This window comes from Eubalaena glacialis, chromosome 7 (assembly GCF_028564815.1).
Source record: "Eubalaena glacialis isolate mEubGla1 chromosome 7, mEubGla1.1.hap2.+ XY, whole genome shotgun sequence".
NCBI lineage: Eukaryota > Metazoa > Chordata > Mammalia > Artiodactyla > Balaenidae > Eubalaena > Eubalaena glacialis.
Window position 1 is genome coordinate 41,112,100 of NC_083722.1, and position 128,776 is coordinate 41,240,875.

The window sequence follows — 128,776 nt, forward strand, 5'->3', positions numbered from 1 at the left end:
TTTAACAGGATCTGCTCCCCACCCACCTCCTTTCTTTGTTTCAACCTGCTTCTTCATCCTTTAACATCCCAAGGGCAGCAGAATATGCCACCTCAAAATATGACACTTTGGTATATTTTAAGCTGTAGGCACTTGAAAAACAGCAAATGCAGGGAGAGGCTTTCTCGGAATCCCCCTTATCTGCCTAAAGACAGATCCTCCTCAGGATGGATTGTCATAGATTCCCCTCCCCAGGAGTTTCATCAACCAGAGAAGACTGTTTATCCTCAAAGAGGAGACTAGAAGTCCACATCGCACCAAACTTTGTCACAAACTGTCATATCTCCCATCTATTCTCCTAAGGGCCTGTTTGCTTCCTTAAAAATCATTTACTCTCCCCTAAGAGGCCTACATAACCCCTCTCCCTTCCCTATTAAGATGGTATTTAATCCTGAATTCTAAGCTACATCAGGAAGTTACTCATTTTTCCCTGGGTATCTCCCAGGTATATATGAGGTATACAAGTCAATGCACTTCTATTTGTTTTCCTCTTGTTAATCTGTCTTTTATTGCAGGGGTCTCAGCTAAGAATTCAGAGGGGTAGAGGAAAAATTATCTTCCCTCCCCTACATATCCAATGTTAATTCCATGTCTGTCAGGAAGCCTTCTGTGACCACCCTCCAACTCTGGGTCAGTTTCACCCTTCTCTCATCTCCAGTGCTTCTTGGGATCTGATGCTTAATGGTCTTGTCCAGTTAGGAAGACCATTTCACTTTAAGTTTTGGGACCTGGGTATAAGTCTTAGGTCTGCCTCTTACATAGCTTTTGGGCCAGTCCCTCTAAATATGAAAATAAATAAGAATGCATGCTTTCTTTCATTCACTCAACAAACATTTATTGGATACCATGAAGGCTCTATAAACCCAAATGGAATGGAATGTCTTAGAACTTTGCTCTAGTATTTGTATTTGTCTTGTCATGTATATGATTTACAGGTAGGAACTGAGTTGTATCTATTGAATTTGTTTGTCAATTACTGCTAATCAAATAATAGGACCTCATTGTAATCTTAAAAATATTTTATTATTAATAATAAAATCTGGGGCTTCCCTGGTGGCACAGTGGTTAAGAATCCGCCTGCCAATGCAGGGGACATGGGTTTGAGCCCTAGTCCGGGAAGATCCCACATGCCGCCGCGGAGCAACTAAGCCTGTGCGTCACAACTACAGAGCCTGCACTCTAGAGCCCACGAGCCACAGCTACTGAGCCTGTGTGCCACAACTACTGAAGCCCGTGTGTCTAGAGCCTGTGCTCCACAACAAGAGAAGCCACCACAATGAGAAGCCTGCGCACTGCAACGAAGGGTATACCCCACTCGCCGCAAATAGAGAAAGCCAGTGCGCAGCAACAAAGACCCAACTCAGCCAAAAATAAATAAATAAATTTGTAAAAATAAAACCACAATGTACACTGTACACCTGAAACTAACACAACATTGTAAATCAACTATACTCCAATAAAAATTTTAAAATAATAATAATAATAAAATCTGAGTTTTTATTCTGTCGGATACACACTATACCCTTTATATATTTTATCTTGATTAATTTTCACAACTTTATGAAGTATGCCCATTTAGCAGATAAAGAAATTGAGGTTTAGAGAGGCTAAGTAACTCTCCCAGAGTCTAAGGGAAAAGTGAAAGTGTAAGTAAAATCCAAATCTGTTTTATACTAGGAACCTAAGATTCTTCTGAAGTCTATGATCTTTACCATTATGTGACTCTGCTTTCTTTTTATTATAACTGGGAAACATAGTTACAGGGATAATAGAAGAAAAAACTAAAAATCACCATAATTCATTTTCCTTAATGTTTGTGTAGTCCTTTTCCAATCTTTTAAAAATGGGGCTTCCCTGGTGGCGCAGTGGTTGAGAATCTGCCTGCCAATGCAGGAGACACGGGTTCGAGCCTTGGTTTGGGAAGATCCCACATGCCGCGGAGCAGCTGGGCCCGTGAGCCACAACTACTGAGCCTGCGCGTCTGGAGCCTGTGCTCCGCAACAAGAGAGGCCGCGACAGTGAGAGGCCCGCGCACCGCGATGAAGAGTGGCCCCCCTTGCCACAACTAGAGAAAGCCCTCGCACGGAAACGAAGACCCAACACAGCCAAAAATAAAATTAATTAATTAATTAATTAAATAAATTTTAAAAAAAAGAAAAAAGAAAAGGTGAGACAATCTTAAAAAAAAAAAGTACATACATAGTCAATAACCATGTATCAGTTAGTTATTGCTGTGTAAGAAAACTAACCCAAAGCTTAGCAACTTAAAACAATAACCACCGATTATTCCCCACAGTCAGTGGTTCAAGTGGACAATTCTGCTGATCTGGGCCAGGCCTGGCTGCTCTTAGTTGGGCACATTCATGTGTTTGTCATCAATTGGCAGGTCAGCTGAGGGCTGGCTTGTCTAGGATAACCTCAGCTGGGCAACTCAGTTTCCTCCACGTGTCATTCATGTCCCTCTGGCAGCTTAAGCTGGGAACGTTTTGGACATGTTTTCATGGTGATCACAGAGGAGCAAGAGAAGTAGCAGAGGGGACTTCCCTGGTGGTCCAGCAGTAAAGAATCCACCTTACAATGCAGGGGATGCAGGTTTGATCCCTGGTCAGGGAACTAAGATCCTACATGCTTCAGGGCAACCAAGCCCGCATGCCACAACTACTGAGCCCGCGTGCCACAACTACTGAGCTCGCACACCTCAACTAGAGAGCCTGCATGCCACAAGCTACAGAGTCCATGTGCCCTAGAGCCCGCACACCACAACTAGAGAGAGAAAACCCATGCGCCACAACTAGAAGGGAGCCCATGTGCCGCAGCTAGAAAGAAGCCCGTGTGCCACAACGAAGAGCCTGCGCGCCGCAACGAAAGATCCCTCGTGCCACAACTAAGACCTGATGCAGCCATAAATAAATAAATAAATAAATAAATAAAAAGACAGAAGTAGCAGAAACATAGTTTTTCTAACCTCTACTTATGTCAAGTCAGCTAACATTACTACAATGGCCAAAGCAAGTCAGATGGCTAAATTCAGATTCTTTAAGAGGGTGAGAAATTAGACTCTGCTTCTGTTATGGAAGAAATTGAAAATTCACAGGACAAAGGGTGTGAATATAGGGAAGGGTGAAGAATTGGAGCCATCAATTCAATCAACCTACCAATCTGTCCTCTGGCCACAATTATTTCTGTTCTCCCTCCATGCAAAATATGCTCATCACCACTTCAGGACCCCCAAAAGACGCATCCATTCATGACATTAGGCTCAAAGTCCAGGATCTTGTGATCTACATCAGGTCTGAATGTGGCTCTTGAATACAATACCTATGATCTAAAAAGACAAGTTATTTATCCCCCACACACCCAAAATACAATGGTGAGTCAGGGACAGAATAACAATAGACACTCCCCTGAAAAAGAATAAGGAAGAATAGTTGGCCTATGGAAGTCACTGGTCCAGAACACTTCTGAAATCAGCTGGGCAAATCCAGCCAGGTCCCCCTACTCTGGGGATGGGGAATATTCTTTGATGAGACCTCGTTCTCTTCCTTCAGAATGGCTCCCCAATCCACTACTCTCCATGGCTTTTGGCTCACCCAACTCTGAGGGAATCTTCCCTTTCCCATCATTTTCCTTTGATAGAGATAGAATAGGATAGTTATACAGGTAGTTGTAGAAGTCCCAGTAGGGGGCTACAGATAGAGAGGGAAACCTAGGAAACTTTGGGAGACCACTGTACGTTAATGATTGCTCAAGAAAGCTATTGGAACGTTGTGGAACAAAGCAGGCCGGCTTAACTATAAAGCCATAAATAAAAGCACGAGATATGCCCCAGGACATTAGGTGGAAGAAAAATGTCACCACCCTTCCACTGATTTGAATAAACGCTATGATAATCCTAGTTTGACCTCGCCACTCTCCTGCCTGATACGAAGGAGGAACTAGTGATATAAGCCTCACGTCTACACGAAGGAGGTGGTCTGTTCCCCTCCGCCTTTCCTTTGACTATAAAATTGTAGCCCACTTAATCCTCAGGGCAGAGCTCCCTCACCTGCCCGCTTGCATCTCTTACAAGCGTCCTATATTAATAAATCTACTTCTTGCCTACCACTTTGCCTCTTGCTGAATTCCTTCTGTGCTGAGACACAAAGAACCTGATCCTCAGTAAGTCCAGACACCAGGTGAGTGATTCTAATTAAAAGACCGTAGGTTCAAATCCCAAGCAGGGTTTTGGCCGGGTTCGAGTCCCGAACTGAGTCCCAATCTGAGGTGCACGGTTTCACCTTGGCTTCAACGGAAGAAACAACCACTGATGGTAGCTGAGAAATTTTCTCAGCTTGCTTTCTCCCAACGGAAAGTAGGCAGCCTAGAGGCCTTGGTACTAGTTGAATAGTCAGTCCTTTGCACTGAGCCTAGACTAGCAGTGATTTGGGGGGTATAAGACCCTTAAAAACTTTGGAGTTTTTCTATGTATCTGATTGACTTTACTTCATGCACCAAGAGCCACACCCAAAATTCTCTTGGGACATGCTTCTCTGTTGACTAAGTCTCCACTGACTAAAGTCTCTGGGCTGTATCAGGGTGCTGTGGGAGTAATGCCTTAAAATTCCTAGAAGCCCTTTTGTCCAGTTGAGAGGGTGGACTAGGCATTGCCTTGATTTTTTCAGAGGACTTAACAGTATTCAGCCACACCTTTGAGGCCATTTCTTAACTTTGATCATTTTTTACTGACCTAAGAGGCTGGGAATGAGAAATAATTTTATTTTCCAACCCAGAAAATTCTGCCCCCCTTCACATTTCCTCCAAATTCTGCTTATAAGTTGACCAGTTCTTCCTTTAGCTCATCTCTTTCTCATAAAATTTTATCAAACACAGTGTAAGAAGGTAGGGTAGGGGGTCCCCCAGAGGAAGAGAACCAGACATAACCTTCTTAACATAAGAGAAACTTAAGCCATTCCATTTTGTAATCCAAGCCTGGGCACAATGCTTGCCCTTGCTGAATAGGTCTGGTAGTTAATGATTTTAAGGTAACAAAAGAAGGTAAAAACAAACAGCTACTACCAGGCCAGGGAGATAACTTAACAATAGCAAAGATAATAAATCATTTGTAAAGACTCCCAGTTCTGTTTCAACAGTAAAGATTAGCCTGAAGCACATTCTTGAGCTGTTTTGCAGAATTCGAACCCCCTGGAGCACTCAACCACCAGATCAACTAAAACCTAAGGAATGATGATGTAGACCTTTTCTGACCTTGGTAACTTCAATCAACTAGAGCCTGGACTCTGTCAACCTTCGCCCCATTTCTATGCTGAATTCTCTGCCCAAACCCCTTCATGACTACGCATGCACCCTTAGCTTAAAACTTACCTGATTTTGCTATTTGGTGAGACACTGCTTTGGAAAGGATCCCCAGTGTTCTCCTTACGTGCTGCAAGTAATGAATCCCGCCTTCTCTAGATCTTTGGCTTGGTTGTGTCTTTTGGTTGCGACCCACCAAGAGGTGACCCAGTTTTCAGTTACCAATAGTAAGATCCAGCTGACATTTTCTGCATTCTGCCTGGAAATTTCTTGGCTTAAGTCTACAAGTTCACTAGGTATATTTTCTATCACAGGTGACAGTTTTATTAATTGTTTGCCACTACATATACAGGTCACCATTTCTCCTTCTTTAACACTTTCTTAACTATTTTTCAGCCCCCCTGCCACCCTGTCCCAGAGTAAAAGTCACATATTTTAAGCTTTTGTTAAAAGCTTAACAAAAAATTGGTACTTCTGGTACCAATTTCTGTATCTGTTAGCTATTACTGAGACAGGAGAGGAGGGAAGAGGGCAAGGCACAACCCTTAAAGAATGACACAGCTGTTGAGAAAAACGATACTACAAAAGCTGGTTAGAACCGATTAGGCCCAAGTTGGCAGGTGAGTCAACTTCCAGTGGACCTCGAGCCTCATTAAACACTCATTGTAATACATTAGCTAAATGACACACCCTCAGGTGCCATGACAGTTCCGAGACCGACCATAAAAGGCCAAGAAGTGGGCGATAGTCCAATTCCTGGAAATCCCTGCCCCTTCTCCAAAATAGTTGGAATAATCCTCCCACTCATTAGCCTATGAAATTACCCAGCCCATAAAAATTAACCACCCCATGTTTTGGGTCCTCTCACCTTCTGAGATGGCCCACACTCTGCTGAGTGTGTATCTCTCTCAATAAACCTGCTTTCACTTTACTACGGCTCGCTCTTGAATCCTTTTCTGCGTGAAGTCAAGGACCCTCACTTGGCGGCCCGTCCCAGGGACTCGCCCAAGACCTGGGACGTTACCATCCTCTCACTCCCCATTTTCCTGCAACATCTTTACAAAGAAAGAGAAGTAAGGTGGCCTTCTCTCTCTCCCCACTTTTCCTTTGATTGCAAAAATGTAGTCCACTTAGTTTTCAGGGCAGACCCCTCTTGCCCACCTGCTTATATCCTTCTCAAGTGTCCTATACTAATAAATCCACTTCTTACCTATCACTTTGTCCCTCACCGAATTCTTTCAGTGCCAAGACATAAAGAACCTGAGCTCTGTTAAGTCCTGAGATGAGTTGTGTGGTTTCATTACTGCGTAACAACTCCAGACCTTAGTGATTTAAAACAATAATTGTAGGGGCTTCCCTGGTGGCGCAGTGGTTAAGACTCTGCGCTCCCAATGCAGGGGGCCCGGGTTTGATCCCTTGTCAAGGAACTAGATCCCACCTGCATGCTGCAACTAAGAGTTCACATGCCACAACTGAGGAGCCCACGTGCCACAACTAAAGACCCGATGCAACCAAAAAAAAAAAGTCTAAAAAAATAAATAAATAAAACGATAAATGTAGATAATTTCTCACAACAAATGGGCAACTGAGCAATTTTGTTGATTTAGATTGAGCTCACTAATGAATCTTCAGTTAGTCCACAGGTCTAGCTGGTGGCTGGCTGGTAGTATGACTTCTAGACAACTGGACTCTCTTCCATGTGTCTTTCTCACATCCCCCCAGCAACCAAGACATGTCCTCAAGCAAGACTGAGCATGTTCTTGAAGCAACTGCGGAAAAGTAAGAGAGGAAATGCAAACACGAAAGCACTTGTTTAATCTTCTGCAGGCCTCCAGCCTGCTAACATCCTATTTGCCGACACCAAGTACCGGGCCAAGTCAGATGTAAGGGGTAGGGAAATGGGCTTTACATCCTTTTTTTTTTTTTGGACCGCACTGCGTGGCATGCGGGATCTTAGTTCCCCAATCAGGGATGGAATCCGTGCCTCCTGCAGTGGCAGCACGGAGTCTTAACCACTGGACCGCCAGGGAAGTCCCCTCTACGTCTTTTTTGAGAGGTATTATAAAGTCACAGGGCAAAGAACGTGGATACAGATAGAGGTCAAAAATTGGGATCACGAATGCAATCAATCTTATCACAAGTTATTGACTGTTTGATTGGCTAAGTTTTCTTTTCTTTGAGAAACTAGATTGCTCTAAACCGATTTGATTTAAATATCAATCAAATAAGTATATTTTCTTCTTAAAACGTTTTTCTTAGGATCTTAACAATCTTTTAATCCAAAAACACAAGTATACACACTATTTCTATTTTTAAAAGCAGTCAGACTTCCCTGGTAGCACAGTGGTTAAGAATCTGCCTGCCAATGTAGGGGACACATGTTCGATCCCTGGTCCAGGAAGATCCCACATGTCGAGGAGCAACTAAGCCCATGCACCACAACTACTGAAGCCCACGTGCCCTAGAGCCCAAGCACCGCAACTACTGAGCCCACATGCCGCACCTACTGAAACCATGTGCCGCAACAAGAGAAGCCACCGCAACGAGAAGCCGCACACCGCAAGGAAGAGAACACCCCACTTGCGGCAACTAGAGAAAGCCTGCACGCAGCAATGAAGACCCAATGCAGCCAAAAAATAAATGAAAAATTAAAAAATATATATATTAAAAAAAATTTGGCTAAAAAAAGAAAAAGCAGCCAAGGGACTTCACTGGTGGTCCACTGCGTAAGACTCGGCGCTCCCAATGCAGAGGGCCTGGGTTCGATCCCTAGTCAGGGAAGTAGATCCCACAGGCATGCCGCAATGAAGATCCATGTGCTACACGTGCCACAATGAAGACGTGCAGAGCCAAAATAAATAAATAAATAAATCTGTTTTAAAAATTAAAAAAAAAAATAAAAGCAGTCAATCATCTCAAAACCCAACTGTGGGGCTTCCCTGGTGGTGCAGTGGTTAGGAATCTGCCTGCCAATGCAAGGGACACGGGAAGATCCCACATGCTGCAGAGCAACTAAGCCCGTGCGCCATAACTACTGAGCCTGAGCTCTAGAGCCTGCACGCCACAACTACTGAGCCCACGTGCCACAACTACTGAAGCCTGCACGCCTAGAGCCCGTGTTCCGCAACAAGAGAAGCCACAACAATGAGAAGCCCGCGCACCGCAATGAAGAGTAGCCCCTGCTCACCGCAACTAGAGAAAGCCCGCGCACAGCAATGAAGACCCAACACAGCCAAAAAAATTAATTAATTAATTAATTAAAAAAAAAACCCAACTGTGGACAGTGGAGAGATCACAGTAAGGAGAAGTGTGCCTCCCTGGTGAAAGACATTTTTCTTCCCTTTTACAAAACTGCTTCCCAAATATGCACACGCACCCCTGCCTTCCATTTGGAGAAAGAAGAGACCCTGGAATTTCTCAACATTTATCTGAGTTTTGGGGAAAGGTTGTGACACGAGGAAAGGAGAAAGGAAGAAATGAATATGTGTTGAGGTATTATGCTTATGACAGACATCTCAATTTGGCTGTACAGCTCTCTAAGATAGAAATTATTATGCCCATTTTATGGACGAAGCAAAAAAGTATAGGTAAAAGAAAAAAGTATACTAAAGAAGGAGAACATGATAGTATCAAGTAATAGTTGCATCATTCACTCTATCTTAAGTATTCATTTTTTCCTTGCATAGATAAATAATATAAAATAGTAAATACACTGTGTTAGTTTTCTTTAAATCTAAGTTTACAGTTAGAAGGTAGTTATCTGACCTTTCTCTAGTTGTAGGGGTAAATCAAGAAGATGGTTGTAGAATTATGGCAAGAAAAATATGAACAGAAAGTATTTTATTCTATCACCTTGGGAAGAAAAATAGAAATGACTAAATAAAAACAACCCATAATGTTACTTCATTTATGCAATGGTTAGGGAAAAGATTTTGGAAGGTTGAGATAGTCTCTGTGTGTTTGTTTGTTTGTTTAAAATTCCTAATTATACTGTCTACTGAAGTGAGGACAATTTTTTTTTTTTAATTTATTTATTTATGGCTGTGTTGGGTATTCGTTTCTGTGCGAGGGCTTTCTCTAGTTGCGGCAAGTGGGGGCCACTCTTCATTGCGGTGCGCGGGCCTCTCACTATCGCGGCCTCTTCTGTTGCGGAGCACAGGCTCCAGACACGCAGGCTCAGTAATTGTGGCTCACGGGCCTAGCTGCTCCGCGGCATGCGGGATCCTCCCAGACCAGGGCTCGAACCCATGTCCCCTGCATTGGCAGGCAGATTCTCAACCACTGCGCCACCAGGGAAGCCCTGTGTGTTTGTTTTTTAATGTGTCTATAATTTTTAAGAGAATTTGACATATTAGAGAATCTGACAAATTAATCTTGTGATTTCTTTTTTTGTTGTTTTTTGCTTGTCAAACTCCTGACTTTTTTTTTTTTTTAATATTTATTTATTTATTTGGCTGCGCCGGGTCTTAGTTGCAGCATGCAGGATCTTTTAGTTGAGGCATGTGGAATCTAGTTCCCTGACCAGGGATCGAACCTGCACCCCCTGCATTGGGAGTGCAGAGTCTTAACCACTGGACCACCAGGGAAGTCCCTGACTTTTTTTTTTTTTTAACATCTTTATTGGAGTATAATTGCTTTACAATGGTGTGTTAGTTTCTGCTGTATAACAAAGTGAATCAGCTATATGTATACATATATCCCCATATCCCCTCCCTCTTGCGTCTCCCTCCCACCCTCCCTATCCTACCCCTGTAGGTGGTCACAAAGCACCGAGCTGATCTCCCTGTGTTATGTGGCTGCTTCCCACTAGCTATCTATTTTACATTTGGTAGTGTATATATGTCCATGCCACTCTCTCACTTCGTCCCAGATTACCCTTTCCCCTCCCCGTGTCCTCAAGTCCATTTGTTACATCTGCGGCTTTATTCCTGTCCTGCCCCTAGGTTCATCAGAACCATTTTTTTTTTTTTTTTTTAGATTCCGTATATATATGTTAGCATACAGTATTTTCCTCTGACTTACTTCACTCTGTATGACAGACTCTAGGTCCATCTACCTCACTATAAATAGTTCAATTTCGTTTCTTTTTATGGCTGAGTAATATTCCATTGTATATACATGCCACATCTTCTTTATCCATTCATCTGTTGATGGACACTTAGGTTGCTTCCATGTCCTGGCTATCTTTTTTTTTTTTTTTTTTGGCTGCGTTGGGTATTCGTTGTTGCGCATGGGCTTTCTCTATTTGCGGCGAGCAGGGGCTACTCTTTGCTGCGGTGCGCGGGCTTCTCACTGCAGTGGCTTCTCTTGTTGTGGAGCACCAGTTCTAGGTGCACGGTCTTCAGTAGTTGTGGCACATGGGCTCAGTAGCTGTGGTGTGCGGGCTCAGTAGTTGTGACTCACGGGCTTAGCTGCTCCGCGGCATGTGGGATCTTCCCAGACCACGGCCCCGAACCCGTGTCCCCTGCATTGACAGCCAGATGCTTAACCACTGCGCCACCAGAGAAGCCCCATCTTTTCTTTTTTTAATTTTATTTTATACTGGAATATAGTTGATTAACAATATTGTGTTAGTTTCAGGTGTACAACAAAGTGATTCAATTATATATATACATGTATCTATTCTTTTTCAAATTCTTTTTCCATTTAAGTTATTACAGAATATTGAGCAGAGTTCCCTGTGCTATACAGTAGTAGGTCCTTATTAGTTATCTATTTTAAATATAGCAGTGTGTACATGTCAATCCCAAACTCCCAGTCTATCCCTCCCCCCACCCTAATCTTGTGATTTCAAATTGAATTGTGTAATTTATTCTAGACTTGTGATTTGAAGCTTGAAAAGTATAAGATAATTTGATTACATTTGTAAATGGTATGGATATCTTGAAGACAACTTGATTTGCCACATTTAGAAGCTTGAATTATTAGGTTTAGGAGAGTTATTTACATGCTTAAGAAGATTTTTTTCTTGTTTGACTTGTAAATCTGTCTATGAGGCATCTGAAGTGCTTGAAAAAAAGCAAGTATATTAAATTTGTAAATGTAGTTTAAATATTTAACAGAATTTAATTAACTAACTTTGTAAATGGCATGAGTAATGTTCAAGCAAATCTAATATGGCAAACCCATGGGCTAACTGAACATTAATCAAGGAACAAGTTATTGCTCTTATTTTTATACAAAAAATACAAGATTTCTGAACAGAACATTAAAGTTAAGTAAGTTAAACTTAAGAAAATTTGTTTGTAAATTTACAACTTAATTAATTGAAATTTAAATATAAACAACTGCAAATAGTCCTTTCTCCTCTCAGATGTGTCCCTAGGTTATATGCCTCCTTGGCAGCCAGTCGACTACCTTCATCTCACAGTGTTGTCCTTCCCCGATCTGTGATAGCCCTGGTTACTGGGAACTCTTTCACTGGGCCCTGTTGTTTATGGTTATTTAACTTTTATAAGAATGCATGGGGACTTCCCTGGTGGCACAGTGGTTAGGAATCCACCGGCTAATGCAGGGGACATGGGTTCGATCTCTAGTCCAGGAAGATCCCATGTGCCGCGGAGCAACTAAGCCTGCGCGCCACAACTACTGAGCCCGCGTGCCACTACTGAAGCCCGCAGCCTAGTGCTTGTGCTCTGCAACAAGAGAAGCCACCGCAATGAGAAGCCCCCGCACCGCAACGAAGAGTAGCCCCTGCTCGCCGCAACTAGAAAGAAAAAAGCCTGTGTGCATCAACGAAGACCCAACGCAGCCAACAATAAATTTTTAAAAATTAAAAAAAAAAAAAAAGAATTTTGAGAGTAGGACTCACGTGAAGGGTTTAGCAAGTACCTGGCATGGAGTAAACCCTCAATAAATGTTAGCTGTCCCTCCCACCCCCATCATCTCTATATTCCACAGCATCCAAAAGCCTCAAGGAATACTCATTGAATATCCTTTCACTTGATCCAGTATTTTCTAGGACTTTGGCTTAAAAAAAAATCTAAATAGAAAAAGCACTTTATGGTCAAAAATGCTCATCTGTGACAAAATTTCAAAGAGCTAAATATTAGGAAAGTTTATTTCAACAGTAGGGAAGTTGTTGAGCAGTTTTATTTATGATTTTATACACCACCTTGTTTCAAAAAAGAATTTAAGATGGCTTACAGAGGCCTAAACCAAAGAACAAGATAAAATACGTTTAAAACAAACAAGAAATATAAGGCAAAGGGATGGAAAACAAAGATAGCAAAGTGGGAGGGTGCCAAGAGTAGGGTTAGCAATACAAAAAATACACGTGCTAAAGTCATATATCCTTGACCGGAAAGATTTGCTTTAAGATTTCTAGCAGCCAACACCACTCAAATTCAAAACTCGAAGGGTCCATAGGCCAAAAACTAACAAATTGCTCTAAAAAGTTAAACTCCTCTGGAAAGCGAGATCATAAGAAGGTCCTCCTTTGATTAGAAGGGGGCTGTGTAATGAACCAGCACCATCCTCAAGAGCTGTTTGGAGAGAAAACACAAGGACGAGCTTCAGCACTTCCCAGAGGCTAGGCAAAGACACAACTTCCATTCTAAGGAAGGCCGGTATTCCCAGGCACAATCCAGGTGATTTGCCATCGAACGAGTAAACAAAGGATGATAATCCAGTTAATGGACTATTACAATGCGCACCACAGTACGGGGGTGGGGAGGGGAGTGCTTCCGTGAAAGAATTAAGTGGAAAAACTGGAGATGACAAAAACACAAAAATATCAAACTATGTGTAGAAAATCATCAGAGTAACATTCACTAAAATGTTAACTCGTTATTTCCGTATATTAGGAGTACCATTGCTTTTTTTTCCCTATTTATTATTAATTTTTAGATGTCCAATGGGAAATACAGTGGGTAAAAGTGTCTTGAAAGATGACTCACATAAAATCTGAACAGTGATTAGGCTAAGCCTCGAAGCAGCGTCGCCGCGTATCCTAACCCCGGGCCGCAGGTTTACGGTAAAAGCCCTGACCCGGGGTACCCAGGCGTCCCAGGGAGCCGCCCACAGAGACGCAGGGTCCTCCGCAAAGCCTAGAGAGGACCGGAAGTCGGCTGGGGGCGGGGTCTGAGGCTCCTTCAGACTCGAGGTCCGCTGGCTCGTCGTTTTGCCGCTAGAAGGGAATCGGTCGAAATCGTGCTGTGGAGGGCGGACTAGCTGCACTGTATCCACCTGTGCTCCCCTTGACCTCAACTTGCCATGCCGCCAGCGCCCGAGGTGACAGTGGGTGCGGGTCCCAAGCCCCTGGCGGGGGTCGACGCCGGCCGTGCATCGCCCCGTGCTTGGGGTCGTCGGGGCTCTGCCCCACTCCGTGCCCCCCGACCGCCTTTTCTCAGGCCCGTCCATCCCCCACTTCTCTTGGCGAAGCAGGTGATAGGATGACCCCCGGCCATAGTGGACAAACCTCCAGTTCCAAGAGCCGGTGACCTTGGAGGATGTGGACGTGGGCTTCAGATATGAAGAGTGGAAGCGCCTGGACCCTCCCCGGAAGGCTCTCTACGCGGACGGAATGCTAAAGAATTATGGAACCGTTATCGCCCTGAGTAAGGACTTGCCTGCGACCCAGAGTCGGTCTGACTGGAAGGCTTAACTGCACTTTGTTTCTAACTGGGTCTTCCTCTGCACTCCCCCTCTCGTGTGTTGTGAAACGTTTCAGGGACTGGAGAGCTTCCAGAATTTGTCCAAGTAGACCTGTGAGTTCAAGTTTCTTTTTTTTTCTTTTTTTTCTTTTTGGCCACGTATGTACGTAGCTTGCGGGATCTTAGTTTCCCGACCAGGGATCGAACCTGTGCCTAACCTCTGGAAGCGCGGAGTCCTAACCCCAGGATCGCCAGGGAAGTCCCCTGAGCTCAAGTTTCTAATTTTTTTGATTGTATTTGTTTTTGGTTTTGTTTATTTTTTTTTAGTATTTGTTTTTTAGTCAGTATTTATTTTTTCTTTGCATTATTTATTTTTGATGTGGACCATTTTTAACATCTTTATTGAATTTGTTACAATATTGCTTCTTTTTTTATATTTTGGCTTTTTGGCCACGAGGCATGTGGGATCTTAGCTCCCCAACCAGGGATCGAACCCTCACCCCCTGCATTGGAAGGCGAAGTCTTAACCACTGGACCACCAGGGAAGTCCCTGCATTATTTATTTTTAGGTCAGGCAAAAGGCTTGGAATTTGCCTGTGTCCTTTATTGGTATGGCACTCTTCTGGTGAGAGTGCTGCTGGGTGGACTGTGCAGTTCCTGATCCACTCCCCACCCCCCACCCCGACCATGGACAGAGAGAGAGCCCAGAGGTGCTCCTGGGCCCTGAGGAAAGATATTTCTACTCGTAGACTCATGTCGCCCGATTCTTATCTGTTAAAAGTGTGCAGTTTTTCAGCATTCTCAGTTACTGCCTTTCTCATACCTGGAGTTCTCTATAAGCAGGATCCCAGGCCTGGGACCAACTGGTAGGTTTCCAGGGTGGCTGCCCACTGCTATTGTCTTTCATGTCATCCCAGACACACAAAAAAGATGTGCTCACCAGGACCACACTGCTTTCCAGGCCTCAGAATATTCTGACCCCAGAGGCAGCGTATTTCTCTGACTTCCCCAAATATAAGAAATGAGTCCTGGGAATTCCCTGGCGGTCCACTGGTTAGGACTCAGTGCTTCCACTGCAGGAGGCAAGGGATCCCTGGTCCGGGAACTAAGAAACTAAGATCCTGCGTGCCACGTGGTGCAGCCAAAAAAAAAGAAAAAAGAAATGAGTCCTTAGTTCCTTTTGTCACTGTAATCATGTAACAGAATGATTTAATTAGATTAAACTGGGGGGACATTAAGGTGGAGGACTCCTTTGCCAGCCCCTCATACTTTGTAGTTAGAAAAGGAGTCCCCGGGCTTCCCTGGTGGCACAGTGGTTAAGAATCTGCCTGCCTATGCAGGGGACACAGGTTCGAGCCCTGGTCCAGGAAGATCCCACATGCCACGGAGCAACTAAGCCTGTGTGCCACAACTACTGAGCCTGCGCTCTAGAGCCCGTGAGCCACAACTACTGAAGCCCGCGTGCCTAGAGCCCGTGCTCGGCAACAAGAGAAGCCACCGCAATGAGAAGCCTGTGCACCGCAACGAAGAGTAGTCCCCGCTCACTGCAACTAGAGAAAGCCCGCACACAGCAACAAAGATCCAACACAGCCAATAATTTAAAAAAATGAAAAAAAAAAAGAAAAGGGGTCCCCTACCCCAAGTGTTGGAAAAAGTAAAGAATGGATAGAGTTGAACTCTGTCCTTGATATGAAAGTGGGGTGAAAAGAGATTCCCAGGATTAGCATCTAAAAGGGAAAACCGGAAATACAGTGGACCCTTGAACAACATGGGTTTGAACAGGTCCACTTACAAACCGATTCTTTCCCTAAATATGTCCTGCAGTACTACTCTATCCTTGGTTGAATACACAGATGCGGAACCGTGGGTATGGCAGCCCCACTGTAAAGTTATAGGTGGATTTTTGACAACTCAGAGGATTGGCACCCCTAACCCCGTGTTCAAGGGTCAACTGTATAGACGAGGATTTACCTGCCCATTGTCTTTATTTCCGTAGTGACCAGCAGAAAACCTTTGTCTTAGAAGCTTTTTTAGGTGAGAGTGGACTGCAAGAAAGCAGAAACCTGGGAAGTCTTCAGCTAGTCCTGGGGAGAAAGGAAAGAAGGAAGGAAATGAGTATCTAGAGCCTGAGGGAAGGAGCCAAGGGGCGGGGACAAAGAGGAGGACAGCTTAACTGGGGCCCCCAGCAGAGTTGCCCTGATACCCTGATTTCTTGAAATGCTGACCCTTTTCCTTGCCCATAAATAGGATTTGCAGTTTATAAACCTGAGGTGCTAAGCCGTTTGGAAAAAGGGGAGACCTGTGTATCTGGGCTGTATCTTGTGCTCCGCAACAAGAGAAGCCACCGCAATGAGAAGCCCACGCACCACAAGGAAGAGTAGCCCCTGGTCTTCGCTAGAGAAAGCCCGCGCGCAGCAACGAAGACCCAACGCAGCCAAAAATAATAAATAAATAAATTTATTTATTTTTTAAAAAAAGGAAAAGGGCTGAATAAGATAATTATCAAACAGAACATGGGGATGTAATGGAATCCCATTTTCCATCTGTCACATCTGGAGGATTCCTGTTAAGTAGAACACACATCAAATTTAAGTCTCAGCTGATCCCAGCCATTCACGTGGTCTTTAGGCCTGTAATCATAACCTCTTCTGTCAATGATGCACCAGTGGCTTTTGAGCCAGTGGCCGACCCGTAACCCCTGGGGTCTAGTGAGGAAAGGGGAGCAGAGGCTGGCTGGTGGGATGGCCCCTGACCCTGCTGAGTCCATGCAGAGCTTCTGCTCAGATCCCCATCCCCTTCCCAGGCTGGTATGGTATCAGGAATCTCAGGAGGGACCAGGGGGCTGAGAGTCAGAGATCAGCTCATCTCTGCTGCCTTTTGTTTCGTCCAGGATGTCCAGAGAGGAAGACCCCAAACTCTTGTGTAGTAAGCCCTTGAAATAGGTCTTCTGAATTATTTACTTAGGACACAGTCGTTTTGATCTCAGGTGGCCTCAGCCTGCAGCGGCTTGAAGCAGGATTTCAGTTCCCAGCCAGAGACTGAAGTCAGGCCACGGCAGTAAGAGTGCTGAATCCTAGCCACTAAACCAGTGACCAGTGACAAGGCTCTGGCCCTTCGGCTTTGCAGAAATGAATTCCCACAAAGACGGAAAGTAGTGAAACAAGTAAAGTGTTTCTTAGGAGGAAAAAGTACGTGTGGATCGACACACAGGCGGGCTCAGAGAGTCACCCCCTCGTAGTAGTTTGAATCACTTATATGGGGCATTTCTTCCGGGTTTCCTTTGCCCATTCATCTTGCTTTGCCTGGTTCTGAGTCCGTATTTGATTTATCTAAGGGTCCTCCCATGCGTGCGCACACATCTCTTAGCCAAGGTGGATTCTAGCGAAGTGGCCTATGGGTAGCTTGACATCACCTACTATGGGGTGGCGCCCCCTCCTTTTTGACCTTCAAGGAGCCTTTCTGTGCATGTGTAGTCAGGAAGGTCTCCTTGACCTTGAGAATGAGAAATATGTGCCCAGCCCTGGGCAGGGCTTAGCCCCTCCTCCTCTTCATCTTGGAGTATCTGTCCATAGGGTCAGACTCCAGCTGTTCAGCCTGGGGCCCATTTACCTCCTGCCTCAGTTTGAAGAGATTTCTTCCTGCCACATAAATAGATAATTTTTTTTTAATTAATTAATTTATGGCTGTGTTGGGTCTTAGTTTCTGTGCGAGGGCTTTCTCCAGTTGTGGCAAGCGGGGGCCACTCTTCATCGCGGTGCGCGGGCCTCTCACTATCGCGGCCTCTCTTGTTGCGGAGCACAGGCTCCAGACTGGCAGGCTCAGTAATTGTGGCTCACGGGCCCATTTGCTCTGCGGCATGTGGGATCTTCCCGGACCAGGGCTCGAACCCATGTCCCCTGCATTGGCAGGCAGATTCTCAACCACTACACCACCAGGGAAGCCCCCATAAATAGATAATTTTCAGGTGAAGAGCTGGAATTTACCCTAGACCTTAGGGACAACTTCCATTTTAGTAGGTGGCCGTATGTCCCAATTTGCTTGAGGCAATTCCAGTTAAGACCCAATGGCCTGGTGCGATTATTAATAGCATTCGCTTTCACTGTCTGAAGTAAGAGGTATTCCCACTGCAACAATAAATCATATAGTCCCTGGAATTCTAGGACAGATCACATTTCTCCATTATCAGTTCCTACTCTAAATTCCCTCCCCAGTCATTCTTTCTGACTGGAACCAGTCAGACTAATTTGCCTCCTGGTCCCCCGAACTGTGCAACCCAGGAATCCTTTTTCGCCACAGGTTGGTCATGCAATTGGTTTCTGCTGTTGCTGTGGCCACTGATGTTATGTGAGGATGAAAACTGTTCATTTGCTGTCTGCTTTCACAACAGCTCACTCAAAGGCTGAAAAATATTTGAAACCCAGTTGTAAACACCCTGAAGAAACTGGAGCATTGACTGGCGTGTCCTGTGCAAAAACCTGTAAAGTTCAGACCACCTTAAATTGTTCTTTTTTGTGAATAATGCACAAATTAGGGCAGCTCCAGGGTAGGTGTGGGCTGTTAGGCCAGTGCAGGGTTTTAAAATAAGTTGAATTATAACACAACATTGTAAATCAATTATATCTGAATTTAAAAATTAAATAAATGGGCTTCCCTGGTGGTGCAGTGGTTGAGAATCTGCCTGCCAATGCAGGGGACACGGGTTCAAGCCCCGGTCTGGGAAGATCCCACATGCCGCGGAGCAACTAGGCCCGTGAGCCACAACTACTGAGCCTGCGCGTCTGGAGCCTGTGCTCCGCAACAAGAGAGGCCGCGATAGTGAGAGGCCTGCGCATCGCGATGAAGAGTGGCCCCCGCTTGCCACAACTAGAGAAAGCCCTCGCACAGAAACGAAGACCCAACACAGCCAAAAATAAATAATAAATAAATAAATAAAAAATAAGTATATGTATAACTGATTCACTTTGTTATAAAGCAGAAGCTAACACACCATTGTAAAGCAATTATACTTCAATAAAGATGTTTAAAAAAATAAATAAATAAATAAAAAAAAATAAATTTTTTTCAAAAGCAGAGGTTTTCAAATCTGATGACTAGTTAGTTACAAAAATAAATAAATAAATAAATAAATAAATAAATAAAATAAGTTGAATTGAAGTACTTCTGGGGAGTCCCCCCTCTCCAGGGAGCCATAGCCCCCCACCCTTTGTCCGATTCCAGCTGCTTCTCTCATGTTTACCTTTCCTACCTGGTGCCAGTTTTGCCAGTTCAAAACTCACAAGACTTGTGAGTTTGTGAACTCAGCTCTAAGTTTCCTTTTCTGTCTTTGTTACCTGTTGTTCACGTTGGAACAGGAGGGAAAAGCGTGCTGACCTCTCAGGCTGGCTTGGCAAGTGGGGTCACCACAGGTTAGATAAACCTGGCCCCTTAGGCTCACACCCCCGTGTTTGCAAAACTATGCTATTTTCATTTCCGTGCTAATAGCTGACCTTCACTGAGCAACTCCCACCTGCCTGGGCCTGTTCTGAGGGTTTACCTATCTTGGTAACCTTAAGGGGGAGGTGCTTTTATCCCTATTTTATAGGTGAAGAAACTGGTACAGAGAGGTTGATTAACTTGCCTAAGGTAATCTGAGTGATAATTTTTTAAAAACTCATGGCTTCTCATTTTCCAATTATAGTAGTAATTATTGTTCATGACAGGAAATGTGGAAAATACAGAAAAATAAAGACATAAATTTACAAAATTACAAAATAACACAAATCATCTCCAATTGCACCCTGAGACATAATCCCATGTTTAGTAAGGTTCTGCCAGGTTTTTTTTTTTCCCCTGAGTATATATATTTTTAAACATAGCTGGAATCATTTAGTACATCTGTTTTATAACCTGATTTTTAAAATGTCCTCAATTGTGAACATTTTCCCATGGCAGTATCTGCTCTTTTACGTCATGTTTTTTAATGCCTGCATCGTCTTCTACGTATGTTCTATAATGAATTTTGTTCTTAACTGATTCCCTATTGTTGGACATTTATGTAACTTCCAAGCTGTTATAGTTAACCAGCATGCAGATTTACAACAAGAAATATATCTGGCAAGCCAACAAGACTATTTCTGCAAGTTGGTCACACATCTTTTCCCTCTAAGAAAGTATGTGGAAAATCAAACTATATCACAGAATTCAAAAAAGGGGCTTTGATCTTAATAAGTGGGGTCCGCAAGCTAGGTGGTAGCCTGTTAAAACCTGTTTGGATAAGAATGTCTGCATTGCAGTCTTCCGAGTTACATCAAAGACCATGCATGTCAGGGTCTCCTTATCCACACCTATATTGACCAGTACATGGGTTTTTCTTCCTGCCACATAAGTAGATAGTTTTCAGGTGAAAAGCTGGCATTTACCCAAGGATTCTGCATTTCTAACAAAGTATCACACTTCAAAGGCTTTACAGAGCTTTCTGCAAGCTCTGTCCAGTGACTTCTGTTTCCCTTTCATTGGCCAGAACTGTATCCTGGAACCAGCCCTGGTGCAGGAAAGGCTGGGAGACATGGTCTTTTTAGCTGAGCACTTTGTTACCCTGAATACAATGTGTCTCTGTTAGTAGGAAAGAAGAGAATGGTGTTAGTAGGTGACTCTGATCACATTGGAAACTTTTTAAAAAATCTGTCCCATTAATAATTACAGTTCATTTTTGGTAGAAGTGTGATTTCCACAGCCTACCCTGTATAGAAATGTTTTCCCAAGGATGTTTTCTGTGAAACCAAAATAACTGTAATATTATGAAGTGATGGACCTTGTCATTCTTCCTGGCTACAAATTCTGTCTCCTATAGTTTCCCATTCTGATTTGTGAAATAAGTGGTTTTTGGGAAGGGCTGAGATGAGCTCAGAGACACCAGCTCTCCTGCATGCCTTTGCTTATAAAGTACTCACCTTTTGCATTCAGCCTGTGTGCTGTTTTAACTCCAGATACAAAGATCTAATATCCTGTAGATCTATCACTATGTCAAAATAAAGAGCTAAAAAATCCCCAAGAGGGCTTCCCTGGTGGCGCAGTGGTTGAGAATCTGCCTGCCAATTCAGGGGACACGGGTTCGAGCCCTGGTCTGGGAAGATCCCACATGCCGCGGAGCAACTAGGCCCGTGAGCCACAATTACTGAGCCTGCGCGTCTGGAGTCTGTGCTCCGCAACAAGAGAGGCTGCGATAATGAGAGGCCCACGCACCGCGATGAAGAGTGGCCCCCACTAGCCACAACTAGAGAAAGCCCTCGCACAGAAACGAAGACCCAACACAGCCATAGATAAATAAATAAATTAATTAATTAAAAAAAAAAAATCCCCAAGATCCTGATCCAACCGTATGAAATATTTTTGAGATATTCTGGGTCATCAGATCTAGCAGGTGAAACAAGAATGGCAGAATGTTTATGGCTGCAGTTTACTCTTCTACTTTCGTGAATCTTAAAAATTTTCCATGCAAAAAGCTTTTTAAGAAAGTTTTTTAAAATTGAAAGATATCCAAAACATATAAAGTACTCCTACAATTCAACAACAGCAAAAAACTCCATTAAAAAATGGGCAAAGGACTTGAATAGACATTTCTCTAAAAGAAGTTACGCAAATAACTAATAAGCACATGAAAAGAAGCTCAACATCACTAATCATTAGGGGAATGCAAATCAAAACCACAATGAGATACCGCTTAACATCCATTAGGATGGCTAATTATGAAAAAAACAGAAAATAACAAGTGTTGGTGAGGCTATGGAGAAATTGGAACCTTGTGCATTGCTGGTGCAGCTGCTATGGAAAATGTTATGGCAGTTCCTCTAAAAAATTAAAGATAGAACTACCATATGATCCAGCAATTCCACTTCTTGGTATATACCCAAAAGAACTGAAAACTTCAGTAGATATTTACACACCCATATTCATAGCAGCATTATTCACAATGGCCAAAAGGTGGAAGCAACCCAGGTATTCAGTGGATGACTGGATAAACAATGTGGTATATATCGATATATGTATATTGTGATATATATATAGATATATAGATATATAGATATCACACTGTGTGTGTGTATACATATATATATATACTGTGAGTATATATACTGTACATATATATATACACACACAATGGAATGTTACTTGGGCTTAAAATGAAGGAAATTCTGCCACATGCTACAACATGGATGAACTTTGAGGACATTATGCTCATGAAATAAGACAATCACAAAAGGACAAATCCTGTTTGATTCCACTTATATGAGGTACCTAGAGGAATCAAGTTGTTAGAGACAGAAAGTAGAATGGTGGTTGCCAGGGCCTATGAGGAAAGAGGGATGAGGAGTTAAGTTTAATGAGTATGGAGTTTCAGTTTGGGAAGATGAAGCAAGTTCTACAAGAGATGGATGGTTCCCTAGCAGGGTGCATGTACCTAACGCCACTGAACTGTACACTTAAAAATTATTAAAGTGGTATATTTTATGTTACACACATTTTGCCACAACTTTTTTAAAAAGAGTGATTGCTGGTTGGGTTCATCCATGAGAAAGTCTTGTTCGGGATTGTTCTTTTGGCCTGGATGCATTGGAGCAAAGCCATAGCCAATTACAGCCCTCATGTAACATGAGTGACAAATCAATCTCTGCTATTGTTTAAAAAATGAATACACTTTATGTTTATATTTTACCGTAATAAAAATTTTTGAAATAAAACTTTTTTGATTATGAAAGTAATACAGGTTCTTTATGTTAAAAAAAATGTGGAAAGCGAATACCTCTCTCAATCCTTTCCTTCAAGAGTTTAGAATAAATTTGTCCAGATTTTATGTATGAATATATGTTTTAAAAAGGATCAAGCTGAACCTTGTTCCACTTACAGCAACTTCCTGCATCATGAAGACATCTCCAAGTCTTTCTATATAGATCTACTTTACAGTGCGTGGTATTTCACTATGTACAATAGATATGCCATATCTTTTTGGCCAATGGATATTTATCATTTATGATACTTTTAATTGTTTACTTGTTTAGCAGCCCAAGTTAAGATGGTTAGGGTGGACTTCCCTGGTGGTCCAGTGGTTAAGACGCCACGCTCCCAATGCAGGGGGTCCAGGTTCAATCCCTGGTCAGGGAACTAGATTCCCACATGCCTCAACTAAAGATCCCGTGTGCCGCAACTAAGACCCGGTGCAGCCAAAAAAAAAAAAAAAAAAAAATGGTTAGAGTACGTATGGGTAGATTTTAAAATTCTTAAAAGTGAAGCCTACCTGGCTTACTCTCCCACTTGAGAGAGGTGGGATGCATTATTACCCTTTCTGAAGTGGATTTGGGTGCAGGTTCAGAACTGCAGGGCTGTGCACACTCCTCCCTTTGTAAATATTCCTGCCTTGTGTGTGTGGTCCCTCCCTGGTCATGGGAGTTGGTCAGGGCACAAAGCTGGGGGACTGCCTTTTTTTTTTTTTGGTCCAAATTCAAACTTTTGCTCTAGCTTCTGCCAGTTGTGACCCCAAATTATCCACCCTCTGGTCATGGCCACTCCAGCCCTAGCACTTGGGTCTGGTAAGCCAGCTTCTGTTTGCTTCTTTCCCAAGACCTTGCCTTGCCACTCAAACAAGGTTTGCATTCCTTCCTGTGGTATAATAAATATATTTGGTCTTTGTCCCCAGTTCCTGGCACATAGTTCCCAAAACCCCTGGAATTCCCTGAATGATAGCAGTGTCTTTTGTTAGCCGTAAGGAGCCCCTTTTGAGCACACTGGAGTTTATGCTAATGAGGTGACTTAGCGTGGGGCCCTAGATGGCCTCAGGATGGGGCTGGACACCAGAAAGACCACGTGATTGGAGGACTGGAACTTTCAGTCCCACCTTCCGACCTCTGGGAAGGGGGTGGTGCTGGATTTTAGGCTCTATTAAAAAACTCTTGGACAATGAGATTTGATGAGCTCTTCGGGGCTGGTGAACAGGAATGCACCCAGGGCTTCCCTGGTGGCACAGTGGTTAAGAATCCACCTGCCAATGCAGGGGACACAGGTTCAAGCCCTGGTCCGGGAAGAACCCACAAGCCGCGGAGCAGCTAAGCCTGTGTGCCACAACTACTGAGCCTGCACTCTAGAGCCCGCGAGCCACAACTACTGAAGCCCATGCGCCTAGAGCCCATGCTCTGCAACAAGAGAAGCCACTGCAATGAGAAACCCGTCGAAGAGTAGCCCCCGCTCTTGGGAGCTCGCCGCAACTAGAGAAAGCCCAAGGAACGAAGACCCAAGGCAGCCAAAAAATAAATAAATTAATTTAAAAAAAAAAAAAAGAATGCGCCCACATGCCAGGAGGGTGGCACAGCCTAGGTCCACACAGGGCAGAAGCGCTCTTTATCTGGCTGTTTACTCGTATCCTTTAATATCCTTTGTCATAAACTGGCCGGAGTGAGTACACTGTTTTCCTGAGTTCTGAGAACCACTCTAGCAAATTAACCCAACCTGAGAGGGGGTCGTGGGAACCTCTGGTTTAAAGCTGGTCAGTCAGACAACCAGATGACAGACAACCTGGACTTGAGATTGTGGGGGCGGTCTTCTGGGACCGAGCCCTTGACCTGTGGGGTCCGACACTCCAGGTAGAGAGTGTCTGAAATGAAGTAAATTGTGGGGTGAGAATTGCTTGGTGTAGGAACACCCTACTCCACCCAATCCTCCCCCTGCCACGCCCCCTCCCCTAAATGCACTTGGTGACCAGAAGTATTGAGAGAAGAGGAGGAAAGTGGAATTTTCCTCTTGCACTTCCTTTGCTCAGACATTTGCTGACCACACAGACATGACCACACCCTTCCCTGCTGAAGAGTTTCCCTAGACTTGACCCCCGGCCTCTTGTTGGAGAGCTCTTCTTGCTCATCAGACATAAACACAAGACTCAAAGCCTCCCCCTTACCCTGCTGAATCTGTCTGTGCCCCTCAGGGATTATTCTCCTGATGAGGTAGAAATCACGTGCTTCAGGATCATCTTTGAGGATGAGTGAGGCTGTGACCATACCCTTCAGCCATGGGGAAAGGCGTTGACCCCTCCGAGAGGAATCTCCATTAGGATGTGATGGGGAATTTGGGGAACGTGATCTGACTCAGTTCATTCCTTGCTAACCAAGTCATTGCTGCCACCCATGTGTTAGTGATGTGGTCTCAAGGTTTCCATTTAGTTGGTTTTAGTTTCTGACTCCTTGCAAGCTGTATGGTCCCTTTTGATGAAAAATGGGCTATTTCTGCTTCTCCTTAATATTCAGTTCTGATGTTTTCCTCACTGGAAATGGGCAGCTTTCCTGTGCTCTGAGTCTACCCTCACCTCCCTGGCACCTGGGTCATCTGCCTTTGCATTGAAGGCCCTGCCTGTGGGAGTTTTACTTCTGTCCCGAGATGGTCGTCCTGCCTGTCTGCACTTCCCAGCAAGCTCTCCAGTTGTGTCTCCAGCCATATCTGGTTCCCACTGACAGAAGGGCTAAGGCTGGTTTTGACCTATTATCTCCCCTTTCCTGTTTTCGGTGCTATGAACAGAATTTCACTCTTCCAACCTAATCTGATCATCCTCCTGGAACAAGGGAAGCATCCTGGGTACCACACCTGCAGGCAGATGAGGACAGAAGACTCACTCACAGGTGAGGGGGGGAGTCCGCTAGCCCCCCACCCCCCGCCTTGTTACAGCTCCTTCCCTTGTGCCATTTACAATGTTGAAGAACCCGAGGTGGAGTGCTGACTCAGATGAGTCCTCGTCTTCGCTTGGTCTCTAAGCCACTAGGTGAGAATCTGATGGACACCTCCACATTAACACCTCGCCATGCATTCCCCTTGTCTGGGTGAGCCGCCTGCACAGAGGGGACAGTGGCCCAACGCCTGGTCAGTCTGCGTGTGGTGAAGATGCCAAGGACCTTCGGCCCTCAGCCGTTCCCCTTTACCTGCTGCTTTGTTTTCTCACCCCTTTCCGGCTGGGGCCCTACGTCCCTGTTTCTTCCCCAGTGTTTTGTCCTGTCTTTTGTTCCCTCCCTTTTATTCTCCACGTAGCACCAGTACACTCTTTGTCTGCTGGCTCTTGGAGGTTTCTGTTTTGGTCCCCTTCCCAGTCCTTACCGTTCAGGGTTGTGAAGATAAGTGCTGGATGCTGTCATTCTCTCTTTGTTGCACTTGATTATTCTGTTCTTCTCAGGTTAATTTTTGCTCAAGATGCGGATCAAGTCATGTGTTATTTGTCAGATGGTGAGAGCAGAACCAGGAATCAACTCTATAAGGCAGGGCCTTTCTGAGGACATGAAGTATGGAGAGAAGGCATTGTGAGGACTCCCAAAGGCTAGGCTCCAGAGATCTAATTTTGTAGAATCTCGTGGATCCCAAGAAACCACAAAAGATCTTAGAAGAAAGGATCCTGCAAGTATAGTGCGTGCAGTAAGGGATCCACCAGGAAGTCACAACTTGCTGCCTGGCAGAGAATCCTCGCTGGAGAAAGGTTTGCTCTCACCTGTTCCTGCAGCCTGGAGGACTTCCACTGGCAAAGAATCTCGTAGATGTAAGGTGTGTGAGAAAGCGCTGAGAAACAGACACATGTTCTCATACATCAGGGCGCTCACGCCAGAGGGAAACCCCACACTCGCAGCGAGTATGGGGAATTCTTCGAGTCTAGTGCTGTGACCGTCCCCTGCGGAGAGAAGGCCCAAGAGTGTGAGCAATGTGGCAGAATCATAGCCCTAGTCCCCAGCTTACACCACATGGGGAGAAGTCTGAGTGCTGAGGGTGTGAAGAAAGGATCAGAATCACCACTCAAGCTCATCAGTGCTTCGTAATAGAGAAAGCTCCATGGGTGTCACAAGCATGGAAGAACTTTCTGAGATGTGAGGCCCTTTCTTCCCATCGATGAGCATACAGAATGGGAAGGAATACATCTGTAAGGAGTGCAGAGAGGCCTTTTCTCAGGAGGCCACTGTTACTGTCTGTTTGTTTTTTTAAAGATTTTTTTGATGTGGACCATTTTTAAAGTCTTTATCGAATGTGTTACAATATTGCTTCTGTTTTATGTTGTGTTTTTTGGCAGTGAGGCATGTGGAATCTTAGCTCCCCGATCAGGGATCAAACCTGCACCGCCTGCATTGGAAGGCGAAGTCTTAACCACTAGACCGCCAGGGAAGTCCCCAGGAGGCCACTGTTATTGTTGGTCAAACAGTCCACACTGGAGAGAAGCTGTATAGAACGTAAAGAATACAGGAGAGATTTCAGAGACGGGTCACACCTCATTACACACCAGAGTTCACATCCCAAGTAGGCCATGTGCACACGACAAGTGTGGAAGAGCTGTCATGTATATCACACTAACCTCTGCTCACTGCAGAGTTCACACCGGAGAGAAGCCCCATGGGTACAAAAGCTCCCAACACTTGGTTCTTCTGAGTAGGCACTCTGGGGAAAGCCTTGCATGTGTGGCAAGTGCGGAAAAGCCTTCAGGGATCGGCCCCATGTCACTGTCCATCAGCGTATTTATACTGTGAAGAAGGCTTAAGAACTGTGTGGGAAAGCCTTCAGCCAAAAGTGGACTCTCAGCGTCCATCAGGGAGTCCACCCATGGACTTCCCTGGTGGCGCAGTGGTTAAGAATCCTCCTGCCAATGCAGGGGACACGGGTTCGATCCCTGGTCCGGGAAGATCCCACATGCCGCAGAGCAACTAAGCCCGTGTGCCACAACTATTGAGCCCATGCGCCGCAACTACTGAAGGCCATGCACCCTAGAGCCCGTGCTCCGCAACAAGAGAAGCCACCGCAATGAGAAGCCCGCGCACCGCAATGAAGAGTAGCCCCCGCGAGCCGCAACTAGAGAAAGCCCATGCGCAGCAACGAAGACCCAACGCAGCCAAACTTCTTCAGCCTGGTGGGGGTTTCAGTATCTGTAAGACAGCTCACAGGATATGGCTCAGAATATTATCTGTAGCCCTTAAGAAGGAACTAAAAGTCCTTGACTATGCTTAATGACTAAACTATTATTATTTGGTCTCCTTTGACTGTTTTCCTTTGTTTCTGCATTGTCTCACTTCTCTGATTAAACTTATTCTTTGGCAAAAGTTTTTCCACGAACAAAAGGCAGGCTGAGGACATGGGGGGCATAGACCATAGCGTCCTGTTCCGTTTCAAGAGCGGGACTCGGAATGGGACACTGGGTTTGTCCAAGGGTGGTGTATTAGTCCCCTGGGGCCACCATGACAAATGACAACCAGCTGGTGGCTTAAAACAACAGGAATTTATCCTCACAATTCTGGAGGCCAGATGTCTAAAACCAAGGTACCAGCAGGGCTGGGCTCCTTCCAAGGGCTCTAGGGGATCACCCTTTGCCTCCTCCAGCACCTGGAGGCTCCAGATGTTCCTTGGTTTGTGGCTGTAGCGCTCCATTCTCTGCCTCCTTCTTCACAAGGCCCTCTATTCTGTCTGTATCTCTCCTTATGTGTCTCTCAGGACACTTGCCATTGGATTTAGGGATCGCCCGATAATCCAGGACGATCTCAAGATTCTTAATTACATCTGCAAACACCTTTTTTTCTAAATCAGTTAACGTTCATAGGTTCCTGGGGTTGGGATGTGGACATATCTTTTGCGGGGCACCATTCAACCCACTCACTACAGGTTTAGTCGGTGGAGGGACGGTAAGGAAGCATGTGAGCTGGTTCTGGAGAGAACGGGGGCAGAGGGAGTGCAGACGGCAAGCATGTGTAGAGCTAGAGGGTAAGACTGAGTCACACTTGCCTGATGAAAGTAAGGATCCTGTTATACCCAACTCTCCGTGTCGGATGCTGCGCCCCCACACACACGTTCTCAGGAGGAGGAGATGGAGGAGGCGGGGAAGGAGTTGTATCACAGCATTCCTGTTACACAGCCATGGCCTTTCTGGAATCAGCCACTGCAGTGGGCGTCAGGTCTCTAGATGCCTGGAAGCAACACAAGCTTGACTGGGGGTTGGGGGGACAGCATTGCCAAGGCAGGTGGGCAGGAGCTAGAAGAGAACAAATTTATAATGGCCCGAGCTCCTGTGGGCACCTCTGGAAGCCCTGAAGTCTACGCTGAAGGCTTTCAGAGACAGGGCTACCTTTGGTACTGAGGCAGCCATCCATAAAATAAATTGCATGTCCTCCTGAAGCCATGAGAGACTTGTCCTCACAGACTAAATCCAATCCCCCAGCTTCCAGGAGAAAGAAGCGGTCTTACATGCAGGACACCTACATTACGCTTGGCATTAAGGCCAGCGCCCAGATCTCCAATGAATGGCAAAAGTCCGCCCCAGCTCTTTCCAATAGGATTGCTTAGACAGGGACACAAATAGTGGTGTGCTCTGGGGAATGGTAGGGTGAGGCAATCTCAGCCCTGAACAAAAGAGAAGGGGCCTTGGCCAGAGTAGGCCAGATTTTGATGTGCAGACAAAAGATGGTGATGCCAGGATGAAATGACTCACTGGAAAGGGATAGCACCTGGAGGAAGATGACTTGGGGGGCAGGATGTATTTCAGGTTAGTTGAAACATAACTTTTTCAAAAAGGTTTTCCAAGGCACCCTAAAGAAGTTGGGTGCCCTATTCTTTCAACTCACTTGTTCAGGGTCATCAGCTTACGAAGGTAGCTCCACAATGGCAGGGACTAGCTAGCATCCTGTCTAATGCAGCTGATGAAATGAACTGGAGGAGAAGGGGAGGGAGAAATAATCAGCTTTCTCCTGCATCTTCGTTCTGAGCAGTTGCTAGGTGATGTCTAGGAGGACCACTGCTGCCTGCTACCTGCAGGAGCTGTTCCCTGAGCTCTGCCCCCTGCACAGCACTGGGTGGGGGAGGGGTGCAGAGGGAGGGTGCCTGGCCTTCTCCTGGACTCACTGAGGCTGGACTGCATGCAACCCTCCCTCCATAGGTTTGCCTCGCTGGCCTCTATCGTCACCCCAGCAATTGCTCACCACCTCCCAGCTCTTCCCCTTCTCTGTCCTCATTCCCAGACTGAGGAATGCCAAATCGAAGTGTTTCGAAGTGTTGAGTCACCTCACCCCCCACCCCGTTTTCCCTTCTGTCTTTCAGCCAACCCTAGCTGAAGAAATGCTCGGGGGGCTGGCAGTGTCACCCCCAACACCAGCAGGAGCCCCGTATCTCCTCCCATCCTCCCATTGTCAGATGTACTTCAAACCATATGATGGAAGCAAACATTTCTGCTTGTTTTACATACACTTCTCACTGCGGATAAGATGGGCCGGACACTCAACTGTAATGTTTTCAGGGTTAGGGCTCTGCTCAACTGATCTTCCCATAACATCAATTTCTTTTTTTTTTTTTTAACATCAATTTCTTTTGGAATTGAATTTGACACACAAAGTCCACATGGTTTGTAAAGCACAGGTTTAAAAAAATTTATAACCTATTTTTGGCTAAAGGAGGGTTGTAGAAAAATAGTTTCTATCTAATCAAATAGTCATTTTTAAAAAGTAAAGGGACTTACCTGGTGGCACAGTGGTTAAGAATCCGCCTGCCAATGCAGGGGACACAGGTTCGATCCCTGGTCCGGGAAGATCCCATATGCTGTGGAGCAACTAAGCCCGTGCGCCACAACTACTGAGCCTGTGCTCTAGAGCCCACGAGCCACAACTACTGAGCCCACCTGCCACAACTACTGAAGCCCGCACGCCTAGAGCCCGTGCTCCGCAGCAAGAGAAGCCACCGCAATGAGAAGCCCGCACTGCAACGAGTAGCCCCTGCTTGCTGCAACTAGAGAAAGCTCGCACGCAGTAACAAAGACCCAACACAGCCAAAAATTAATTAATTAATTAATTTTTAAAAATAAAGATTAAAGCCTAGTTCTAATGGGATTGCTGAAAAGGGTGTATAACCTTGGAACATTTGAGAAGTATCCATTTCATTGCCTACTGATGTACCAATTGCAAAGTTTTTTCTAAGTGATGTTTCTTTGCTAGTTGTGGAGAGAAGGGAATGCCCCACAGTCACTTAGGGACCTGTCTCCACAAGTGGAGTGGACATCTTTATAACCCAGGGTTTTGTTGGTGTGATGCTGCATTCAGCACGGCCTCAAAGTGATGTCCCAGTATCCTGCTACCCTCTCGACACATGGCACCAAATATGTAATCTGAAAATAAAAACGAGGATGGTTCCTGTTCTACAGACAATTTAAGAGGAAAACCCTTGAAATGGGAACAGTCTTTTTTAAAATCAAACTTTGCTTCATCCCTCAAATTTCCTTGATCCTGATTCTGTTCCTTACTTTATAAACTCATTACATATTTGATTTTAAATTTTATTATTAAGATAGGTTAATTTCCACTGTTAGAATCTTCTTAGAGTTTCTCCCCACCACACCTGCTGCTTGATACAGAATTTTTTGAGGGGTGGCATTAAAGACATAGACTAGACTGAGCTTTTTGAAAGCAAGGACCGATACTTGAGCATCTCCATATCCTCAGCACTTGACGTGAAGGCCTGATGGAATGAGGATAGAATTGAGCCAGGCCTGCAGTGCTTTCACGTGGCCATAAAGCAGCCAACCAGGTGCCTGCTCCTGGGAGGAGGTGGGCTCCACAGTCTGCCCGTCCCGCCCCTTGGACCCGGGCCCAGAGACGGGGTTACCAGCTGGGCGGCCCCCCCGACTCAGGGGGGCACATGGCCCCAGCACCCTCGGCCCGAGAACGGCGGGGGCGACGCCAGAATGAGGCGGGGCGATGGGTGAGCGCGCCTCGGCCCCCGGCCAAGAAGCCGGGGTGCAAGGAAGAGGAGAATCACCTCGAACCTGGGACGTGAGAAAGCTTACAAGGCTGGGAGGACAAGGCAGGGGAAAGGAAGGAGAGAGCCTGCTTTTGAAAACAAAACCCTCATCCCCACCCCCACCCACGTAACCAGAGGGGCCCAGGAGGCCGATCTTCGACGGCAGAGGGTGGTATGGGGCCAGCAGATCCGTGCACAAACTGCAGACGGCGCCGGCCTCGAGCCGCGGGAGAAGCAAGTTTATGAGCCCTGAAACCCTCTGAGATGAGAGAGATAATATCTATAAAATCCAGGATTGCTAGAAAGCCACAGACTTTCTTCTCCAAACTGCCGAAAATAAAAAGTAGGAAGTGAAATTAATAGCGCTGCGGATGAGAAAGGAATGAGGCCATGCACGCGTATCCTTAAAGCATCTTCTGGACACATTACATTCCGGGTGCTGACCTAAGCAATTTGCACTTCTTATGTCATTTAATCCTCACAACAACCCAAGGAGATAGGGGTTACAATCTTGTTTAATCAATGAGGAAATTCTCTTAGGTTAACTTGCCCAAAGTCGCATTGCTGACTCAACAGGACCAGTTTAATACTATGCCAGTAACTTTCAAACTTTTTGGACTAAGATCCACAGTAAGGGATGTATTTTATTTTATTTTATTTTATTTTATTTATTTTTTAAAGCTTGATGGTATTCACATTGCTTAATTTGTGTCATGCTTTATTTATTTATTTAATTTATTTATGGCTGTGTTGGATCTTCGTTTCTGTGCGAGGGCTTTCTCTAGTTGTGGCAAGCGGGGACCACTCTTCATCGCAGTGCGTCGGCCTCTCACTATCGCGGCCTCTCTTGTTGCGGAGCACAGGCTCCAGACGGGCAGGCTCAGTAATTGTGGCTCACGGGCCCAGCTGTTCCGCGGCATGTGGGATCTTCCCAGACCAGGGCTCAAACCCGTGTCCCCTGCATTGGCAGGCAGATTCTCAACCACTGCGCCACCAGGGAAGCCCAGCGATGTATTTTAGATCCAGAGCACATACATATAATATATAACTGAAAGGAAAATTTCATGAAATGTGTACCCTTGATTCTTTCTATTCTATTCATTCCATTTTATTTAAAAGGAAATGCTGGTCCCGACCCGCTTAATACATTTCATAATTCACTAAAGGGACAGCCCCCCACCCCCATCCCCCAGCTGGAGAAACACTGTGTTACCACCTCCCAGCAGCAGAGGGGCTGGAGTGGACCCTGAAGAGGGCTTTGCCAGGCCCCCTTGAATTGCTGGCCTGAAGGGTAAATACCCTCTTCAGATAAACAGTGAGGATGTGAGGACTGTAAGTTCATCTTGAATCTCCTGGCCCTGATGAATTACATCCCAGCAGAATGAGGGAACTTGCCTTGGAGGCCTTTGAGGAAGTGCCACAGAGGAAACTGGCAGTGGATTATGAACAAATAATAAGCAGTTATAAAGGGGCACTGCATGCATTCACAAGGAACAGGTCTCTGTCCTGGTGGGAATACTTCTACTAGTATTGTGTACACCTGAACTTCAGCAAAGCGTTGGACTAATTTCCTAACAGCCTTATGGAGAACTTGGGAAATGTAGGATGGTTTTTGGTTAAATAAATTTACTCCCGGTTGGCTGCCTATCCCAAACAGGGCTCAAAAGAGATAGTCCATGAGGGAGTTCTTTGTAAAAACAAAAGCAGTGAACAAGTGTTTTAGAATTTATATCTTTTTTTTTTAATGGCTTTATTTTATTTTATTTTATTTTTGGCCGCATGGCATGTGGGATCTTTGTTCCCTAACCAGGGTTCGAACCGCACCCTCTGCATTGGAAGCGCAGAGTCTTAACCACTGGGCCACCAGGGAAGTCCCTATATCATATTTAATTGCATCTGTCTCCTCCACTAGAATGTGAACCCTCTGAGGGTGGAGAACTTATTTCATTTGCCACCTCTGTACTCCCAGCGCTTAGCCCAGGCTCAGGCATTTAAATGCTCCTCAGTCACTCTTGGTGAAATGTGATCATTAATTGATTAATATCTGCCTGAAAGAGACCTCCAGGGACATGGTCCAGGGCTCTGGCCTAAGTCCCCTCATGTTCCACATTCTTACCAGTTACTTGGACATGGGAATGGATGACATATTTATCAAAGTTTCAGGTGGCACAAAACTGGGACAGCCAAAGCACCGGATGACAGAATCAGGCTCCAAAAATAACCTAGCAGCCTGGAATGGTGGGCTGAATCAGGATGAAAAATAATAGAGATCTGTATTCTGCCTGAAGGTCTAAAACTTAACTTCATAAGCACAGGATGAGGGGGTATCTGGTTTAACAGGAACACATGTGAGGGATTGGGGTTTTTATGGGAAGCTAACAAATGAAGCAGCAACGTGGTGAGGTCGCCGACGCTGCAGACTTAGCCTGTGAAAATGCAAGCTTGGGGCAGCGCCCCTCTACTTGGTGCAGGTCAAAGGAGGCCGGGAGAACTGGCTCTGTCTGAGCAACAGTCATGAAGGATGATAATGACACATTGCTAGCCTTCTAGAGGAGGACAGTACAGTAAATTTGCCCACATCAAAATCCAGGATTTCTGTTAATAAGGGACACCATCAAGGTACTGACAGGATAGAGAGCAGACTGGGAAAAGATATTAAACAGCACGGAATTAATACCTACAGTGTTTAAGGAACACGTGCAAATCAACAAGAGAAAGGCAGGAGGCCGTGAGAAAAGAGGACATTTCACAGAAAAGGAAACTTGAACTGCTACCAGTGTCAGAAGAGATACTGGGATTCACAACTAATCAAAGAAATGCAGATGAAAACAACAGGACTTCTCTTTCAGGTAATAGCAGGGTAGCTCTCTCCAGCCACCCTCCTGCTGAAAACAACTAAGTAAGCTGGATAAAATGTTGAAAACATCCTCTGTAAAGAACTGACAAGATGGGACAGCATCACTCTGTAGGTCACCAGAACCAAAGAGGGAGGAGCCCAGAGGCTGCTCTCCCGCTAAGGAAGGACCTTTGCCCACTAGGGGAGGGTTGAACTTTCCTTTTGATGGAAGGACCTTTGCCCACTAGGGGAGGGTTGAACTTTCCTTTTGATGGAAGGACCTTTGCCCACTAGGGGAGGGTTGAACTTTCCTTTTGATGGCGTCTTGAGATGAATGGGTCTCCATCACAGCCCAGGACCTGCCCTGGTGGGAAGTCAAACAGGAGACGCCTTCCCCCCAGTAAGCCAGGATGAGGGTAAACTAGAAGTGGACCAGCCTGCCAGAATGACAGCCTGGTTCTGTTTGCCTGGGTTGCCAGGGTATCCCAAGACTTGACTTTGGGTAGCTCAGTGCCGACAATGTAGCCAGGCTCCTGGAAGAAGCAAAACAAATTCTCTATGGAGGAAATTACCTTCATCCTCGCCCTCAAATTATCCCTACAAATGATTTTTCAAATATAATGACCAGCATTACAGTCAAAGATAACTTGGGGCACAAGGAAATTAGGCTCCAGCCCACTGCCCTAGAAGCCCAATTTCTGTGGCTGCTAGACTCCAAATCTGACACCTGGTGGCAGGGGTGGCACAGAGTATATGGCCATCAGCAGCTGTGTGTCCAGCACCCAGGGACTGTGTGAGGGGGTGACAGTGTGGGTGCATGTGTATGCCTCCAGAGTGCTGGAAAGTTCTCTCCCTGGCAGAGCTGGTCAGGTTTTCTGATAATCTTCTAACTTTTCCAAAAATATGCTTGAAGAGGGCCACTTTTTCTAATTCGCTTAAAGGTGTCCTATGGCCTAGGGGCAGCCCCATGTAAAGACTTTAGATATTGAAACTATCTGATACAGACTATAAAATAACGAGGTGTATGATCTTAAAGAAATAGGTTGAATATATCTGCAGGAAACCGGAAACTAGAAAAAGTAATATGGCAGGTTTGAAAAAGAACCAAATTGAACTTCTAGAAATGATAAATGCAATAAGTGATGAGAAACTCAGGTCAGTGAGACAACCACTATACCAATCAGAGAGAGAAAAGTTAGGAGGGAAATACTCAACATTGGGCAGGATTCAGGGAGCTGGGATCCTTGGGCAATGCTTGCAGATATGTATAGAGTACTACCTTCTAGAGAGGCACCTATAGTGCTTTTGTGCAGTAGCATGTGTACCCCCTGTCACCTAACAGTCCTGACCTTAGGGTCAGAGCTCAGAGAAACCCTTGCATAGGCCCGTGCAGAGACAATTATGAGGGCTGCCATCCCAGCCTCGCACGGGCTGCAAGCAGCTGGGATGACGGGCCTCATGCAGCTGGCAGTGGCTTTATTAAGGCAGATGTGGAAAGAAGGTTTTCATTTGGGATAATTCACTCTGTAGCCTGTGGAAATTGAAAAAGGAAGAAGGCTTATCTTTAAGGGGCTCTAACTCAATAGAAGCCAAGGTGATTTTTTTAGTTGAGACGATTACAAAATTCAGTTTTAAAATATTTTATTTGTATTGCTGGCATAGTATTAAAATCATCTAATTTGTTTTGTTAAAGTCAGTACACATTTGTCATAGAAGAAATAATCCAGATTATATGGCATGGCTGTTTTAGAAAAATAAAATAGTTTTATAATGTCAGTATTTTTTTGTAATGGTGGTTGGTCTTCTCACAGAGTCTGGCAAAAATAAACAGCCAAAATGCAAATCTGACCAATTAGTTGGAGAGAGTTAATCTCCCAGTGACTCCGGTTATTTGCATCATCTATTTTTGCTAAATACATTAACAAAATCATCTTTCCATTTTCTGTGGATACATTTGCAAAGTTGATTAACTTTATTTAGTTAATTATTTAACAGCATTAAACTTTTTAAAGTCCGTATAATAAAATGTAACCTACAGCCAAATCTGGGATATGAAGATTATATATTAAATTTATATCAAATGACAAGTACCAACTTTTGGTGGACTGTTGATTAAATCAAGAGACCCAGACCTGTACCTTAAATAAACTCATACCATATATTTTAAATAGTGAATTGAGTCTACCTTATCAAAATCAGATTCCCTAACTCCAAATGCTGGGTGCAATTTATGTTGACAATATTTAAAACAGTTGGTAATTCCTGAACATCCCGGGCTCTTCCCTGGAAGATGACCCTCAGAAGAGCTTGACAGGCAAGAGGGGTGGGCCCAGAACCTAATGTTCCTAGTGGGCCCATCCCATCAGCCTGTCTGGGCCTGGGTAGCAAACACTGAAACTTATTGCTACCAATTGGCTTTAATGCTTCCCGGTTTATTGATGTAAAATTGTCTATGTTGAGGCTACATCTGCAAATTCCTTATTAAGGAATTAAATTTACACTTGTTTGCTTTGTTGGATTTGGAATGCTCATCTCAGATACATTTTTATTTGATTCTGGGAGCTCTAGGGGTTTCTCATAAGTAAGCTAATTGCCTTTTTTGTACATAAAATCCAAAATTGGAAAAATGAAAACTAAAATTTCTGTACTTAAAATGCAATTCTTTTGTAGTTTTATGCATTCTTTTTCCCTTTTCATTAATTATTTAACACATTTTTATGATCCATGGGGGTAACTGGCCTGAATTAAAATTGAAACTGAGGGGGGGCTTCCCTGGTGGCGCAGTGGTTGAGAATCTGCCTGCCAATGCAGGGGACACGGGTTCGAGCCCTGGTCTGGGAAGATCCCACATGCCACGGAGCAACTAGGCCCGTGAGCCACAACTACTGAGCCTGCGCGTCTGGAGCCTGTGCTCCGCAACAGAAGAGGCCGTGATAGTGAGAGGCCCGTGCACCGCGATGAAGAGTGGTCCCCGCTTGCCACAACTAGAGAAAGCCCTCGCACAGAAACAGAGACCCAACTCAGCCCAAAATAAATAAATTAATTAATTAATTAATTAATTAAAAAAAAAAGTAACAAATGTTCAAGTACAATTGGTGTCTTTAAAAAAAAAAGAAAAATTGAAACTGGGAAAAAATACATATGTAGTTCAAATGATAGTTCTTTTTTTCTAATAATAGTTTTGAGGGATAATGGAGTGAATCTGAAAGAACATGAACTTTACAATCATCCAGACCTGGGTTTTAACTGGGGTTCCCCAATTAGCTATAAATTAATGACCCTGTTGCAGTTTCTGCTTCATAAAATGGGAATATTACCTTCCTTGCAGTTGTTATGAAGGTTAAAGATAATATGAGTAAAGTGCTTGGTGCATGGAAGAGAGTTTTTGATATTATTCCCTTGTGTGATTCTTCCCAGGGTTTGATGGCTTAAGCATGTCACTCTGTTGGGTTTTTTGTTTTGTTTGTTTATTTTTACACGGCATGACCTGGTGGATCATTCTGGCCCTTTTATGTATTCTTTTCAATGTGATTTTATTCTCACCTGGTCTTGAGACACACCATCATATGAGTTAATTTATCTGATCTTCACAATAGCCTATGAAAGTCTGTCTCAAGGCCATCAACATGAGCTCACAACCCAAAATCAGAAAACCCACAAGGAAATAATCCACAATGAATGAGAGTTTGCCTACATAACAAACAGCAGGATTAGACCCTCAAACACTTCAGACAATGGAATTACAAGATTCAAGCTATAAGTATGATTAAAAATGATTAGTCATAAAACACAGAATCATGCTTCCCTGGTGGCGCAGTGGTTAAGAACGCACCTGCCAATGCAGGGGACACAGGTTCGAGCCCTGGTCCGGGAAGATCCCACATGCCGTGGAGCAACTAAGGCTGCGAGCCACAACTACTGAGCCCACGCGCCACAGGTACTGAAGCCCATGCACCTAGAGCCTGTGCTCCACAACAAGAGAGGCCACGACAGTGAGAGGCCCGCGCACTGCGATGAAGAGTGGCCCCCGCTCGCTGCAACTAGAGAAAGCCCTCGCACAGAAACGAAGAACCAACGCAGCCAAAAATAAATTTAAAAAAAAAAAAAAGGCCCCCTTTAAAAAAAAAAAAAAAAAAAAGATTAGCCAGGTATCAATGATTACAAATGACTAATATAAACTCAATGGATGGGTTAAACAGAAGATTAGAAGTAGCTGAAGTTAGAATTGGGCATTGAAAGATAAATCTGACAAAAGTATCTAAAATGTAGACCAGAAAGATAAAGAGATAAAAAATGTGTAAAAGAGAGGAAGAGGCATGGTGGATAGAATGAAATGTTCTAACAAATGCCTGAAAAAATTTTGAGCAGGAGAGAATAGAGAGAATGAGGGGGAGTGGAGAAAAAGGCTCATTTATTTACAGATTCATTCAACAACTATTTATAAGCACCTAATGTATGTCAGGCACTATTTTAGGCTCTTAAAACAGATAATGACATGATGAGAACAGATCATGGTTGATCATCATCCAGAACTGATTTTGGACAAGAATTCTCAGTGTCAGGAAATGAGTCCCAAGATACACTAAATCCTCACCCAGATACATCAGAAAGAAACTGAAGAACTCAAAGACTGGGGGAATATTTGAAAATAAAGCAGAAAGAAAACATATGTTTTCCACAAAGCAGTGAAGCCCAGACAAATAGCAAATTTCTCAACAGCAACTACAGAAACCAAAAGACAGGGCACTACTATCTTCATAGGTCTTGGAGGAAATATCTGGCAACTTAGACCATTAGACTAAGCTAAACCATCATTCGAGAATGAAGGTGACTTGAACAAACCCCCAGTATACAGTCTACTCCTGTTCAGGTTTACCTAAATTCTTACTGATTTTTTAGACAGTTGGAGAAATATGAATATAGACTTAGTATTAGATGGTGTAAGGAATTATTATGTTATTAGTGATAGTGATATTGTGGTTAAGTAAGAAATGTCCTTATTTTCATAAGATGAATACTCAAGAATTTAGGGGCAAAATGTCATGATGTGTGTAATAACTTTTAAAAAACCACAATGAGATATTATTTCACATAATGATATTGGCAAAAGTAAAAAAAAAAATCTGAAAATACCAAGCATTGGGAAAAAGAAATATCTGCCTGATGCTGGTGGAGGTGTAAATGGGAAAATTGGAGAGTAATTTGGTATCAAGTAATTTGGAAAAGCTGAAGATGAAATTGCCTCCTACCCAGCAGTGCTACTCTTTAGATTTATATCCTAGAAAAATTCTCCTACCTGTGCAGAGGCATATTCCAAGTGGTCCCAACGCACGCTAGTTAGAAGGTTTTTTTGTTTTATTTATTTATTTATTTAGGCTCTGCCGAGTCTTAGTTGCAGCACTTGGGATCTTCGTTGTGGCATGTTTTTTAGGTTGCAGCATGTGGACTCTTAGTTGCAGCATGCAGACTTCTTAGTTGTGGTATGCATGTGGGATCTAGTTCCCCGACCAGGGATAGAACCCAGGCCCCCTGCATTGGGAGTGCGGAGTCTTACCCACTGGACCACCAGGGAAGTCCCTAGTTAGAAGTTAAATGTATATGTCCACCATCTTCAGCATGCGTTTTTCCAACACTCTTCCCAGTCTCTTTTTCATTGTATCCTCACTGGAATCTATCAACAGAAGTTCTGTCTAGAAAAAATCTGAAGCAAACTATTAACAAAGGACACAATCTTAGCATATAACTTTGTACAAGAATACCTATATAACAGGTGGATCAGTAAGATATTACTGTCTTCTGATATGAATATTGCATCACCTGTGATGTGATCTAGCCAATAAAGTTTGATTTAAATCTAATCAAGCCTTTGGATCTAACTTGCAGTTTAAAGGATATCTAGAGGAAAGAGAAACATGCTAAACACCACCACATGGAAGCAATCAGACCAGAAGGTGGACTATTCCACAGGACAACCAGCCTTGTCTATTCAGCTAATCAGTGTCATGAAAAAAGGGACTGTTCAAAATTAGAAGGGGCTTAAGGGACACAATAAAGAAACTAATGCAGGGACTTCCCTGGTGACGCAGTGGTTAAGAATCCGCCTGCCAGAAGGAAAGAAATCATAAAGATCAGAGCAGAAATAAATGAAATAGAAACAAAGAAAACAATAGCAAAGATCAATAAAACTAAAAGCTGGTTCTTTGAGAAGATCAACAAAATTGATAAGCCACTAGCCAGACTCATCAAGAAAAAGAGGGAGAGGACTCAAATCAATAAAATTAGAAATGAAAAAGAAGTTACAACAGACACCACAGAAATACAAAGCATCCTAAGAGACTACTACAAGCAACTCTATGCCAATAAAATGGACAACCTGGAAGAAATGGACAAATTCTTAGAAAGGTATAACCTTCCAAGACTGAACCAGGAAGAAACAGAAAATATGAACAGACCAATCACAAGTAATGACATTGAAACTGTGATTAAAAATCTTCCAAGAAACAGAAGTCCAGGACCAGATGGCTTCACAGGTGAATTCTATCAAACATTTAGAGAAGAGCTAACACCCATCCTTCTCAAAGTCTTCCAAAAAATTGCAGAGGAAGGAACACTCCCAAACTCATTCTATGAGGCCACCATCACCCTGATACCAAAACCAGAAAAAGATACTACAAAAAAAGAAAATTACAGACCAATATCACTGATGAATATAGATGCAAAAATCTTCAACAAAATACTAGCAAACAGAATCCAACAACACATTAAAAGGATCATACACCACAATCAAGTGGGATTTATCCCAGGGATGCAAGGATTCTTCAATATACGCAAATCAATCAATGTGATACACCATATTAACAAATTGAAGAATAAAAACCATATGATCACCTCAACAGATGCAGAAAAAGCTTTTGACAAAATTCAACACCCATTTATGATAAAAACTCTCCAGAAAGTGGGCATAGAGGGAACCTACCTCAACATAATAAAGGCCATATACGACAAACCCACAGCAAACATCATTCTCAATGGTGAAACACTGAAAGCATTTCCTCTAAGATCAGGAACGAGACAAGGATGTCCACTCTCACCACTATTATTCAACATAGTTTTGGAAGTCCTAGCCATGGCAATCAGAGAAGAAAAAGAAATAAAAGGAATACAAATTGGAAAAGAAGAAGTAAAACTGTCACTGTTTGCAGATGACATGATACTATACATAGAGAATCCTAAAAATGTCACCAGAAAACTACTAGAGCTAATCAATGAATTTGGTAAAGTTGCAGGATACAAAATTAATGCACAGATATCTCTTGCATTCCTATACACTAATGATGAAAAATCTGAAAGAGAAATTATGGAAACACTCCCATTTACCATTGCAACAAAAAGAATAAAATACCTAGGAATAAACCTACCTAGGGAGACAAAAGACCTGTATGCAGAAAACTGTAAGACACTGATGAAAGAAATTAAGGATGATACCAACAGATGGAGAGATATACCATGTTCTTGGATTGGAAGAATCAATATTGTGAAAATGACTATACTACCCAAAGCAATCTACAGATTCAATGCAATCCTTATCAAATTACCAATGGCATTTTTTTACGGAACTAGAACAAATCATCTTAAAATTTGTATGGAGACACAAAAGACCCCAAATAGCCAAAGCAGTCTTGAGGGAAAAAAAACGGAGCTGGAAGAATCAGACTCCCTGACTTCAGACTATACTACAAAGCTACAGTAATCAAGACAATATGGTACTGGCACAAAAACAGAAACATAGATCAATGGAACAAGATAGAAAGCCCAGAGATAAACCCACGCACCTATGGTCAACTAATCTATGACAAAGGAGGCAAAGATATACAATGGAGAAAAGACAGTCTCTTCAATAAGTGGTGCTGGGAAAACTGGACAGCTACATGTAAAAGAATGAAATTAGAATACTCCCTAACACCATACACAAAAATAAACTCAAAATGGATTTGAGACCTAAATGTAAGACCAGACACTATAAAACTCTTAGAGGAAAACATAGGAAGAACACTCTTTGACATAAATCACAGCAAGATCTTTTTTGATCCACCTCCTAGAGTAATGGAAATAAAAACAAAAATAAACAAATGGGACCTAATGAAACTTCAAAGCTTTTGCACAGCAAAGGAAACCATAAACAAGACGAAAAGACAGCCCTCAGGATAGGAGAAAATATTTGCAAACGAATTAACGGACAAATGATTAATCTCCAAAATATATAAACAGCTCATTCAGCTCAATATTAAAGAAACAAACAACCCAATCCAAAAATGGGCAGAAGACCTAAATAGACATTTCTCCAAAGAAGATATACAGATTGCCAAGAAGCACATGAAAAGATGCTCAACATCACTAATTATTAGAGAAATGCAAATCAAAACTACAATGAGGTATCACCTCACACCAGTTAGAATGGGCATCATCAGAAAAGCTACAAACAACAAATGCTGGAGAGGGTGTGGAGAAAAGGGAACCCTCTTGCACTGTTGGTGGGAATGTAAATTGATACAGCCACTTTGGAGAACAATATGGAGGTTCCTTAAAAAACTAAAAATAGAATTACCATATGACCCAGCAATCCCACTACTGGGCATATACCCAGAGAAAACCGTAATTCAAAAAGACACATGCATCCCAATGTTCATTGCAGCACTATTTACAATAGCCAGGTCATGGAAGCAACCTAAATGCCCATCGACAGATAAATGGATAAAGAAATTGTGGTATATATATACAATGGAATATTACTCAGCCATAAAAAGGAACGAAATTGAGTCATTTGTTGAGACGTGGATGGATCTAGACACTGTCATACAGAGTGAAGTAAGTCAGAAAGAGAAAAACAAATATCGTATATTAATGCATGTATGTGGAACCTAGAAAAATGGTACAGATGAACCAGTTTGCAGGGCAGAAGTTGAGACACAGATGTAGAGAACAAACGTATGGACACCAAGGGGGGAAAGCCACGGTGGGGTGGGGATGGTGGTGTGCTGAATTGGGCGATTGGGATTGACATGTATACACTGATGTGTACAAAATTGATGACTGATTAAAAAAAAAAAAAAAGAATCCGCCTGCCAATGCAGGGGACACGGGTTTGACCCCTGGTCCGGGAAGATCCCACATGCCGCGGAGCAACTAAGCCCGTGCGCCACAACTACTGAGCCTGCGCTCTAGAGCCTGTGAGCCACAACTACTGAGCCCACGTGCCACAACTACTGAAGCCCGTGTGCCTAGAGTCCGTGCTCAGCAACAAAGAGAAGCCACCGCAATGAGAAGCCCGCACACCACAACAAAGAGTAGCCCCCACTCGCCGCAACTAGAGAAAGCCTGCACGCAGCAACGAAGACCCAACGAAGCCAAAAATAAATAAATTTATTAAAAATAAATAAATTTATTTAAAATAAATAAATAAAAAAATAATAAAGAGACACAGTGGGATTTTCCTGGTGGCCCAGTAGCTAAGACTCCGCGCCCCAATGCAGGGGGCCTGGGTTCAATCCCTGGTCAGGGAACTACATCCCACATGCTGCAACTAAGAGTTTGCATGCCACAACTAAAGATCCCACATGCCGCAACTAAAGATCCCGTATGCAACAAAGATCCCGCACGTGGCAACGAACACCCCGCATGTCGCAACTAAGACCTGGCACAGCCAAATAAATAAATAAATAAACACTAAAAAAAAAGAGAGAGAGAGACACAGAAACGTTGAAAATAAACTGATGGAAAAAGACATACCAGACAAAAATTAATCAAAAGAAAAAGCATTATTAGAAATGATGGGGAATCTCTACATAATCACAGATGATAAAATTCATAAGGAGGAATTAATAATTCTTAATTTGTATGCACAAAATCATATAGTCTATAGCTATAAAAAGCAAAAACTTACAGAATTATTAGACATTTATAATTTCTAACAACAATGGGAGATTTTTAACATATCTCTCAGAAATTTCTAGATCAAGCAAAGTAAGAAATATATTAGCACACCATAGATTAGCAAACTTGCATACAATTAGAGACTTTACATTCCTGTCAAGTACACATGGGACACTTACAAAAACGGCAAAAATTCACTATGTATTAGGACACAAAATAAGTCTTAACAAATTGCAAGGTTATTATCATATAAGACCATATGCTTAGACCACAAAGCAACTAAGCTAGAAACCTATTTTTTAAAAGATACTTTTAAAGCTCCATATTTTTATAAATTTGAAATACAGACACACAATTTCTAGATGAGTCACAGGTCCAGTAAAAGATACTACAGTAAAGTGATTATATATGGACAGTAGCTGCAGTCAGAATAACCACCAGATTAAGTTTATGATCATCCACAGTAATTTTTCTAAGATCCACCTGACTTTTGTAGAGGCCAAACTGTGAATTAAGTGGGGAGGGTTAGGAATCACGACCCCTGCTTCCTTCAAGTCTTTAATGGGAGCATCAATCTCTGCATTTCCCCCAGGGATGCAGTACTGCTTCTGGTTTACTATCTTGGCAAGGGGTGGAAGGAAGTTCCAGAGACTTCCACTTAGCCTCCCTACCACAGTGACCCCATAATGATCCCATAGGGCAGAGGCAATGTGGGGATTCATCCAGCTGCCAAATATATCTAATCCAATTATACTTACAGTAACCAGGGAAATAACCACAGGTCTGGATATTTCTTTTTCCCCAGTGTACAGTCATCTAGTAAATGGCTATAGGTCCCTTTGGGAAATGCTTGGAGGAAGATTAAGGTGTTTATTTGTGGCAGCAGTGCAAGGTCCTTCCTCAAGGGAACCTGGCCTTTTCAAAAGGCTCTGGGTCTGTGAACTGACTTAAGCCTCGGACTGGGCGAGAGGGCATCATTCTCCACTATGGTGACTCAAGTTAAGTTTTTGGGCTACCAGACCTAGAGTTTTTCCTGTTATATAGATCAAGCAATATTCTAGTAGGCTGATTATCAATTTTGTTCCTAGGGACACCATGATCAATTAGGTATCACTAAAGATCTCTGCAGACCAGAATGTTCTGATTACTGAAATACCCGTGATGCCCTTTACGGGTGATGGTTAAGTGCTTACACTTGGCCTCTGCTACAATGGAATATCATCATCTTCATTGAAATCAGGCATCTCCTACATGCATAACTGGCCTACAATGGACAGCAACCACAGAACTTTTCAAGGGTGTGGGTGATCCCTCCGCTAATACAGGCATACCTCGGAAATATCGCAGGTTTGGTTCCAGACCACCTCAAAAAAGCACATACTGCAATAGAGCAAGTCACACAAATTTTTTGTTTTTCCAGTGCATATAAAAGTTATGTTTACAGGGACTTCCCTGGTGGTCCAGTTTGACTTCACACTCCCAATGCAGAGGGCATGGGGTTTTTTGTTGTTGTTGTTTTTGAGGCAAGGAATACGACTTTATTCAGAAAGGCAGCAGACCAAGAAGATGGCAGGCTACAGTCTCAAAATAACCAGCTTCGAGGGCACGGGTTTGATCCCTGGTTGGGGAACTAAGGGGCTGCCGCAGGGTGTGGCCAAAAAAAAAAAAAAAAGGAAAAAAAAGTTAAGTTTACACTATACTATAGTCTTTTTTTTTTTTGAAGTATATAGTTGGTGTACAATATTACATGTCTTGGGTATACAACATAGTGATTCACAATTTTTTTAAAAAATATTTTATTTATTTACTTATTTGGCTGCTGCCGGGTCTTAGTTGTGGCAGGTGGGATCTTCGTTGCGGGATCCAGGATCTTTTTTTTTTAGCTGTGGAATGCGGGATCTAGTTCCCTGACCAGGGATGGAACCCGGGCCCGCTGCATTGGGAGCATGGAGTCTTAACCGCTGGACCACGGGAATCAGGAAGTCCCTGATTCCCAATTTTTAAAGGTTATATTCCGTTTACAGTTATTATAAAATATTGGCTATACTCCTTTTGTTGTACTATGTATCTCTGTAGCTTATTTATTTTATAAATAGTACTTTGTACCTCTTAATCCCCTACCCCTATCTTGACCCTACACCCTTCCCTCTCCCCACTGGTAACCACTAGTTTTTTCTCTATATTTGTGAGTCTGTTTCTTTTTTTGTTATAATCACTATTTTTCAGATTCCACATTTAAGTGATATCATACAGTATTTGTCTTTACCATGCTGTAAACAAAAGTGCCGTCATCCAGGCTTTGTTATTCCATTTACAGAGCACAGGCAGAGTAGATTTAGCATAATTCTTAAGGGCCCTAGGGCTTTTGGAAGGGCAAATGAGCACTGGCTTCAACTTAAAGTCACCAGCTGCATCAGCCCCTAACAAGAGAGTCAGCCTGTCCTTTGAAGCTTTGAAGCCAGACACTGACTTCTCTCTAGCTATGAAAGTCCTAGATGGCATCTTCTTCCAGTGTAAGGCTTTTTCATCTGCATTGAAAATGTGTTGTTTAGCATAGCCACTTTTATGAATTAGCTAGATCTTGTGGTTAAATTCCTGCAGCTTCTACATCAGCACTTGCTGCTTCACCTTGCACTTTTGTGTCATGGAGATGGCTTCTTTTCTTAAACTGCATGAACCAACTTCTGCTAGCTTCAAACTTTCTTCTGCAGCTTCCTCATCTCTCTCAGCCTTCATAGAATTGAAGAGAGTTAGGGCCTTGCTGTGGATTAGGCTTTGGTTTAAGGGAATGTTATAGCTGGTTTGATCTATTGAGACCACAAAAACTTTATCCACATCAACAATAAGGTGCATCATGTCCAACATCATTGGACTCCTAATTCTGCACCAATATGAGATACCCCTGAATCTGTGTATAGTTTAACTCTTGCCTTGTGGTATACCTGTGTCTTATGGGAGCATCCAGGGTACTTGCTACTTCCTGCTCCCTGGTCTAAGATGTTTTCAATATAGTGGATCAGTATAATACTCTGGAGACTATCCAGGTGATCAAGGTCATGTTAGCCTATATTGTGACAGAGAGCAAGAGAGGGTGCAAGGGAGTAGTCCTGGGAAAGACCATGACTGTACACTGGTGTCTATTCCGTGTGAATGTGAACTGTTTCTGAACTTCCTTTCTGATAGAGATAGAAAAGAATACAACTACCAGATCAAAAGCCATATGCCAAGAGCCAGAGGCTATGTTGGATTATCAAATAGTCCACCACCATCCACCATAATCAATCTGGTTTTTACAGGAGGCACAGTAGTGAAGGAAAAAAAAGAAGGAAATATAACAACTGCATTAAGTATTTGAGGATGATGTTAATCTCTGCCATTCCATGTAGGATGCAAAACTACTTCTAATTGATCTTGGCTTGGTGGAGGTAGGAGAGACTGTTTTGGGGGCTTTTACTTGTCTTTTCCTACCATTATGGCTCTTACTCCATAGATCAGGGAACTACTAGGAGGGTTCTATCAGAGTCTAAATAGATCCATTCTTACTATGCTTTTGGGAATTAGGGATATTACCAGAGGATTGTTCCACAGACCCATACGACCTACTGTGAAAAAAACTTGGGTCAGAACTCCATTTATCACCCACCTTCCCTATACCATTTAATAGGGGGGCCATGATGTTGCTTTTTGTATCCTGATACCAGTGTCATTCCGGATTCTAAAACCCACATCTCACAAAAGATCTTGTGGTTCCTCTTTTTTCCTGTGTACGTACAGTTTCCTTAGTAAAGTACAACAGGTCCCTTTAGGATTAGAGGAACTTCTACCGTGCTGTCACAGAGTCCTTCCTCAAGATAATTCAGTCTTCTCTGGGTCTGAGAACTTGTTCTGGTCTAGCAATTGAGTGAGGGATATGATTCTTCTTTTCAGTAGCAAACATCAGCCTTTGCTCATTCACTCTTGTTTTTCTTTGATTATATAGGTTAATATCCTACCTGGCTTTCTATCTACCTTGCACTGGGAATACTTTGGCCTATTAGCCATTGCCACAGATCTCCATCTCTTCCCTCTAGTTGCCATTCTTGCTTTGCTGCCTATTATGGTAATTATGTCTGCCTTGCCCCTGACAAGTAAGTCAGGGCCTCTACTCTTTCAAAATCCTATCATCTCCACTGACACTACGGACTCCAGTTCTAGCTTTCATAGAACAGCTACTACTGATATTCTCAACAATGTCAGTGCTCATCTCTAGCAGATTTCTTATTGCTTTATTGAGGGGAGTGTCCTCTGGCCTCCCAGGGAAAACAGTCAACTGACGAGTTCTTTGATTTTAAGGTAAATTTATTCTAGCATGTCTACATTTTTTTGTTTAAGACAATTCCTTCTATTCCTTTTTTTTTTTTTTTAAATTTATTTATTTATTTATTTGGCTGCATTGGGCCTTAGTTGTGGCACAGGGAATCGTCATTGCAGCATGCAGGATCTTTAGTTGCAGCATGAGGTATCTTCATTGTGGCATGTGGGATCTTTAGTTGCGGCATGCAGGATCTTAGTTGCTGCATGTGGGATCTAGTTCCCTGACCAGGGATCGAACTCAGGCCCCCTGCATTGGAAGTGCAGAGTCTTAACCACTGGACCACCAGGGAAGTCCCTAGCATGTCTACATTTTAACTTTTCCAAGGCAGTTCCAGCACCTCCACCTCTCTCACTATGGGGTACTGTTTTCCCAAGCTTTAAGGAGCTTTCTCAGTGATGTACTAGGATCAGTTCCAGGTGTCTTTGCCAGGATATTAAATCCTATATCACAAAAGAGTGTCCTTATATTACTATGTCTTCCTTATCTGGTCTTATATTCCAGTCCCCTTGTTCCAGCACCCTCAAGATCCCCATCCCCTGGTACATTCTCCCAGTTACTACTGGTACATATTAACCGGATTCTGCAACTCTTTTGGTGAATAATTTATTTTCTCCCAAAGTAGAGTCAGTATTTCCCCAGTTGGGCCATAATAAAAGATCCAAATTATTAGCCTAGAAGTCACGGAGGAATTTGGGGGCAAATCTTGAAGAGGGCAGGTATCACTTACAAGGCATCTGCCGCAGATGTAGGAAGTGCAGGCTAAGAAAGAGTTGTAAATGGCCTGGTTAAGCACTGAAGGAGTTTTCCCAACCCAGAGCCAATCTGGAAAGACCTAGAGAGTAATTTTCCTTTCCTTTTCTTTCTTTTGTTTTTCCCCCCATAATATTCAAGATATCCAGTTTTCAACAAAAAATCATGAAGCATGCAAAGAAACAAGAAAGTATGGCCCATTCATGGGGGAAAAAAGAATATCAATAAAGAGATATAAATGATAAAACAAACCAAACAAATTCTGGAGTTGAAAAGTACAATAACTGAAATGAAAAATTCACTAGAAGGTTTCAAAAGCTGATTTGAGCAGACAGAGGAAAGATCAGTGAACTTGAAAATAGGCCAACTGAAAGTATCCAGTCTGAAGAGCACGAAGAAAAAAAAAAGGATGAAGAAAAATGAACAGAGCCTAAGAGATCTGTGAGACACCATCAGACATACCAACATATGCATAATGTGAGTCCCAAGAAGGAGAGGAGAGAGAGAAAGGGGCAGGAAAAATATTTGAAGAATTAATGGCTAACCCCCACCCCCACACCAATTTGATAAAAGACATGAATATATACACCCAAGAAGCTCAATGGACTTCCAGCAGGAAAAACTCAAAGGGATCCACATTGAGACATATAATCAAACTGCTGAAAGCCGAAAATAAAGAGAATCTTGAAAGCAGCAAGAGAGAAGTGAATCATAATGTGCAAGAGATTACCAATAAGTATTAACAACCTATTTTTAATCAGAAACCACGGAGGCCAAAAGGCAGTGGGATGACATAACTAAAGTGCTGGGGTGAAAAAAAAAAGGGGGTTCCCTGGTGGTCCAGTGGTTAGGACTCAGTGTTTCACTGCTGTGGGCCTGGGTTCAATCCCTGGTGGGGGAGCAGTGTGGCCAAATAAATAAATAAAGTGCTGGGGTGGGGGTGGAGGAAACCTGTCAACCAAGAATTCTATATCCTGCAAAACTATCCTTCAAGAATACAGAAGAAATTAAGACATTCCCAGATAAACAAAAGCTGACAGAGTTAACTGCTAGGAGACCTGCTCTATAAGAAGTGCTAAGGGAGCCCTTCAGGCTGAAATGAAAGGACATTAGACAATCTACATGCAAAATGATGATTGTGGAGCCTTACCCCACATAATATACAAAAATTAACTCAAAATGGATCAAAGACCTAAAAGTGAAAGCTAAAAACTATAAAACCCTTAGAAGCATGTATATTGGGAGTGATAAAGTATATTAAGAGGTGAAAGCATAAAAGGATATATGGCCATACATACCTTTCCATTTACTATGAATATCCTATTTCCTGTGTGTGAGAAAATAAAGACAAATTATTTAAAATGTTGATTTGGAAAACTTTACCATGTTCCTTCCAAGAAACATATTCAATTGGAAGGAATAATGCTGGAAGGAACTAAGTTGGAGGAAGAAGAGTGTTATAGACTGAATTGTGCCCTCCTCCATTCATATGTTGAAACTCTAATGCTCAATGTGACTGTATTTGGAGATAAAGCCTTTAAAGAAGTAATTAAGGCTAAATGAGGTCCTACGGGTGGAGCCCCAATTCAGTATGAGGGGTGTCTTTGCAAGAATAGAGACACCAGGAGTGCATGTGCAAAGAGAAAGGTCATGTGAGGACCCAGTGAGAAGGCAGCAGTCTGCAAGCTAAGGAGAGAGGCCTCAGGAGAAACCAAACCTGCTGGCATCTTTTTTTTTTTTTTAAATAAATGTATTTATTTTATTTATTTATTATTTTTGGCTGCATTGGGTCTTTGTTGCTGCACGCAGGCTTTCTCTAGTTGCGGCGAGCGGGGACTACTCTTTGTTGTGGTGCGTGGGCTTCTCACTGTAGTGGCTTCTCTTGTTGCGGAGCATGGGCTCTAGGCACGCGGGCTTCAGTAGTTGAGGCACGGGGGCTCAGTAGTTGTGGCTCGCGGGCTCTAGAGTGCAGGCTCAGTAGTTGTGGCGCACAGGCTTAGTTGCTCTGTAGCATGTGGGATCTTCCTGGACCAGGGCTCGAACCCGTGTCCCCTGCGTTGGCAGGCGGAGTCTTAACCACTGTGCCACCAGGGAAGCCCCCTGCTGGCATCTTAATCTTGAACTTAGTCTCCAGAACTGTGAGAAAATAAATATCTCTTGTTTAAGCCAACAGCCTGTGGTATTTTGTCATGGCAGCCCTAGAAGACTAATACAAAGAGCCACTAATACTTGACAATAAATCTTTAAAGGAAAGTTTAGATCATGTAGACAGAATGGTTGCTGTTGATTACAAGAGATCATGATCATGACAAGAGCAGAAAAATCACATTCAAAAATGCAATTTCCAGCACAGTCTAGGGTTATCAGAAGCTGCATAACACAAGCAAAGGGAATGTAACACCTGTACATTTTGAGTTTCTGGTCATGCTTTGTCAATACTTTCAGAAGCTGATTCACAATCATCCACTTCTGACGACTCCATTGCCAAGGAAAGCAGACTATCCACCAGCTTCTTGGATCTGACAATGGATGAACCTCGGACATTTACTGTTTCACTCATTTCTTCCGAAGCTCATTCTTCGTCACCTTCATCCACCCCTAGACACCAACAGTGACTACAGCCTCCATATCTCCCTTCTCATCTCCAAACCTCACTCAGGAAGCACTGCAATCTTCAGTAATCATGTTTAAAAACTTGCCTTGTTTATTATTGGTAAGTGTTATTTGCCTTCATTATGTGTCTTTAACATATTATTTCACTGTTCATTTACATTACACTACACGTTTGTTACAGTTAAAAGGAAAACACGATTTGTACCTTATAGGGTTACTGCACAAATAAAGTCATTAGTGAGTTAATTAAGTGTTAAACAATTAGATAGTTGGTGTTTTAAAGGCTTTATCTTAAGCAGAAAAACCTCGTTGATTGTTTTATATATGTGTGTGTATATATATATATTTTAGAGTGTTTCGAGTACTGAAAGAAATTGGTTGGGGTTTTTAGATGTGCTGGGAATATATTATTTTTTTCTACTTAAAATAATGATGCACAGACTCCCACTACCTAAAAATTCACTATCCAACATGTATTTACAAATGGATTAAATCCTCTGAGGGACGCCTGAACTAGAATATGAGGTACTAGAAAGAATAAAGTCATATCATTATTATATTGTTGTGAATATTACATTTCATTAAAGGACACATATGATCAACCACTAGTGATGCTAAAATTGATCACTCAATTTACAGTTAACGCTTTCCCTCTTCAGATTGGAAAGTAATCTGTGTGGTGTTACTTTGGCTCTATATGAATGTTTACAACAATCAATCATCTATTGGGTTTTTTTTTTTTAATTTTATTTCTTTTTGGCTGTGTTGGGTCTTCGTTGCTGCGTGCGGGCTTTCTCTAGTTGTGGCGAGCAGGGGCTAGCCCTTATTGTGAGGTGTGGGCTTCTCCTTGCGGTGGCTTCTCTTGTTGCGGAGCACCAGCTCTAGGCCGCCAGCTTCAGTAGTTGTGGCTCGCGGGCTCTAGAGGGCAGGCTCAGTAGTGGTGGCGCATGGGCTTAGTTGCTCCATGGCATGTGGGATCTTCCTGGACCAGGGATTGAACCTGTGTTCCCTGCATTGGCAAGCGGATTCTTATCCACTGCGCCACCAGGGAAGTCCCTCATCTATTGGTTTTAACACCAGTTGATAATCCTTGCCTGAATCAGTAATTTCATTGGAGTTTGTGAAACTATGTTTTTCTAATTATTTTGTTTCTTTCACATTGTTTACAAGAAGTCTGTGAAGGCTTCTTCATTAACTAGGACTATTTGGTTATCCTAAAATAAATTTTTACCGGAAGAGCAAAATAACGTTTAATATTTTCCCTTTAATTACCAAATTTCAAAGTAAATGTTTTAAAATTGGTAACAAAAGTAACCATTGAGACTACTTGATTTACTCTCATTTTGAGTATCATCATAAAATAATGAATTTCACTGAATCAGTGTTAAATTCAATCATTATTCTTTTAGTTGCTAAGATTGTGACAACTTTGTTCAGCGGGGACACTTTCATATGGGCTCCTGGGTCCTTTTGACATGACATTATCTTCTAAAGCTTTCTTGCTTCTTAACACGAAAAGGTATCCCAGGTGCACTTTGAAAAATGTCTGCTTCTAGACATGGAATCAGCAATTTCTCCAAGAAGCCATGCTTAGTGGAATTACATAATTCAAAGTACACATAAAGGAGTCTTAAAGCACACATAGTCTTGTTTCTGTCCTTAGCTCAACTTCTTTTCCCATTGTTATTGGTTTCTTGTTTATCCCAGCAGTGCTTCTTTTTGCAAATATATTTTCTTATTTCCTCCCTACTCTTACTGTCTCTCATACAAAACAAAGCATGTTATATGTTATATACATCGTTCTGCACTTTGCTTTTTTCACTCAACAATATATGCTGGAGGACTTCCCTGGTGGCGCAGTGGTTAAGAATCTGCCTGCCAATGCAGGGGACACGGGTTCGATCCCTGGTCCAGGAAGATCCCACATGCCGCGGAGCAACTAAGCCCGTGTGTCACAACTACTAAGCCTGTGATCTAGAGGCCGTGAGCCACAACTACTGAAGCTCGCGCACCTAGGGCCCGTGCTCTGCAACAAGAGAAGCCACTGCAATGAGAAGCCCGCACACCACAACGAAGAGTAGCCTCCGCTCGCCGCAACTAGAGAAAGACCGCATGCAGCAACGAAGACCCAAGGCAGCCAAAAATAAATAAAATAAATAAATTTTAAAAATATATATGCTGGAGATCTTTCTAAATCAATACAGAGAGCAATTGATTATTTTGTTTTCAAGATTCAAGTAGAAAGTTTTATTAACTTGGACCAGAACACAAACCAGAATGTTTAATATAAAATTTCTGATTAGATGTTCTTACTGTATATAACTATTTCCAAATTTATTTCTCAATCTTTAAAAAAAGTGACTATATATATATGCAAATTATAATTAATACAATTCTCTAGAGCTCATACATGTATTTGGCATTTTTATTCAGTCCACAACTATGCATAAATATATCTATCCACAAATAACCAATGCCATCAAAACACAAGGGCTCCCCCTCTTTTTAAACTTAACTCACAATACCATTATCACAACTAAAATTTTTAACAATAACTCCTGATATCATCAGATGTCCAGTCAGTTGTCTCAAAAATGTCATAAAATTTAAAAAAAATCTTTTTAAAACTTTATCCAAGTAAGGTCCACTCATTATGATTGGTTAATGTCCTTTAAAATCTTTTAAACTACAGATTACCTTCCATCGCTTTTTTCCCCTTGCAATTTTCTTTTTGAAGAAAACTGGTTATTTATTCCCCAGAATTTCTTACAGTCTCAGTTTTGCTGATTGCATCACTGTGGTATGGTTTAACATGTTTCCCTGCCTTCTGCATCTTCTGTGAATTGGTAGTTATATCTTGAGGCTTGATCACATTCAAGTTCAGTATTTTTGGCCAGACTAATTAATAGGTAGTGGTGGTGTTTTCCATAAGAAGCACATAAAGTCTGTTTGTTTCTTTTTTGTGCTATTAGCAGCCACTGATGCTCAACGCCTAGATCCATTAGCTCATTAGTGGTTCATTTATTTTTTTATTGTGGTTAAATATACATAACAAAATTTACAATTTAAAGCATGTTTTAAACCATTTTTAAGTGTACAGTTCAGTGGCACTAAGTAATTCATGTTGTGCAACCATCACCACCATCCATCTGCAGAACTTTTTTCATCTTTCCACACTGAAACTCTGTACCTATTAAACAATAACTCCCCATTTCCTGCTCTCCCCAGCCCCTAGGCAACCACCATTATACTTTCTGTCTCTATGAACTTGACTGCTCTAAGTCCCTCATATAAGCAGAATCATACAGTATTTTTCCTTTTGTACCTGGCTTATTTCACTTAGCATAATGTCTTCAAGGTTCACCTATGTTGGAACATGTGTCAGAATTTCTTTCCTTTTTAAGGTTGAGTAACATTCCATCGTATATAAATACCACACTTTGTTCATCCATACATCAGCCAGTGGACATGCTACAGATATGGTACCGTTTCTTACAAGCCAAAAAACTACAAGGCAAAACAGAGCTTATATGGAAACATACATCACAGCAAAATCATTAAAGTTGTTTTAATTGCATGTAGAGTCAAGAACAAGAAGCAAGATCTCCATTCTTACACAAATTTGCAACAGATACATATTCTGAGCTCAAACTACAGTTCCAGCAATGTTTTTCAGACCTCAGTGCAAGTGCAAAGGAAATTTCTATATTTCATTTAACTGTGCAGTTGTGGCACTTCCACCTAACCTTCAATTGGATGTGCTTGATCTACAATGTAATGATGTGATAAGAGGCAAGTATGAAGAGAATATAAATTACAGAATTCTATAAATGCCTTTCAAGTGATGAACGTGCTCAGTTAAAATCATATGCTCTTGGGATTGATACCAATATTTGGCAGTACTATCTGTGTGAAGACATTTTCAAAGATGAAATACATAAAATTTCATTATAGATCAGCACTAACAGATGAACATTTGTAATTGACTTTAATGATAGGAAACACTAAGTCTGAACCCCAATTAAGCAGCAGACCCGTACTACAAAAATTTGTGCTCAATTATTATAATTTGAATTTTGTCAATAAATTCAAAGGAATCATGGGAGTTTGTTTTCCTTAATTTCTATGTACCTATATAATATCCTTGATTTTGCTTCTTAGCATGCAAAGCCTAATATTTACTATCTTATCCTTTGTAGAATAAGTTTGCCAACCCCTGGTCTAGAAGAACCCTGGTCAATACATGCATCTGCCCTTGATCCACTCCCAAGTTCTATTCCTGTCTCCCACTCATTAAATGGCCTCCAATTCAACTGCTCAAGCCAAAACTCTAGAAGTCATACCTGATTTTTTACTTTCCCACAATCTCTATATTAATCTGTTAAAACGTCTGTCAGCCCTACCTCAAAATATAATAACAGCTTTAATCCATCTCCTTCTCTCCATATCTGCTGCATTTACTCACCTCTTGTCTGCACTAATGAAATAGTCTAATTTGTTTCCCTGCTCCCACTCTTGGCACCCCCCCTTTTTTTTTTCTTCCAAGAATCTTGCCCTTTAATGATCCAATATTCGCTCTATAGCTATAGGAATCTCTTTAAAATGTGAAAAGATCATTACTCCCCTACTTTAAACTCTTTATCGCCTTCTCATTGCAGTTAGAATAAAATCCGCATTCCTCATCATGATGTGCAAGGCTCTATATAGCCCAGCCCACCTCTTCAATCACATCTGCAATGAACTGAATGCTTATGTCCCTCAAAATTATGTTAAAATCCTAATCCCCGATGTGATGTTACTGGGAGGTGGGGCTTTGGGGTGATTAGGTCAGGAAGGTGAAGACCTCATGAATGGGATTAGTGCCCTTATAAAAGAGACTCCAGAGAGCTCCCTTTCTCTTTGCACTATGTGAAGATACAGCAAGATGACTGTCTATGAGCCAGGCAGCAGGTCTTCATGACACTGAATCTTCTGGTGCTTGATCTTGGACTTCCCAGCCTCCAGAACTGTGAGAAATAAACTTCCATTGTTTATAAGCCACCCGGTCTGTGGTATTCTGTTACAGATGCCGGAATGGACTAAGACAACATCTCATTCCTCTCCAGGTCCACTGGTCTCATCAAATATACCTCCCTTTCTCTTCCTTGGCCTTTACATCTGCTGAACACTTTACTAGAACCACTTTCCTTGCCCTGTTTTGCATGTCTGGGTCTTTCTTTTCCTTTGGATACTAGATAAATGTGTACAGTATGCCTTCCTTTTCTGTTACTCTCCACCTTATTGCCTGTTTTATTTCCTTTCCCTTTTGATATATCTATGAAATACCTACATAACTGGTTTAAACATCTGTCTCTTAAAGTGACAATCCAGGGCCCAATCCCCTGTGATACCTTCTGCTTTTTTCATCAGTGCCTGGTACACAGCAGACACTTATTGCTAAAGGAAGGCAGGAAAGAGGGAAGAAATCTAAGTGGGTCTGGGGGTCAGGGAAAACTGGAGATAAAAAACTAAGGGTCATCAGTATTTAAATGCTTTAACTCAGGGGACTTCCCTGGTGGTGCAGTGGTTAAGAATCCGCCTGCCAATGCAGGGGACACGGGTTCAAGCCCTGGTCCAGGAAGATCCCACATGCCGCAGAGCAACTAAGCCTGTGCGCCACAACTACTGAGCCTGCCCTCTAGAGCCCACGAGCCACAACTACTGAGCCCGCATGCCTGGAGCCTGTGCTCTGCAACAAAGAGAAGCCACCGCAATGAGAAGCCTGCGCACCGCAACGAAGAGTAGCCCCCGCTCACCGCAACTAGAGAAAGCCTGTGCACAGCAACGAAGACCCAACACAGCCGTAAGTAAGTAAGTAAGTAAGTAAATAAATAAATAAATGCTTTAACTCAGAAGAGTGGATAAAAATCACCCAGGAGTGTATCAAGTTAGAAGATGGGGGAAAGGGCCCTGAAAAACTCTAGCATTTATGAGAAAGGTAATAATTAAAACAATAACATCTAATCCTTAACTGAGTGCTGTATGCTTCACTTCCCTTTTAGTTGAAAATATTTTCCCTTTATGTATGTGACCCTTCCCTGAGAGAACCGATCCCTGTAAAGGTGTGGGGAACTACTGTTCTCACTCATAATAACAGTTGACATTTATCGAGTTTACTGAGTGCAAGGCACTGTTCTAAGCATTTTACATGTATTAATTCTCACAACCCTATGAACATAATAAATGCTAATGAGAAACTACAGAGACAGAGAGTGAAGATATAGGACAGAAAGGATAATTAAAAGAGCAAAGGCTCTGGGAAGTGGGCTAGCCTTGGACAGTAGAAGGGACATCTCTTCCACTATAAGGAGGAAAGGACAGAAGCAGAGAGGTGCACGTTTAAGTTTGTTTAAACCAAAATCTTTCATCATGGAACTCAATTTCCCTATAATCCTAATAACTTGGAAAGAAAACCCAAACTTCTAACATGGTGTCTTAATTGGCTTTACAGAAGTAGTAAAGTGCTATGGGGATTAAGGAGAGGGAGGAAGCAATTCTGCCCTAAGTTTGGACACCTATTCAGTGCCAGGTATATCTGAGGCTTTACGGATCCCAAGATGGGCAACATATGGAGATTGTAGGGGTGGGCCTCTGTTCTTGTGGGCTGGCCAGCACCCATTCCCCACTCTTCTGTCCCAGAACTTCAATTTCCCTTGAGGATTCCAGGATTTGTTGCCTCAATGGAACATATGATCAAGGTGCTCTGGTCAGAGGATGGCCCTGAGGCCCAGAGTTCTCTCCTGGGAAATTTTATCTTGAGATGAGTGACAGAAGAAATAAGACTGACTGGGTCATCATCCCAAAACACATGACCAGAAAAATTCCCCAGTTCCTGCTCCCTGAACCCCTGGAGCTGACCCAGGTCTTGTCCTTCCAAAGGCTGGTCTTTTAGCCCTTCCTTCCATTCCAGGAGCCACCCCATATCCTTCAGATTCCTGTGTTGATAAGGTTAGTCAGAGCCAGTTTCCATTGCTTGCAACCCAAGGATCCTGGCCAACAGATATAGTCAGCTACAGAACATGTGCCAAAAGAATGACAGGTGGGTGGGATGGTAGTAGATCCAAGGTTGGCAGCCTCCATCCCCGACCCCTTATCCAATGTGGTCACAGTCCTTACAGTGGGGATGGTATCATGGCAAGGCTCTTTAGAAAGGCTGACAGATCCCAGCTACAACTCACCTTCTCAGCCATAAAGTCATATTTTTTAGCCCCTTTAGGTTCCATACCTATTAACTTTTGAGGAACGTGCTTTGGCAAAGGCTGTCACTCCTGGCTCTATAGTTGTGACTTCAACTCATGTTCACCATTTCCACATCAATTTAGCCACCCACACCCACTGCCACACTCTGGCAATGGAGTTCTTTGTGAAACCTCTGGTGACCCATCATAAGTCTTTACTCAGCTTCCTTTGTGCCACTACAGTAGCTTGTACTGTCTCCCATCATGGACTTACCATACCACATTGTCATTATGTCTAGCTTTGGTAGTAGCTGTGAACTCTCTGAGGGTAGAGTATAAGTCAGGGTCTAGTACAGTGCTTTGCAATAAATGTAGAACAAACCAAACAATAAACATAATACATGAAGTCAGGGAATATTATAGGTAAAGATCATGTGAACAACCCCTTAAAAAAAAGAAGACAGAGAACCAGTTAGGAGGTACATGCCACCCACCCCACCAAAAAAAAATTTTTAAATAAAAAATAAAAAAATAAACAAAACAGTTTGGACTCTGAAAAATAAGGCAACTTACCAGAAGTTATTCAGGGGCAGGTCAGGGCTGAGAATCTGGCCCACTGACATCCAGGACAGTGTTCTCTGCAGCAGTGTGAGACTATCCAATTCTTCCCCCATCAACATAACCCAGCCGCATAAGGAATATGTCCAAGTCTTTGCAACTCTGTTCTCATATCGTCTCTCCCATATAAATGACTCAATTCAGTCCACTGTCAGCTTAGCTTTCACGGCAAAGTTTATTTGAAGAAATTAAGAAACTTATGACAATCTCCCCATTCCAACATCTATCCTTCTATGTGTTGACCAAGGGGCTGTCAAGTGTGGGTAGGGATGGAAAGGGAGGGGGTGAGGTCCCACTGTGCAGTTATTTCTCTAGTTTTCAGCATGTGCCGTCTCAGCCCTGAGTCCCTCTAACCACAGCCACTTCTTCAGAGCGGTGGTGCTACTCTGAGCGTATTTTAGGTCAGTGGCCATCTCCTGAGTTCACTGGTCACATTCCAGTCAGTGTGATCAATATGGATGATCAGTGGTGGTCAAAGGTAGACAAGAGGGACTTCCCGGGCAGTCCAGTGGTTAAGACTCCGCACTTCCACTGCAGGGGGCGTAGGTTAGACCCCTGGTCCGGGAACTAAGATCCTCTATTAAAGAGGGGTCTAAGTGACACATGGCATGCTCAATCTGTTAAAGTGCTCAACTACAACATACAAAAAAAAAGGTGTTGCAAAATTACCTACTAGTGAGAAAGCAATTTATAATCTGAAGGGGTTCTAGAAAATTTTAACAAAAGTATGTAAGAAGACCTCTACTCACATAATTTCAGCAATGAGGAGGGAGAGTAAAGCTTAGAGCTTAGTCTCCGGATTACTAGAACTCTGAATCAAGCATATCTCTAGATGGAGACCAGCTCCCTTAACTACTCACAGAGACTGAATGAAATATTTATCATAATTTTTCTTGCTAACTCCTCTCTCATCAAATAAACTTCTAATCTGAATTCCAGTTTCCTGTATGAAAAGAATATCTATTATGGGCAACTGATCGATTTATATATGGCCTGTAAACCACTTTCCTGTAGGGTAGTTAGCCAAAACCTGGAGTGAGATGAGAAATCAGAGTTTCCAAATCGCTCAGGTTGAAGCCCACACCCAAAAACAAGAGGTCCATAATATAGCTATCCTCTTGGCATAATTAACAAGATACAGGATTCGGGTGCCATGGTAGTGAGGGGTAAGTATCCAACAGCAGCAGTGGCTACCTTGTCCTGGAAGTTAGCGTATGGCCTCAGTAGTCACTTGTAAGTCCAGTGAGCAGTGGCCCAGCCCTGGCCCTTGCACAGGTCCCGGTGGCGAAGGAAACAGGCATGGACTCGGAACCGGCGGCCACAGTGAGGACAGGCATGCAGGGCTCCAGCGTGGGTCTTCATATGCTCTGTTAGATGGTGCTTCAGCTTGAAGCGCTTGTTGCAGATGCCACAGCCAAAGGGCCGAAGGCTGAAAGTCAGCATGATGTGCCGGTCACGCTTTGGCTTCACTGCAAACCGCTTCCCACACAAACAACCAAAGCGTTTTCCATCTGCAGGGGGTGCCCCGCCTAGCTTCACAGGCCCATGCACAGCTTGCCCTGCTCCCCCAGGTCCCCCACCCCCTGACAGGATTTCATTCCCATGAAGATCCACTGGTTTCCAGGATGGACCACCTCCTCCAGATGTTGGCCCTGCTCCTGAGGGCAGCAAGAACCCTAGCTCTCCATTCTCTTCAGTGTCCCCTCCTGGAAACACTTTGGTCTCCTCCTTTGTTGCTCCAGACTGAGTTCCGCCTCCTGATATCTCCTCCTTGGGCTCAAAGGGTTCCTGCTTAATGTAGAAGATTTTGGGAGGCAGTGCAGTATGAGGGGCAGGAGGCTCGGGTGGAGCACTCTCGCCCTCTGGAAGCCTGCAAGGAGTAGTGGATGTGGGCAGGGCGTGGGATGCAGGAGGGCGGGGAAAACCCCCTGACCCTCTCTGAGGTTGAGGAGTCTGAGGGGGTGCTGTTGACCCCTGGTCCTCCTCATCTTCTTCTTCCTCCTCCTCCTCCTCTTCTTCAACTTGAAGCTGTAACATATCTCCCAGTTCACTCCCCTCCCCTCCAACGGGGCTCTGGGTAGAAGCGGAAGACTGCGCCACAGTCTGGAAAGGGGAAGAGCGGATGCACCAGCCTCCTGGAGGGGATGTGGTGGAAATAAGTGTGTGGAAAGGGGTCGCTCCCCGAGTTGAAATCCCACCACCTGAGTTTTCTAGTTCTCTAAGGATCTCTGAGCACTGATCTACCACTTGCCACATCTGGAGACCACTGGCCACAAGGAGGTGGGCAGGGAGAGCATCCAGTGGCAGACGGAGGTGTCCGGAATAAATGAGCTGGAGCAGCCCCTCGAAGGCGTCGGCTTCGATGACGCTGGGCAGGGTGAGACGTGGTGCATCCCCCAGAAGAAGTTTGTCGTGGAAGTAAGGAGAGGCGGCAGCCAACACCGCTTTGTGGGCCCTAAGTTCGCGGCCCTGCACCAGGAGAGACACGTCACAGAACTTTCCCTCCAGCCTGTGGCGGTTCAGGGCCTCCAGGAGTAACGAGCTATGCTGAGGGAATTCGATCTGGATCGTCCGTGGGGCTGGGTTGCAGGCCGGGGAGGGGGCTACGGGAGGCAAAGGCGTCGAGGTATCCATGGCCTCCTGGGGAAGAGAGAAACCCCAGAGGGGTCGAGTACAGGAGGTGAGGGGCGGGGTAGATCCCGCGCGGGAAGAGGGTTGTGAAGGAAAGGGACGGGGTCACAGAAGCTCTGGATAAGGGGAACCGTGTCTCCTCAAACGCCCGCCTCCCCTGCCCCCCAACGTGTGGAAACTTTTCAGTCGGCGGCGGTTCGGGCAGATCAGTCCCACGCACTCCCCCGCCGAGAAAACGAAAACAAACCACAACAAAACACCAACCGAGGCTTGAACTTTCAGGGCCTGTGGAGATGAGGAGGTCCTTCAGCCGCGAGCCGGACCTCGTCGGCCGGGTCGGCTTCTCCCCGCCGCTCCGCTCCCACTCACGTGCCCGCAGAGCCCGGCTCCAGGGGAGGCGCGGCCACCCGGAGACCGCCAGCGCCTGCCGCCCGGCTCTTCCTGCCGCCACGCCCCCGAGAGTACACACGCGGCCCGGCGTCCAAGGCGCCTCTGCAGCAAGCGTACCGCCCCGGCCGGAAGCCGCCGCCTCCCCGCCGGACGCGGACGCCGGGGCGCTGGGCGGTGCCAGGGAGGCAGCCAATCGGGGGACGTCGGCCTACAAGCCTCATGTTGATTGGTTGCGCGGGTGAGAAGGCGGTGCTGGCGAGAAGCCTCTGGCTCCAGAGGGGCTGCAGAAGGGGTGGGAGTGCGCTCCGGTGATTAAACTTAGCACCCGCCTCTGGTAGGTGCTGGGAGGGCGAGATTAAGCGGGCACTTACTGTATGGGCTACGTATTGACCCATCACCTTGTATCCCTCGGGCTCCGCCACCAGCGAGGTAGGTGTTTCCATCCCGTTTCCTCGGGGGAAACCGAGGCTGGCAAGTGGTGGCCCTGGGGCTGGACCCCACATCGATGAGGCACCATGTTCTTTCCTCCATTCCGCACGGGAGCATTTTAACTAATTTTTATTTTTCCTCTAACTAGCAATTAAATAAACTTCATTTCTAGGTTTTTTTTTTTTTTTTAGATATTTGAAATACAACTTTATTCTGATTCTAAACGAAAAGGAATGGGAATGACAGTAACAAACAAGATTCCATCACTGAATATTGTGTTGTGACTGTAGTAGTCTTATATTTGAAACTCAAGGAGGAAACAACTGTGTTCCAAAACACAAATATGCAGGTCCAAAAAAATGAAGGTTTTTTTTTTTTTTTAACTGCCACATTCACTCCGAAGCCCATTCATCTCCTTCAGCATCCTAAACATTAAGCACATGTTCTGCTTAGCTATATAATAAAGTGGCAAACACCCTGCACCACCGACATCACAGGACAGTTGCCTATAAAACTAGACTTCTGACTGTGGGCTCCAGCTTCACTTTCTCACAGGTCATCATGTTCATCCGGGAGGGCAGTTGTCTGAGCAGTCTCTAGATCGTGCTCGTACTGTGCTGCCAACGCTGGGTCCATGACCACCTCTGGTGGGGTGAGAGCAGGCATGGCGACGAACTCCAAGTTAGGGTCTCCGATCAGTTTTCTAGCAAGCCAGAGGAAGGGCTTTTCAAAGTTGTCGTTACTTTTGGCAGAAATGTCATAGTACTGAAGATTCTTCTTTCGGTGGAAGACAGTTGACTTTGCCTTAACCTTTCTGTCCTTAATATCCACTTTGTTGCCACACAACACGATGGGTATGTTCTCACACACTCGTACCAGATCCCTATGCCAGTTACGCACGTTCTTGTAACTCTCGATATTACATCAGACATTATAATGGCACAGAGCTTGGATATAATAGCCATCTCTCAGTCCACCAAGTTTCTCCTGACCAGCTGTATCCCATACATTGAACTTAATAGGTCCTCTGTTGGTATGGAACACAAGGGGATGGACCTCAACACCCAAGGTAGCTACATGCTTCTCAAATTCACCAGTCAGATGATGTTTCACAAATGTAGTTTTACCAGTTAGGTAATTATTTTTAAGGTACACGTAGATGTATACTTGGAATCTTTTATCAGAGAATGCTGCTGTTCCTTTTTTTTTTTAATGTTTTATTTATTTAATGCTGCTGTTCCTTAATCTCTTTACTCCTTCGGGTTAAGTAGTGCAGTGGTGAGGGGACAGACAGACGGAGGAAATTTGGCCAGTGCAAAACCCCTACTCTAAAACAATAAATCTCCTCGCTGGTCAGGACAGCGATATTCTAGGGTAAAGACTACGGCACCACACAAGGATATACAGTTCCTCCTAGGCTGTCAGCTTCCTCTCAAAAAGCAGCTCGTCACGCTGCTGGTCCTCCTGGAGGTCCCAGCCTAGGAAAGTCAGCACAGCGATAAAAGAACAATCTCCGTTTATTAAACATGATTTTTCTGTTTCACCACACACTCCAGAAAAAAAGGAAATGGGGCTGGGAGTGGAGAAAAAGGGACAGTGGCTGGGGATAGAGTAGGCTGGGAGTGGGGTAGGGTGGGGAGGGAGAACGTGAAAACAAAATAAAACAGGTAGGAAGAACATCTCCCTACCCTTAAGGTGGTGGCCAGGGGAGGGAAGCATGGGGGGGAGGGGGCCAGGAAGCTCTGTACAGAGGGGTTGCCCCCAGCCCCCACACACACCCCCCGGATATGTACAGTACAAACCCCAGATAATTACAACAGCCAAAGAAGAGAAGAGGAAAGGGAGTCCAGGGGTAGGGTCTGAGGTTGGGAAAGCAAGGAAAGGGCACAGGGATAAAATTTCACATATTTACAACTTTTATATAAGTATAAATTTGGCCCCGGCTGGGTGTATGTGTATAGTGGGATGGGACTGAAGGGGAGCTGTCCATACAAAAGAAAGAAGGGTGGAGTCTGGGAAGAGTCTCAATACCAAACGCAAGAAGGGATGAGGGGGCAAGGCTGGGTAGGGGACAGCAGTCAGGGAAGAGGGGGTGCCAAGGAGGGGCTTCTCCCCTCCTGTGACCTACCCACACCAAACCCCATCCATCCTACCTCCCCTATCCCGCCAGAGAGCTATGTACAGAGAAACACCGAAAAATTGTGGACCTGGCGGGAGGGAGGAAGGTGGAGGGAGATTGGGGAGGGGGGGGAGGATGAGAGGGAAGCCCAGCCCTGTCCTACCTCCCCCGGGGGACAGAGTCATGGAAGGGGGCCCCCAACACCCCTCCTCCAACACAGGTCCCCCCACCCTGGGGGAGAGAGACATGGCTTTTCCTAGAGTAAGTTCCCCCCTCCCCCTGGGAGTAGAGACCAAGAAAAGAGAGGGGAGGGGCAGTGGGGCTGTGTGTGTCAGGGTAGGGCAGATCAACTAGTCTGTCCTCCCCAACATACACCTGCTCCTAAACCCTAACCCCTCCCCCAAACCTCAACTCCGCCCCACCCAACACACTGGGGGAGGGGGGGGCACAAGCCCCCTCACCCCGCTCTGGGACCAGCCAAGAGCAGATCAGGTATGGGAAGAAGGGGAGACAACTCCCATTCCCCCCTTGCCGCCCCCTCCCTGCCCCGGTGGCCCCTCCACCCCATCTGGGTTCTGGGTGGGGAGGGAGTAAATTTAAGAGTGGTAGGAGGAGAAGGAGTTTGTGCGTGCTGAGCCCCCCCAGACGCTCCTGAGAAATCAAGGGGTAATAGGGCCCCCTCACCTGGGGTCCCCTCCCCATTAACAAGGGGGACAGGGGAGGCCAAAATGGGGCGGTGGAGGGGAGTTAGATTGTCAGCTCTTGTTACTGCTAAAAAATCACCCTGAAGTTGAAAGTTTGGAGGTGCCGCACCCCCACGGTGGGGTGAGGGTCTGTCCCCCAGTGCTCAGGGGAACGATGAGGCAGAGGATGGGGATAGCACCCCGGAGTGAAGGGGTCTGTGTGGGGTAGGTGGTGTCCTGGGGCAAGGGTTCCTGGGGGTCACAGGGGGAAGCACCCCAACAGGAAGGAAAAGGGAGCAGCTGAGGGTCCCCGCTCTCCCTCCTGGAAATGGTGCAGTGGGGGTGGGGGACTGGTGCCCCCCAGGGAGGCATTCAGGGAGGCAATCCCGCTGTCCCTCGGCGACGTCCAGTCCTGGTGGTTGGTGCCGTTCCAAGGTGGGGTGCACAGGGAGGGAGAAGGAGGTCTGTGATGCAGGGTGGGCTAGTGGTCTGCGGTGTTTCGGAACTCGCCGTTCTCGGTGATCTGCAGCCGGGGTGGGGGAGGTGGGGCTGGGGGGGCCAGGCCGTTCCAAGGTGGGGCCAGCGTCACACGCGGGTTTGTTGGACCCAAGGGGGGAAGCTGCCTCTCCTGCAAGACACCAAAGAGGAGAGCGCGGACTTATTGAGACGCTTCGCGGGGGCCTGGGTGCCAGCCCCCTAGCAGTGGCCTCCCCCAGAGCTGGCCCACTCCACAAACCACGTCCCACCCCCTTCCCCCAGGACACCCCCACCCGCATCCTCCTCCTTTGTTTCTCACCTGTAGGAGAAGTTACATCTTCTGGGATCAGGGAGAAGAGAATCTCACCCCTGACTCCTAAAAGGGGCCTTCAACCCAGGGAGTCACATCAGGAACCCAGTTCAAAAGAAGTAAGTTTCCTATCTCACCCCCAACCTAACCCTTGCATCTTCCCCTTCCCAGTGCCCCCCCTCCCAGGCCACCCCCAATCAGAGGTGGGAACTTTGTGTAGAGGGAACAAGGGGAAGCAGTACAGCAAAACCTCATTAATCCAAACCCCCATGGATTTGGGATTTTTTTCATAATTTGAACAAAAACTGGGCTTGAGTTTTCCTTTATCTGTGAAGAAAGGGTGTGCTAAGCAAAATTAATAGTGGGAACGTGTCTGTGGGAGGGAATATTTAACCTATACCAGAAAACAGACTTTTCAATCCTATCTACTCATTAACACATGCTCCCTGAGGGCCTCGAGTGGGAAAGCCTCGTTCATTGAGTTCTACTTACTGTATATAGTATGAAGACATGCATTTCATTAAATAGACACTGTCATTCAGTTTTGTCACTTATTCAGAGTGGACAGCTTCTCAAATATAACATTCCAAATTAGAGAGGTTTAACTGTACTGGGGGGAAAGGAAGGGGATTCAGGGAAGTGATGTGGGAAGGAGAAAACACTGTGGGAGGGGCCGCCTCTCGCTCACAATAACGGCAGGAAGGAAAGGACTAGGAGCTTCTGCAGAGACGCAGCATGCCCCAAGCTCTGCATCCCCAGGAAACAGAAGGGCTTCATTCCTTTCCACCCCCACGCTCCTTTCATTCCCTCACCCTGGGCTTCCAGTTAGAGGGTGAGGGGTACCAAACCCTACTCCCACCCCTGGTCCTATTCTACCCCTTCCTACCCCTCCTGGACCAACTCCTGGCTCCTCCCCTCAGCTCTGGCTTCTGTTCCTCTGCTGGGAGAGAAGAAAGCCATGTGTTCTACACTTTGGGTTGCTTACTTAGGCTTTTAAAAATACAGGCACGTAATTAATTTTTATGTTAATGGCTGAGTTGCAGAGGGACCAATACCTGAAAAGGGTTTAGAGAAAGTGTCCAAATTATTTCCTGGACCATAGGGCATTGAATCCTGGCAACCTAGCTGTGTCTGACAGAATCTCTAAAAGATATAAAAACACTCCAAGCAGAGGCTCCCAGGTCACCTCTCCTCATCTCTCAGAAGGTCACCCAAACCCAAGATTTAAGCAAAGCCACCCTCTTAGCTTGCCTCTCCCACACTTTCCACAGCCAGCGAGGGAGGAAATCCTGTCTGGTAGGGTATCCTGAGTGTGGCAGGAGAGCAGGGGAAGGAAACCTCAGATTCCCTTCCCTCTGCTTGTCTGCTGGCAACGGCACACAGGCATGCCCCCAACACCCCCATGGACCCAAATTTAGAAAGGAGATAAATTAGGGTGCCATTATTCATTTTACAAAAGAATTCACCACAGGAGTCCTTTAAATGGTGAGGTCCCCTGATGCCTTGCGGCATCTGTTTTTTAACTCACCAACTACTTTGACAGAGAGGCTGGGCAGGCAGAGAGTTAAAATTACAGTGTGAGGAGACACTGCCCACTGCAGATCAATCCCGCAGAAAATAAAGCATCTCAGAAGTGATGTCAGTGGCTGACTGGTTCCCATTTACTGGCTTTTCAGGTACGATTCTGTGTCCGGCAAGGCCACTGGGTGGCGGGAGAGGGGGAGTGAGTGGCATTAGCAGCCCAGGGCTGTGAGCACCGACGAGAGGTTATTTAATCTGCTGGTTCTGGCATCTCTGCCTTGAATCGACATGGCTACAGAGCCCACGATCTTACTTAGGAGGACACCTCCCCCCACTTCCAACTCCCAATGCCACATGCACCAGTCCACATCCTAACATCTGTCAAGGTTCCTTTCTCGCTCCTTCTCCTTGCTCCACTCACCCTTACTGTCCCGACATCTGAACAGCATCCTTTCCCGGCACCCCAAAGTCTCCCTTAATTAATTACCCACTCTTAATTCCCACCCAGTGGGGCTGAATAGGAGCCCCAGATGCCTTCTACCTCACAGATGTAAGGAAGAGAGAGAAACAGGTGAGGGGTGGGAGGAAGGAGGGCTCTCTACAGAACCAAGGTGTGGGAGAAGGAAGAGGAAACCCCAGCCTACCTGCTGCAGCCAGCACAGCCCCTTTAGCCAGGGGCCCCCAACCCAGCATCACCACCACCCCTTTAACAAACCCTGACCCCAACATCCCAACCCCCAAGGACGCTTTGGTGAAATGGGGGGTGACAGACATACACTGGAGAGGTAGAGGAGGAGGACTGAGAGTCAGGAGGAGGCCGCGGGGAGGTGTGTAGGAAGGGGAGTGTGATCTGGGGATGTGCAGGCCATCTAGGGTAAGGTGCTTGGTACTGGTCAGGTGTCACTGAACAGTTCTGGGAGGCGGCAGGAAGTGCTCTTGGGACAATGCCTGGGGAGACAGGTCTGTGCAGGAGGTGTCCAGAGGGTCGGGTCTGTAGAGGTCCTCGGGTGTGGGGGGCAGCAGTGAGCGGGGGAGAGGCTCCGGAGAGTCAGAGGGGAGTGGGCTTCACGACCAACCTGCAGTGGTCCGGAGTCACCTCCCCCTGTGTCCTCCGCCCGTGGTCAAAGCGGAACCAGGAGAATTACCTGATGAGGAGCTGCAGGGGGAGAGAGTGGGGTCATGGGGTCAGGAGCCTTGGTGGTGCTGGGGGGGAAGCCTGGAGGTCAGAGCAGAGGAAAGAGAAGCATGGGTGGGAAGTGAGCAGAATTGGGGGAGAACGAGGGGTTAAGGGGGCAGGAGGGAGGTCCTAAAGGTTGGCTGGTGAGAGAGAGGGAGAGCAGCGGGGAACTGGAGAGGCCAGTCAGGAGTGAGGACCACAGGGAGAGGCAGGCCAAAGAAGGCGGCTAAGCCTTCAACACCGAGGGAAGGAAGGGAGAGATTACAGGGCAGAGGGCTTTCAGGATCTGAGGAGTCGGGAAGAGGAGGCCCAGCGGCGGCTGTCAAGGAGTGATGGGGATTGGGGGGCCCAGAGAACAGCAGTGACGAGTACCCCACATCCCCAGGGCACCAGCCGGAGCCTGGGGACACTAGCACTCCTACTGCCCTGGGCTCTGTTCTAGCAAACTGCAGCCTCTGGCCCTCCTGTCCCGAGAGGAGCTCAGAGGAGGCCAAACTCCCTGACTCACACAGGGGCGGGCCCAGCAGGGGCAGGGGTCCAGGAACTTGGTGGGGTCTGAGGTTCTGGTAAGAGGTCCTGAAACACAAACAGAAGTGGGAAAGGCAGGGTGGGGAGGCACGGCAGGGGAGGGGGGCTGACACTGCTGGGAGTGACAAAGGCACAGACAATGGGATGAAAATGGGGTCGCTTGGGGGCTGCCAGGAGCAGCCAGTGGACAAACGGAGAACAGTGGGAGAGACGGATGGCGATGGGGCTGGGGTGGCTGGTGCAGTGACTGCACGAAGGACAGTGGGATGGATGGGGATGGGACACGGAGAAGATAAATGACATTGTAATTTCCACCTGAGCGTCGAGCAGCCTCTTCTTGGGTTCGGGCAGCGGCTCAGCCATGGCGGGGTGCTCCCGGCGCAGCTCCTCCTCCACCAGCATCAGCCTGAAGGGACGGGCTTCAGTGGGGTTAGTGGCGGGCACGGGCGCGAAGCCTGCCTGGGGAGCTCACGATCCCGGGGAACCCCACCGCTCTATGGAAAAGCCTTGGGCATCCTTCTCCCCTGCGCTCAGAATCCCTCCATTGTTCTGACTCCAAAAGACGCCCTGTCATTCACCTTCCTTTCAGGGACGCTCGCATCTCCCTGCTAAGGACGGGTTTCTGTGCCTCAGAGATCCCCTACCTACCACCAGGCACCCCGGCCCTCCGTGCTCCCACTCAGGACTGTGCCGTCCATCAGACCCTGTGGCTGAAGACCTGGCTTCTCCATCCCCCACCCCACCTCACCTCACCGAAACTAGGCCATCTCCAGGGCAGCCCCTAGACACCCCTCGCCCAAGAGGGATCTCTACAATCATCATTCCCGGACTCTCCCTGCCTTCTGTGAAGATTCTCAAGGTGAATTCTCATAAAGGATATCAAAGCAGTGGTTTTCAAAAAGGTTTCCAGTCAAACCTTTTTCTTCTAATTAATCTTACTCAAAAATACATTTAGAATGGGTGGAAATGGAGCTGGCTCTGGTTGGAGTGGGGGTCCTACCCAGTTCTCTAGCTAACTGATCCCCTTGTTGAGACACCTCTTTGGAGTCCAGGGCTTGACAGAGCACAGGCTAAAACAAGCGTCATTTACTTTCTGATGGAATACCTTTCCACGGCTGCAGAGGAGGGTGGGCCCAGGATGGGATGGTCAGGGGCTACTATGGCCAAGGGACCCCTGCTTAGATTTGGGGTGAACATCACAGGCTGGGTTGAGAATAACCAGTGGGGAGTCCCAGGCTAGGCCAGGTCCAGACACAGAGAGATGGTTGGACAGTAAGAGGTACATTTTTCAAGAGCTTTAGAAGTTACTCTACTAGGAGAGAGATCAGGGTTTAGTAAAGGGACATTTAATGCACTAAGCGGGAGGTTTCTCTCCATCTGGTGGGAGTGGGTGGCATCCCTGGGAGGAGGGTGGTGGGCTTTCCTCCTGGTGTCCTGCGTTGGGGGATGGGGGATGGTGGTTGGGGGCTGGGGGGAGCTCGCCGGCCCTCTTCAGCCTCAGGCTCTCCCTTGCCACTCCTCCCCGGGCCGCCCCTCACCTGCCAATGATGCTCTTGATCTGTGAGTCCTTCTCTGCCTGCTGCTGCCTTAGCCTCTTCTCACTCTGTTCCAGCCGGGCCTGATACTGCATCAGGATTTTACTGGTCTGTTCTTCCTGGGACAGCAGCCTCCGCTCATACTCTTCCAGCTTCCGATTGGACATGTGCAGCCGCTCCTTCAGCGAGTGGATCTCCTCCTCATACTCCTTCACCTGCCCGCCGGGCACACGACCCCGCACTGTGAGGGGGGCTGTGCCTGACCCCACCACCCAGCCTCTACCCCTGCCTGCCAAGCACAGCCGCTGTGTGGTGAGGGACACCCCACCAGCTTCCTCCAGCCCTTCTCTGCCTGTTGGTCATACACACACACACAACTGGCCTTTAAGAAGGCCCTTCCGTGCAGCTGAGGCTCCCTCAAGATGGAGCAAAATGGTGGACTCCCCCACCCTAGAGGTACACACATGCCCTCACATGTGCATCTGGACACGGGAGGACCCACACAGGAGCCTGGACAGACTCACAGACACAATGCGTGGAATGCATTTTGGCCTCAGCTTGTTAAATGGTGCTGGAAATAATTTATTATAAGGCCTGAAGATATTCTCTTAGCTCAAGTCCATCTACATCAATCCCAACATTTTCCTTTGCTCAGAGACCACTTCTCCCCAAAAGCCTCTCTGCTCCCCCAAGTTGCAGTCATGTATTCTGTATATATAATCTAACCCTGCAGCTACCCTCTTCTTCAGGGTCCTTGCAGCAACGGCTCCCAAGGAACTTTCTGCTAAATGTGTGAAGGCCAGAGCTCCTGCTGACTTTTGCTCGGGACCACGACCAGCTGAAAGTCTGGACAGTCTTTCCACACGTGGGCCAATACACACCACCCTCCCCCCGACCACCAACCCTCTGTCACCGATGCCCACGGGACAGTGACTGGGTAAGCCGTGCATGGGTCCTGGTACGACCACTCTGCCCCTCGCCCAATGTACAGCTCCCACTGCTAGTGAAGTAACTTCCTCTTTCCTGAGAAGTCACAGGAGCCAGGGCTTCAACATGTTCTCCCCAGGGAAGAACACGGAGGCAGCCTAATATAGAGCATGCTTTTCACCAGACAGTCTATGATGTGTGTAACCCAAAATAACAGAGTTGAAATGGGTTTTCCAACGGACTGTATCTGGCCTCCCCTGACAGACTGAGGGCTTCTCAGGAGAAGACATCGGGTCTTTGTCCTTTTTTTTTTATCGTAACTACCTGACCACAGATGTTGCCCTTGGAAGGAACTAGAAGCCTGCCCTGTGGGTAAAGGGTAAGACGGGGCTTGGGGCAGGGAGGGCCCTGCGTACCCTATCCAGCCGGCTCTCGTCCATGGACTTCGAGTATTCCTTGAGCTTGTACTCTTCCCGCTCGATGTGGGCGCTCTCGATGTCAGCTGACAGATGAGGCATGTTGGAGACCCAGGCCACCGTCCGCTCGGAGGCTGGCATCGTGGGGTTCAGCGTGGATGGCGTCTGAGAATGCTGGGGCAGGGCGAGGTGGGGGCAGAAGGAGAGAGGGAAGGTGGGAGGAGGCGGAGTGCTTTTAGAGGGAGGGAGCACTGCCCAAAGGGACGAGAGTCCCCTTCCTGTCCCCCACACTAGATGAGAGTCCCCAGCCTGTCCCCTGCGCTAGCACCCATCACCTCGTGAATGCTATATTAGTTATTCATCATATCTCCCCTCAGGAGCCCCATGATGGCAGGGAGTTTTGTCTGTCGTTCACTGCCAAGTGCACAGTGCCTAGAACAGCACGTGGTGCAAAGCAAGCCCTCTACGAACATTTGTTTAATGAATGAAAGGAAGTGAGAAAATTGTAACTTCAAACCACAGACTCTGTTCTACCACCCCCCCGTTTCCTTCTTCCCTCCCTGCTCTTCACCCCTCCGGCCTTCCTCCCACCCCCACCTACCTGCTTGGTGATGGAGGGCTTGAGCCCCCCACCCCCTCCGCCGCCGCTGCCCCCGCTGCCCCCAATGCTGCCTTCTTTGCTGAGGCTCTGTTGCCGCGGACGGGCAGGGCCATAACTTGGCTCCGGCGACTGCAACAGGTTCCCGCTGGACGGCCGGGGTTTCTGGGCAGCGCTGACTGTCAACTGCTGAGACTTGCCCCTCTGCAACGGAGGCGGCTGGCCCCCGCCACCCCCGCCGCTGCCCCCACCGCCGCTCCCACCTCCAGGCCCTGGGGGAACGGGCCTCTGGGGACCAATGGTGATCTGGGGAGGAGACAGCATGTGCTGCAGGTTGTCCTGGAGTGAGAGCTGCCGACGGGTGAAGTCAGTGCCAGAGGGTCCAAACTCATCACTGTAGCTGTGGCTGTGGAGGATGGAAGCAGCGGGGGGCTTGGGGACCCCTGAGGAGAGGTCCTCGCTCTTGCTATAGCCATGGAATGGGGCGAAGGTGTCCCCTGGGGGCTCTCCACCTCGGTGGTGGTGATGGTGGTGATGGTGGTGATGGGAGGAGGGTGGACCGTGGCCTCCGCCCCCTCCGTGGCCCCCTGGGGGGCCTGGCCCATCAGCAGCCATGTGGAAGAGAGGATTCTGGAAGGAGAGGGGTATGCGCAGTTGCTGGGCAGGGACACCGTCCGTGGTGACGCCCATCTGGCTGAGACGCATGCCGGCCGCCGTGATGGATGAGCCGCTCCCCTGGGAGAGGCGGCCTGCAGGCGCGGGCCGCAGCCCCAAGGCCGCAGTCAGGGAGGCCTGGCTCGAGTGCAGCAGGTCCCCGACGGCTGCCAGGTTGGACACACTGCTGCTGTTGAGGCGGCCACCGGGCCCGTCACCCTGCAGGTCCAGCATGGAGACGCTCTTGTTGACACTCAGCATCTTCTGCTCCGGTTCTGTGATGTCCGAGCTGCTCGTGCAGTACGCAGGTGAGGACCGGGCCAGGGGTGGGCGGCTGACATAGAACAGGTCTTTCCCCCCACCAGGCGGCGGTGGGGGGGGCTTTTCCTTGGTTGGGGAGGGGAGGCGAGCCATGTCCATAGAGCTGCAGGAAGGGAAGCAGGCACACGAGTGGGAGGTAAGACCCAGACTACTGGCAGTAGAGCCTCTGTGGTCCAGCATAGGCCTGGGGTGAAGAGTGGGACCCGCAGGGAAGGGCTGAGAGCTGATGTTTGCAGCTCGGGAGAGGGCAGGCAGGCTGGGGGGGATGGGAGGGAATGCGAAGGAAATAGGATGGGACAGGGCCCCTCCGGGAAGGGAGGGAGGCCTGGAGAAGGGGAGATGGGGCAGCAGGAGGAGGCATGAGGGGCAGGTCTGGGCAGATGTGGAGGAGGTGAGGGTGCATGGAGGAGAAGAGGAGTGGAGGGAGGTGATGGCCACTGGAGTCGGGGTTGCGGGGGGAGCAGACAGGAGAGGAGAGGAGGGCGGGGGAGGGGAGAGCCCCTCACCTGTTGAGGCCTCGAGCCATGAAGGACTGAAGGTCGATGGAGCTGGAGAGAGATGGGAAGAGGGACGAGCACAGACAGAGAGAAGGAGAGAGGCAGGTGGAAGTTGGGGATGTGTGGAAGGAGAGGCGGGGATGGTGGGATGGGTATGGCATCATGGAGGGAGAGATGCGGGCAGAGGAACGAGCAGGATGGTCATCAAAACAACGAACGGCAGCTGCGGCTCTGTGCGCCTCCCAGCCTGGAGGCTGCTGTGGTGGGGAGGCTCTGCGGGGTGGGGTCCAGGGGCTACTGCTCTAGTGCTGAATCGGGGCAAGGTCTGAGGGGTTCTGGTGGTGAGGCTGGGGATGGTGCTGCTTTACCAACTAATACAGAGCTATCTGAATGTTCTGACACCAGGTGGCTGGTCCAAGTGTACAGGCTGAACCCCAGCTCTGAGCAGGGAGAGGGACCTCCTAGGCTTACGCCAGGCTGGAGCTGGCGGAATCTCAGCATGTTTTGGGAGGGCTCTACATTCCTTGCTCCCTCTGGCTTGCAGCTAACTACTGACTGGACCTGTCTCCTTACCGTTTTCTCTGAGAAAACGCTTCTCTTTCCTTTCTTTCAAGCCCTCGAGAAAGGCACATGGGGCCCAGCGGAGTGTATCCAGGACAGAAGCATAAGGGCGCCTAGGGCACAGGCTTGGGGCCCTGGGTGCTCACCTGTTGAGGTCCCGCATCACGTAGCCCTGCATCTCGGCCGAAGGGCCCCGCAGCACCACAGGCTGAGGCCGGGGCCGCTCGCTCTGACGGCTCGGCTGCCGTTGGATGTTGGGATTCCTCAGAGCTGTGCTGATGTCGTTGAGGAGCCGGGGCAGTGGGCCCAGCTTCAGGAGGGCTTCCTGGAATGGGAAGGCTATTACCCGGGGGCTAACAGCCCAGCTTTAAGGGGCCTCAGAGAGTTCAGGTAGAAGGAGTCTGAGCTGGGGAAGTGGCATTGGAAGTGGCAGTGACATGTCTGGGAACAGGAGGGGGGAAGAATCTGCGCAGGGGGTGGTCTCCGGGCTACAGGAGCCTCTGGAGACCTGAGGACGGGCCAAGGGGCCTATGCTCACCTTGCTGAGCTGGGGCAGCACCTCCCAGAGCAGGGCGTGCAGCGTGGAGAGCTCTCGGCCCAGGTCGATGTAACCCTCAAAGCTACTGCTATTGGTCAGTGTGTCCAAGTTGGAGATCTCGTACAGGAACTGCTGCATGGAACCCCACTCCAGCTCCAGAAACTCATTCATGAAGCCCAGAAAGTCCTCCTTTGAGGTAAACCTGGCCAAAGCATCCAGAAGGTACAGGTCACACCCAGAAGGCCACCAACCCACGCCTGTCTCTAGGGACTCAGGAGACCCTTCCTGCCCACTCCAGCCCCGTCTGACACCCAGCCTGAGGCTTCCCTCACTTGGAAAAGTTGGCCAGGTTCTGGATGACCTTGGCGATGAGGGTGAGGGTTCGCGAGGTCTGCTCATCTGGGTACTCCTGCATGAGCCCAAAGAGACTGGGTGACATGATGGCCGGGCAGAGGAAGCGCAGGAAGAGCGAGGCGCTGATCAGCCGGTCTGCGATGTCCTCCCGGCCCCTCTCTGCGCAGCGCAGCCGCCAAGACGCAAACACCTCCTTCAGCTCCCTCGGGAACACGCTGAGGGGACGGGGTGGGGAGACAGAGAGAGAGAGAGAGAAAGAGAGAGACCGGGACTGAGCCCCAGAGACCCTCAGCTTCCAGGGAACATGCTGAGGGGGGTGGAAGGAGGTGAGGGTGTGGAACCCTCACAGAGGTGAGAGCGACAGGGAGGGAGGGAGGGAGCGCAGGAGGAGGACAGGAGGCTGCTGGAGGAAGAGGGCTATGGCAGAGGGGACAGACAGGGTAGGGAGAGAGAATGGAGGAGAGAGGAGGTGAGGGAAGAGGAACACGCGGGAGAGAGACAGGGGCAAGTGTGAGAGAGACAAGGAGAGGAGGAGAAGAAAGACACCAGGGAGAGACAGAGATGGGAGAGAGATGGAGGGTCACTCGAGGTACAGGGAGCTCGGACCCCCCAACTCTTCTGGATTCCAGGGAAATGGGGATGGAGGTGTCCCAGGCATGATCCCCAGTCCCTGGAATGGCTCAGAGCTCACTCTCCCCACCTCCCTGCTCCTCCTCTTCAATGTCCCATTGACACCTTAAACTCTTAACTGGTGTAAAGTGGAGCTCAGCATCGCCCCCCACACCTCCAACCTCCACTGGGCTCCCCCTCCTGACTCCCCAGTTCTGTCAGTGAGGCCACCGGTCTCCCAACCACCAGCCTCATGGCCTTGGGAGTCGTCCTTGCTCCCCACAGACATGCCCCCTCCTTTCCAATTAGCCAATGACTCCTGTTGATCCTTTCCGCAGAGGGTCCTTACAGTAGCCCTTTTCTACTTTTCCTGCTACCATCCTGACTCAGGCTATGATTTCCATGCCTGACCCATTAACAACAGTCCCCAACTAGCCTGGACTTCATTCTCCCTACTCCAGCCACCCGCCACACCCACCTCCACTTAAGAATTAACCTTCTCAATCATGATACTGCTTGGCATCCCACGACCTACCAATGAGCTCCAACTCCTTTACCTGGCAGCGGAGGCCTTCAGATTCTAACTCTCCTCGCCCTGTCCGGACACGTCTCCCACCACTCTCCACTGTGAGCCACACGCTCCACTAAACTACCTCTGCCTGCTGTCCCAGGACCTCTCACCTTCACGCATGGGCCTGTTCCACAGCCTTCTCCCGAAACGTCTTCTCAGCCCACAACATCTATACATCAGAACCTGACCCAGTCTTCCAAGCGCAGCCCTGGCACCTCCTCCACGAAGCCTTCCCTGCTTATCTCAAAGATCTGCCTTCTCTGACCTTATGTTGCATTGCGGAGGCGTGGGGGGGGGGTACCCTCACTTGGAACTTAACACATACTGTACTGTTCTGTGGCTTTCTGCGTATCTAATCTGTCCCTACTCATTCTGGTACAGGTCCTCTGAGGGCAGGGGCCAAGCCTCATGGCTCTCTGTCTGCTCTACGGCACCAAGCACAATGCTTTGCCCATAACTGGTTCTCAGTCCTCTTTGAAGATGGACAGATGGATGAACAGATGAACACACGACTCCCCCAACCCTGGCCCCCCAACCCAGGGTTCCCAGTCTCACCAATGGGAGTTGACCACCTTGCACAGGGCCAACTCACAGCACATCCGCAGGTTGGCCTGGTGCTCTGCCAGACTGGACGCCGTGCACTTGATGGGGTCCACCTCACAGTTCTCCTCAGATTCATACAGAGCACGGATGAATTCCCCTGCGGAGGTGGGGGCACAGCGGAGGGCGGTCACACTTTCGAAGGGCAGGGACAGGGGCTGCCAGGGTTTGGGGAATCTCAGAATCAGATTGGAGGGGACTCTGGGCCCAGAAGCATCAAGCTGAGGCAGGGTGGACTTGGGGTCTGGAGTAGCTACATTTAGGGCTGGGGTGGGCATCTGGCGGGTTTGGGAAGAACACCTGTGGGTGGGCCATACCGATGGCATCCTTGAGGTATTTCTGACCAATCAGTCTCATGTACTCTTCTATGGCTTTAGTGGCGAGAGTGTTCTCGCGGAATATGAGGTGCTCCCGTTCCATGAACCGGTCCACCTCGGACATGGCCATGTCTGAAAGGAAGTCCTGGGGGCCAGGAAAAGCCAAGGGTCAGCCTCTGTCCAACCCAAGCTGATGAAGACAGACGTGCCCTACCCTTACTATCCCCGCGAGTGCGCACTCCCAGGTCACCTTGTCCTGAGGGCCCAGTACTCACCTTGGCCTTGCCCGTACTCTGCAGGATGTGAACCAGCGCGCTGGCGACCTCCTCCTTGCCCTTGACATTCAGGGCGGGCTCCAACACCGCACACAGCATCCGATAATGGTTGGTGACGTACTCTGCAAACTCCTTATACAGCTCCATGGGCAGGATGCTCATTGTCTGGTAACGCGCTTTCAGCCGCACAGCCGGGCAACCTCCTTTGCCCTTGCCCCCTGAGCCACCCCCTGAGCCCCCTCCCCCTCCCGAGCCCCCCATGCCCCCGGAGCCCCCACTGCCTGTTGGCAGGGTCACGGGGTACCACTGCTCTGTGAAGTGGCGCCCAGCCAGGGTGGCCACAGGCACAGTCACCAGGCCGACATAGCCCGCCTTGTCCTTCTTGCGCTTTTTGTCTGAGTCACGGTACAGGTGCAGCCGCAGGGCCCGGACGGCCGGCAGGTTGTTGAACTCGAAGTGCTCGCCCCAGAAGACGGTGTCCCCCGAGGCCGAGCGGGGCTTGGAGGTGGTGCGTGCATACAGCATATCATCCAGGCAGAGCTCGCAATAGTACCGCTTCTTGGGGGGCAGTTCCCGCGCCTCTATGATCCACAGCTTCAACACGTTGTCCACCCGGCGGCTGTTGTCCTGGTAGGGTAGGGCGGGCATGGCAGATGAAGGGGAAGGGACAGAGAGACAGAGACACCAAAAGAGGAGAGACGGTGAAAAAGCCAGACAGTCTCCGACACCAGCAATCACAGGGCTGAGAAGGCGTGTGCGGGATTAAACCGTGTCACCCCGGAATTCATATCTTATAGTCATATTAAGTGACTATAGTCACTTAAGACGTGGTCGTACTGGACGAGGGTGAACCCTAAATCCAATGACTGGGGTCTATATGGAGAGGGAGATTTGGAGACCAGAGACACACGGAGGGGAGATGACCACATGAAGATGGAGGCAGAAAGTGCACAGATGCAGCAAGAAGTCAAGGGATGCCAGAGACTGCCGGCAACCACCAGAAGGTATGAAGGGACAAGGGAGGATTCTTCCTAGAGCTTCCGAGGGAGAAAGGCCCTGCTGACACCTTGATTTTTGACTTCCGATCTCCTGAACTGTCAGAGAATAAATTTCTGTTGTGTTAAGCAGTCCAGAGAGTGGTAACTTGTTACAGCAGCCACAGGAAACTGATACAGAGGGAGCTCATACATCAGATGACAGAATTCGTATTGAGAAAAGATTTTAAAAGCTAGAATAATAAACCCAAAATATTAAGGTGGAATTTGAACAGGAGAACTGAGGAGTCCTTCAAAGACAATCGAAAGGTAATTGCAAAAAATGCATAAATGCAGAAGGTGAGACTATATAGTTAGTGTGAAAAGGGCCTGGAGGATGACAATTGACCAGTGAGGCTCAGGTGATGCTGCAGTGTGAAAAGAGCCTGGTGTTTGTACTCTGCATGGGGCAGATCACATCCAGCATCTTGGGTCTAGTTTTTAAGAAGGACATTGACAAACAAGGGTTCCCACAGAGGAGGCCAAGAGGACTGTGAGCTCACTGGAAACTGGGAAACAAAGACCAGCTCACGGAACTGGGAGCATTTCTCCTGGGAAGAACACAAACTCATAGAATTTTTGAGCCAAAGGGACCTTAGAGATTATGTAGTTCAACACCATTCCTACCAGTCGTACAGAGAGGAAACCAAGGTCTAAAGACTCATCTACCTGACAAATCTATGTGTCCTGCAGAAACACTGCAAGCGGGGGCCAGGCGCCCACCTGTCAGGTATAAGTGGGACATCCCTGCTTGCAGGGAAGATGCACCAGAGGACTTCCAGAGCCCCATCAGTTCTGTAAGTCTATGATTTCTATGGTAGGGAAACATCATAAGGTAGAAAGAAAGGAAAAAGAAATGGGGGACTCAGAGGAAAATGGGGGTCCTCTCCTCCTCGGTCCCCTTCTCCCCTAGGCCCCCAGTTTCCCCTGCAGCTTGACCTTTGCCTTGCCCATGCTGTCTGTGTACCCTGTACTCCCAATACCTTGTTGGGTTTTACCGCCCGCTGTAGATTCTCGATCCATTTGTCCCTTTCGGCCGCAGAACGACAGGCAAAACATTTTGTTCCTGATGATGTTGTTACCTAGAGAGGAGAGTGGAGATCAGTTGGGGCTCTAGAGGGGTGATGACTCCCAAGGACTGAGAGTCCACCACCATCTCTTCCTCCCCGGCCTATCCTCCTTTCTCCCAGCCCCAGAGGCTTCTGTTTCCTTGACGTCCCCACCTCTGCCGCTTTCTCCAGGACTCTCTGCCCTCCCCCTCCATGACCCCTGCCCTTTGGCCCTCCCCAGCCCCCTACACCCAGTACCTCAAAACAGAACTCCTGGCCCAGGATGGAGCTGTGCACTGGCTTGATAATGGAATCTTCATCCAGGTTGAGCTCCAAGGCCTCGGCCGCACTGCTAGGACTCAGCAAGGACTCGTGAGAGTGCGACTCCTTAAAGCTCTGCATCAGCCGGGCCCTGGCAGGCGGGGGTCCAGGAGGGAGAATCAGGGCCCCACTCTGCTTACACACCCAGAGGCCTGCATCGCCAACCTGGCTCTAGGATGGAGACCTGGGGAAAGGGGCTCCTAAACCCACTTCCCACATGGACACAGACACAGACAGAAAGAAACCCAGCCTATCCCCGGGGAAGGACATGAAGGATGTGAGAGACATGAGAACCCTTTAAGAAATCCCCTCCCCTCAGTCCACCACCTAAGGGGTTGTGAGGACTGGGGACACGTAGAAATATCTCAACCCAGAAAGGGACCATGGAAGAAAAAAAAAAGAACAGGTGGGCCTTGGACACTTCTAGGTGGGACTTCTATATGACACCTCCCCCGCCAAAACCACAGCTTCAATATAAGGGGAAAAAGGTGGGAGTAAAGAACCAGAAATACAGGGGCTTCCCTGGTGGCGCAGTGGTTAAGAATCCGCCTGCCAATGCAGGGGACACGGGTTCGACCCCTGGTCCGGGAAGATCCCACATGCTGCGGAGCAACTAAGCCCGTGTGCCACAACTACTGAGCCTGCACTCTAGAGCCCGTGAGCCACAACTACTGAGCCCATGTGCCACAACTACTGAGTCTGCGCTCTAGAGCCTGTGCTCCGCAACAAGAGAAGCCACCACAATGAGAAGCCGGCACACCACAATGAAGAGCAGCCCCCACTCTAAGCAACTAGAGAAAGCTCGCGCACTGCAACAGGGACCCAGTACAGCCAAAAATAAATAAATTTAAAAAAGAAAGAAGCAGAAGTTCAAAGATGTTGGTCTGGGCCTTGGCACACAGGTAGTGACTAAAAAGCACTTAATAAATCCAAAAATGAACGAGCTAAGAGAACAAGTTTTAGCAGAATCCGGGGGGAAAGAGTGAGGGAAAATCATAAGAAATAGAAGAAGGATTTTAGGCAGAAGAGTGACAATGGAGATAAGGGACTGAAAGTGGGGACTGGGGAAGAACAGATAGGGCGAGAAGGAGAAAGGAGGGGGGAAAGGTGTGTGCAGAACGACAGGATGGGAGAAGATGAGGAGAGGCCACTGGAGAGCTGGACGTGGGAACAGAGGTGGGGGACGGGGTGGGGGTGGGGGTGGGGATGAACCTGGGAAAATCAGTGCAGGAGGACAGAAGGTGAAAGGCACTGAGGGGAGTGGAGGCCGGGACCACAGGGAAGGCAGAAAGTGAAAGGCACTGAGGGGAGTGGAGGCCGGGACCACAGGACAGTTTGCTCAGAGCCGGCTAGGGGATGAAGAGTAGAGAGCAGTAGGGAAGCGGGAGGGGGAGCTCGGGTGTGGGAGCCTCCATGGAGCTATTTATAGCAGCCCCGTCATCTTGGGCTCTGTTGCCGTCAGCACGACGCTCCCCCGGCCCCCCGCCCCCGCGGCCAGGAATACCAGGCCCTCACACCCCCCCTCCCCAAATCCAGCTCCGGTGACATGGGAGGGGGGAGGGGAAGGTGTGACTCACCTATCCCAACCTCCCCTACCTGCCCCATCCCGGGGGCGGCCAGACGTGGGGGAAAGGAAGGACAGGGTTCTCCCTGGGGCGGGGGGGAGGGGGAAACCCAAAGAGGGACCCCAAAGGGCAGACCACAGGAGCAAACAAGATTTCCTTCAAGCCCAGCCTCGGAGACAGTGCCCTCTGGACTTCCCTGCGGGCTTCTTCCTCAGGCTTCAGTCCATGGATTAACCCTCCAACCTCCCCTCCACAGTCTGTTGACCTGCATACCCGTGCCACCTCCCCTTCTCTGTCACGCTCTACGCTGCACCTTCTCTCCTCCATAATACCTGCCAGCCCCACCCCACCCTGCCACCCTTCCCTCATACCCTCTACTTGGATCACACTCTCCCCTCCTACCAACCAGCCCACCACCCCTTCCCTGGATTCCTTAAATGTTCCTCCCAGGCTCTGTCACTCCTTCTCTGTCCTTCTGTACAGCTCCTTCCATCCTGGGCTGAAGCCCATCCTTCTGTCGGTCAGAAGAGTCCATCCCTCCTTGGCTTCACCTTCACCCCCTTTCCTGCCCCGCTGCTCACCCTCTCCGGGCACCCTGCACCCCGCCCCTCTCCTGCTGCTCCTCTGTTCTGACCCCTGCCCCACCACACCTCTCAATCAATCTGAAGCCGTCAAGCTCTACACTCTGAGAACCCCCACCCCTCCAACCTCACTCTGGAGGCCCCTACACTGCATCCAACTCATCCCACCCCGCTCTAGCCCACCACTCCAGGCCCTGTACCGGTCATGGTCAGCACTTCGGAAGCGAGGCAGTATCTGGCGAAAGCTGCTGGTCCGGTCAAGTTTGGGTTGTGACTTCGTACGTTTGATGGAGCTTTTTAGCCTCCGGCTCAGGAAGCCTTGCTGGGTGGGGGGAAAATGGGGATAGGTGTGGTTTGGGGTAGGGTCAGTTCTACCTCCTCACCGCTCAGCTGGTAAAGAGTCCCTGGATGAAGGTGGGATGGGGGGGAAAAGGGAAATCTCTAGAGGCGAGGAAAGGGGGATAGGAGCCCTGCTACCAGTTTGTCTTCCTGTGCTCTCATGGATGCGAGTGTACACACAAACACACACACACACACCCCAGCCTGGAGAAGGTGGGAGGGCTGGTCTGAGAAGCAGGGGGGCAGAGCCAAGAAGGGGGAAACCAAAGAGGTGGGGGCACACACACACATACTCTCTTTCTCTCTCTCCCCTCCTTCCCCCTTTCTCATAATCCTCAGGCTCCAGCTGGGGCTGGAGGGGAGGGGACCCAGCTGAGCCACATCTGGCAGGCGCCTTCACTCACCGAGGGCCGAAAGGGTGCAGCGGGGGCGGCCTCCATGCTGTACTGCTTCCCCCCTGGGACGCTCTTCCTCCTCGAGCGACCCAAGTGGTATTCTGGAGGGGAGAAAAGGGCCGGAATGGAAGTTGGGGAGGGGGTCGCCGTTAGCCCAGGTTTCCACCCCTGGCCCCAGCACACTCGCCCACCTCCCTCTGCCCCTTAGCTCCAGCCTCACCTACCCCCCGGAAAGCAGCAGGAAGAGCAGCGGCGGCTGAGAAGCTGGCGGCGGGAAGGAGGGGGCAAGGAACCCGAGCCGGAGCCCCCGGAGGGGGACGGGGTGGGAGGCCTTAGGCCCATGACTGGGGCTGGGCCTGGCAGTCAGCAAAGGGGCATGGCTGAGAGGGTCAGTAAAACTCCAGGAATAAAGGACACCGAAGATCCACAGAACCTAGGTCCTTGGTGCCCACCCCACCAGGAAGGGGCGAGCTGGTGGGGGAAGTCGGGTTAAAGGTCATTGACCAGAGGCAGGCCTTCCTCCTCCCTCAGCTGGGCACATCTTCCACCTGGCCCCCACTCCTGGAACCTCTGTCTGTCTGGAGGGCCAGAGCTACCTCCCATGACCCCCTCCCTGGACTGGAGGGGGAAGTCTTGGAAGGGACCTGTGAGGAGTGGAAGCGGAAAAAGCCTGGGGACAGAAAATTCAAGGAAGGGGTGGGGGGGAGGGGAGAAGGGCCTGGTTCCACATGCACTGCAGTGGCAGGGACTCAGAACTGAAGGGGGGAAGGGGAAAAGAGAAGAATGCAGGGGAACGGGCAGGGAGTGGGGAAGATGGGCAGTGGGGACTCGGGGGACTCCCAAGTGAGGGCAGGGAGAGGAGGAGGAGGGGAGATGAATGCCGATGAAGCTCAGACTGCTCAGAGTCAAGAAGGGTGGCAGCTGGGAGGAGGGAAGCTGAGGCTCTGCTGCCAGGGAATTTAGAGGGGCCAAGTGGCTAGAGGAGAATGAAAGTGGGGGGATGCCAAGCTCGGGCTCCAGCTCCAGAATGGCTGCCCAGGCCTGGGCTCCCCCCTCAGCCCCACAGTCACCACTGCAGCCAATGGGGGGGCAGGTGCTGCATCAGGGGCGGGGCTACCATCTCCATGGCAACAAGAAGCTACATGCTGGGGGGGGGGTTGGACCGGAAGAGCTGCCTGTTAACCCTCTAGTTTCCAAAACAAGGGAGGGCCACAGCTACACATTCACTGTCAGCTTCCTGAATTGCAAATCTCCTGCAAATTGCCCTAGAATCAGTCTCCAGCTTCCCTAGGCCTCTAAAACCTGGGTGTTAGGAGATGTGCACACAAAAATGTGGCTCCCATGACACAGGAACCCTTGTCAGTCCCTCAGGAACACATGTGTAAAGCACAAAAACATACACCGAGCTGTGGGGGGTACGTGCACATAAGACCCATGATACAAAAAATAAAAAGGGATCTAGGTGCTTATGAGACATACAGGCAACTGTGAGCATGGGGGGTGCCACGGGTTCACATTCTGAGACCCTGGGGCCCACATACCCCACAGGATACATGCTTAGACATATGTGAGCACTGCAACAGGGGAGTACATACTTGGACCCAGACACTCACATGAGAGCTGCTAGTGTGGATGTGGGGCCCGAGTCCCTCGGGCAGTCATGTGGGCAGCACGTTACAGAAGGGGACATTTAACCCAGAGACACACACAGGGCCCCCACACAGGGGAAGCCACTTTAACCTCTAAAACACATGTTTGAGTATACCATGATCCTGACCACATCAAGGTATCCCCGTATCCCCAAAGCACAAATATCCTTCATTCACGTGAAAAGTACAACCACAACCACTGTCTCAGGACAACCCCTTCTTCTCCCCCAGCCCTTCCCTGACTCCAACACATGAATCCGTGGTTGCTACCAGAATACAGACAGACCAAGGAGCAAACGTGTTAATTACCCTTCTGTTACACACTCAACAATGCATCTAAGGGTTCAGAATATCTCCTTCCTAGTCTTTGCCTTTCTCAGGTCTAGCTGCCTGTCTCATGCCATGCAATGTAGCTCAAGCCACTATTTTCATATGCAAGCTCCTGTAATAAAGGCAGAAAGTCTAACTTCAAATACACTAAAATTCCATTTTGGAACTAAAGAATTAACAGAAGGAGAACGGATTTGCTAATTGGTTTGCTTGGTTCTTGAAGTAATATAACCTTATACATACAACCAAGCACTAAGATCCATGAACTCACATATAAGTCAGAGGTACACGGAGGCCACATACACATACACTTACAAAGACCCTCACTGCCACAGTGAAAAGAAGAGCAGAAACACAGAGGGAAAAGGGGCGGAGTGACAGAATCACAGGACATCCTGTTATTAGTGCTGCATGCAGTGACATGTGCAGAAAACAGGCACACGCCTATGTCCACACACAGAGCAAACCTGATAAGCATACACCACGATCCTGGGTCTCCATGTCCCATCCCTGCACGATGTATACACGCATGCACACGCATAACAGCCACCTACACAGACCCGTAACACAGGCATTGTGCACACACCCACACATGTACACACCCTGTATACACATACAATTGCACTCACACACACACACACAGCGAGGGCTTAGACACCCGCCTCTCCAACCTCTCTAATCTTGCCATCACCCACAGAATCTCCCCCTGCCCTCCAATCCCCCAAATCCCTAACCTTCCCTTTGGCCTTTCCTCCCTGTCACACCCAGTTGGCAGCTCTCAAGGGAAGCCACAAAGGGAGGCTGCCAAAGCAGGTGGAGGAACAGAGTTGGACAGAGAGCAGAGAAATGAGGGGCAAACTCTGTGCTGGGAACAGGAACCTCTAACGGCAGTTCCTGCCGTGCCAGGCCTCACTGTGAGCCAGCCTCTATGATGGCCTCCCCTGATCCAACCAAGCCTGATCCTACACGGCCTACACAAATCCCAACCCCGTCTTGCCCTTTCTCCTCTGAGATCACTTTACCGAAGGCCTGACTCTCTCCGCCCCACAAGCTGTCTCCCCAGCTTCCAGGCCCCTTCTCTGCTGTCTCCAACCAGTTCCCCATTTTAAAACCTCTTCTTCTCTCTCCTCTCTTCTAAATCTGGCTCCACTATCTCCCACCTTCCCAGCTATTCTCCAGCTATTCTCTCTCCCGGGCTCTCTCTCCTCTCCAAGCCTCTCTCATTCCCCCTCTCCCCCAACTCCCCACTTTTCCTCTTTACCCCGCTCTTTCCCTTTTCAGCTTTTCTGTCCCCACTCCCTAACCGAGCAGGGGCTCACACCTGCTAGCCCAAAGGTGTTTCATACATGGTAGGATTCCAAGGAACACGCTCACACACTTACTCTCTCCCCCCACTTGCACACCACCCACATCCAGACACGCCCTGGACACCCATGCTGGGATTGACACAGATACCCAGGCCAATGATGGAACACACATGCAAAGACACACACTTGCCACCAGGGACACAGAAAATCCTTCTCATGCAGCCACACATCCCCACACACAGGAGGCTGATAGGAGGTGAGCCCCAGCAAGGAACATGCATTCTCAGGGTCAGAGGTGACAGGTACCAGCATGGCCAAAAGCTGCCCCACAAGCCAGTGGTCAGCTCAGCAGCCCCCTAGGCAAGAGGGGCAGAGAAGCCGGCAGAGGCAGGATACGACAGGACAGACTTGAAAACCGCTGGCTGCACATGTGTGCACGAGGAACTGGGCCCCCGTGTGCACATGGCACCGACACACAGGGGACACGAGCCTGGACAGCGACACACACGCGGACACCCAGGCTGCCACCTCCACCGAGGGTCTCCAAGACCACCCCCACACCGGCCGCCCCCGCGCGCTCGAGACCCTGGCCCCACGAGGCCTGTCCCCGACCCCCCGACCTCCACTGTCCCCCTCCAGTTACCATAACTCCCCCCACTCGGAAGATGCAGCGAGAACATGCGGAGGGAGCAGCTGCCGCCGCCGCCGCCGCCGCCGCCGCCGCCGCCGCCGCCGCGGCCTCCCCACCCCCCTCCCGGCGCCCACGCACACACGCGCCCCCGCCCCCAAGAGCGCGGCGCCCCCCCACGCGAGCGCTCCTCGTCCGCCCGGCCCCGCCCTTACCTCGCACCGCCCCCCGGGGGGGGGGTCGGGGGGGGGTGTCCCCGGTGGGGGAGGGGCCCCGCCCCTGTGCGGGGGAGGGGCGGGGTGCAGCGGTAGAGGGGGCGGCGCGGCCCGGCTCGCGCCGCCCGGCGCGGTGGGGGCGGCGGCGGGGCCCGGGACGGCCGGGACGGCCGAGCGGTGACGGCCGCGGGAACGGCTCCCTCCGCCGCCGCTCCCGCCGCTGCCGCCGTTGCCCGGGCCCCGCCGCCGTTGCTAGGCGACCGCTGCTGCCGTGGCCGCCTCTGTCACGAGCCCCGTCGCCCGGAGACAGCGCGAGAGAGACGCGGGAGGGGGACGAGGGGACCCCCAAAACCAACCGGGCCTCCCACCATCCTCCTGAGCAGGACCCCCCCATCAAAACCTCGGAGGGAACGAGGGGCGGCGGCTCCACCCAGCAGAGGAGGAGCCCTGGATGCCGATGCCCCTCAAAGGTCCGGCGACCTCTCCTGGGCTCGAGAGTCCACAGCCTCCGCACAGACCTTCTCAGACCCAGGTCCCCAGGGCCCCAAAGACTCCTATGTTCCCTGCAGCACATCCTCCATGCCCTTTACACATTCCACGTCCACCTGAGAACCCCAAACGTTCACCAGCTATCAACTCTTTCGCTAAACCCTCCCTCTAAATATATATACCCCTGGACCCCCTCCCAACCCCTATTGAACCTCCAACACAAACACCTCCACATACCGTCCTCCAACTCCAAACACACATGGGTGCCCTCCCCCTAAACACACAGGAGACCCACACCAGAGACCCCAGACCTGAGGACTGAGGGTAAGGAGAAAGAAGGGGAATATGTGGGCTGAGACGCCAACCACCGGATATATGATAAACATGCTCCACAAGCATGTGACCATTCTGGCCTCGACACAAAGGTATGCACACATGTACACAAACCTTTCCCAGACATGGACATGACTGACTCTCTCTCACACACACACAGAAGTGACAGACATCACACACATTCTCTGTACACACTCCACCACCACCACCTGGCATTGCCTCACAGAGATGTGCTACCCACACACCCCCATGGTCAGAAGTTTGCATGACAATGACACACACCCCTGGCCACCCATCCACCCAGGGTCCCAGAGCTGTCCCCCAAGGGCAGTAAGGCCTGGGCCTATGAGAAGAGGGCTGAAGGGAGCCAAGGGATGGAGACAGGCCACTGGCTCTCTCCAAGGAAGAGAAACTGGAAACCTGGTTCCCTGAGGGGAGGGGTAGCTGGTGGAAGAAAGGGGTCACAAGGGGTTGAGGGGATGAAGGACCTGGACCCTTGGTCCTGGAAGGGGAACAGAGTGGTAGGGGGCAGTGACAAGGGGGCTTCCGGGGGCTGAGGGCGTCTCTCTGCACCTTGGCTGCAGATCTCTGTTCTCTGCCTTCATCTCCCCTCACTGTTCCCATGGAAACCTTTTAAGCGAACTTCTCAGGAAGACAAAAATCTTTTTTTAAATGACTAAAGAGGGGGGTGGAGGGGGGGCAGAAAGAGGGAGGGAGGGGAAGAGACAGATGGAGAGAGGGAGAGTTGGAGAGACAGACTGAGCACATAGCTCCACAGACAGGCAGAAAGGAGATGAGATGGGGGTCTGATGGAGATCCACCGGGAGCAGAGGGAAGAGGCAGAGGAATCAAGAGGGATAGAGAAAATAAAGAAATCGGGGAGGAAAGAGAAAGAAGGTGATAGAATTGCAGAAAACAGAAACAGCTGATGAGAAGAGGGGAAAAGGGGAAAGAAAACAGGGAGGGTCCACAGGCCAGAAGGTCTGGAAGAAGAATCAGGAGCCTGGGGGTGGGGCAGAGGTCTGGGGGCCGGGCAGGAACTAGGTCATTCTTTCCAAGATCCCAGAGCTGGGGCTGGGAGGGGCCGGGGCAACTACACTCGGACAGGAAGCTAAAGATCTAAGGAGACTATTTTTGCAAGCACCGGGGAAAGAGTCAAACTTCGCTGCTGGAGAGGAAAAAGGGAGCGAAACAGCAAGGACCGCTGGGGCCTCTCACCCACAGCCTCCGTCCCGCTCAGATCCCAGAGGAGGGCGCCTGCTCCGCCCAGGTTCCCACTCGCAGAATTCGAGACTTTGTCTCCGCCTCCTCCCGGCCCCTGACAGCTCCCTCGGTTCCCGGACTCCCCCTCCCCTGCAACCCTGTCCACCTTCAGCCCTCTCCCCGCGACTGTCCGGGGCACGAGAGCCTGCTCGAGCCTGCTCGAGCCTGCTCGGCCGCCGTACCATGCTCGCCGTGGGGCCGCCCCTCCACCGGCACGGAGACTGTGCGTCTCAGCAGTTTGTTGCGACTGGACTCGCTCCTCCGGTCCCGGATCAGAAGGGGGTGTATCTAGGGGATGCGGGGGGGGGTGGGGTGTCAGACCTCCCTGGCCCAGGCCGTCCCTCCTCTTTCCCTCCCCCACCAAGGAGGGATGAGCCTGCCTTTCCACCAGGGCTGACCACCTTCTGCCCCCGCCCCTCTATACTCTTTAAGTGTCTCGGGATGAGTGGATTTCTCGATTTCTCGTTCCCTTCTCCCTCCGAGTCTGTCTCCCTCATTCCCTCCCGTCCCACCCTCCTCTTTTCTTCCACCATTTCTTTTGAAACACCCTCCAGGGAATTCCCGCAACCCCTCTGGCCTTCGCTGCTCCCTGAATCCACTTTCCCCTTGACCTTCAGTTCCTCCATTCTCCCTGTTTTCCTCCCAACCTCCCACCTCCCTCACCCCCTTCCCTCCCTCCGTGGCTGTCACGGGGGTAGCAGAAGCTGCATTTATAATCAGAATCCACAGCTTGTCTCCCTCCCACGGCCAGGCTTGCGGCCAGAATGGGACCCAACGTCCCCACCCCCCAGAGGGCTTGGTCACCTCCCCCCACCCTTCATCTCCTTCCATCGCCCCCCACTCAGCCTCTCTCACTTCCCTTTAGCCATCACCTCTCCCTAAGCCTCATCCCCAACTCGCCCTTGCCACCTCCTTCCTAACCTCCCCCTCTCCACCCCTCCAAGAACCACCCACCCCACTAGTCCACAGCCCAGGCTCCACAACTTAGCCAATTCCAGCTCCCTGTGGCCCTACACTCTGTCATTTCCCACTCTCCCCCTCCGCACCCTTCCTATTTCAGTCTCTGGCCACTGGTCCCCTGGACCTGTCTGTCCCCATCTCTGTCATTCCTTCATCCCCCCACCCACTGTCCTCCCTCTTCATCCTCACACAGTCTCCAGTTTCCCCAGTTCATCCTACAGACCTCAAACCCTTGGTCAAGACCGGTGACCACTAGTGAATCACTCAAATGCCCCCCAGTGCCTAAAACTTGACTCCCCAAACCACCTCTCCCTTGAGTCACCGTGTCCTCCCCTGGACACTTGGACTTGACTCTGTGCCTTGGAAGCTCTCTACCCAGCCATCTCTCCACACTCACTTGCCCCCCAGATCCCTTGAAACCCTGGTTAACCTCAACTCCAGTTCTAACCCTGCCTCGCTACACCCTTCCTGACAGCTTTCGGGGCACATCTCTCACCACCCCTCTGGTCTTGCAGGCTGCCCTATCACTCTCTAAAGCTGGTCCCCAAATCACCCCCACTCCCAATCACACCTCTGGGCGTCCACCCTTCATATTCACATCTTGTTTCCTCTGATGGACCCTCCACTGCTGACCCAGCTCCAAAATCAGAACCCACACTCTAATCACCCTGCATGGCCGCCACCTCCCACAAGGATGCTCTGTTCATTTCACATCTTTCACTCTGGCTAGTCCCTGCCCCTATCCCACTCTTACTCCTTTAGACAACTTCCCATACTCCCAGTTCCCCTCACCCCCAGGCATCTCTTCCCTTATATTCCTTCCCCATGTCCCTGGCGAGAGCCCTCCCAGTGTCTCTCTAAACCCTGATCTCAGCCTTCCCCATCTTCACTGCCAACCACATCCAGACCTACTGACCTCTGTCATCTCTCCTGGTACCCTGCAGCCCCTTCCCAGTTTTCCCACTCAGAGACCCCACTCTCTGAGTCCTGTACTCTGCCCCACGCCAGGGAAAGGACAGGGAGCGGTCAGTGATGGGGCTTATTGAGTGGGGGGAGAGGAGAGGGTCCCGAGGATTGCTTTGGAGACAATCCCTCCAAAGTGATCCCCATGTCTTTACCCCTCCTCCAAGCCCCTTAGTTTCCCTTTCCTAGCCTAACCTATCCCACAATATGAGCAGGGTGAAATAGGAGGCACCCACAAATCTTTAGAACCATATCTCCTCCCCATCACTGTACATGGCCCTCAAAGACCCCCTGGCCAAGGGGAGAGAACACCTGCCCCTTCTGACATCCCAACCCCAATCTCAGTGGCCACCCTCCTCCCACCACTTGCCAGTGTTTCTCTCTTTGCCTTCTTTGTGTCTCGCGTCCCTTCGCTAATGAGGATTCTCCCCATCCTTCTCTCCACATTTTCCCACACTACCCAGAGGTCTTTTCCCAGCCTTCCCACCCTGCTCACCTCGTCCTCATCCAGCATGAGAAGCTGGTTCCCCGAGATGATGCAGAACCGAGGGTTCCAACCAGGACGATCATATGGGGAATGAACGTATTGGGTTCGGTGCATAGGGGGTCCCCGTACATCTAGGGGGCAGAGACACACAGAAACGGTAAGGGAGGCTCTATGTATTTGGGAGACAGAGGTGTCTAAAATGGCAAGAAGAGAGTCCATAAAGGGGCAGAAGGGGAACCCACCCGCCTTGAGGAGATCACAGATGGGGGTGAGGCCCTCGGTAACTTTACAGGAACAGAAGATAAGCTTCTCTATCTGGGGAAAAAAAGGTGAGGGGAATCACATCACAGGGGGCTCTGGAGACTTGGCAGAAGAAATACAGAGGAGTGGTTCAGAGAGGGGAATTATATCATGACAGAGAAGGTACAAGTTTGGAGGCAGAGAAAGGTGAAGGAGCTCTCCAACCACTTCAGAAAAATAAAAAGGTGGAGGGTACAGCAAAACTAGCAGAAGAAAAACACAGGGAGGTTGGTGGCAAGTGTCTGGGAAGAGGGAGGGCATCCAGATAGCTGCAGAAGACAAGGATGTGGACGTGGCACCACCCATCTGCAAGGGAGTAAGAGGAAGACTACAGAGCTGTGGGAAAGAAGGATGGGGATGTAGGGACATTTGGGTCATGAGACTCTGAGAGCTAAACATCTGGAAAAGAGAGGGAGTGAGGGAACTTACCTGTTCCCAGAGTCAGAGTCATGAGAGGGCCTCCCCTCCTGCCTCTCCTCTTTCCTCCACTCCCTCCTCCCCTAGCCCAACCCTGCTCATCCTTTGGGGAAAGATCTGGTTCTGCTAGTGGTGGTGGGGAGTATGGGTCTTGTAGGCATCTGGCTGTGGAGGGGATGGGAAGTGAGGAGGTAGGAAATATGCTGTTTGAATGAATACTGAATTGAAGTCTTCCCCTACTCCATGCCCGGAGGTCGGAGGTCGAAGATTCAATACTGTCCCCCTATGCACCCCCCCGCCCCCCCCCCCCCCCCGCCGCGTCTCCACGGACAGGATGGGAGCCAACTCTACAAGTTAGGAACCTCTCCCCAGGGCTCGGTAAGGAGCTTGAGGAAGAAAGAGGGGAGGGAAGAATGGAAGATCCAGGCATGTGACTTAGAGCGGGTCTCCCAAGACTAAAGCTGGGGTTGGGGACAAAACTTCTAAAAAAGAAGAACAGTAGACTAAGGGTCACCCCTGCTCAGAGACCCCCCCTACCCAGGGTCCCCCTTCCCCAACTTTGCTGTTCTTCTTCCCATGCCCCCATCCCTGCAAACTGCTTCCCCTTTAAACCCCAATGCCACACACCATCACAGGGACGTAGGGGACAGGCCCTACAGAAGACAGAAATCAAATTGGTGACATCAAAGTGATAGAAAATAGGCTTAAGGAATCAGAGTCAGAGTTTAGAGGAAGAAAAATCCTGTTACCTTTACAGGATAATTAATCATGGGTATATTGCAGGAAAAGAACTGGTCTTTGAACTTCATTCCAACTGAAAGCTCTGAATAGGAGTTTTGAAAAAATCTAGCCCTTTTCTGTCTATAAATGTGTTTCAAATTTACCCAACATGCAGGTCAGAGTCAGAGATGAACCCCCAGAATACAGGTATCTAGAAACCCCAATACTTTGAAACTCTCACTATCTCAATGCCACCTCAGAGATTCTAACCAATACCCTCTAGATACAGAGATTACCAAAACCCAGGCTCTGGGACTGCAGACACTGCAGGAAACATGCCCACTGCAATCAGACCCTGAGGACCCCCAGGGGAGACATCTGTTGATACATATCATCATTATGGGAGGGACTGGTTCAGACTGCAGCCACAGGGAGGCAGGTTAGACTTCAGGGGACACATTCTGGGAGCGGGGAAGGACATGGGGAACTTAGCTTAGGAGCAACTCTGGAAATACACACACACAAATATTGTCTGGACTTAAGTAAGGATGATTCTGGGAAGCAGATGCAAGAGACAGAAACACAGTTGAGAAAGGGGAAAGATTTACTAGGATGAGCAATTCCACGGGGCTCAGATGGGGATCTCTTGTAGGTCCTGTTCCAACCACCAAAACCTGTGTCTTTGCTCCCCAAATCTCCAACACCCCAGGAAGTAGAGGGGCCAAGAAAAGAGGAATGGGTGATAAGAGCTGGGGTCTTAGGGGAAAGTGAGCAGGCACAGACTAGTGGTGATAAGATGGGGAATGGGGTGGGGAAGAGAGGATGGGGTGGAGAAGAAATAACAGGGATGGATCTAAGAGAAAAGGAGACAGGAATGATGGTAAATCTTTAGGGACAGGAAATATACCAGAAGGGCCCAAATGGACATGGGGCAGAGGAAATGCGGTGGACCTCACAGGAGTACTAGGACAAGGGGGTCAAGAAGGAGGGGGCAAAGAGGTGGTAGAGATATAAGGGAGCTACCAGATAGAAGTGAGGGAGAAAGAGAATGGACACCAGAGAAGGGACTGATATAGGGGAAGGACAGAAGGGGGACTCATATAAGGAACGGACACCATATGGGGGGAAAGATATAGGTGATGGACACCAGAGGAGGGAGGGGGAATGGAAATAAGGATTGGAGGTGGGGGAGGGGGGTAAAAGTGGTGAAGTGAAGGAAGTGGATAAGACCCCAGGGATTACATTTCAATGGTCAAGGGCCTTGATGAGGGTCAGAGTGTGGGGCAGGGTCCTAACCCGCCCCCTACTCCCATCACTCAGTCTTACTTGTATTGCCCCCTCCCCCCCCAACAAACACACACTGAATTTGGCCCTCCCCCTGCCCTGGTCTCTCCTCCCCCAACCCATTCCCCATTCTCTCTCTCTTCTCTTCCCTCCATCTGGACCCTCCATTCCTCTTCCCCCCTCCCCCCACTGCCTCCCTCTCTCTCCATCTGGCCCCTTCTTCTCTCCCTCCATCTCCTGTCTTTTTCTACCCCCTACCATACTCTGAGCCCCCCACCATATTCTACCCCCCATCTTCTTGGCTTCTGTTTTCACCCCTATGTTTTCATTTTCTTCATTTTCCCCTCCTAGCCCCTCTCCTAAAACTCTGTCCTTCTATTTCCTTGATATTTTCCTCATCTCTCAGCTCCCACCTCCAAATTATTTCTGCGGCTCTTCCCCCAACCCTGTCCTTCTATCTTCCCACCCTTTCTGGCGATCTCTTTCCCCTTCATCATTTTCCCCTCAGCCCCCCTTCAAGGCCTGTTTCTTGGCCCCTCCGGCCCCTATCTACCCCTATTCTCTGACCTCCAATCCCTCCTTCCCCATTGCTCCCATCCCCGCCTTCCCGGTCCTCCTCTCCCCTTCCATTTCAGCTGCTCCCCTCCCTGGCCCCAGCTCTGCCCAGCCCCCCCGCCCCTCCCCCCTTCTCCCCCCCCAACTGGCCCTCCCCCTCCCCTCACCACCGTACCTCTGAAGGGGGCATAGGACATCGCGGGGATGCTCCCCCGATGGATGGAGGCGCGAGACCTGCTCATCAGGCCTGGGGGGGAGGGGGCGGGGGGGCCGGGGGAGAAAGAGAGGAGAGAAAGAGGGGGAGAGAGAGGGGGAGAAGGAGGAGGAGGTGGAGGAGGAGGAGGAGAGAGGAGCGGAGAGGAGCAGAGAGGAGCAGAGAGGAGGAGAGAGGAGGAGGAGGAGGAGAATAGGAGCCAACGGCAGCAGCGGCAGCAGGGAGAGGGAGAGAGAGAGAGAGAGAGAGAGAGAGAGAGAGGGGCGGGGGAGCGAGCGAGAGAGGAAAGAGCAGGAGGAGGAGGAGGAGGAGAGAGTCTCTGCAGCCCCCACCCCTACTCAGTGAGAACCAGAGAGGGAGAGACCCCTGACTCAAAAACACACCAGAGAGAGAGCAGTTCTAAAGATGCAGACCCCAGACCCTGAGATGGGGAGACCCCAGACCCACAGAGAAAGATACCTTGCCACCCGGGGTGGTGGGAGGGCGGGGGATAATCTGAGGCACAAACCCAAAGTCTAGAGAAAAAGAGACCCCAGTCTCAGAAAAAACACCTCAGACCCCCCCGCCCCCAACTCTGAGAGATGGGTCAAAGGTCAAAATCTGAGCATCCAGTCTCTAAAAGGTTCTCCATAGCCACAGAAATCTTAGACTCAAGACTCAGACGGTGATCTCAGGGCTGAGACCTAAGAACTAGACTCAAAGAAATAGATGAGACCCAGATTCAGAAAGAACCCAGACCTAGAATTAGGTCTTTGAGAACTCAGACCCAGAGAGAGATATGAGACCCCAGACTTAGATCTCAGAGAAAAGAAACTGCAGACTCGGAAACTGACAACTCGAGAGACACAGAAACTCCAGACCCTGGGGGCGGTGGGGGCGGGGCCAGAAGAGACACTCAGCTAGCCCGGAGATGCAGAACTCAGAGACCCCAGACTCATAAAGAAGAGTTTCTAAGATCTCTGAGAGAGGGTGATCGGGGACCCAGAAACCCCCTAAACAAAAACCAAGGAAACTCAGTCCTGAGAAAGATGCCAATGCAAATACTGAAAGACCCCACAGAGATCTATCTCAGAGACAAACTCCAAACCCAAAGACAGAGATCTCAGGGAGACCCCAGCCCCAGCGAGGCAGGCATGAGAGAACTCAGCCTGGGAAATGCCCAGTCATACCCACAGAGCAGACCAGAGACCCCAGACCTAGGAGGGAGGGGGAATACTGGGTAGGGGGTGACGCAGAGCGTTTTTCTCCCTGCCTCCTCCCACCTATTTCTCCTCTCATTGGCCCCTGTCTCCATTTTTGGGTCACAGGATGTGCTTGGGCCCCAGGGAGGTTATGTAGGACAGGTCCTGGCTCCTAGGGGGATGGGTTAAGGGAAGGAGACCCAAGACTGAGAGGTAGACCTGTCCCGGAGAGTGAAACAGCAAGGGGATAAGGGACAAAAGAACCATCACTACTTCCTGGTGTCCTCTCCATATCCCCAACCTGCAGCCCTTCCTCCACACCCCATACCGATTCACCAGTCTGTCTCCAGCTTTGGGGTTTCAGTTAAGAGGGCTGAGCGCCCTCAGCCCCATTTTAATCATCTTCTATCCCATTTACAGGGTCTCACTCTGTCCTTTTTTTAAAATGCATCTTTCCTCACCTAGGCATGGTCTTGCCATGCCGTGCCTGCCTAATCACTCCCCCCTACCCAGGGACAGCTGGTTCCTCAGGTTATACTTGTGCATTCCCCAATTCAGGCATCTGTCACTCCTAACCAAAATGGCAGGGGGCGTTCTCTCCACCCCCTGAGGTTCAATCTCCTAAGACCCTCCCACTCCTTAAGGCCTCGGGAACAGTGTAGGGGCTGTTACTAGGCACATTCTGGGGTTTAAGGATGACTCCCCACTCCACAACCTGACGCATCGACTCTGCGGGGTCTCCAGACCCCCTTTCCTTGCGCCAGGTCTCTCATCACGTGGCCTGCGAGGCTATCCCGCGATTGGTCTCTTCGCGTAGCTCATTGCGTTACTGCCGCCTGAGGGGACCAGCCCCCTCACGTGACAGTGGAACGCCGCTGCGGCTCTCCTCAGCCTGCAATAGGCCGTTTCCGGTTTACACGGAAACGGGTGTCCCATTTCCGTGCACGTCTGCAGATCCGGCTGTTGATTGGTTGGATCCCTCTTCGCCCCTCCCTCACTAGGAGGCGGGACAAACTGGGCCACGTGAGGGCAAGGATTGGCTGGCTCTGGGGGTTAGGGCGGTCCGGCTTCTACTGTCACGTGGCCAGCGCTGTTTTCTTATCACGTGGCTGCTGCCCAGGTAAGAAGAGGCCGCTCTTCCTAGCTTTGGGGCCCTTTCTCGGCGTAACGTGTGGCCTTTGATATTCAACTCTCCTCTACCAGCATAGGCTGCATGAGGGGGGGGCGGGCTCCCGCATTCCTGCTCGGCGGAGGGGTGAGTGACCGGCCCCGCCTCTTCCGGTCCTCGAAGCTTCGACCACCACCCGCACCCCAAATCCCAGAGGTTGGCCCGGGAGGAGGTAGTGAAAACCGAGTCTTTGTCTTAATTTTCCAAGTTTCTCGCTCAGCTTCAGGGACCTTTTCCTTTGGGGTGCAGAAGAGGGAAGGCAGAGCCTGAGTGTCTATCCAAGCAAAGGGTTCCCGGGGTGCAATTTCCTGGGGTATTTATGGGGAGACACAGAATTCACCTCCTGCTCTCAGGCCGCTCTGCTCCTGTCGCTTCTTTGGATGCCGGCCCTGCTGCCTGTAGTCTACCGCCTTCTGTTGCTACCCCGAGCCCTGCTGTCCATGGCTTCAGGAAGCCCCCCGTCCCAGCCCTCGCCGGCCTCGGGCTCCGCCTATGTTGCCGGCTCGGTCTCTGCAGCCTTTGTCACCTGCCCCAACGAGAAGGTCGCCAAGGAGATCGCCAGGTGGGGACCTCAGTGTGGAGCGAGGAAGGATGCTTAGGAAGGGAGAGTTGGAGGTGGGGGAGAAGAGTGTCCTCCCGCTGCTTCCTGCCTGTCTCTGGGCTGCCAGTGCAAAAATCCGGGTCACGGGGTCTCTAAATGGGGCTGTCTCTTCACCTTCAGGGCTGTGGTGGAGAAGCACCTGGCAGCTTGCGTCAACCTCATTCCTCAGATTACATCCATGTGAGTCATAGAAGTTGGGGGGTTAACCTACCTTTCGGGTCTGACTGGCAGTCTTTTTTCCTTTGGGGAAATCTTTGCTGCCACAACGCTCTCTTCCTGACCTTTTCAGCTATGAGTGGAAAGGAAAGATTGAGGAGGACAGTGAAGTGCTGATGGTGAGAAATGTTCCCTCACCCAACAAAAACTTAATTCCCTGACCACTTACTTTGATCCCCATCCCTCGTCTGAGATCCTGAAATCAATTTCACCCTTTGATTCAACTGTCTTCCCCCCCTTAGATGATTAAGACCCAAAGTTCCTTGGTTCCAGCTTTGACAGATTTTGTTCGGTGAGGACTTTATGGGTAGAGGTGAGGGTGTGTCCTGTGGGGTGAGACTTGCTGGGCAGTCTGAGGGGGTGGGCTCCTTCGGGTAAATCTGAGTGATCCCCCATCTTTTTCCCAGTTCTGTGCACCCTTACGAAGTGGCCGAGGTGATTGCATTGCCTGTGGAACAGGGGAACTCCCCGTACCTGCATTGGGTGCACCAGGTTACAGGGTCAGTTCCTGAGTCCGGCACAGCCCCACCGTGATGAGCCTTTGTTTTTGCCACGTTCCCTTCATATACTTCAATGCCCCCAGCCTTCCAGGTGATGACTGGATCCTTAATAAAGCTTTAGTTCTGTCATTTTCCTTTTTCCTTGTCAAAAAGTGAATTTGGTTGGGAAGATCAGAAGTGCTTCTAGTCCCTTTGTTCTCATCTTTCAGAATGACTCAGAGCTGCTAAGTTTATTTATCTTTATTTCAATGATACAGAGCCCAGGATCCTTTATCATCCTCCCCTCCTCAGTCTCCGTCCCCAGGGGTTAAATAATTTTTAAAAATATTTAAAAAGCTGTAACAAAATAACATCAAAGGAAATGGGAAGAGGAATGGGGGAAGGGTCAGGAATCATGAAGGGAGTAGAGAAGAGAGAGCCTCTTCCCCAACCCCCCACCTGGATTCCAGCCTGGGCAGTAGGGTGAAGTACCCCCTACCGCCCCAGGTACATCCCAGCTGTAGGTGAGGTCAGAGGTCAGGGTATGAAAGTGCCGGTGTATGTGAATGGGGAAGTAAGTGGGCAGAGGCAGGCTGTTCAGAAGATGCCCCCTCCTCCCCACTCAACCAGGTACTGCACAGAGCCATCAGGCCGTACTCTCCGAGCAAGGACCCGGACGGGGTCCCCTCGGGACAGGTAGCCGACCCCACCTCGGACTCCTCCCCCAGTTCCAGGAGACAAACTACGGCACAGGGGAGAAGGGGGTGCTGAGCGTCTAGGAAGACCTGGGGAGGGGGCTGGGACTGAGGAAGATGAGGCAGTCATCGAGTGGGGGGCACTTTTAGGGAGGTCTGTGGGGAAACCAATGTGAAGTTCCAGGGGTGACCTAGGGAGAGAAGGCAATTGTCAGTCCAGACGGAGATTAAGGACTGACCAGAAATGGAGACCGTATGTGGATTAGAGGAACAAAAAAAACGGTTAGAGACCAAGGAACTTAAGAGCACAGAGGTGAAGAGCACAGAGGTATCACAGGTAAAGGAGTAGAATCTCACCTGTCTGGGGGTTCACCATCCCCAGAGGTCCCTGCGGTGCTGGCAGAGGGGTGGAAGGAAGCGAACATCCGGATGGGACTGCTAGGGTTGGGGGAGGGGGAAAGTCAGGACCCGAAGCAGGGGAACAGGACCCTCTCCCCTGAGAGGGCAGAGCTCAAACACTACCCTCAAGGAACCCCTGTCCCCAGAATACTGGGAGCAGACATTGGCTCTAGGTCTCTCTAGGAAAAGAAGTGGGCAGCCAAGGGAGAGAGGGGAAAGAATTCTGGGTGAGAAAGTCCAGAAGATGTAGACGACTAGAAGAGAGGTTCCAAGGGAGTACACCTGGCTGGAGGCAGGAGGTGCACTGACCTGGGCAGGCAGCGGGCATCTGTGGGCCGGAAGTTGTAGCCGCTGCTGCCCTGGTAACTCTGGTTAGGGCTGGAGGGTGGTGGAGACACTGAGGCCTAGAAGGAGCAAAGGACTGAGAGATAATCCTTGATTTCTTCCCACACCACCATTTGCCCCACGGGGTGCCCCTGCCCTTGTACCTGCAGTGCCCTCTGCAGACGAGCCCGCTCCCTCTGCTCCTGGGGCTCGGGCTGGTTGCGCACTGCTGAGGGTGGCCCCAGCTCCTCCATTTTCCCCTTCTGCCTCCTCCTCAGGGGCTCTGGCTCCGGCCTCCGGCGCTTCCCCAGGGGACGTGAGACCCCTCCCCCAGGGCCCTGCCCTGAAGGGAAGCTGTAAGAGGCCTCCTTATCCCCCCAGCCCCCTCCCGGACACCCCAAGACCTCCCCGTTTCCATACATACACCCTGAGAACTTCCCCATCCCCCCTGGACCAGTGACCTGGTGGGGGCTCCATCTCCAGTAGGGGGCTCCACAGGGGGAGGGATCCGAGCATGGAGACCAAACAAGCATTTCCTCTTCTTAATCTCCCTCCCTGAAATGAAACTGGGGTAAGGAGAGAAATAATATAAGGTCAGTGCCGTAGAAAAGGAACCCTCTTATGCCATTACTCAGTCCTTTTCAGAGGTGATCTTCCAGGTGGGCTGCAGCCCCTCCCCTCCCAGGCTGCCATACCATATCTCCATCTCTTTCTGAGCCTCCCTCCAACTCACCGGTCCTTGTGGCTATTGAGAGCAGAGAGGAGCCTGGAAGAACGTTCTCCCTTGGGGGTGTCTGAGAGCTGGGGGAGGGGAAGGAAAATGGGGTCAGGGGAGCAGTGATTCTCTCCCTCCCCCTTTTCTCCACATCTCCCTAGTCCACCCTGACCCCCAGAGCTGCACTACCCCTTACCTCCCCAAGGAGCAAACTGTCCCAATTCTCAGAGGTGAAGGGGAGGATCTCACGGTCAAAATCAAAGTATTTTTTCTTACAGCAAACGCTGAGGTGGTAGAGGACAAGATGGGCCACATCCACCCTGGAGAAACATTAACTTTTCAAGGTGGTAGAAGGGTTACAAAAGCCAGGGGGTGTCCCAAGGCGGGGGGCTGGGGCCTCTAAGGTGAAAAACTGGGGGTGCTGAGGGAGGAGTTACACTGAGGTCATGCCCCATCCAGCTCACCAGCGAAGCTGTAACCTCCGGACCTTCTCAGGGCCCCCCCGACACACACAGCATTCAAACTCATAGAACCTGGACATGGGCAAGAGAGAGAAAAATACTTTTTACAGGAAAACTACATCATGCTGGTGGGGGGGGGACTCCCAAGCAAGGACGGGGCCAACGGGTAAGCAAAGATGCAGAGGTTGGGAAGAGACCAGGTCTGGGATGGAAGGGTGGGGGACGGAGGTGATGGAGCAGAGCTCTTGGAGACCCCAGCCAGGCTCACCTGTCCCCGTAGAGGAGGGGCTTGCTCAGACACTGGGTGCAGGCCTCATGGAACCACTGTAGGCAGCTCCTGCACTGCAGCATCTTCAGGTTCCACCTGAGGAGAAACACGGGACCAGTAACCCCCAAATACCCCTCCTTAACTGCCCCAAACCCAGCTCACCACCTTCTCCCACACCTTCAACACTCCAGCCAGCCACCGTTCTTTCTCCTTCATTCCCTGCATTCACCACCACCCCCACAACTCATTCCCTAACCCCCGCCCCTCACTACTCACTCCCCAGGGCCACCACAGTAACAGTAGCTCTGCTGCCGGTTGCTCAGATGCCCAGCGTCCCAGTCCAACCCCTTTAGTCCGTACGGCAGGGAGAGCTTCATGCCCAGCATGGCCCGGGCATAGGGGCCCTTCTTCAGCGCACCTCCCCTCTGCAGGTGGAACAGGCAGGCGGCCTCAGGGGTGGGGGAAGAAAGGACTCGGGAGAGGCTGGGGGTGGGAGGCTCCCACAGGAAGGTGCCTTTACCTTGGTAGCGATGGCAAAGACGCACTGGCGGCAGACCCAGGATGTGCCCTCTCCCTCTCCGGGGGCTGGGGCCCTTGGAACATGGCAGTCCTGGTGATAAGCTGAATAACGATAATATTGATAGACCACTCATTGCGTTGCATACCTGTCTGCACTAGGTGTTGGGACAGGAGGAGTCTTACCCATCTCATTTCATTCTTGACCGTGGTCCTGCTGGGGTGGGCGTGTTACCTTTATTTTAATAGCAGGTGAGGCAGCTGTGGCTCTTAAAAGTTTAGGGACTTGCCCAAAGTCATATGGGTAGAAAAGGGTGTATTTGAACTACTTTCTGCCTGCAGAGCTCACACGTCCCATCCCATGTTTGCTGCTCCCTGTGCTGGAAGGGAGTGAGGTTACAGGGTTGAGGAGACGGGCCAGAGCAGTGACTTGGGGACTCAGGCCAGCACAGGTGGTATAAGGACCAGTGCTAGAGGGAAGAGTGAGAGGCAGCCTGGAAGGCCCAGGGCAAGCTGGACCATTCAGGTGTCCCACTCTCTCACCGTGGCGACACTTCTCACAGCTGACCAGCCGGTTCCCAGGGACCACAGTCTCAGAGCGACATACACAGCAGAGGAGTTCCTCCCCAGGGAGGGCAGCTGTGAAGAACAGAGTGTCAGAAGGCCTGTCCTTAAGCCCTTTCTGTCCCCCATACCAGGTTTCTGTTTTCCACGGGATGCACACCCTCAGGCCTCTCACCAGGGCTGATGTCTTTCCATAGAACCAGAAACTGGGAATCATCCTCAAACTGGACCAGACACACCTCCCGAGCACTGTCCACCTGGAATGGGTGAGCACAGAAGATCAAATGGAAGTCAGAACTAGATAAGGGAAATGAGAAAAGGTGACAAGTCAGAGATCAAAGGTCTTACCTTTTTGATGGTCCCCAAGTATAGCAGCCCATCTGTCCATCTGGCCAGCACATCTTGACCCTCCCAAAGTCGAGGTCTGGGGCCTGAGGTGGGAGCAGGGGAAGCTGGGTCCCAAAGTGGGGGGGCACCAGAGCGGCTCAGCCGGGGGGGCTGTGCCATTGCATCCTGGGGGGGCCTAGCTAGATGTGGGATGGGAGGAGAAAGTTATGAATACTGAGGAACTGGTCCCCATTTTCTTTGCCTATTTTTCTGTCAAGGACTCAAGCAGGTGTGCCCCCAGTCTCCATTTCCCTGAGACACCTGGATAGGAAACCACTGGGCCCCCCTCCCGAGCTTCTTGACTCCAACTCTCCCAACACAGTCACCACTGGCTCTCTTCTCCCTACCCCCCCTACCAACCTAGTTCTCGTTTCCCAGCTTCCAGAGCTCCCCTGGGATGTTATATCCTGGCCTTGAGATTTTAACAGAAACGATGGTTGCAGAGGCAAAGGTTACCACTCAATTTCTACTACCACCTTCTACTGCTGTTTAGAAGGATCATAATTGGGGGTACTGTTTCCCAGAGATGTGTTTTAGGAGGTTTTTCTGGAGATGTTTTCCAGAGTGGAAACGGTTGCCTCCCGGGCTCGCGTGTCTCATTCAGAACAATCATCTTGATGCCAGGTTATGTCAGGTCACCCTTAAATTCGGGGCTCCCGCCCCCGGGTTAGATAACTTCCCTGAGTGCCCCGGGAGGGGGGCGTGTCCCAGTCTCGGTCTCTACTCCCCATGACGGCGAGTCCGAGAGGGGACTTGAGTCGGCCCGACCCGATGCCCAGGCGGCGCGGCTCTCCCGCCCGCGCCCTGCGCGCCGACCCCCGGCTCCCTGCCCCCCCACGGGCGCCTCCCGCCGCCTCCTTACCAGTGACAGCTGGGGCCGCCGGGAGCCGGGCAGAGGCAGACGTGGGAGACCGAGGCGAACCCCCCGCGCGGGAAGGGCACGTCTGGGCGTCGGGGGGCGTGCAGGCAGAGACCGGGGGGTCCCCAGGCCCAGCCCCTCCGTCCCGGCGGCTCTGGGGCGTATGACGCAGCAGCCAAAGCAGCGGCAGCGGCAGGAGGAGGAGGCGGCGGGGGGAAGGAGGGGAGGGGAGGGGAGGGGAGGGGAGGGAAGGGAAGGGAAGGGAAGGGGAGGAAAGGGGAGGGGAGGGACAAACCGGCTCGGGGGGAGGGTGGTGGGAGGGGAGGACTGGGAGGAAGGAGGAGCCGGGGGGTAGGGGGGCGGGCCCCACCTCACCCCACCTCCCTCACCTCCAACAGGCCTGGAGGGTGCCGAGCAAGCGGCGCCTTCTCCGCGGATGGGGCGGGCGGACTGTCGGACCCGGCGAGAGAGGGAATCCCCGCAGCCCCATCCTCCAAAGGGAGACCTGCCCTCGGGGCAGGAGGAAATTCCCCCTCCCGGCCGCCGGCCTCCGGCCGAGCCCTCACCCCATGCCACACCCGTTAACTGCCCCCTTAACCTTCAGGGTCATTCCAAGCCCCACCCCCCCAGCCCTAGTTCACGACCCCGCCCTCCACTCACCCTTCTCATTGCCCCCGCCACGCCCTCCTCCCTCGAGTGCCCCGGCCCCGCCCTCGCTGTGCCTAGCTGCCCCCCCGCCCACCGTCGCCGCGCTTCTGCGCACGCGTGACCCCTCCCGCGCGCGCGGCACCTGGGAGGACCCAGCCCCTCCTTTACGGGGCGGTGGCTCTCGGCGGTTGGCGCGAGGGAGTCGGGGCTTGCGTCCCGCCCCGCGCTTCCAAGGCGGGCCCACGGACCGGGAGGGCTAGTACCGAGGCGGTGACGCCGCCGAGAGCCAGCCAATGGGCAGCGGGCGGGGCCAGCCCCGGCGGTTCGAACGGGAAGGCAGGGAAAGAGCGGGAGGAAAGAGCCAGCAGTTTGTGGGAGGGAGCGCCAGCCACGCCCCTGGGCTCGGGTTCCTACCTTCCCACACTCGCCAGAGGAGTTTCTGCCCCGGGCTGGGGTGGCCTTTGGCAAAGGGGAAACAGAACTAGTGACTGTGGATACCTAGTAGGCAACTCCTAGGCGTGGACGACGGGGGCAGGGTATGGGAGCTGGAGGCCACCCCACTCCGGGGATTGTCTGTTAGGGAGAAAAGCCGAAGCCCTAACCCCGCGAGACACACACAAATGCTTGGCAGAATGGAAGATCCACAGTTTTCCATCTTTACAGGTATGAAAAATATCTCCCTTATTGGGCAACCGCTAATAAAACCTTTATTTAAAAAAACAAAAAACAAAAAACCCTCTTCTTTATTTCATAGGCCCAGGTATCACAGTGCCCCCCTCCCAATAAAGCACCCCCCACCGCGCCCCCTTCCCCGTGTGTCTCTCACACACACACACACACACACAAAATCTAGATCCGTCTTCATTTCCTATTGGCCTGGGCAGTACCAATAACACACTGGTTCACCTGCGGGCAGGGGGTTTAGACAAACAAAATAAAGTTTTCAGAGTAACCAAAAGACCAGTTTTCTCCAAATCACCTCCCAACCCCCAATATTAGGGCTGCCCTCAGAGAATCCTAAAATAAGGGCTCTGAAAGGAGGTTCAGGTTGGTCTCAGTTCTCCCATGCCCACGAGGTATTCTAGGTCTGGAAGAGGAGGAAAGGCCTGAGAAGGGACAAAAGCCCCACACAGGAGCAGAGAGAGGAGCTTCTGTTTCTAGCAGTACCTCGGACTAGACACCCCCAAAGCCCTCCCAACACTAATGCTTAATAAGCTAGATAAAACAAGAACAACACAAATTTAGGAACCAAGGCTATTTGGAAAATCAGTGATTCCAAGCCTAGGGGAGGAAAGGTACAAGATGGATGTGGAGTAAAGACTACTGGGGACCTATCTAAAGGACACAGGAGCCAAGGTGGAGCTTCCACTGGCCAAAGATGGGCAATTTGAGCATCAGAAAGAATAATGACCACAAAGGATATATACCAAAAGTACAAGCATCTGTAAGATGTTACCTCCTGGATAAAAACTCACTGTTCACCTTTGAAAGTTGCCAGGATACCAACTCATAATACTGAAAATTGATAAAGAATCTAGCATTTATCCTATCTTACCTATATGGACTGAATTTCAGAATAACCAAATAGATGGCAAGGGGGAGCTATTTATAGAAGAATTGTGATTAATAAATGTAGAACAACTGAGAAAATTAGAAAATCACCATTTTTAAAAAATCACCATTTAAAAACTCCCTAATAATAGATCTAGATAGCATCACTGATAAAATCACTAGGGGAAAAAGTTGATAGGGAGTTTTTAAATGCATAGATCAGGCTGACAATACCCAAATCCAATGATCAATTTTTATATCATTAAAAGTGGAACAATTGGGCTTCCCTGGTGGCGCAGTGGTTGAGAGTCTGCCTGCCAATGCAGGGGACACGGGTTCGAGCCCTGGTCTGGGAGGATCCCACATGCCGCGGAGCAACTGGGCCCGAGAGCCACGATTACTGAGCCTGCGCGTCTGGAGCCTGTGCTCCACAACGGGAGGGGCCACGATGGTGAGAGGCCCGCGCACCGCGATGAAGAGTGGCCCCCACTTGCCGCAACAGGAGAAAGCCCTCGCACAGAAACGAAGACCCAATGCAGCCATAAATAAATAAATAAATAAAAATTTTAAAAAAACAAAAAAAACAAAAAACGGACTGCTGGGCTAAAAAAAAAAAAAAAAAAAAGTGGAACAATTAGGGGGAGGGGGAAAAAAAGTGGAACAACTAGATACTAGGTGCCTCCTGATATGATGCAATAGAAAGTGTATCACACCATCGAAGTTTTTTTCCCACGAAATTTAAACCTGATTCAAATCAAGCCTCTAAATCTACAAAAATTGTGAAGGAAAGAGGAAGCAACCAGCCAAAATCTAGAATATGGTATATTCTACAGGACAAATGACCCTACTTCTTCAACAAATAAATGCTATAAAAGGGGATGAGATTATTATAGATTAAAAGAAACTCGGACTTCCCTGGTGGCGCAGTGGTTAAGAATCCGCCTGCCAATGCAGGGCACACGGGTTCAAGCCCTAGTCCGGGAAGATCCCACGTGCTGTGGAGCAACTAAGCCCATGTGCCACAACTACTGAAGCCCGCGCACCTAGATCCCGTGCTCCGCAACGAGAAGCCACCACAGTAAGAAGCCCACGCACCGCAATGAAGAGTAGCCCCGGCTCGCCACAGCTAGAGAAAGCCCATGCACAGCAACGAAGACCCAATGCAGCCATAAATAAATAAATAAAAATTTAAAAAGAAACTCGAGACAATTTCAACCAAATGAAATGGGCGGCCCTTGCTTTGATCCTGAACAGAGGAAACCTAATGTATAAAAGGCATTTCTGAGACAATCGGGAAATTCAACATCAACTGGGTATTAGAGGATATTAAAGAGTTCATGTTGTTGGGTGTTAATGATGTTGATAGAACTTTACTTGGGGACTTCCCTGGTGGCGCAGAGGTTAAAAATCCCCCTGCCAATGCAGGGGAAACGGGTTTGAGCCCTGGTCCGGGCAGATCCCACTTGCCGCAAAGCAACTAAGCCCCTGCACCACAACTACTGAAGCCTGTGCGCCTAGAGCCCACGAGCCACAACTACTGAAGCCCGTGCGCCTAGAGCCCATGCTCCCACAAGGAGAAGCCACCGCAATAAGAAGCCTGCGCAGCCCCCGCTCGCCGCAACCAGAGAAAGCCCACGCGCAGCAATGAACACCCAAAGCAGCCAAAAATAAATAAACTTAAAAAAAAAAAAAAGAACTTTACTTGAACTTGCAAGATTGCAAGGGAAATCCTGATTAAAGTAGAAGACCAGGGCAGGGTGCTAAGGTGGCTGACTACTACCATGGCAGCAAGAGTGAAGAAGGGCACACATGATCAGAGACCCCGAATAAAGCCAGAACACATCGTAGGGCTATATATACCCTCAGGAAAACAAGTACCAGAGGAAAAAATTACCCTCTGGAGGCAGACAATAAAGAAACATCCTGACTTAACTCTAGTAGAGGGAGCTTAAGTCTCCTAGAGAATTCATGGCCATGGACACAGCTGATCTTCGTGGGGATTGGAGCCTGAATTCACACTATTTGGAATAGTCTGAAAAACCTGTACGTCTTTGATCCAGGAATTCCATTTCAAGGAATCTCTCCCTAGATAGTTAGATGTAACTAAACAAATATAAAATGATAATGTACAAAGTTAGCCAACATGGCCTTGTTTGTAATAGTAAAAGGGTGGAAACAATCCAAGTGTCCAGTAGAGGGAACTGGTGGATAAACTTTGGTGCATCCACACAGTGGAGTCCTAGGCAGATGTAAAAATAATGGGATCATCTCTGTGCTGGTGGGGAATAATCCTGGGGCTGTCTTGTTAATCAAAAAAAGAAAAAAAAAAGCATGGGACAACATAATATATGAGGGAGAAGAGATGTCTTACACAAAGAGGAGGTAAAACCCATGCATGTTGCTTGTATTTGCAAAAAGAAACATTGGAAGGATAAGTAAAATGATAAATGATGATTACTAGGGCAAGTGGGGAGAATGGGGACGGGGAGGTGGTTAAATCTCACTTGTTGTATATAGCTTTCTATTGATATAGTTTTGACCTTTCAACTACCTATTTTTAAAAACTTAATTAAAAATCCCCAAAATTGGGCTTCCCTGGTGGCGCAGTGGTTGAGAATCTGCCTGCCAATGCAGGGGACACGGGTTCGAGCCCTGGTCTGGGAAGATCCCACATGCCGCGAAGCAACTAGACCCGTGAGCCACAACTACTGAGCCTGCGCGTCTGGAGCCTGTGCTCTGCAAAGGGAGAGGCCGCGATAGTGAGAGGCCGGCGCACCGCGATGAAGAGTGGCCCCCACTCGCCGCAACTAGAAAAAGCCCTCGCACAGAAACGAAGACCCAACACAGCCAAAAATAATAAATAAATAAATAAAAATTAAAAAAAAAAAAACAAAAACCCCCAAAAGTCAATAGTTAAAAAAAAAAAAAAAAGGATCCAGGTAGGTAGTGCCCCAGATGCCTGGCAAATGTACATCCATTCTGGATGAACCGCGCCCCCTGGCCTGAAGGACAGCAGGGTAGGGGTGGAGAAGCCTACATAATCCCCAGGAGGCCTGACAGGGATGGGACTGGTAGTGACCGCACCTTGGAGGCAAAGCGTAGGGAGTTGAGGGACTCGGAGACGTTCTCTTCTAGGGGGGAAATGTTCACAAACATGAGCCTGTGGAGAGAGAGGGGGCCAAGCCCCAGCATCAGTGGCTGGGCAGAGCCTGGACCAGGTCTTCACGGTGTTGCCTCCCCCACCCTGACCCCAACATTGTGGTTCCCAGCCCACCCCTTCCCCTCACATCTTAGCGCTGCCGCCCAGAGAGTTCTGCAGCAGGTAGGTCAGCTTGCTGTTCCGGTAAGGCACGTGGGACTCCTAGAGGGTTGGGGGGGACAGGTGGTTAGGACAGGGCTGGGTTCAGCATGGCCAGCCCCAACCTCTCCCTGGGGTCCGCCTGCCCCCACCCCCATTACTACCTTGTTGCTCAAGGCCATGATGACCAGCCCCAGCGTGGACAGGCTGCTGTTAATGGCCTGCGTTTCCCGAAGGCGTTCCCGCTCCCCAGGGCCGAGGGCCAAGCCGGGGTCTAGCCGCTCACTCCCAGCCAGGTCCACAAGGCTGAGGGGGGCCGCGCACTGCAGGCCTCGGCCAGCATGCTCCCCAGAGATCTGCAGCTGGAACACGCTGTGACTTCGCGACGATCGCTCATTCTGGGCTGTGCGGGCCACAGCCCGGTTCTGGCGGGCCAGATGGAGCAGGGCCTCCACCTGGGGATGGAGAGCAGCAAGAGGCAAAGGCAGGCAGAAGTCAGTACATAGCTAGGTCAGGTAAGGCGATGAGCAAGACTCAGCACCTGCCCTCCTGATGCTTTCTTTCTAGCCAGCAAAAGAATAAGTAAAATACACAGTGTGTCCAAGAGTACTAAGGAGTAAAATAAAACAGAAAAATAGTGTGTGAGGGTGACGGTTGCAATTTTAGAAAGGATGGCCAGCGGGAATTCCCTGGTGGTCTAGTGGTTAGGACTCTGTGCTTTCACTGCCGGGGCCCAGGTTCAATCCCTGGTTGGGGAACTAAGATCTCACAAGCTGTGCAGTGCGGCCAAAAGTTAGGGAAAAAAAAAAAAGGATGGCCAGGGATGGCCTCAATGCCTTAAAATCTTAAGCGAGGGAGCAAGCCCTTCCAGGAGACGAGCAGGAATGTTCTGGCAAAGGAGACAGCACGTGCAAAGGCCCTGATCTGAGGGTGTGACGAGCAGGCTGAGGAACAGCCGGGAGGCCAGCATGGATGTCATGAACTGAGCAAGAAGAGTGGGCAGAGGTGAGACCTGAGATTGATGGGCAGGGCCCAGTGGCACCCGCTTCAGCAGGCCCATCACTTCTCTCCACTCCTTGGTTCCACAAAGGCGGATGCACCTCATAGCCCACCAGCCAAAACTGAATGTGCAACCTACCCTCACCACTCACCCTTCCTCATCCTCAACGTTCTCCTGCCCCTGCTCGTCCACCTTCATCCTTGTCACCCTGCCCATGCCTCCCCAGTGTCCAGGCCTAGTGCCCCTCAGCGCTTACCTCTCTCTCACAGGAGACAGGAACATATCGGGCGTTGGTGACAGTAAGCTCCTCGCTCCCCGGCCCTGCCCGGCGAATCTCACACTCACCCCCATGGCCCTTCCGGGTCCCAGTGGCCAGCAGGTCTCGGACAGTCTCATTGTAGATCTCTACGTAACTTGCCACAAAGCTGTAGGTCCAGCCCTGGCCACTTAGCTCCTGGGCCACAGAGAAGAGGTGCCGCAGGGCCCGAGGGATCAGCCCCTCCACCTGGGGGTCTCCCCCAGGCCCACCCTCCATGGTGAAGGTCTTGCCGCTGCCTGTCTGGCCGTAGGCAAAGATGCATACTGGGTAGCCATCCAGGGCTGACTGGACAAGCATGGAAATCTCTTCAAACACTTCGTCCTGTCCACTCCCTGGTGGGAATACCCGGTCAAAGGAGAAGTCATGGCGGGTGGGGGCAGCTGGCGCCCCACACAGGGTCCCACGCCGCTCGTCAGACCGGGAAAGGCTGAGTCGGGTTGGAGGGTCGGAGGGCCCGCTGGGGCCGGAGGGAAATAGCAGGAAGCCAGCGGGTGGGGTGGACTCCCCTGGAAGGACGGGGCGGACCCGGCAGAAGACACGGACATTGCCTTTGAGTTCCTGCAGCTGGTTGTGTAGCCGCCGGCGCTCCATCTCGAGCCCATGGAGACGTTCTTCCCGCTTAGCCAGTAAGGCCGCCTGGGCTGCAGCCTCCTGGCGCAGGGATGCCACCTCCGCTTGGCTGCCCGACAGAGCAGCTTCTGATGCCTGTAGCCTCCTCTGTCCAGAACAGAGCAGACACAGAGGGTGAGATGCAACCAAGAATAAGAACATGTCATGATGGGATGCGGGAGTGGGAGGTAGGCTGGGCCCTGCCCCCAAGGACTTCACAGTCTGGTAAAGAAAGAGATACGGAAATAGGAGTCATAGTACTAGAATAGGGAGTGCCATGGGAGCATCCAGAAGGGGCACAAGGAGGATGATATCTAGGCTGACACTCAAAAGTATGGGAGTGGACCAAGGGAAGGATGGAGTGCAGAAAGAATATTCCACAAAGAGGGACGTGTATATGCAAAATGCCCTGAATTGAGAATCGAGTCATTTGAGAGACTACAAGTAATGCAATCTAGTTGGTGCTCGCCAAGGAGTCAAATGGATAAGAAGGAGAGAGAATGCGTGGGAATTTTTATCAGGAAAAGAGAGAAAGAAGAAAGGGGGCGGAGAAGTAGAGGCGACACAGACCCGGGGGAGATACGGAAACAGAGTCAGGATAGGGTGAAGTGGGGCAGAAAGCAAGACAGAGTCAGGAGTGGGCGGGGGGTGGGGGCGACGGGGGAGCAGGGTAGGGGACGGAGGTGTACTGCCAGTGAGAGGTGGTCAGGGATTCGAAGCCCAAAGTGACTTCCAGGCAACCTAGAAAGAAGGGTCAGCATTTGGCGCGAAGCTAGCCCTTACCTCCTGCTCCTCCAGCCGGGCGGCCAGTCCCCTCCGCTCCTCCTGCAATTCCAGCTGTTCTTTCTGGAGCTCTTGCACTAAGCCCTCCTGCGTGCCCAGCCGCTCTTCCAGCTCCAGGACCCGGGTGCTCAGGTTCCCCAGCTCCCGTCGGCCCTGCTCAGCCTGCACACGCATCCTGGCCAACTCCTCTTCCAGTGTCCTGCGCTCTGCCCCCAGTTCCGTGGCCTGTTGCTGGGCCTCCCTGAGCTGGTTCCGCAGCTGTTGGTTCTCCTGGTCCAACAACTGGGTCCTCTCACGGCAGCATTTCAGCTCTGCGTTTAGGTCACATAACTGACCCTTTAAGTCCCAGGCCGGACGTTTGCTGGGTTTCTTCCTTCCCACCACAGGAGGAGCAGCTGTTGCTAAGATGGGCACAGAAAAGACAAAGGTCAGGGAACTCTTGGCTCTGTCTCGCTCTCTCCTCCCTCCTAGCCTTTAGGGCCTCACACCTGACCCTCCATCTCCTTCTTCTTCAGACAGGGAAGAGACCAAAAGGATTTTTCTGGGTACTCACCACCTCCTCTTCCCTATCCCAGCCTCTCACCCAAGGATTATATTTGTCACCTACTGCCAGGCTTCTGGGCAGGAACAGCAGGGCCTGGCTTCTGATTCTTCAGCACTAGAGAATTGGGGAGGTGACATAAGGAATTATAGCATCAGGGTCCCTCCACCTCCATCCTTTTCCCTTTACCCCCAATCCCTTCTCGGCCCCAGCTCTTAAGCACTGTTACCTGTGGCGACAGCTGTGGAACATCGGGGTCCTGTCTTCCTGGGAACTTTCGGCACTGTCGGGAGATTGGAAAGAGGAAAAGCAGAGTCATGATTCTCAGGGTGACATGTACTCTGGCTGGGCCGAAGGCAGAGGAGCTGCTTTTTCAGAGGATTAGAAGAAATAAGATAACTTCCTTCTTCCCTTAAATCTGATCAACTCCTAGAGATATCCTTCCTAGGACCAACAAGCCAAGAAACAAGTTGAACCAAGACAAGCAAAAAGAGCAAGGGGGCAGAACCAGGTGTAAAGTACGCTAGCATGTGTGTAAAACATGTTGGGGAACACACCCATATTTGCTTGCAAACCCACAGAACATCCCTGGAAGGACTCACAGTTGCCCCTGGCGGGGTACTGGGTGCCTGGGGAACATGGGCAGGAGGCAGATTTTTCACTGTATAACAACTTCTGTGCCTTTGGAATTTTGAAACAAGTGAAACATATTACCTATTCAAAATAAGCTAAGATTGAAAGAAAAGAAAAAGAAAAAGAAAGAAGTGAGTTGAAGAGAACTGGACTTTGTGCCCTGGAGCCCACCTGCGGTCTGGCCTTGTGTCTGTGGCACAGTGGTGAGGGCCGTTGCTCTGGGGCGGGACGTGGCAACTTTGGTGCCCAGGCCTCGTGTCCTTTTCTGGGGAAAGACAAGGATGGGGGGCGGAGTCCATAGTTACCGTCTCTGATGGTTTTATACACACACACACACACACACACACACACACACACACACACACGTACATGGATTTCCAAACCCAGCTCACCTTCTCAGGCTCCAAGTCCTCCTCCATCTGGTCAGGACCCCTCTTCAGCCTGCTTCCCGGGAGAGGGAGCCGGGAAGGGGCCTTGGCCAGGGCTCTCTTCAGCTCTATGTTCCCCTTCACTTCCAACAAGGGGGACCTCTGCTGGGAAGAGAGAGACCCTTCAGACAATACCCTGTGGCCCAAATGTCCCAAGAACTCCCGTTTATGGCCCCCCAGCCTAATTCTCATCACCACCAACAAGCATTATATGAGTACCTCTTGTGCCACAAACTGCAGCTCACAGATGATGTGCCGTCTAAAAACCATGGAGAGAGGTGGGACGTAACACAATCCCTAAGGGAATAGCTGGACAGATGCTGAATTTCAGCTAAGTTTAAGGGCAGTACTTAAAAAAGCAGGGAAAAGGAACACTTCTTTCAGAAGGCAAAACCTTAAGCTTGCACATGGTACAGCTGGGAAACCACTACGCCCTTCTAGGGAAAGCTGAGATCATAAACAAGGGAGCGAGTTGGAAGAATAAGGTTGAAGACTGGGCAGGAGGAGCAGGTAACATTTATTAGGAACTGTTTCAAATGCTTTATCTGTATCAACTGACTTAAACCTCCCAGCCCACTGAGGAGGAGCTATTATTAGCCTCCTTTTGCAGATGAGGGAATGAAGGCTGAGAGGTAAACTAGCTGGTCTAAAGTCATCAGTGAATAAAAAGCAAAGCCAGGGTTAAAATCTAGACAGTCTGGTTCTGGAGGCCATGTTTGTAACCACTTGACCACACTGTCTCATAGGGCATTGATGCCAAGCTAAGGAGTTTAGGCTTTAGCCCTGCATATATGGAGAGCCAGATACAGTTTCTGATCAGGCATGTGAAAAACATACATAAGAGCCTATTATAAATAATAATAGGGACTTCCCTGTTGGCACACTGGTTAAGAATCCACCTGCCAATGCAGGGGACACGGGTTCGAGCCCTGGTCCAGGAGGATCCTACATGCAGCGGAACAACTAAGTCCATGAGCCACAACTACTGAGCCTGTGCTCTAGAGCCCGCGAGCCACAACTACTGAAGCCCGCGCACCTAGAGACTGTGCTCTGCAACAAGAGAAACCACCACAATGAGAAGCCCGTGCACAGCAACGAAGAGTAGCCCCTGGTCACTACAACTAGAGAAAGCCCACGCGCTGCAACGAAGACCCAATGCAGCCAAAAATAAATAAATAAATAAATTTATAAATAAATAAATTAATAATAATAAGGTGTAAGTAGGCTGACTTGCATGGGGAAGACGAGGAAGCAGGGGCATGACCAGTCTGAAGACCACCGAAGTACAGGTATGAGGTAGGGGCGTGGGAAAGAAAGATCCTCTCCTCTAAGCAGCCCAGTTCTGTGCCTGGGGATCATGCCCACCCTATGGTTACTCCTACGTAGGATGACCAACTATTCTGGTTTGCCAAGAACTGAGAGGTTTCTTGGGACACAGCATTTCAGTGCTAAAACCAGGTCATTCCTATGCAAACCAGGACAAGTGGTCACCCTACTCCTATCCCACCATCAGGAAAGCACAATGTATAGATCAACTTCTGATTTTCACTATAGGTAACTATTAATTCCAAGGCCAATCGCTCTCTGCCCTTCAGTTTACTTCATTCATTCAATATTTACAAAGTGCCTATTACATGCCAGGAAATGATCTGGATTCTGGAGTAACAGACGTGGTCCCTGCCCTCAAGATTGTGACAGGACAGTAGGCAAGCGAAGCATTTAAAGAGATGATTAAATCTTTACCAAGTGCTATCATAAAAGGATCCCAAAGGAGGGGGTGGGCATCCAGTTTAGATGCGGAGAGTGTCAGACACAATTCTACAAAGTATTTTTAGGCCAAGCCTTGAAGATGAGGAAGAGTTGGCTTGATGGGCTTGGGCCAAGGAGGAGCATTCCAAGCAGAAACCAAGGAGAGGGACTTGTAAGGAATGACAAATTATTCTGTTCAAGTGAACACAGGGATGTGCATAGAAAGTGGGGAGAGGAGAAGAGAGGTAGAAGGGAAAGACTGTGGCAGTGGTATGCCGTGATAAGGAATCCGGGGTCTACTGAAGACAAGAGGGACACTGATGATTTTTAAACATGAGAATAGTATGACTCGATCTTTACTGAAAAAGTGAACTGTGCGCAATGCAAAGAATGAATGGAAATAGAAGATGAGGGTTATCGCAGCAGAGGGATGGCGTCATTCCTTCATTCATCCATTCAACAAGGATTTGTTGCACTAGATTTGTTGAATGACTGCTCTTCTAGGCTCTGGGGTGAGAGTAATGAATGTAAAGTCCCTGCCTGCCCAGAGCTTACTTTCTAGGGCAGCCTTTCCAAACTGGGGTACAAGAGAATTAAGCTCTACAGAAAATGATCTGTTTTCTCAATTCTCCCAAGAATATAAAAAACAGCTCTTACCATTCTAGGTGCCTCAGAGAGAAGTTAATGCATTAGATACAAAGGATGCCTTAGGGCATTAGATCTTAATTCTCCTGGAACTCAGTTGAGAGGGGATGTTCTAAGAGTTTGATGGCTGAGCAGAGCTGGCGTGGGGGTGGGTGGGGAGGGGGAGTAGCCAGAGGTCAGGCAGTGAAGGAGATGGAGTCCAGTCTGACTCCAAGAAGCCTGCCCTGGTTCCCAAGATCACAGGAGGAAAATCTGGGTTTGTTTGTTTTTTAATTAAACTTCTCATTTTAAAACCATTGTAGATTCACATGCAGTTGTAAGAAATAATATGGAGAGATCTGAGAGCGCCTGAAGGGCTAATTTTTAAGAGATGCTAAGTTCAACTTTGGGAAAGTGAGGTTGAGGATGTTCACAGAACATCACTAAAGAGAAAACTCTGAAACAATTTGATATCCTGGGTTTTAAATTTTTAGCTTATTGGTTTCTTGTCTTTCCTTACATTAGACTGTGAGCATCACAAGAACATGCCTGTTTTGTTCACAACTATATAACCAGAGTGCCCAGTACAATGTCTGCTACATGGTAGGACTCAATACTTTTTTTTTTTTAATTTTTGGCAGCGCCAAACAGCTTGTGGGATCTTAGTTCCCCGACCAGGGATTGAACCTGCACCCTCAGCAGTGAAAGCATGGAGTCCTAACCATCGGACTGCCAGGGAATTCCCTCAATACATTTTTCAAGGAATGAAATTAGATGTCCACCAGCAGGGAAATGCTCAGATAAACTGCAATACATCCAAACCATTGGCTCCTATACAAATAAAAAGGAAAAAAAAAGGAGGTGGTGTTCTCTTTTCCTGCCACCTGCAGAAAAGTGCACAAAGAATGCTGATTTTAATTCACTTTAATCAAATGTAGTATGAAAACTAAATTTTTCTTTTAAGTATTTCAAGGTCAAACACTGAATTTTTAAATTACCTGTGCCCTTCGTTCTCCCTAATCTACCATAGTGGATCAACTAAAGACCTACCTCCCTGGAATTTGTGTGGGTTCAGAAAATGTGTTCAAAGGTTTGTTTATACAGGGCAACTCCTAAGAGTACAGTATTTATTTTTCTCCCATCTATAAAGCTAGACAGGATGACTCCCAACTTTCCACAATAAGCATATGCACTTAACCTTCTATAAAAACAGATTTTCATGGAACCCCTCCTATACCCACTTCCCAGGATCAGAGATGGATGCCCTGCTGCTAAGGAATCTCCTGCACGTGCGCATCGGCTCCCACCCTCACCCACACAGGAACAGCACTCCAGCAACCCTTCCTTCTCTCCTCTGCACCATCATTTTCACTCTCTCCTGGATCATTCCAATCAGTATATAATACATGCTATTATTACTTCCAACCAAAAAGAGTTTTTCTCTCCTAACCCTGTCCCAGTCAGGCTTTCACTCCCACCATTCCACCAAAACTGCCCTCAAGGTCACAAGTCTGCTTGTGTTGCTAAATCAATTCCTCATCTTTTTGTTTCTTGACCCATCAACAACGTGTGATACAACTGATCACTCTCTCTTCCTTAATACACTCGCTTCATTTAGCTGCTGGGAGACCATCCTCTCCTGGTTTTCCTACCTCGCTGGTAGATCCTCTTCATCTCCCCAAACTTTAACAGTGGTCTTTCTATTCTCTATCTACACTCTAGGCCACTCCTATGGCTTTAAACACCATTCATATGCTGACAACTCCCAAACTATTGTCTCCAGCCCAGACTTTGACCCTGAAGTCATGTGGAACTAACCTTCTCAACGTCTCCACTTGGAAGCCTAATAAACACATCAAACTTAAGGCATCCAAATCTTAACCTCCTGACGTCCAACCCTCCTTCAACCTTGCTCTCTTGCAGCTTCCTCCATCTCAGTTGATATAAATCCATCTTTCAGCTGCTCAAGCAAATACACCCAAAGTCCTCTCATTCTCTTACATACCACAAAGTCTAACATCAGCAAACGTGGCCAACTCTATCTTCCAAATAGATCCAGAATTGGACCACTTGTTACCACCTCCCCTGCTACTACCATGATCCAAGTTACCATCATCTGTCACCTGGATTATCACACTCTACTGGTTCTCAACTAGGGATGGTTCTCAACTAGGGATGGCTTTACTCCCCAGGGGACGTTTGACAATGTCTGGAGACACTTTGTCATGATTAGGTGGGGGTTGCTACTGTCATCTAGTGGGGAGAAGCCAGGGATGCTGCTAAACAACAGACAACTTATAGGACAATCCCCCCCGCCCCCCATAAGAAGTCAATAATGTGAAAGTTGAGAAAACCTGCCCCATTCCTGAAAGCTCTCCTTGTTTCTATCCTTTCTCCCTTACAGTCTAATCTCAATGCAGCTGCCAGAGTAGTCCTCTTAAATTGTAAGACAGATCTTGTCTCTCTTTGCTTAAAACCATCCAGTGATTCCCCATCTCACTCAGAGAAAAAAATCAAAGTCTTCACAATGGCCCCTTCGAGGAGCAATGCGTTCAACACCCCCCTCTCTGTTACCTGACATCCCTTCCCACAACCTTCCCCGTTGCTCATTCCATTTCGGGTTTGCTACACAACTCTAGTGGCTTTGCTCTATCGGATTCCCTCTGCCTGGAACGATCTTAATAACTACTTGCCTGTTTCCCTCACCTCTTTCAAGTCTTTATTCAACTCTCACCTTCTTAATGGAGCTTACTAAGACAACCCAATTTAACAGTCTATCTTGCCAGCTGGCCTCCCCTCCCTCTCTTAATCTGCTCAAAATTTTCCTTTTCTCCATAGCCCTTATCACCTTCTTAACAGCATTATATAATTTACTTATCACATATTGCCTGTCTCCCCATGGAATGGCAGCTCCATGATGACAGGGATCTCTGCTTGCTCACTGCCGCATCCCAAAGACATAATAGGTGCTCAGTAAATATGTGATGAATAAATATGAGAAGGTTTCTATTCTTTTTCACAGTCACATCACACTGCTCTCCTCTCTGGCTGGCAGGATACAAAGAGTATCTCTTCAAGTTGAAACCTGACTTTGGGTAAATCTGAATGTGAATACTAGTAAACAGAGGATTCAGGCAGGAGGCCTTTTCTGGCACCAGAAGTCAACCCACTCTCACTGTCACAAACACACCTCTCTCCACTGGAGAGGGGAGGCTGCAGGTGGTTGTGAGGTGCGGCAGGGCACTGATGAGAGAAGAAATTAAGTTAACCAGTCCCACTGAGCAGAGATCTCTGCAAAACCTGGGAAAGGAGAGATAATGAGGAGTCCTTCAGTTCACAGTACTCCATTCCCCCTCTCCCCTTCCTACACCCCGAAGAGGCCGCAAAGAGGAGAGAGGACACGAAAGGACATCAGCAGGGATTTGGCCTCAGACACCACTTCCCTAGAGCTAGTGGTCATCTCAGAGCTCACACTGCAATAGTGAGTAGGAATAGACAGGTGGGAACGTGTTCAGACAAGCCTGAGAATTCGAAATGGGAAAGCCTGGAAACATGAAAGTGAGCAAGGGCGTGGGGGACACCCTGAAGCTGCGGGAAAGCAGGCAGACTCCCCCCACCCCCACTCCTGGGGCTGCTCCCTGCCTTCTCCACTCTCCACCCCTCATCCCTTTCCACTGTGCGGGGGCGCACGACCTTGGCCCTGCAGGCTGGCAGAACTGAGGCCGCCGGCACGTCAGCACTGGGGGTGGGGCAGCCAGCTGTCGTCCCCGCGCCGACCCCTACTCACCTGCGGCTCCATGTCCAGCTCCGTGCCACACACGCCAGGGAAGCGCAATGGAAGAGGACAGGGCGCCGGGGCTCCTGGGACCCGCGTTCTCTCGCGCGCTCGCGACACAGAGCACGCGCGTTCCGGGCTCCGGCGCTGCCAGCCCGGCGCCACACCCGCCACTTTTGAATTTCAACGGCCGCTACCCTGCTCACCTCGCTCCGCACTCAGGGGCCAATCGTCGAAGCCGCCACAGCCGAGGACCAATCGCAGCGCCCTCCACCTCCCGAGGCCACACCCCGCCCGGCCACCGCCTTCCCGTTCCTGCTTCCTCTGCCCAGGGAGGCAGGCGAGTTAGTCACACTTCCGGCCTCACTGTTTCTTTTCTCACCCCACCCCTCCTCTAGCTGGAGTCGCGCTGTACTTCCGCTCGGCTCCCGGCCGCCGCTCGCTGCGTCAGAAATTGCAGGGAACACGCCGCCCTAACGTAACTCGTGTGGGGGCGGGGACGCTGGAGGAAAGGAATCACGCGTGCGCAAACAGAACCCATGCGGGCGGCGGGGCGGGACCAGCGCCGCCTAGCGGCGGCAGTAGGAAGCGCACTCGTTAGTCCCGACTGGATCGATGTGATTGCGGATGGTGCGCGACGTCTCCCAGATCCTTAGAACTGATCCCGGAAGTTGATGCTGGATCTCTTATGCGGATGTCAGAGTGGCTGAGTCTGCCCGTTCCCCGGTCTCTTTGGCATTTCTCACCAAACTTAAGGACCTTGAGTACAGCTTGGCGCTCCATGGAAGCCCGACGGTGGAATTCGAGGCCCAGGAGAGGATTTTTCTATCCAGTCAGCCTCCTCGCCTTACCTCCTACGTACCTGGGCGCTGTTACTGGTGCTGGAGAACTGGCTTGAGTCTTTCTGAGCCTAGAGTCCATGGAGGCCTTACTGCTTACGTTTATGGAATATTTTTTATGCTTTTCAGACTAACTGTACCCGTGCATTATCCCTTTTAATGATCCCTCAATTCACTGGGCTCTTACTATGTGTCAAGTGCTTTGCATTTCTTATTTGCAAGCTAGATGAAGGAGCCAGGTTCAGAAAGGTGAAGTAACAAGTACAAAGTCACACTGCTGATTGGGAGTGGATCTAGATTCCACTAGTTTCGAAATCCAAGCTATGGGCCTTCCCTGGCGGCCCAGTGGTTAGGACTCTGCGCTTCCACTGCAGGGGGAACGGGTTCGATTCCTGGTTGGGGAACAAAGATCCCACATGCCGCAAGTCATGGCCAAACAAAACAAAACAAAAAACCCCACCAAGCTATATCGGTTATCTCACACTACTTCTAATAACCTTAGTAACAAAAACAGCAACCCCTTACCTGTGAATAATTTGCAGAGTTGTTCTACTACTCTTAGTTACCAACCATCCTGGGGGTAGGCAGGGCAGGGATTTTATTTATGAGACTGAAAGGCAGGGGACTTAAGGGATTTGTCTTGGTGCATAATTGGAGATTGACCGAACTGGAACTCAAGCCACATATCTTCTAATCCAGTGCTTTGACTTGAATTCAAACGTGCTTGTGATGGGGAGCAGACTGTGGGGAGACACAGTGTCTAAAAACCCTGCCATCATCCCCCAACCTTTGAAATCCTAGGAAAGTACACGGAGCAGGAGCTTGAAGAGTGAGTAGTGATGGAGGAAACTGGAAAAGACCAACACTGGATGGGTAAAGAGAACTGAGAAGGGAAACATGAGAAGAAATGTATATCAAAAGACATTTATCAAAGTTAAAAAACAAACGTTAGACTAGGAGAAATATGGACATTAAAGAGGAAAAAGGTTATCTTAATCGATGCAGAAAAACTACTCAAAATATTCAACATCCATTGATATTGAAGAAAAAAAGAACAGCCTGTTAAAGGACATCTTCAAAAATCCAACAGCACACATCACAATAATGGTGAAGTGTTGAAAGACTTCCTCTTTTTATTTATTGTGGTGGGCGGGCTTTTCATTGCGGTGGCTTCTCTTGTCACGGAGCACGGGCTGTAGGTGCGTGGGCTTCAGTAGTTGTGGCTCGCTGGCTCTAGAGTGCAGGCTCAGTAGTTGTGGTACACGGGCTTAGTTGCTTCGCGGCATGTGGGATCTTCCTGGACCAGGTCTCGAACCTGTGTCCCCTGCATTGGCAGGCAGATTCTCAACCACTGCGCCACCAGGGAAGCCCAAAAGCCTTCCTCTTAAGATGAGAGACAAGGCAAGGAAACTTGCTCTCAGTAATCCTAGTCAATACAATAATGGAAGTTTTAGCCAGTCCAATAAACAACAACAGCACATATATAGACGTTGGAAAGAAACAAGAATTTCAGTATTTGCAGATGAAATATACAGTATTTGCATGTGTAGCAACCCCAAAAGAAAATTCAGGTGGAATTAATAAGTGAGTTTAGTAAAGTTGCTGGGTGGGAAATCAATACAGAAAAAAAATCAATATATAAAATCTGTTGCATTTCTATCATCAGCAACCATCAGTCAGAAAGTGTAACTTTTAAAATGTACCATTTGGTTACATAACTATATACATATATAAAAGTCAAGCTATGCACTTGATTTTTGCACTTTATGTTATACTGCAATAAAAATTTTAATAAAAAAATACCATTTGCAATAGCAATAAAAATACAAATTACTTAGGAATAAATTTAACAACTGGAATGTAAACCCTTTGTGAAGCAAATGATAAAACTTATTGGAAGATGTTCAAGAAAATCTAAATTAATGAAAAGATATACTATGTACTTGCAGAGAAAGACTTGATGTTGTAAAGATGTCAGTTCTCTCCAAGGCCTTGGTGTTGGGCTAAGGGGGATGATAGAGTCCATGATGCCTGGTCCTGCTAGAGTCTCTCTCATCTGCCTATCTCAGGAGCAGGCTGAGTGGGACTGCCCTTGGTGGTCCTTTCCCCCTCGCCAGAGATCCCTCCTGCAAGCTGAGGAGGATTTCTTACCTTGGAAATCACATTCCTGAACCCCGTGTCCCCTCTTCCACTGCTTCTCTTCCTTGTTTCTCTGGCGGATTCCCTTCTGCCTGCCCAGCCCTTTGTAGGCCTCTCCACAGATGGCAAAGTGTGCAGTAAAGTTACCTTATGATTACCAAAGGGGAAAGGTCGGGGGGGAAGGATAAGTTAGGAATTTGGGAGTAACATATACACACTACTATATATAAAATAGCTAAACAACAAGGTCCTACTGTATAGCGTAGGCAACTATGATAAACCATAATGGAAAAGAATATATTAAAAAATGTATACATATGTATAACTGAATCACTTTGCTGTACAGCAGTAATTAACACATTGTAAATCAACTATACTTAAGTAAAAAAAAAAAATTTAAAGAAAAACGAAAATATTTAGAGGAAAACAAATCCATCATTCTGCTAGCCACGGAAACCACTGTTTGTATTGTTGTACTGCGTTGCAACCTTTTTTCCATACCTGTTATTGCCTAGTTGAAATTCCAAAGATAAAAACCAAACAGAGAAACAAACCAAAAAATGTGAAAGACTCTTTAGATAAACAGAATTTAGTATATCCATAAAATGGACTACTATTCAACCATAAAAAGAAAGTACTCATACATGCTACAACATGGATGAATCTTGAAAACATTATGCTGAATGAAAGAAGCCAGACACAAAAGGCCACATATTGTGTGATTCCATTTATCTGAAATGTCCAGAATAGGCAAATCCATAGAGACAGAAAGTAAATTAGTGGTTCCAGGGACCAGGAGAGGGAGGAATGGTGATTGGCTAATGGGTACGGGTTTCTTTTTGGATTGATGAAAAGTGTTCCAAAATTAGATAGTGGTGATGGTTGACCAACTCTGTGAATATACTAAAAGCCAATGAATTGTACATTTTAAAAGAATGAATTTTATTTCTCAAAATTGTTATAAAAATGTCACTCACTTTTCAAGTACAATTCATCATTTCTTAAGTGCCCACTCTGTCATGCATTGTGCTAGGCTCTTGGGCTACACTGATGAAGGAGATAAACATCTCTTTCCTCCCAGAGCTTCCAGTTTGGGAGTGAAGGGGACACAGACAATAAAATGTTACCATATGGTAGAAGGAAGACAGGTGCTAGAGTCAGATCACCTTGCTCAGAGGTGAGGAGTGGGAGAAATATTTCCAGAGGAAGTTCTCATCTCAGCTGGGAGCAGCAAGATAAGTAAAAGTAAAGAGAAAAAGCAGCTTCCATTTCACAGGGGTGGAGACATGTGGGTGCAGGCCAGGAGCTGAGGTCCCCAGCCAGTGGTGGTTGATTTCTCCCAAGTTGTTCTCCCTGTATCCCAGAGTTCCATTTGATAACACAACCAAGGCATAGGTAGATACCACTCCTGTGAGGGAGAGACCCACTCACTTCCACAGACAGTCCCAGGGAGGAGTGGGCCTTGTGATTTATTCTGGAGAGGAAGGCTTCCGGCTCATCCCGGAATATTCCAATGCTGCAGTGACCCCCTGGTTCTTGTCTGCAGGCTCTAAGGAAAAAGGCACAGAGGGGCTCTCCAGGAACCCTCACACACTCACCTTCTGGAAACACAGTGAGCAGAGGAGGAGCTCTACTCCAGACCATTTGCCCCAAATCCGCAAGTGACCGTTACGGAGATCTCTCCAGGCACCATGATTTGAGTAGCTCATGGCAGAAGAACATGACTACCATTAGGCCTGAGGTGCACCATCAGCCTTTCATCCCCCAAGGAAAGAAGTGTTTGGGGTGAGAAAAAAGCCCCCATATTTTCTAGGCTGAGTAGGAAGTGAAGACCAAGATGACATGATGACAAGGCAACTCAAAGTGTGCTGGGGCAGGGGGCAGTACTTTTGCATTTTGAACCATATGAATATATTACACAATAAGATAAATAGAATGAAAAGAAAATGAGAATAATGAAATATGTTTTCCTGTCAAATCGATAATCCCATACATTATTGCTGGGAGTATAAATCGGTACTTCTTTCCGACAAGTTCAGGAAACTTGATAGTACCAAAACCTCTTAATGTAGCATTCTAATTTAAGAGTTTAGTTTAAGGAAATAATCGGAAATATGCACAAAAATTTACAAAAGCATATATATGTATACCTGAATCACTTTGTTGTACACGTAAAACTAACACAACATTGTAAATCAACTATACTTCAAGAAAAAAAATTTACGAAAGCAAATTACTAAAAACAAACAAAAATTTCACCAATGGACAATTTTTAAATAGAAGATGATAAAACTATATTGCATAATACAAATTCAATCTATACACACACTAGGGACAACACATCTACTGTGTGGGCTGCTGTTGGTTGATTCAACCCAGAGCCAAAACTGACACAGCCCTATGAGATCCAGCATTCATACTCCTGGGCATATATCTGGAGAAAACTCTAATTTGAAAAGATACAGGCACCCCAGTGTTCATTGCAGCACTGTTTACAACAGCCAAGACATGGAAGCAACCTAAATGCCTGTCGACAGATGAATGGATAAAGAAGACATATTGCATATATATATGCAATAGAATACTACTTAGCCGTAAAAAAGAATGAAATAATGCCATGTGCAGCAACAAGGATGGATCTAGAGATTATCATACTAAGTGAAGTAAGTCAGAAGAGAAAGACAAATACCATGTGATATCACTTATATATGGAATCTAAAATATGACACAAATGAACTTATTTACGAAACAGAAACAGACTTATAGACATAGAAAACAAACTTATGGTTACTGAAGGGGAAAGGGGGTAGGGAGGGATAAATTAGGAGTTTGGGAGTAACGGATACACACTACCATATATAAAATAGATAAACAACAAGGCCCTACTGTATAGCATAGGGAACTATATTCAATATCCTGTAATAAACCATATAGAAGAAATATATATATATTAAACTGAATCACTTTGCTGTACACTGGAAACTTACACAACATTGTAAATCAACCATACTTCAATAAAAAATAAAAAACCCAAAAAGTGACATGGCCCTGCCCTTAGAGAACTTATAGTCAAATGAAAGGCCAAACATGAAACACAGAGCCATATCATTCAGTGTACGATTGTAAAGCGAGATGGAACAATGAAAGAAAGGCATTTGAGAACACGTGGCACATGACGTAGCCACTGAAAATTGTGATTTTGAAGACTCGACAGTAATAGGTGTGGCATAAAAATTTTTACAAATTTAAAATGACTGTAATTCATTCAATCTTGGTTCAAACCAGTAACACAAGTCACGGTGATATCTAATGGGAAACATTGCAAGAAAAGAACTTGTTGACATGAGGTTTTTCAGTGCAGGATTGGTACAGGTACCGGTGTAAGTAGTATCCTGGCAGACTCCAGGTCACAATCAACCAATATTTGGCAAGGGGAAGAAGGTTTTTTAAGATTTTACCTATGCTCTGTCTCTAATAAAGGTAACTACCATTCCATTTTAAAAAGTGGGATAAAGTCTGGTAGCCCTGTGCTAAGCTACTTCTAACTCCAGAAATTATAACCTAAAATTGAAAGCTTTAATTATATGTTACAGGAAATTGCATTTGTCAGAATGTTTGTTATAGCAAATTATGTTTGTTCATTTCGAGATAAGGTTATATTTGTTATATGAAGTTACATTTGTATAGATACCTTATATTGATAACCCATTGTTTATCCCATTGTTAACCCAGCCAGGAACTTGCTCATTTTGTTATAATTAATCATATCTGTGGGGCTTCCCTGGTGGCGCAGTGGTTGAGAATCTGCCTGCCAATGCAGGGGACACGGGTTCGAGCCCTGGTCTAGGAAGATCCCACATGCCGCAGAGCAACTAGGCCCATGAGCCACAACTACTGAGCCTGCGCTCCGCAACAAGAGAGGCCGCGACAGTGAGAGGCCCGCGCACCGCGATGAAGAGTGGCCCCCGCTCGCCACAACTAGAGAAAGCCCTTGCACAGAAACAAAGACCCAACACAGCCAAAAATAAATAAATAAATAAATTTATTTTTTAAAAAAAAATCATATCTGTGTATTATCTTGCCAAGTTAGATTCCAAATCTCGAGTTTCTCTCCTTGTGGGTTGTATAAGTTAAAAAAAAAAAGATATCATAACACATTTGCTTTCAAAAAACACATCACTATATCTTTTTTTTTTAACATCTTTATTGGAGTATAATTGCTTTACAATGGTGTGTTAGTTTCTGCTGTATAACAAAGTGAATCAGCTATACATATACATACATCCCCATATCTCCTCCTTCTTGCGTCTCCCTCCCACCCTCCCTATTCCACCCCTCTAGGTGGACACAAAGCACCGAGCTGATCTCCCCGTGCTATGCGGCTGCTTCCCACTAGCTATCTATTTTACATTTGGTAGTGTATATATGTCCATGCCACTCTCTCACTTCGTCCCAACTACACTTCCCCCTCCCTGGGTCCTCAAGTCCATTCTCTATGTCTGCGTCTTTATTCCTGTCCTGCCCCTAGGTTCTTCAGAACCATTTTTTTTTTAATTCCATATATATGTGTTAGCATA

General features: G+C 48.5%; 6 protein-coding genes and 1 pseudogene across 22 annotated transcripts; 2 read left to right on the forward strand and 5 right to left on the reverse strand.

Moving 5' to 3' along the window:
* Positions 1 to 60,609: 60,609 nt before the first annotated feature.
* ZBTB9 (zinc finger and BTB domain containing 9) lies at positions 60,610 to 63,131 on the reverse strand. Its single transcript, XM_061195145.1, has 2 exons — positions 62,890 to 63,131; positions 60,610 to 62,634 (listed from the first exon to the last, which is right to left on the reverse strand). The coding sequence occupies exon 2, from the start codon at positions 62,626 to 62,628 to the stop codon at positions 61,222 to 61,224; it is 1,407 nt and encodes a 468-aa protein (XP_061051128.1). The 5' UTR covers positions 62,629 to 62,634; positions 62,890 to 63,131; the 3' UTR covers positions 60,610 to 61,221.
* Positions 63,132 to 63,993: 862 nt separating this feature from the next.
* Positions 63,994 to 65,592, reverse strand: LOC133095718 (GTP-binding nuclear protein Ran-like; annotated as a pseudogene).
* A 474-nt stretch (positions 65,593 to 66,066) lies between these two features.
* SYNGAP1 (synaptic Ras GTPase activating protein 1) lies at positions 66,067 to 96,666 on the reverse strand. Of its 8 annotated transcripts, none has more exons than XR_009701570.1 (20): positions 96,392 to 96,666; positions 92,950 to 93,071; positions 90,713 to 90,818; positions 84,326 to 84,417; positions 83,783 to 83,904; positions 81,374 to 81,527; positions 81,050 to 81,148; positions 79,033 to 79,659; positions 78,758 to 78,902; positions 78,396 to 78,540; positions 76,639 to 76,875; positions 76,307 to 76,508; positions 75,915 to 76,093; positions 75,217 to 75,258; positions 73,739 to 74,813; positions 73,138 to 73,311; positions 71,798 to 72,009; positions 70,575 to 70,665; positions 69,631 to 69,710; positions 66,795 to 66,874 (listed from the first exon to the last, which is right to left on the reverse strand). XR_009701570.1 is itself a non-coding variant. In XM_061196393.1 (19 exons), the coding sequence occupies exons 1-19, from the start codon at positions 96,456 to 96,458 to the stop codon at positions 66,728 to 66,730; spliced, it is 4,038 nt and encodes a 1,345-aa protein (XP_061052376.1). In that variant the 5' UTR covers positions 96,459 to 96,666; the 3' UTR covers positions 66,067 to 66,727. The 8 variants fall into 8 exon arrangements, 4 of the variants coding, with proteins under 4 accessions (XP_061052376.1, XP_061052379.1, XP_061052375.1 ...); XR_009701573.1 differs by having other exon boundaries at positions 70,575 to 70,678; XR_009701572.1 differs by lacking the exon at positions 66,795 to 66,874 and adding an exon at positions 67,586 to 67,643.
* Positions 96,667 to 98,636: 1,970 nt separating this feature from the next.
* CUTA (cutA divalent cation tolerance homolog) lies at positions 98,637 to 100,225 on the forward strand. 3 transcript variants are annotated; one of them, XM_061195147.1, is made up of 6 exons: positions 98,637 to 98,731; positions 99,133 to 99,341; positions 99,501 to 99,560; positions 99,670 to 99,715; positions 99,839 to 99,888; positions 100,004 to 100,225. In XM_061195147.1, the coding sequence occupies exons 2-6, from the start codon at positions 99,160 to 99,162 to the stop codon at positions 100,128 to 100,130; spliced, it is 465 nt and encodes a 154-aa protein (XP_061051130.1). In that variant the 5' UTR covers positions 98,637 to 98,731; positions 99,133 to 99,159; the 3' UTR covers positions 100,131 to 100,225. The 3 variants fall into 3 exon arrangements, with proteins under 3 accessions (XP_061051130.1, XP_061051129.1, XP_061051131.1); XM_061195146.1 differs by lacking the exon at positions 98,637 to 98,731 and adding an exon at positions 98,738 to 98,866; XM_061195148.1 differs by lacking the exon at positions 98,637 to 98,731 and adding an exon at positions 98,864 to 98,951.
* Positions 100,226 to 100,321: 96 nt separating this feature from the next.
* Positions 100,322 to 105,840, reverse strand: PHF1 (PHD finger protein 1). Of its 7 annotated transcripts, none has more exons than XM_061196398.1 (15): positions 105,267 to 105,840; positions 104,366 to 104,544; positions 104,193 to 104,274; positions 103,997 to 104,092; positions 103,458 to 103,558; positions 103,214 to 103,362; positions 102,938 to 103,033; positions 102,673 to 102,741; positions 102,405 to 102,528; positions 102,227 to 102,294; positions 101,955 to 102,059; positions 101,658 to 101,847; positions 101,479 to 101,573; positions 101,128 to 101,205; positions 100,322 to 100,961 (listed from the first exon to the last, which is right to left on the reverse strand). In XM_061196398.1, the coding sequence occupies exons 2-15, from the start codon at positions 104,522 to 104,524 to the stop codon at positions 100,673 to 100,675; spliced, it is 1,701 nt and encodes a 566-aa protein (XP_061052381.1). In that variant the 5' UTR covers positions 104,525 to 104,544; positions 105,267 to 105,840; the 3' UTR covers positions 100,322 to 100,672. The 7 variants fall into 7 exon arrangements, 4 of the variants coding, with proteins under 4 accessions (XP_061052381.1, XP_061052380.1, XP_061052382.1 ...); XM_061196397.1 differs by having other exon boundaries at positions 101,128 to 101,208; positions 105,267 to 105,839; XM_061196399.1 differs by lacking the exon at positions 101,128 to 101,205.
* LOC133095271 (uncharacterized) lies at positions 104,072 to 106,601 on the forward strand. The gene is made up of 2 exons (XM_061196402.1): positions 104,072 to 104,283; positions 105,662 to 106,601. The coding sequence occupies exons 1-2, from the start codon at positions 104,280 to 104,282 to the stop codon at positions 106,030 to 106,032; spliced, it is 375 nt and encodes a 124-aa protein (XP_061052385.1). The 5' UTR covers positions 104,072 to 104,279; the 3' UTR covers positions 106,033 to 106,601.
* Positions 106,602 to 106,732: 131 nt separating this feature from the next.
* On the reverse strand, positions 106,733 to 121,328 carry KIFC1 (kinesin family member C1). 2 transcript variants are annotated; one of them, XM_061195150.1, is made up of 11 exons: positions 121,234 to 121,328; positions 115,038 to 115,175; positions 114,817 to 114,910; positions 114,242 to 114,295; positions 114,079 to 114,129; positions 113,472 to 113,872; positions 112,017 to 112,796; positions 110,925 to 111,215; positions 110,750 to 110,823; positions 110,547 to 110,622; positions 106,733 to 106,817 (listed from the first exon to the last, which is right to left on the reverse strand). In XM_061195150.1, the coding sequence occupies exons 1-11, from the start codon at positions 121,243 to 121,245 to the stop codon at positions 106,773 to 106,775; spliced, it is 2,016 nt and encodes a 671-aa protein (XP_061051133.1). In that variant the 5' UTR covers positions 121,246 to 121,328; the 3' UTR covers positions 106,733 to 106,772. The 2 variants fall into 2 exon arrangements, with proteins under 2 accessions (XP_061051133.1, XP_061051132.1); XM_061195149.1 differs by lacking the exon at positions 106,733 to 106,817 and having other exon boundaries at positions 110,490 to 110,622; positions 121,234 to 121,305.
* Positions 121,329 to 128,776: the final 7,448 nt, after the last annotated feature.

Excerpts from the sequence above, each read along its gene's own strand:
- ZBTB9 (XM_061195145.1), bottom strand. The coding sequence starts at position 62,628 with ATGGATACCTCGACGCCTTTGCCTCCCGTAGCCCCCTCCCCGGCCTGC.
- SYNGAP1 (XM_061196392.1), bottom strand. The coding sequence starts at position 96,458 with ATGAGCAGGTCTCGCGCCTCCATCCATCGGGGGAGCATCCCCGCGATG. Across the intron at positions 81,149-81,373 it reads GCCAGGAGTTCTGTTTTGAG|GTAACAACATCATCAGGAAC; the intron begins GTACTGGGTGTA and ends TCTCCTCTCTAG. Across the intron at positions 75,259-75,914 it reads GTGATGCGGGACCTCAACAG|CTCCATCGACCTTCAGTCCT; the intron begins GTGAGCACCCAG and ends ATCTCTCTCCAG.
- CUTA (XM_061195146.1), top strand. The coding sequence starts at position 98,825 with ATGAGGGGGGGGCGGGCTCCCGCATTCCTGCTCGGCGGAGGG. Across the intron at positions 99,342-99,500 it reads GTCGCCAAGGAGATCGCCAG|GGCTGTGGTGGAGAAGCACC; the intron begins GTGGGGACCTCA and ends CTTCACCTTCAG. Across the intron at positions 99,716-99,838 it reads AGGACAGTGAAGTGCTGATG|ATGATTAAGACCCAAAGTTC; the intron begins GTGAGAAATGTT and ends TCCCCCCCTTAG.
- PHF1 (XM_061196397.1), bottom strand. The coding sequence starts at position 104,524 with ATGGCACAGCCCCCCCGGCTGAGCCGCTCTGGTGCCCCCCCACTTTGG. Across the intron at positions 102,295-102,404 it reads ACAGTTTGCTCCTTGGGGAG|CTCTCAGACACCCCCAAGGG; the intron begins GTAAGGGGTAGT and ends CCCCTCCCCCAG. Across the intron at positions 102,060-102,226 it reads CTCAATAGCCACAAGGACCG|TTTCATTTCAGGGAGGGAGA; the intron begins GTGAGTTGGAGG and ends TCCTTACCCCAG.
- KIFC1 (XM_061195149.1), bottom strand. Across the intron at positions 114,296-114,816 it reads GACACAAGGCCAGACCGCAG|TGCCGAAAGTTCCCAGGAAG; the intron begins GTGGGCTCCAGG and ends ATCTCCCGACAG. Across the intron at positions 114,130-114,241 it reads TTCCACAGCTGTCGCCACAG|TGCTGAAGAATCAGAAGCCA; the intron begins GTAACAGTGCTT and ends CCAATTCTCTAG.